The 121,896-nt window shown below is 54.7% G+C and overlaps 5 protein-coding genes across 9 annotated transcripts in view; 3 read left to right on the plus strand and 2 right to left on the minus strand.

Moving 5' to 3' along the window:
• Sez6l (seizure related 6 homolog like) overlaps positions 1 to 11,376 on the plus strand; it is a 173,779-nt gene extending 162,403 nt beyond the window's left edge. Inside the window, exons 15-17 of one of the 3 annotated variants that reach the window (XM_047562820.1) lie at positions 1,248 to 1,362; positions 2,410 to 2,512; positions 8,383 to 11,376. In XM_047562820.1, coding sequence (XP_047418776.1) covers positions 1,248 to 1,362; positions 2,410 to 2,512; positions 8,383 to 8,412 — 248 coding nt within the window. In that variant the 3' untranslated portion in view covers positions 8,413 to 11,376. The remainder of the gene's footprint in view (positions 1 to 1,247; positions 1,363 to 2,409; positions 2,513 to 8,382) is intronic. The other 2 variants (XM_047562821.1, XM_047562822.1) reach the window with 2 other exon arrangements.
• Positions 11,377 to 50,138: 38,762 nt separating this feature from the next.
• Positions 50,139 to 62,067, plus strand: Asphd2 (aspartate beta-hydroxylase domain containing 2). The gene is made up of 4 exons (XM_047561773.1): positions 50,139 to 50,316; positions 53,626 to 54,720; positions 58,986 to 59,099; positions 59,293 to 62,067. Exons 2-4 carry the CDS (start codon positions 53,838 to 53,840, stop codon positions 59,400 to 59,402), a joined length of 1,107 nt encoding a protein of 368 aa, XP_047417729.1. The 5' UTR covers positions 50,139 to 50,316; positions 53,626 to 53,837; the 3' UTR covers positions 59,403 to 62,067.
• A 4,063-nt stretch (positions 62,068 to 66,130) lies between these two features.
• Positions 66,131 to 90,105, minus strand: Hps4 (HPS4 biogenesis of lysosomal organelles complex 3 subunit 2). Of its 3 annotated transcripts, none has more exons than XM_047561939.1 (13): positions 89,908 to 90,105; positions 88,170 to 88,260; positions 86,062 to 86,187; positions 82,260 to 82,367; positions 81,823 to 81,939; positions 80,241 to 80,335; positions 78,695 to 78,767; positions 76,887 to 76,923; positions 76,133 to 76,229; positions 74,716 to 75,616; positions 69,758 to 69,890; positions 69,251 to 69,359; positions 66,131 to 67,183 (listed from the first exon to the last, which is right to left on the minus strand). In XM_047561939.1, the coding sequence occupies exons 1-13, from the start codon at positions 89,946 to 89,948 to the stop codon at positions 67,012 to 67,014; spliced, it is 2,100 nt and encodes a 699-aa protein (XP_047417895.1). In that variant the 5' UTR covers positions 89,949 to 90,105; the 3' UTR covers positions 66,131 to 67,011. The 3 variants fall into 3 exon arrangements, 2 of the variants coding, with proteins under 2 accessions (XP_047417895.1, XP_047417894.1); XM_047561938.1 differs by having other exon boundaries at positions 86,062 to 86,205; XR_007109883.1 differs by lacking the exon at positions 66,131 to 67,183 and having other exon boundaries at positions 69,758 to 69,964; positions 86,062 to 86,205.
• Positions 90,106 to 92,001: 1,896 nt separating this feature from the next.
• On the plus strand, positions 92,002 to 99,312 carry Srrd (SRR1 domain containing). Its single transcript, XM_047561940.1, has 7 exons — positions 92,002 to 92,183; positions 94,662 to 94,702; positions 95,977 to 96,233; positions 96,322 to 96,420; positions 97,839 to 97,993; positions 98,491 to 98,536; positions 98,880 to 99,312. The coding sequence occupies exons 1-7, from the start codon at positions 92,020 to 92,022 to the stop codon at positions 99,084 to 99,086; spliced, it is 969 nt and encodes a 322-aa protein (XP_047417896.1). The 5' UTR covers positions 92,002 to 92,019; the 3' UTR covers positions 99,087 to 99,312.
• On the minus strand, positions 95,140 to 114,033 carry Tfip11 (tuftelin interacting protein 11). The gene is made up of 13 exons (XM_047561937.1): positions 113,884 to 114,033; positions 112,293 to 112,510; positions 110,012 to 110,165; positions 109,627 to 109,783; positions 108,064 to 108,191; positions 106,404 to 106,556; positions 104,031 to 104,558; positions 103,836 to 103,942; positions 103,062 to 103,230; positions 102,230 to 102,473; positions 101,639 to 101,781; positions 101,028 to 101,193; positions 95,140 to 99,853 (listed from the first exon to the last, which is right to left on the minus strand). Exons 2-13 carry the CDS (start codon positions 112,499 to 112,501, stop codon positions 99,498 to 99,500), a joined length of 2,514 nt encoding a protein of 837 aa, XP_047417893.1. The 5' UTR covers positions 112,502 to 112,510; positions 113,884 to 114,033; the 3' UTR covers positions 95,140 to 99,497.
• Positions 114,034 to 121,896: the final 7,863 nt, after the last annotated feature.

Consider the following 121,896-nt stretch of genomic DNA (forward strand, 5'->3'; position numbering starts at 1 on the left):
GGATTCTGTTTATTTCTCTTTCCAGTGGCTCCCATTAAAACCCCCGGCCTCTCTTAAATTTGGCACAAACACTTCTCACTCTGGCGACGCTGGGAAGATACATGGGGTCTGTGGTCGCCTTTTAAGCCGTGGCTGCTGTCCCTGCTGGGGCTCTCAGACAGCGGGGAGTCCTGGGGCGCCCAGGGCTGCGCGGACCCCACGTCAGTAGCTGCTGTCCCCGCCACGGGCCACATGCTCACCCAGGCAGGCAGACACAGGGTTGAGCGGGTGTCAGTCACTCCACTGGAAGGCTTTGGCCTCCGCCCACCTTTTGGCAGCCAGTGAGCCATGAGCAGCCCACAGGCCCGGGACTCCCAGGGGCAGCGAGTACCCTGGTGACGGTGGGTGCTGGCGCATTCACTGTCGGTACCAGGATTGATTTTCTCAGACCCTGTCAAGTGGCACTTAATGGATTATAGATCGGAGCTCGGCTAAGCCGTTAGACGTGACCAGAAGGGCAGAGAAGCCCTGCGGGCCGCGTCTCTCCAAACCAGCTAGGGCCCCGCTTCGGCCCCTGAAATAGCTCCCCTGTCCTTCCATTGCCACCGACATCAGGAGGCCCCCAGGTGAGGCCCAGAGGTGGCCCAGGAGCGAGCCCTGGGGTCCTCACGCTGGGGTGTCCCAGGTAGCTGCCCAGCGCCTCAGACCTACTCTGGACTGAAATCTGACTCAGTGGCCTGGACGGGACCCCAGCTGGTGACGAGTTCCCGCGTTCAGAAACTCCTGCCCAGTGGCCTCGCCGGAGCCCGGGCACCGCGCGCCCCGAGGCTGGTGCTCTGGAGCTGAGAACCGTTTTTTCCCACCCTGGGTTGAGCCGGGGCCTTATCCCCAGTCCACCCCTGTCCTCCCAGGGAATGTCCAGGGGACCCGCCTCCCTTGTCATGGCCTTTGGGATCTTCCCGCCTCTTGGGTTTCAATCAGATTTCCCCCCAACTGGATTCCAGCCCGACTCTACCTTTACGCCTGCGCCCAGCCCACAAAATAGGAATGACCAGGAGCGGAGCCATCGTTCCTGGTGGCCCTTCTGGGCGATGCCACCGCAGAGCGAGTCTGGGCTCCGTGGCCCCTGGTGTCTGCCTGGGCTCCTCAGAGGCCAGGGCTCCGGGCCGCCAGCCTCTCGGGGGGCGCAGCGCTGGGAGGGGGCCTCGCCTGAGAGCCAGGCCTGGGGGTGGGCGGGTGGGGCGGGGCTCAGTGGCTTCTGTGTTCAGTAGCAGAAGCGGCAGCAGAGTCGTCGCTGGAAGGCGGGAACGTGGCTCTGGCCATCTTCATCCCGGTCCTCCTCATCTCTCTGCTGCTGGGAGGAGCCTACATCTACATCACCAGGTGGGGCGGGGCGCGGGGGCGGGGCGGGGCGGGGCGGGAGGGGCGGGGCAGGGGCGGGGCGCGGAGGGCGGAGCGCGGGGCGGGGCGGGGCAGGAGGGGCGGGGCATGGAGGGCGGGGCGGGACGGGGGGCGGGGCGGGGGCGGGGCAGGAGGGGCGGGGAGGGAGGGGCGGAGCACGGCGGGCCAGGAGGGAGGGGCGGCGCTCAGCATCCCCACCTGCAGCCTGAGGGCCGAGATGGGGGGACCCTGTGGCACAAATAGCCCTCTCAGGCCCCTACCAAGCCTCTGCGGTGGGAGGGCCAAGCAGAGGAGGTAGACACCCACCCTGATCCCCAGGGAACTTATGGTTTTACGGAGACAAGTACCGTGCGCACTGCTGCGCACTGACTCTCCCATTCCATCGGATGGGGACCATCGTTGTCCCTGGTGCTGGCAGCCGCTGAGCCTGCATTTGGTGGAGGGGGAAGATATTAACCCAAGTCTGGGACCATCACCGATGCCTCCAGAGTCACGGCAGTGGCGTGCCTGCTCCAGGCCAGGCAGCCTTCTGGGCTGAACAGAACCGGAGTGTGACCTTTGTGGGATCAGGGTCCGTGGGGGAAGGCAGACAGCAGGCAAGGTGTATCACAAAACATGCTGTGCGTTGGGACCGGACAGGAGCTGGGAAGGGAGAAAAGGGCTCTGGGATAGAGATGATTTTTAAAGAGTAGGCAGAGGAGGCCCCACTGAGAGAGAACTTGAACAAGAACTTGAGAGTGATAATGAGCAAGCCATGCCGCTGTGTGGGAGAGGAGGGTGCAGTCAAAGAAACAGCATGTGCAAAGGCCCTGGGGCAGGCCCGCAGCTAATGTGCATTGTCCCTGCCCACATGGAGCTCAGTGTCTGTGGTGGGGGCGGGATAGAGTCAGCAGACAAAGAAATGACAACTAAGGCAGATCCCACACATGTCCCTGGTCACTCACTGAGAGGCCCCAGCTGTTCTCTGTTACTGCGCTGGGCCTCCACAGGGCAGAAGTAACTCCATCTGCCTCCTCCTCTCTCCTGCAGGTGCCGCTATTACTCCAGCCTCCGCCTGCCCCTCATGTACTCCCACCCCTACAGTCAGATCACCGTGGAGACCGAGTTTGACAACCCCATCTACGAGACGGGGGTGAGTTGGTCTCCCTTCCCACCCAAGCTCCTGAGCCTCATCCCCACCAAGTCCCCCTGCCGACTGACAGCCGGGACCACCCAGCTCTGTTTGCAAGTGATCAGAGTCAGAGAGGAGCCTGAGGGAGACAGGCATGGGAAGGAAGGGCTGCCCCCCAGGCCACAGGGAGAGACAGGCGGACCAGGGCAAGTCGCTGCTGTGTCCACCCGAGCCCCACTCCCTAGCGAACCGCCCAGGGGGGCCTCACACAGGCCTTGCTGGGCATTGGGGACCACCCTGGACCAAGTCTAGCGGGGCCCCTCTGAACGACAGGGACATGTTCTAAGAGCTGCTCGGTGAGGCGATTCGTCCCTGTGGGAGGCTCCCGGGCGACCTGGCATGCAGCAGGCGCTCACGGGTGCTGGGAGATGACCAGCCGTGTGACAAGTGAACCTGAAGAGTGTGGTCTGCAAGGCACCCCGGCCTCTGCAGTGTGCTCACCCCACCCGCGATGCTGGAGTCCGCCGCTCATTTCAGCTTCTGGATCAAGAGAGGCAGGAGCCGGGGCGCGGTGGCGCACGCCTGTCATCCCAGCGACGCGGGAGGCTGAGACAGGAGGATCGCGAGTTCTCAGCCACCCTCAGCAACTTAGGGAGGCCCTAAGCAACTCAGTGAGACCCTGTCTCCAAATGCAAAATAAAAAGGGCCGGGGAGGTGGCTCCGTGGTCGAGCGCCCCTGGGTTCAATGCCTGGGACCAGGAAAGACAGGAGAGAGAAGCGTCCGCTCGGGAAGAGACGGGCCGGCGGCAGAGCGCGGCAGGGGGCTCCAGTCACTCTGGACCTAGTCCGACGCCCTCTGTGATAACAGTTTAGTAAACCAGCAACAGCCACACGTCACTCATCAAGCTGGGAGGGGTGTGCGTCCCCGGTGTGAGTGGCAGGCAGCGGTCTGTTCGTGTCGGCGTCACCACGATGTGTGATCCGCCGAGTTCCCGTGGCCACAGCGCCACCCAGCAACAGGATCCCTCCGCTCGTGGCCGTGGACTCGGTCCCACTGCCAGAGAGCCACCGATCCTGCGAAGGAGGCGGGTATGGATGCTGTCGGGAGCTCGCAGACGCAGGTCTCCGCGGGCCCTGGCCGCGCCCTGGGACAGCCGGCTCGGATCTCTGAGCAGCCAGGGGGTCGAGGTCCTCAGACAGGAAGGAACGACGTGGCGGAGGGTGCCGGCCAGGACGCCCCTCCAGGGTCCAGCTCGCCCCCCACCCTAGTTCTAGTGCTCCCCGGCCTCCCCTTGAGTCCCAAGCCATCCCACATGCCCAGGAATGTCCCCACCGTTCGTTATCATTTTTAAGAACCTTGGAAAACCTTGGAGAGCACACGATGGGAACCCTAGGAGCAGGGCGGGAAGACGGCTTTGCGAAAGTGATGGCAAAGCTGATGTGGTGGAACTTAGACGGTGAAGACAGAGGATGCCAAGTGAACCGGGGAGCATATGCCAAGGTCCTGAGGTCCACGGGAGGAACTGATAGGCTGGGGATGACTCTGCAAGACCGCAGCCCTTCAGATTCATTTGGGACGATGTGGGATCACATCTCCCTTGTGGCCGAGGGCCTCCGTTTCTTGCGGACCGTCATCTAAAGGTCACCTCCCATGTCGGCCTCTCCACAGAGCCGCTCACCACAAGGCCTCCTAACAAGACAGAAGTCACAGTCCTGCCCAGTGTCAAGGCAGAGGTGGCATCCTGCAGGCTTTGTGTTCTGCTGGCTAGAATCACACCCCCCCCCAGAGAAGGGGGCCACACCAGAGCATGAACACCAGGGAGGGGGGACAGTGGGGGCCCCCTACTTCCCGTCTGCCCCAAGCGTAGCTCTGACTGCTTACTAGTGGGGACCAGCAGGAACCAGAGACTTCCACCCAAACTGGTGACAATGGCCACTTCCAAGCTGAGCCTGTGACCTCTCCCTGCTCCACGCCGGGGAGCCTGGGATTCATTCTGCAAGCTCCAGGAATATTAGGATTGAATTGGTGGCGACGCTCGGGCTGCAGCCACCTCAGATGGCGCCCCCAGGAAGGGGACAGAGGCTGCTCTGTACCCGCTGCAGCTTCCTCCAGATCCCAGAGAAGGGTCAGGCCAGTGGGAGGGGCAGTTGAGTTACGTATTGTTTTTAGGTCCTGACGATTTTTTCATTGGTTCTTTTACGCTGTACATGACAGCAGAGCGCATTCTGACACGTCACACGTACCTGGAGTGTGGCTTCCCCTTCTCGTGGTTGGACGTGTGTAGAGTTCCACTGGTCGCATATTCAGCATGAGCAGAGGAGAGTGATGCCAGTTCATCCCACTGTCTTTCTCATTCCCATCCCCCTCCCTTCCCTTTGTTCCCCATTTTCTGATCCAATGAACTTCTCTTCTTCCCTCCCCCGCCCCTTATTGTGTATCAGGATTCACATTTCAGAGAGAACATTCGGCCTTTGGCGTTTGGGGTTTGGCTTATTTCACTCAGCATGATAGTCTCCAGGTCCATCCATTTACCCACAAATGCCATCATTTCATTCTTCTTTATGGCTGAGTAATATTCCATTGTGTATATCTACCACATTTCTTTATCCGTTCATCTCTTTTTTTTTTGTAATATGCTGGGTTTTTTTATTGTAAACAAATGGGATACATGTTGTTTCTCTGTTTGCACATAGAGTAAAGGCATACCATTTGTGTAATCATAAATTTACATAGGGTAATGTTGGCTGATTCATTCTGTTATTTTTGCCCTTCCCCCACCCCTCCCACCCCTCTTTTCCCTCTATACAGTCCTTCCTTCCCCCATTTTTGCCCCCCCTCCCTAACTCTAACTCTAACCCTAAAACTAACCCCTCCCATACCCCATTACGTATCATCATCCACTTATCAGCGAGATCATTCTTCCTTTGGTTTTTTGAGATTGGCTTATCTCACTTAGCATGATATTCTCCAATTTCATCCATTTGCCTGCAAATGCCATAATTTTATCATTCTTTATGGCTGAGTAATATTCCATTGTATATATATGCCACAGTTTCTTTATCAATTCATCAACTCAAGGGCATCTAGGTTGGTTCCACAATCTGGCTATGGTGAATTGAGCAGCAGTGAACATTGATGTAGCTGTATCTCTGTAGTATGCTGATTTTAAGTCCTTTGGGTATAGGCCAAGGAGTGGCATAGCTGGGTCAAATGGTAGTTCCATTCCAAGTTTTCTAAGGAATCTCCATACTGCTTTCCAGAGTGGCTGCACTAATTTGCAACCCCACCAGCAATGAGTGTACCTTTTTCCCCACATCCTCGCCAACACCTGTTGTTGCTTGTATTCTTGATAATCGCCATTCTAATTGGGGTGAGATGGAATCTTAGGGTGGTTTTGATTTGCATTTCTCTTATTACTAGAGATGTTGAACATTTTTCCATATGTTTGTTGATTGCTTGTAGATCTTCTTCTGTGAAGTGTCTGTTCATTTCCTTAGACCATTTGTCGATTGGGTTATTTGCATTCTTGGTGTAGAGTTTTTTGAGTTCTTTATAGATTCTGGAGATTAGTGCTCTATCTGAAGTATGATTGGCAAAGATTTTCTCCCACTCTGTAGGCTCTTTCTTCGCATTGCTGATAGTTTCCTTTGCTGAGAGAAAGCTTTTTAGTTTGAATCTATCCCAGTTATTAATTCTTGCTTTTATTTCTTGCGCTATGGGAGTCCTGTTGAGGAAGTCTGGTCCTAAGCCGACATGTTGAAGCTCTGGACCTACTTTTTCTTCTATAAGATGCAGGGTCTCTGGTCTGATTCCGAGGTCCTTAATCCATTTTGAGTTTAGTTTCGTGCACGGTGAGAGATATGGGTTTACTTTCATTCTGTTGCATATGGATTTCCAATTTTCCCAGCACCATTTGTTGAAGAGGCTATCTTTTCTCCATTGCATATTTTTGGCACCTTTGTCTAGTATGAGAAAATTATATTTATTTGTGTTTGTGTCCGTGTCCTCTATTCTGTACCATTGATCCACCTTTCTATTTTGGTACCAATACCATGCCATTTTTGTTACTATTGCTTTGTAGTATAGTTGAAGTTCTGGTATTGCTATACCCCCTGCTTCATTTTTCCTGCGAAGGATAGCTTTAGCTATTCTGGGTTTATTATTCCAGATGAATTTCATGATTGCTTGTTCTATTTCTGTAAGGTATGTCGTTGGGATTTTAATTGGAATTGCATTGAATCTGTATAGCACTTTTGGTAGTATGGCCATTTTGACAGTATTAATTCTGCCTATCCAGGAACATGGGAGATCTTTCCATCTTCTGAAGTTTTCTTTAATTTCTTTCTTTAGTGTTCTGTAGTTCTCATTGTAGAGGTCTTTCACCTCTTTTGTGAGATTGATTCCCAAGTATTTTATTTTTTTTCAAGGCTATTGTGAATGGGGTAGTTTTCCTAACTTCTCTTTCTGAAGATTCATCACTTATGTATAAAAATGCATTAGATTTATGAGCATTGATCTTATATCCCGCTACTTTACTAAATTCACTTATGAGTTCTAAGAGTTTTCTGGTGGAATTTCCTGGTTCCTCTAAGTATATAATCATATCATCAGCAAATAGGGATAGTTTGAGTTCTTCTTTTCCTATTCATATCCCTTTAATTTCTTTGGTCTGTCTAATTGCTCTGGCTAGAGTTTCAAGGACGATATTGAATAGGAGTGGTGAAAGAGGGTATCCCTGCCTTGTTCCAGATTTTAGGGGGAATGCTTTCAGTTTTTCACCATTTAGAATGATATTAGCCATGGGCTTAGCATAGATGGCCTTTCCATTCATCTCTTGAAGGGCATCTTGTTTGGTTCCATAGTTTAGTGATTGTGAGTTGAGCTGGTATAAACATTGATGTGACTGTGTCACTGTAGTATGCTGATTTTAAGTCCTTTGGGTATAATTTGAGGAGTGGGATAGCTGGGTCAAATAGTGGTTCCATTCCAAGTTTTCTGAGGAATCTCCACACTGCTTTCCAGAGTGGCTGCACCAATCTGCAGTTGCACCAGCAATGTATGAGTGTACCTTTTCCCCACATCCTCACCAACACTTAGTGTTGTATGTATTCTTGATAATGGCCATTCTGACTGAGTGAGATGAAATCTCAGTGTAGTTTTAATTTGCATTTCTCTATTGCTACAGATCTTGAAGATCTTGTATATATTTTCATATATTTGTTGGCTGATCATATTCCTTCTGTGAAGTGCCTCTTCCATTCCTTTATGTTTTCATGGCGTTAAGTTTTTCGAGTCTTTATAGATCCTGGAGATTAGTGCTCCGTCTGAGGTGGCAAAGATTTTCTCCGAATCTGTAGGCCCCGTCTTCATGTTCTTGATGGCTCTCTTTGCTGTGAAGACGCTTTCTAGATTGAACTATCCTGGAAGTGGCATTTTGGAGACTAGACGTCATTCGTAGGGATGATCAGGGTGTATCAGTTCCCTGTAGAGCTGTCATGGTACTCAAGGGAAAACAATCCCAAACTCAGTAGCTCAAAGCCACAAACATTCATTTGCTCAGATGCCCTGGAGGCAGGGTTTGGGGTGGCTGGTAATCCTAGGATTGGCTGGTTGTTATCCGGGCGGCTCGATCCACTGCCCATGTCCTTTATCAGCCTGTGGGGTCATGGGGCATGCCCTACCCTTGGTAAAGGCAGGAGGGCAGACGCCAGCAGAAGCCCACAGCACACTCCACGTACCCGCTGCGCGCCGTTTGCAGGTAACCCATTGCAAGAAGCAAGTCGGGGTCCCAAGGCCAAGGGCGGGGGCTCAGGAGTTCCGAGGAAGCGGAACCACCGAGGTCTCACCTCCCACCCAGGGCTTCCCACACCTGCGCTTCTGTCTCTTGCAGGAAACCAGAGAGTACGAGGTTTCCATCTGAAGCGGCTGCGCTGGAGAGGGAGCTACAGACAGGAACTCAGTCACACCCCCCTGGAGACGCCCGTCCAGAGCTGGCCGCCCGCCGTCTTTTCTTTAGACTCTTCATCGGAGACTTACTGTTTTCTTCACTGTATTTATTATATTTAAAATTGAAATAGGTGTGGCTCCAGGCACTGTAGCTGCAGCCAAATTCAAGTGGCACTGCAATTCTGAAGGCAGATGGAAGGTCTGCAGAACAGTCAACGGCCGCCGAGAAGGGACAGGCGACGAGCTCCAGTCCCCCGCCCCTCCCCCCCGTGAGCAACGCCCTGCTAAGCAGCATTGAACTGCATGCATCTTGGACATCCACGCCCATGGTGTTTGGGGTGCCGAGCCAAGTCCCAAGATCAGTGTTCAAAGGGTGTTTCTCGTTGGGTTAACTGGGGTTGGACTTCAGCCCTGCTGGGTTTGCCCCTCTTTGCTGATCTTACCAGCTTCTAAAAGGTCTCACCCTCATCTCCTCCCTCCCAGGCGCCTTTGAAGGCATACAAGATGCCTCCTCTCGTGCCACCCTGGCCTTACTGGGCGCTGGCAAAATAAGAAAATGTTTTCTCTCTCAAAAGGTGATAAATGACGGAGGAAAATTTTCAGAGAAGACGCGAGATTTGAGAATCCCAATGAAAAACTGGGCGAGGGGACCCACCGAGCGAGGGAATTGAGCTAATAAGATGTTATTTTCTCTGACACTCCTTCAGTGATAAAGGAGCAGGTCCTTGACCCGACAGGTGCCAGCGTCCATCACCTTGTTTGGCAGGGCAAGTCTCGGGCTGTGACAATAAATCCACGGGCACAGCAGGACGCGGCTCCGCGTGGGAGCGTTGGCAGGGTTCTCGCTGGGAGGGAGGAGGTGGCCTGCCCAGAACCCCAGGGGTGAGCTGCTCTTATTCCAGGGTTCTGCAACGTCTTCGCCTTTGAAATGGGAGAGAGGCCAAAGCTTCGCTTCTCCCAAGGGCTTACCTTCAGGACAAGCTCGCTCTCAAGTATGGAGGAGGAGGAGGAAGACCTTGGAAGGAAGATGCTAGAAGCTATGTGGGTGCAGGAATTGGAGCAGGGATTAAATGCACAGCGAGACAGCTGGTGGGAAGGATGATTTCCGCTGGAGTCCATGAGGACAGAAGGAGGAATTCCAGGTCACAGAGGGGTTGTGGCACTGTAACCCCCCCAGGAGGCTATAACTCCCATCCAGCAGAATCAGCAGGCATGCGACTATTTAGAAAGCTCTTTCCTAAAAGGAGTATCAAGAAAAGGCAGGGGGCAAGGCAGGGGGCTCCTGTGGTGATCACGTGGCTCAGACAGACAGGCACGCGGGCTCGGTGGCTTCTGGAACCCCCTTTGACACCCTTCCATGCTCTCTTAAATCTACTGGTTTTCAAACAAGAAAAAAATCCTTCCTGGCTGCTGGGCCTCACGGAGAACGGCTGGGAGTCCATCTTTTGGAGACATCGGGAGGGAGATGGGGAGCTGGGTTTGAGCAGGCAGATTCTCTCCCCGGGCAGGAGCTGGGACCTTCATCCCGGGGAGCAGGGAGGGGGTTCTGAGGCTGCAAGATTTTCCTTCTGCCAGAAGAGAATCCTGCCTATCTGCTCCCGGGGGGAAATGTCCCGCAAGACATCACAAAGGACCATCTTCCCAAGCCCAAAGCCCACCCGGGTTTATGAAAGAACCAGAGGAAACCATCGAGGTTGCTAGTGAGCAAGGTCACCTTCGATCCTTGCTGTTCTTGTGATCTGATGCGTCTTCTAACCTGGACCCCTAGACTCCCTGCAATGGACGGACTCCAGATGCTGTTTGATTTCAGAACGTACCACACCCAGCTAAGCATTCGCCTTTGTAAAGATCTGCGACCTAGAAGTCTTTATTTCTGCTCCAGAGGATGGTGTAGAGAAGATGTTGCTTTTTCTTTCCCCCCAAGAGGACAGTGTCTTAGCTCTGTGTTCGTCCAGCACCTCCACCAGGTCTTAAGTTCACTTTAGCCCAGAGGTGGTCGTGAGAGCTCAGCATTGCTCCACCAGAAACACGAGTGGGTGTCTTCTTTTCTCTTTGAAATATCCGAATGTGTACCCGTCCTGCGTGAAGGTAAAACATCATTCGTGTGCCAAACGTCGTCCGAGACGACTCATTCACCGTTGTTCGCCTGTGTCTGTTTTTATAAGATCAAAATTAAAAGCCCATTGGGATTCGATATTTTTGAACCGGATGCACTCTTGGAAACTCGAGGACGGACTGAGGCTTCCCACGAGCCACTCAGTTTTCAAACAGTGGGACCACACGTTTACAGAGATCGCCAGCTTCTGCAGATGCATGTTGTGGCATCAATGACATGCTGATCCCTACAGGCCGTCCCTGTCTCTGGCCACGGACACCCTGTGCTTTCAAAATGCACACACTCAACCCTCTGCAGCCTAGAGCTCAGAACTTTCCTTTTTTTTTTTTATTTTTTACTTTGGGTAGGATTATTTAACCGGTGTAAGAATTCTGGCGCCGTCTTTCCTTGATACCATCATCTGATTTAACCAGGATCTTTCGAAGCCAGCTCCCTGGAGAACTTTCAGAACTTCAGGCTGATTGCTTTCAAAGCCACGCAGCAGCCCAGAAGGAAGAAAAGTGGCCACGTCAAGAGGACGGTGATGAAAAGGGGGGACTTTGTAGGGGGGGGGGGAGTGGGTAGCTTCAGGCTGAGACAGGAGCCTTGGGCACAAAGGGCCTTTCCGTGGGGCAGGGTCAAAGGGCATGACCTTCCTATGTCCTTGGGGAGGCACAGTGTGCGTGATTTGAGGTCCGATGTTGTGCGTTGTTTCAGACCCTGGGAGATTTTCATTTTCATTTTATCATCGAACAGAATAAAAATCAAAACCAACTTTGTAAGCTAGAATAATGAAATGAAGTCATTTTCCACTTTGTATATATTGATGCTAATAAAACCAGTGAAAAAGAAGCTCTGTGGGGTTTGGTGCCAAGGTTCCCGGAGGGCATGAGAGGGCACATTTCCAGTCTCTGGGGGTGGAAGTGATGGACACCTGTTGGGGTTTCCAATGCCAGGACAGACTGCCCCACTCTGGAGTGGTCCTGGGGACATTGAAGGGACGTCTGGAGTAAGATAGTTCTGGGGGGACTCCCGGCATCAGACACAGCCCCTCGCCCCCGTCCCCACCCCCAGTCTCAGGCCGCCATAACTAAAGATCCGGGGTCGCTTCAACAATGGATCTGTTTCCCAAGGTTCTAGAAGCTTAGGAGTCCAAAATCAGCTTGTCAGCCAACTCAGTTCCTGGTGAGGGCTCTTCCTCTGGATCGTAGATGGTCTTCTTGCAAAGTCTCCACTCAGCAGAAGGGAAATGGAGAGAGAGAATAAATACACTTTTTTTTTTTTCTGGTAGAGAGAGAATAAATATCACTTATTTTTTTCCTGGTATCAGGATTGAACTCAGGGCACTTGACCCCTGAGCCACCTCCCCAGTCCTATTTTGTGTTTTATTTAGAGACAGGGTCTCACTGGGTGGCTTAGGGCCTCGCTGTTGCTGAGGCTGGCTTTGGACTCAGGATCCTCCTGCCTCGGCCTCCAGAGCCGCTGGGATGATAGCATTGGCCACCACGCCAGGCCATCTCCTCTTCTTGAAAGGCCACAGACATATCAGATTAGGGTGCCACCTTTATGAGCTTCTTGAATCTTCGTTACCTACCAAGGCCCTTATGGATAAATACTGTCCCAGTGGTGGCCAGGCTGTCAACAGATTTGGAAGAGACACAATTCTGTCCCTGGCATTCTGTCCCTGGTCCCACCAAAAATCCATGCCATTCTCGAATGCAAAACACATTTGCTGCACCCCCTAGGAGACCCCAGGGCCCTAACTCATGCCACATCCACTCGCAAGCCTAATGCCCCAAGTCTCACCCAAACATCGCTGAAGTCAGCAACCGGTAAAACCACAGGTACGATTCTTCCCCAGGCAAACTCTCTCCCCGTCTGCGGACCTGTGACCCCTGGTGACTGACGCGCTTCCAAAGCACAGCGGTGCACCAGGCAGAGGACGGGCATTTCCACCCCAAAGGGGGAACCGGAAAGACCAAGGGCACGAGGGGCTCAGGCGGGTTCCACACTCGGCCCTCGGGGTGCCCGGCGGGGGGGGGGGGGGGGGGGGGGGGCGTGTCAGCACCACATCCGGGGCCTTCCGCCTCCCTGGGCAGCCTCAGCCCGGCTGAGCGGCAGGCTCATCCCCACCCTGGAAGAAGAGGCGGAATCGCCTTGGCCTGCGGCGGGAGCAGCTGGGAGCCTCCTGGTCCCCTTTGAGCTCCTCCTTCCTTCTTAAAGAACAGCGCACCTTCACAACTGGAAAGTTCCACGGCCTGGGGAGGCCGGGAGGTCTGGACAGCCGTTCTCCCCTTGTCCTGTTTAGAGATGCTCTGATCACATGGCTACTCCTGGGTCTGCTCAGTTGGCCCCCAAAGTCCTTGACTGGCACCCGAGACCTCGCATCACGTGGTCGCCAGCCACGCTCCCTGCTCACATGACAGAGGCAGATCTACGGTGCCAAATAAATGCACGTTTCCGTGCAACTTTCTTGCACAATAACACATTGCTCTTCATTTCTCAGAGGTTGTTCTCTAAGTCCACAAAAAAAAAAAAAGCATGGATAAATAAAGCAAGGTTTCCAGGACAGTCATGAGCTGGTGGCTTTGGGGCCACTGTTCTTGATCCCAGAATCTTCTTTTTTAATATTTTTTAGATGTGGATGGACCTTTATTTTATTCATTTATTTACATGGGGTGCGGAGAATCGAACCCAGGGCCTCACACAAGCCAGGCGAGCGCTCTACCACTGAGCCCAGCCCCAGCCCCTGGAGTCTTTGCCTACCATAAAGTGTTCCCTGCGCAGGACAGAGGATTTAGAGGCAGGCGTCCAAAGGCGTCCCTTTGGGGCATTTCTGGAAATTAGAATGAAGAGTGAAACGGGGGTGTCTCTTCAGCTTTCACAGGGTCCTAGACCGGCCCCATTGGACAAGAGAGTTCCCCACCTGGTGCCCGGAAGAAGGAAAAAAATATGTGTGTGTTTGTGTGTGTGTGTGTGTTGATGGGGGAAAGTAGAACCCCAAACAGACCATCTGACCAAACGGTGGCAGCAAAATTGCTGATCCTGAATAGAAGGCCGGGGCTGGCAAAGCAAGGAAGACGGTTCCATCTCTGCACATTTCTCTCTGACCCGAAATGTCACAAGATACTGAGCAACCACGAGGAAAAGAGTGGAGAAACTGTTAGGTTTCGCAGCTGAATTGGTCATGAAGTAGAGAGCAGAAAGGACACGAAATTCTCGCCCCGAAGCTAGGTAGTGTCCCCACGAGGCTGTCCTTGGACAGTTGCCTCCCGCCACAATACACCAGGCTCAGGAGAGCGCTGCTCCAGGCCTGGCAATGAGAGCAGGTGGGTTACGTGAGAAGAAGGAAGGAAACAAAGGTGTAACTTTAAAAATAAATAAAACTAAACCATCACCAAAACTAGCGGAATTACTTAAATTTCAGAATGGAATGAGCCCTTCCTGAGAGAGAAGAGTTAGTCTCGTGGCCTCGTGGCCTCATGGCCGTCAGCCTCTGGAGGCTCAGCGGGGAAGGGTCAGGAGAGGGACAGCTGCTTTTTTTTTTCTTCAAATTTTTTGTGGATCAAGATGACTTCAAAAATTCCAAGAAATGGAAGGCACAGTGGCGCACACCTGTCATCCCAGCGACTCAGGAGGCTGAAGGCCAGCCTCAGCGACTTAGCACTAAGCAACTCAGTGAGACTCTGTCTCTAAATAAAATATAAAAAGGACTGGGGAGGTGGCTCCCTGGTTAGGCACCCTGGGTTCAATCCACAGTGCCAAAGCAAAGCAAAACAAAAATTGAGAGAAGAGCTAGAAGTTTGAAGCCTATCTCCTGACCATGATGGTCCCCTCGTCTCCATCCTGCATACCAGGAAACTAACAGCTTGGGTGTGAGTGGCTTCCAAGGTCATACATTTAATGAGGGTCAGAGCTTACACACACACACACACACACACACACACACTCGCCCCTCCGCATCCAATGATTCCACCAACCTCAGAGCAAAAACACTCGAACAGAAAATAATTTTTTTTCCCTTGATGTCAACTTTTCCATTTCACGTTTCCATTTTTGGAAAGAGAAATCCGTATGTGTACCAAGTATGTTCAGAGTTTTATTTTTATTTTTTCTCATTATTCCCCAGACAATACAGTGGGACTGTTTACACAGCATCGACAGTGTATCACCGGACGGGCGCAAGTTCTAGGCAAATGCTCCACCGTTTTCTTTTTTTAAATTTCTTTTTTTTTTTTTAATTGTTGGTGGATCTTTATTTATTTACATACGGTGAGATCCGAACCCAGGGCCTCACCCACGCCAGGCAAGCGCTCCCTCACTGAGCCACACCCCCAGCCCCTGCTGGGCCGTTTCAGGTGAGGGACTCCAGCACCCTAGACATGGTCCTCGGGAACCAGAGGTGACTTAACCTCTGGGTGTGGGAAGCGCAGATTCCAGGGTCAGACAGTGGGGCTTCCTAATTCGGATGCTTTCTTAATGTGGGTTTAGCAGTCAGGATGCAAGTTTCAGGGCAGAGGGAGCCCACGGAGGGAGCCCGACAGGAGCTGGGCACCCTGGAGGTACAGCCAGTGGAGCCGGAGCTTGGGGACAGGGGTGGCGGGGCGGGAGAGGGGCTGGAGAGGCCGGGCAGGAGCAGCTCTCCCTGGGTCAGTCGGGGAGAAGCAAGGACTCCGTGCGCAGTGCTCCCTCTGGCGGCCGCGTGCGGAATTCCACCTGAGCAGCTGGTTCTCAAGAACCGAGGAGCTCAAGTTGGGCGATCCTGGTGGACTCGCTCCATCCACCTGCCGCAGCGAGGGAGGAGAATGTGGGAAGCATCCTGGGTGGATGTGGGCTGCCCTTTCTCTGGAGGTTTCTCTTTAGAAGTCATAGGGTTGGGCTTTTCCAGGCCTCTCAGAAAGGAGCCTCTTCAGATGGCACCTAGAGGCAGCTGTGAAGACCAGCCAGGGTCAGCCTGAGTCACTGATGGGCCTGTCACTCAATCAACGAAGGAACTGGGATTCCAAGGACCCACAGAGAAGGTACAGAAAGAACATGGAAGTGGAAGCCGGATGTGGTGGAGCACACCTGTAAATTCAGCGACTCAGGAGGCTGAGGCAGGAGGATATCAAGTTGGAGGCCAGCCTCCATGACTTAGGGAGACCCTGTTTCAAAATGGAAAAGAGAATGGACAGGGGATGTAGCTTCGTGGTAGAACACTTGCCTGGCATGTGCGAGACTCTGGGTCCCAGGAGGAGGACAAGAGGGGTGGGGGCAGTGGGAGATGGGATATCAGTAGAGAAAGGGAATCACGGGGAGGAAGGAGGGGAAATAAAGGGGAGAAACTGGAGAATGAAATTGACCACATTGTGTTCTGTGCACACACAAATACTGTCCAATGAATCCCACTGCTATGTGTGATCATCATGCACCAACAAAAAAAATGAATTTAAAAGAAGAAGATGGAAAGGTCAGAGTGGACCCAGGATGCTGTCAGAAACGGAGACTCTGCCTTCCAGGCCTGGCTGCCCTCTCGGTTGAGGATGGAGAAGCAGAGTGTCCCCTGAGAGCAGAACCTGCCCTCCATGGAGACCCAGACCAGGGGAGATGGGGCCCAGAGAGATCCCTGCCAGGGGAACACACGATGGTCCCCTGTGAGCTGCAGGTGACTGCAATCCAAAAGTATTAATGCAAAATTCCAAAAATATACAAGTCATAAGATTTTTTAAAGCTTGTGTTACAATATATTATTATTAGTCTTTGTAATTACTTGTTAACTTCTTTCTTGCCTAATTTATAAGTTAAACTCTATCAGAGGTGTGTGCAGGGAAGAGCAGAGTATGTGTAAGGTACTAGCCACAGTTTCAGGACCCCGCTGGAAGTCTGAGAAAGTTCCCCATGGATGCGAGACTGTTGTCATAACAACAGCAGTAATAATTATAATACCTGGCATTTGCTCACTACTTACCAGTTCTTTTTTCTTTTGTGTTTTATGTTTAAGCACGCTTTTTATTTTAGATTAGTTTTTAGATGTCCAAGTTATTCAAAATACTTTAATACCTCATTTATTTCTGTGAGTAAAGAAACTACCCTTAGTCTTCTTTTACAGATGTGAAATCTTGTACTACAAGGCCCAGAGAGGTTAAATGACTTGCCCAAGTTCACACAGCAGATACAGGAGGGAACAGGCCCCAGGAGGCTCCTGGTTGATGTCAAAGGTAGAAATTGCTGGTAATCAGCCTGAGCACAGTCACCTCCTCCCAGGGCACTCAGAACCAAAGCAGGCTCTTCTAACCCCTGAGGCCTCTGGATACAGGGCCCTCTCCTATTTAGTTTCTGTCCAGGAGGTACTTGGAATGGGTTCGGTAAGCAGTGGCTGAGAACTGGAACTGAGAGTTTGAATCTTAGATCAATCAGTGATATGTTAGCTGTGACTATAACAAAATACCTGAGAAAACTAACTTATAAAGATAAAAGGTTTATTTTGGCTCACAGTTTGATAGATTCCAGTTCCTGTTCAGTTGTCCCCATCTCCTCCCTACAGTACTACTACCCTGGGGTTCAAGCCTTTAACAGCTGGGCCTTTCAAAGCCCAAAGTACAGCAAATGATGAACTTGTTGTGGGAAGGCAATCAGGTGGGGACAGATGCCCCTATCACTGTAGAGTCCCCCTAGAGAAGCCCCAACCTCCCAACATAGAGGAAAGAGGGCAAGTTTCTACTTACCATAAGTAGCAATGAGAGAGAGAGAGAGGACAGCCCCTAACAAGTGCCTGTCCCTTATGTTCACCAACAGAATCCTAATCTCATTTGTTTTGGGTTTTTGTTGTTGTTCTTGTTATTGTTTATGGTTTTTGTTTTGGGGGGGGTTGTTGTTGTTCCTTTTGTTTTTTGGTTCTGGGGATTGAACCCAGGGACACCTTAACCCTGAGCCACATCCCTAGCCCTTTTTTATATATATATTTTTTGGGGGGGACAGGGTCTGGTTAAGTTGCTAAGTTGCTCACAAAGTTGCTGAAGTTGACTTTGAACTCACGATCCTCCCATCTCAGCCTCCCAAGCCACTGGGCTTCCAGGCAAGCGCCATGGCGCCCTGGCTCCAATATCAATTGAACCACCCTCAGACAACAGATCCTGGTTTCACTTACAATAACCCACTGCTTATTTTTCCAACTTCCCCTAATGCTGGGGTTGGTCCTCTGAAGCCTTCGGGTCCATGGGCCTCATCAGGCATTGGCTTGGAGGGTGGGGGATGGACTCTGGTCTAAGACAGCATCTGCTCTCCTGATAAAAGGGGACGGGACACAGCTGCACCAACCCGTCCCTCTCTTCCAACTACGAACCCAGCAGCCATCTGGTAATGGGAGTGATTGGCATGAGGATAAAAGTAACCCATTAGAAGAGGGGGTGGGGAGGAAGCCCTGGGTCTCTTAGGGAGCCAACATTCTTCCGCCCATCACCAGCATAAAACAAGATGACTCCTTAAACCAACCACGCCTCTCGTGAAATCTATGTGTTCTGCAACTGTGTAAGCAGAGAAAACGGCTCATCAAAGTGGGACCTAAAAACAGTGTTAGCTGTGTGTTGCTGTGACAAAATGCCTGAGAAAAGCAACTTTAAGGAGGGAAGGTTCATTTTGGCTCACACTTGAGAGGTTTCAGTCCACAGTTGCTTGGCCTCAGTGGGCATGTGGTGAGACAGAACATCATGGCGGGAGGTGTGGAGGTGAGCTGCTCGGTTTAGGATAGAGAAACCGCAAAGGGGTCTGGAGACAAGATATAGCCCCCAAGAGCATACCCCCAAGGACCCAAATCCTTCAACTAGGTCCCCCCTCCTACAGTCTCCACCACCTCCCCAAAAGACCACGAGCTATAGGTCCATCAATGGATCCATCCATTGACAAACTCAGAGCCCCACAATCCAATCATTCCCAAAAAGCCTCACCTCTGAACATTGCTGAATTGGTCACCAAGCCTTCAGTACATGAAACTTTGGAGGATTTTGGGGGGTACCAGGGATTGAACCCAGGGGTGCTTAACCACTGAGTCACATTCCCAACCCTTTTTTATATTTCATTTAGAGACAGGGTCTTGCTAAGTTGCTTAGGGGCCTCACTAAGTTGCTGAGGCTGCCTTTGAACTCGAGATCCTCCTGCCTCAGCCTCCCAAGTCACTGAGATTACAGGTATGCACCACTGAAGATCCAAATCTTAACCCAGAGAAGGTATGAATGCAATTTCCAGAAAGTTCCACCAACTTTTCACATCTTGTGACCCTCCTGCCTCCCATCCAAGTTTCTCTCTCCCTCCCCATCTCCTCCTCTCTCTCCCTATCCATATGATCTAAGATTGACCAATCCTTTTGCACTGAAAGTTGATATAGGTAGAAAAACTCATGCTGACATTATTTCCATGACATTACATCTTTAAATATCTCGTTCATTTTTTTGAAGCTAGCAAGTAAAGGACCTAAAAGAAAATTCATACGGTCTTTGTTTCTGTCTGTATTTTTCTGAACTTCATGGCTTTTGCTTCTGTGATAACCTCCATACACTGTGAAAATGGTTAGATGACGGCTAGCCACCTTTGTCCAATGCCTCCCTAATCTTTCCTTGAGCAATTCAGACACGATCGATAAGAATGAGTAGATTAGGTGAATGTAAAGAGGGTGAACCGTGATAAATAAATTTTTCTTAGTTCCAAAACATACCTCGTTTTTATTTCCTTGCATTTCCAATATGTACTTTTAATTGCACTAAGAAATGACATTGCAGGGGTTGGATGTAGCTCAGTGGCAGAGCCCACGCCTGGCGCGTGCGATCCCCTGGGGACCATCTTCAGCAGCCCCCACCCCCCAAAAAACGACGACCTTAAATTGATGCTACTATTACTACTGTTGAGGTGCCATCGCCGCACCTGACGCTTAACAGGTGCTCTTAACTATTTATTGAAGAAAAGAAAATCAACCCACCAAGAAACCCCAGGCAGGGTCAGTGCGTCAGCGAGCTGTGCCCCTGTGATCCGGCAGATGGCGCTCTCCGCCTGAGTAGCGGTCGGCATTCAGCCGAGTGCTCACGTTCGCTTTCCCGAAATGGCTTTTACAATGACATCTGATGAAACACATTTTTTCCAATGAATCAGAGCTCGATGTGGAGAATTAGCCAGCTGCCCTTCACTCAAGAAAGCAGAACCAGCATCATTGTTAGCTCACCTTGGCCCGTGAAAAGGGCCCAAGTCTGCGCGCTAAAAGGGGGTCACCTTGGACCCAGGGTTCCAAGCGCCGCTCCAAATCCACAAAAGATTTTAAAACAATCTCTCTTTCTTTTTTCTTTTTCTTTTTCTTTTTTTTTTTATTTTTTTTATTTTTTTATTTATTTATTTATTTTTTTTTTTTTTTGGTACCAGGGATTGAACCCAGGGGCGCTTAACCACTGAGCCACATCCCCAGTCCCTTTTATATTTTATTTGGAGACAGGGTCTCACTGAGTTGCATAGCGCCTTGCTAAATTGCTGAGGCTGGCTTTGAACTTTCGATCCCCCTGCCTCAGCCTCCTGAGCCCCTGGAATTACAGACCTGCGTCACCGCACCCAGCTTAAAACAATCTTTTACTGATGTTCGAAGGGGGACTGAATGGGAGGACGGCGACCAGGGACATCTCCCAGGGAGATTTCTGCAAAAGCTTCTGTATCCTATTCTGTCCTCAGGAGTCTCACATTTCTGGGGACTTGTCCCAACCTCTCCCCAACTCCAAACTCAGGCACATTCCTAGACACAGAGCCGTGGTCCTCAAAACTCTCCCTAAACTCCTCATCCCAACACAAAGATCCACGATGCCCAATTACATTTGAAAAGTCGTTTTTTAAAAGCCCTTACATTGTTAGGATCAATGCTGAATCTTTGGGGTGCCTGGCCAGAGTCTGGCTCATCAGTTTTCACCATTAGTCCAGAGGTAAAAGAACAGTCTCACGGGACACCACCCGTGAGAAAGGACAGCACTGGAGATAAACCAAGACTAAAAATACACACATTTCTTGTTTACACAGAACTCACATTTAAACCAGGTGAGGGGACGCCTGTATGAGATCTCACCATCTCAGGAGGCTGAGGCAGAGGATCACAAGTTCAAGGTCAGCCCAGGCCACTTAGGGGAATCCTGGCTCGAGATCAAAAGTAAAAAGGACTGGGGTTGTAGCTCAGAGATGGAGCTCCCCTGAGTTCAATCCCCAGTACAGGGAGGGAAGGAGGGAAGGAACTGACTCGCCTTTACCTGGGTGCCCGGCATTTTCCAGAGCAACCTGACCACCACGCCCCTTCTTACGGAGATGCAAGGTCAAGATGAACCAGACTGGAGCTCTGCCACACACACAGCCTCCCGCCTCCAGATACCAAGTGTCTTGCACCCTTGAAAATGTTCAGAGGGCGGACCCCATTTAAGTGCTCTTGCTATAACAAAAGGATTTTTCAATATATATATTGTACATATATGTATTAGCTGTATATATATTAATATATATAAGTGGTTCATATATATGATATAAGCAGCAGGTGGACACAATACTTTTATTTTATTTTCTGTGGTGCAGAGGATCCAACCCTGTGCCTCACGCACGCTAGGCAGGCTCTCTGCCACTGAGCCACAACCCCAGCCCCACAAGTTTTTTAAAAGAAAGAAAAGATACAATCCCGTCACGCATAGGTCTTTCCATAAGCACGGTCTCGTGCATAATGAATCCTCTGACTTCAGATTTCCCGCCGTCATTAATCTGGTAAGTGTGGGTGGAGGCTTGCCTGAGGGTTTCCTCCCCAGGAGCCCTCACGGCTGGATCACAGAAGCCACCATGACGCGTCCTTTTCTAGCCCGCCCCTCCCCCCTCCTATCTGCGGCCCACCCTAACCAGAGGTCCTTCCTCGGCTCCCTCTCAGAACACGGAGCTGATCCAAAGTGTGAATCCATCACGTTTAGGGTTTTGAGGCTGCTCACTTAGATGTGTTTTTTCCTCCTTTTTACATTTTTTAATGCAACGATGCCACGTGCTGATTGCAATGATTCAAACAACGCACAGGCTTGACAGCCATTTCCTGTCCTTTTTTTTTTTTTTTTTTTTTTTTTTTTTGGTACTGGGGATTGAACACAGGGGCGCTTGACCCCTGAGCCACCTCCCCAGCCCTATTTTGTCTTTTAGTTAGCGACAGGGTCTCATTGAGTTGCTTAGGGCCTCGCTTTTGCTGAGGCTGGTTTTGAATTCTCAATCCTCCTGCCTCAGCCTCCCAAGCTGCTGGGAGGACAGGCGGGCGCCACCGCCCGGCTCAGGCCCTTTCTTAAGTGCCCCACCCCCAACCTGCTCCCGGATCTTCTGAAACATGGTGGGGTGGCGTTTGGGGTGCACACTTCCACATCCCTCCCTTCACTCTTACATACACATCCGAGTGACTCCACGGTCCTGGAGAGAGGCTGCTGTGCACCCTGCCTTTCCCTCAGCCTCTCTGTTTCCATCATTATCCCCCCATCTATCTATCTAGAATTTATGGGGGGAATTTATGGACACACCTCTTCCCAGGCTCTAACGTCCCGTTTTGAAAGCTGAGTTACAGTCCATTCTGCAGCCTCAACGTTTATTCCGCTTCCTGCACAGAAATACAGAGCGCATGGGGTTCAGATTTTTGTTCAAAGTCGTTTGCTGCAGCCCAGTGTCAAAAAGGTAAAAAGAACACAAAGGACAGTCAGTAGGGGGTGGCCGTGCTTGTTGATCCCAAAGCGTCCCCGGTGGCTCTGGAGGGCTTTCCTTGTCACCAGGCAAGCAGCCCTGGAAGCCACCTGGAGGGAGACTTCTGCCTCCACCCGGGCCTCCTCCCCAGCCTCCAGCCTCTGGTCCGCATGAGGTCCCTCCGTCCTGGCTTTCCAACATTTCCTATGGGGGAATTTTCTGTTTTACGTCATCCAAATGATTTCACCAAATGAGAGGACATGACGTCACTGCCAAGTACCAATCTTCAGGAGGACCCTGGTCCGTGTGGGCCTAGATCCCAACATTGTCCAAACCAGGGGCTCCTTTTTCCCGTGGGGACCCCACAAACCAGTAAGAAGGGAAATCCAGGCTCCCTGCCCTTGGTGGCTGTCGGGGAAATGACTCCCAGAGGGACCCTCTCAGCCCACGTGCTTCGATCCTGGCTGACGTCATGGTGCCCACCACAGTCTGGCCAATCAGATGCCGAGGTGTGCTTGGGGCAGGTCACGTGACCTGGGCTAGGCCAATGGGAAGCCGACTCCTCCTTTCCGTGGGAGCTGTCCAGCTCGGTCAGTTAGACCGCGCTGCCACGAGGGGCCACCTGCCTGCAAAGACGAAGCCCAGAAATGGAAAAAGACAGATTCCTAGGGACCTTGGGAGGGTCTTGGAACCAGCTGCGCTGAAAATCCGACCTCTCCACCTCTCACATTTGCCATGCTATGGACGAAGCATGTTCTTGAAGCAGTGTAGCATTTCTGTCCCCCGAAAGGAAAAGGTTTCAGTAATAGAGCCCAATTTAGATCAAAAGTAACTGAGAAAATGCGACTTTGTTCCAACCTCCCACGTGCACGGAGATATTAGGAACTGAGTCATTCTGCACCCCTGTAATCCCACTGCTTGGGAGGCCGAGGCAGGAGGATCCCAAGTTTGAGGTCCGCCTGAGCAACCTCGCGCGGCCCTATCTCAGAATAAAACTAAAACGGCTTAGAGATGCAGCTCACTTGCATAAGGTAGTAGCTTCAATCCCCGGTACTGGGGGGAAAGAAAGAAAGAAGAAGAAAAAAAAAAAAAAGAATTTAACCTTTCTCACAAAACATCTATGTACGTGGTGGCACCCCTTTATCTGACCATGGTCAACCGTGGTCCAAAGATATTTAGTGGAAAATTACAGAAATAACTCAAGTTTTAAGCAACTTTTATTACAGTATATTGTTTTAATTCTTCTCTTAGTTATTAGTTACTGTTGCTAATTTCTTACTATGCTTAATTTATCACTTAAACTTTATCACTGGCATACATGTGTAGGAGAAAACAGCAGGCCAGGTGTTCGATAAAAACATTTCAAATATTACTCAGTCATAAAAAAAGAACTACTTTATGACATTTGCGGGAAAATGGATGGATCTGGAGACTATTACGCTAAGCGAAATAAGCCAATCCCCAAAAACCGAAGGTCGAATGTTCTCTCTGATAAGTGGATGCCAACACACAAGGGGGGATAAAAGTTCAGAGTTTAGACGAAGAGGAATGAAGGGAAGTGGGGGTGGGGAAAGGAAAGCCGGTGGGGTGATTCTGACGTCACGGTCCTCTGTCCGTATGTGAATCCGCCACAGTGAATCCCCGCCTCGTGTGCAAACACGATCGGAGCCTCATTAGAATAAGACATACTCCACGTTTGTGTGAAGAGGTCAAAATACACTCCACTGTCATGTATCACTAAAAAGGACAAATAAAAAAAGAAGACATTTCTGTTGACAAGGGCTTGTGCTGCAGTGGTGGCCCCTGGGGACACCAAGACCATCTGAGTTTGCAGAAACACGAACTCTAGGGTGTTCACACAGTGATGGAGTCACCCAGGGATGCTTCTTCTCAGAACCTGTCCTGTTGTTAGGTGACACAAGACTGCATAGAGAGGGTTCAGTCCGACGGATGTCTTCAGGCCTCTAGGGGACATCTGAGAACATATTCCCCACGGTAACGGGGGGTCACTGCATCCATGTGGAAAATGGCAATTTTTAGGTGACGCACAGCACGTCTCCTCCGGTACCTGATGAGTCAAGACCCACAGGTGAGAACTGCCTTTTCCCTGTCGGCTCACAGGGCATCTGAAAGCACCAGAGACCTGTGTGTGCCCGAGAGGTTCCCTCAGCCAAAGAGGGTGCCGTCACCCCAGCCCCGTCCCGAGTGGGGCCAACTCCTCGGCTTGGAGGGTCAGAGCCCCAGCGGGACTGACCCCAGCTGCCTCCACCCTGAGCAGCACCCTGCCTTCCTCTCCCACTCACATCCCCACCCCAGGCCAGCGCCTCCGGGTCCCGCCCCCAAACAGACCACTTTGGGCAAAACCTTGGCTTTGGGGGATCCGCTTCCAGAGAACTCAAACCAGGAGCACTACGTGCAAGCTCAGGACAGTCCCAGCCCACCAGAGCCGGCGTGGGTTCCCGGACAGAGAACCCCTGTTCAGGGGGACTCCATAGGCCTGCCGAGCTGGCGGCAAAGCCCCCTGACAAGGTGACTCCGTGGCTTCCTAAAAAACAAGCCAACTTCCAGAACCCCGCAACTTCCCTCTCCAGACCTTCCCACCGCCATGCAGGCTCCAAGTCTTCCAACCCTGCTGCTCCCGGGCCACCTGCGCTGTCAGGGGCGTGGGTGACGGTTCCTGCCAGGTCTGCACCTGCCTCGGGGGGCGGAGATTCCTGGGGGGCGTGGAGCGGGCTCTGGAGTCTTCCTTCAGCCTCCGCCTCCCTCGGATCTCCCCACCAGAATTCCTGCAGCAGGGGCGCCCGCCTCTCAGCCTCCCTGCCTCCCTGCCTCCCTGCCTCCGTGCCTCCCTGTCTCATTTATAAAAGAAGCAGGGAGGGGGTGGCCTGAGGCTCTAGGGAAACCGGAGGAACAGCCTGCCACTCTCACACAGGCCTCCGTCTCTGCCTCTGTGACTGGGCGAGGGAGGAGGGGAGGTCGCAGGAGTCCTCCCGGGGCAAACGCTTAGCGCAGTGCCCGCCGCAGGGAGAGCGTTTGAGACGTGGAGGTCTTCGACGTCACGTAAGGCCAGCTGTCTCCAGTGTTTGCTGAATGAACAAACGAAATCAATGGAAAGCCCAGCAGGGACACTGCCAGAGGCCCCTCTTGGTTTAATGTCTGCCCTGTCTTGATATATATATATTTTTTAATTGGGTACCAGGGATTGAACTCAGGGATACTCAACCACTGAGCCACCTCCCCAGCCCTATTTTGTATTTTATTTAGAGACAGGGTCTCACTGAGTTGCTCAGGGCCTCGCTGTGGCTGAGGCTGGCTTTGAACTCTCCATCCTCCTGCCTCAGCCTCCCGAGCAGCTGGGAGGACAGGCGTGCGACCCCCGCACCCAGCTTGTCTTGATATTCTTAATCTTTTTGAACACAGGGGCTCAGGTTTTCCTGCAGATTAGACATCCAATTCTGAATTCTGGCTGTTTTGATTGTCTGCTTCTCCCCCATCCCCCCTCCCCCAGGATGGGGGCTTGCTGTGTCGCCTGGACTGGTCCTGAACTCCTGGGCTCAAGTGATCCTCTTGCCTCAGCCTCCCCGGTAGCTGGGACTCCAGGGCGAGGCCCCCCACCTGCCTCCTCTCTCCTGCTTCTCTCTTGGTCTCTGCGTCTCTGTTTCCCTCTGGCCAGCCCCCTCTGCCTGAATTATCAGGCCGCTCACGTTGTGGGCCGCCTTGAAACCCGCCACGTGTTCTTGTGGCTGGATTTCTCCCGCGTCCACCTCTGCTAAAAAAAAAAAAAAAAAGAAAGAAAGAAAAAAAATCTTTTGACCTTTGAGATTCAAATAAAAAGGGCAGAGAAGAGCCTCAGGGAACAGCAGCCTGAGACCAAAGCCCAGTTCCTAAATTTTGTGTTTTTGAAAGACGCACAGCAGGAGGCCGTGGACGTCCCTGGATGTCCCCAGCGGGGGTCCTGCAGCCCCGCCGTGAACACCAAAGTGGCTGAGCTGCTGGAGTTGCTGGAGTTCTCTGGAGTCTGTGGGCAGCTGGGCCCAGCAGTTGCTTCTTAATCCTGCGGGGCTGGGAGCGATGTCACAGATCCCTCCTGTGTCACTATTTAGCTGTGCGCTCCAGAAGTGACAAGTGGGGGTGGGGAGTGGGATGCGGCTGTAAAAAGATCTGGGGGGAGGGGGGCAGAGCACAGCAGGGGAGCCAACCTCTCTGGGTTCCAGGCTGGCCGGACCCTTGAGGAGTGGGAGAGTGACAGCTGGCTAGTGCTCACAGAGTGCAGGGCGCTCTGAACAGCCCTGTAAGCTCCGCCTCTTTTAATCCTCTGGTCAACCCTGCAAAGAACAAACCAATATAGATAAGGAAACTGGGGCTCAGAGAGGTTGAGCAACCTACTCAATGTCACACAGCTAAGGAGGCACCCTTTCAGTCTGAGGTCTGAGCCCAGTGCCTGGAGATTGGGGTGGGGGGTGCGGGTTCCTGGGACCTCCTGCCAGTGCCCTAACCACCATGCTGACTCTCAGTGCTCATCCGTCACAGGGCCACCCCTGGGAAGAGCGGAGCTCCGTCTAGAGCCGGCCCCTTCTGCGGGATGGAGTCTCCGCAGTGGTACAAATTCAAGGAACCGGAAGATCTGGTTGCCAAGAAAAATGGGTAATGAGGGTAGACCATTTTCAGGAGGGGGAGGCTGGGTCTGCTTCCGGAGCATCCAGAGCTCCAGCCAGTGACCCCCCGGGGGGCGGGGCACTAGAGAAGAGGCAGGAAGGTGTGGAGCTAGGGAATCTCCCCAGGAAACCCTGCTCACCTCTCCAGAGGGGCTCTCCTCCAGGTAGGGGGAGATGGCCTCCAGCAACCTAAGACGCTGTTTCTCTTTCCACACATGAAATTTTTAAATCAGTATTTATCTTACAATCGAGCTATTTTATAAGGACTTTCTTTTGTGGACTTATAATAAGTGAGACCTAGAAAGATGTAGTCTTCTATGTGATGAACTACGGAAGCTGTGGGGCTGGCTCTTATTGGACCAGCCTGGACCACATGTGTATCCCTGGCCAGTCACTGTGGCTGTGGTTGTAAAGCCTCAGTCACACGCACCTCTGGGGTTGGACATTGGGGTGAGCCTTACCTAAGCAGGTGACTGACTAACCACAGGATGGGTGGTTTCTAGGAAGAGAACCAAAGAGGTATTACCAGAAGAGAAGGCTGTGGATTCTGGGCAGACAGAGACACAATTTATTCACCCTCTACCCAGAATCCTTCTGAGATATGATGAGATTATGGGTGAGACAGTGACCCATAGAAAGTGCTTAGTACTCTCACCTGCTGTTGCTATATAGATGTTAAGTTGAAAAGTTTCACCTGAATGTATTCAGGTCTTCAGATAAAATGTCCAGTTTACAGGAAATACCTAATTCAAAGAACAAGTTAAATGACACCTACCAGGAACTACTCAGACAAATCCAAAATGTTGACTCCAAGTAGAGGGTATGCTGGAGTTAGTCTGTGTCCTTTTTTGTTTAACTTCTCACTGTGTTTGAAATTTTTCAAACTAAAAAAAAAAAATTAGAACAAGCAAAGATATTAATGCTAAGCATCACTAATCAGTAAGGAAATGCAAATCAAAACCACAATGAGCTGGGTATGGTGGTGCACAACTGTAATCCCAGTGGCTGGGAAGGCTGAGGAAGGAGGACCGTCAGTTCAAAGCCAGACTCCACAAAAGTGAGGCCCTAAGCAATTCAGTGAGACCTGTCTCAAAATAAAATACAAAAAAAGGCTGGGGATGTGGTTCAGTGGTTAGGTGCCCCTGGGCTCAATCCCGAGTACCAAAACACACACACACGCAATGAGATACCACTTCACACCCACTAGGATAACCATAAGAAAAGCAAACACAGAAAATGCTAGGAATTGGCAAAGATGAGAAGAAATTGAAGAACTAGCATTACTGCTGTTGTTATGGGGCGCAACTTAAGAACAGATCGATCACCACTGAGAAGTCCAAATCTGAGAGTCTTTATTAAGCTGGCCGGCTGACTGTCTCACACAATGCCCCAAAAAATGGCACTTGGGAGAACAGCCCCGACCACAGGGTTGTAGGGGTTCTTATACCAAAAATCACATCAATCATAAATGTCTGTTGCTATGATTCAAAATTACACATTAACTTCATGAGATCATGGACAGAGGGGGAAGTGGGTCAGAATGACCCTTACCTAGGTACAAGCTAAAGAATGGTTGCTAACATCCACACAATCACTGTTCACATGGTGCATTGTTTAGGAGCAATAGGAATCAAAAGAGAGCGATTCTTTACTCCATAGGAGTCGCCATTGTCCATTATTAAACATGTCACACCAAGTAACTGAGGATGGGCACAGAGGCGGGGTGTATAATGTACAAAGCTGCTCTCCCCGCCCTTTCCGGTGCAGCCATTTTCCCCGCCTCCCAACTACTGTCAATCTGTGAACATCCTAGCTAGCTATTGGTTCATCAGTCAGCTTGCAAGTATCCTCCTCCGTTATTGGTCCCCTGTTAGCCCAGCGGAATTCAACCGCCATCTTTTCTCTCTTGCTTTTCTCTCCCCCTGACTCACTTTCTTTCTTCTCCTCGCTTTTCACGCTCTCTCTAGCACGTGCCCTTTCTCTTTCCCTTTCTTTTCCTCTCATTTTCTCTCATTTTCAGGGAGACACTCTGTTTGCTTCATAAACTCCCTTATGTGATTTCCCGGGTCCGGCTTGATTTTCGTGGGATCCCTTACAGGGTGTTCTCATGGGAGAAGCTTATTTCCTACATATCATGGAGTCTCAGAGCAAAATGGAGTCTGTTGGGTCATTTCCCTTAGAGTCTGGCCTAGAACATTCTCATGGAGTCAGATCTGTCCGCCCATCACACTGTGCCAATGGATGATTCTTTGAGAAGTTAATTAAATTACTGTGTGACACTGTTGAAGCCAGAATTGGGGACAGGCAGTTAGTGTAGAAATAGGGGATCGGGTCAGATCGAGGAAATGGAGGCCATGAAAGCCATCTGCCTCTGGAAGTTGGAGACTGCCCTGGGAGAATGGAATGTCAAGGACCTGCAGAGCCCATTGATAACCAAATTTACCTGTCCTTGTCAGAGACTACAGGCAGGAAGGTGCTGATTAATGCCCCCTGGGCCTTGCCTGTCTGAATCACTTTGACCCTCCCCCTGCCCCATCCGCTTTTCACCTTTTACATCTCACCTGCAAAACCTGGCCTTATCCTGTAGGCAGGAAGGGAAGAGATAAGGGGAAAGAATGGGAGAATAAAACCTATAAAAAGGACAAGATTTGCTCATCCCACGGATTCCACCTTTGGGTCCCCTTCTTCCACCTGGGAGAAGTCTGCTTTTACTTTTCTTTAATAAAGCTTAATTTCCACTCTACATTTGCCTCGGTGTGCTTCTCTGGTGTTATACCTCAACACCTGAGGAAGCAGGACTCGTCACCAGTAAAGAGTGATATCACTGTGATTCCTCTTCCATGTAGATAATCAAATGGATTAAAGAAACAGATACTGAAATAGTTGTGCATGGACATTCAAAGCAGCACTATTTGATCACAGCCAAAAAGTGGAAACAACCCAAATGTCTATGAATAGTCAAATGGAGAGATTGTGGTATATCCATTCAGTGGACTAGTATTCAGTTAAAAAAAGCACGAAGCATTGATACAGGGTGCAACATGGATGACCTTGAAAACATTATCCTGAGCTAAAGAATCCAGAGTTAAAAGGTCAAACAGTGTAGGATTCCACTTATATAAACCGTTTAGAGTAGGTCAGTCCACAGAGACAGGAAGCACAGGGGCAGTTACCAGGATGAAGGGGAAGAGAGAAGAGGGAGTGACTGCTTAATGGATACAGGTTTCCTTTTATAAAAAAAAATTTTCTTATTTATTTGTATGTGGTGCTGAGGATGGAACCCAGTGCCTCAAAGTGCTAGGCAAGCACTTTACCACTGAGCCATAGGCCCCAGCCCTAGTTTTCCTTTTGAAGTGACGAAAATATTTGGGAATCCAACAGAGAAGGGGGTGTACCATATCACAAATATACTAAATACTGGCAAATTCCTCATGCACAATGGTTGGCTTTGGGACACGTGAATTTCACACCAATAAAAAATGGTGGGAAAATGAAATAAAGGGAAAGATAGAAAGCCCTTCTGGAGCCGGGTGTGATGGGGCACGCCTGTCACCCCAGCAGCTCAGGAGGCTGAGGCAGGAGGACTTCGAGTTCAAGGCCAGCCTCAGCATCTCAGTGAGGCCCTGGGACACTTAGTGAAACACTGTCTCAAAAATAAAAAATAAAAAGTTCTGGGGATGTGGCTGAGCGGTGAGGAACCCCTAGGTTCAATCCCCAGTACCAAAAAAAAAAAAAGGACCTCCCACGATATGTCCCTAAACAAGACAGAAAGGGAGCCGCGTAATAAAATGTACAGGAAGTAACTTATTCTGGGGGGTGACAAGGTCCCTCCCACTGGGACCCCCGAGAGCCAGTGTAGAGCACCCAGCTCAGCCTCCCCCTCCCAAGCAGCAAGGGGGAGATGTTTGTCCCTGAGTCCCTGTCGACACTTGAAGAGGCCTGTGCCCGGGGAATGCTAAGTCCCCGACACTTCTGTCTTGTCACCTGTGCCAACAGATGGGACTCTCCAGAGAACGCCCTGCAGGCCAGGGACACAGGGACACGGGAGATCTGTGACCCAAATGGAGACCATGGTGGGAGCCGGGGTGGGACAGAGGCCTTTCTTCCTGAGTCTCACGGCTGAACAGTGGGACTGAGCTTCTCTCTTTTGCATTCATGAGAACCGGGGGCTCGGAAACCAGCCCGGCGAAGCGCCAGGCTTGACCTGCTGAACAGGTGAACTGAGGACGGGTGGGAACCCAGGTGTCTCCAAAACATGAGCTGTGGCACTGTCCTTTCTGCCCAAGGGAAACTCCTCCAGAAGGACATTTTCATGAGCCCCTCCCTATCATCTCGCCAACCCAAGATCAGCTCTAGAGATGACTCGAGTTGGTACCACGACCTCCGACCCCTGAGGAACTTTGCCCTGGGTAGTGGCTGTTCTCGGGGCCTTTCCTTCCCGTGCCCTAAACATCACTTACCGTTCCTCTAAAACTGCCTCCATCTCCCACCCGCCTCCTCTCTGTGAAGAGGGTACACAGCTTCCAAACCTCGTGGGGCGATTGGGTACTCGGTTTTCGTCCACTGACACCCCGTGCACATAATGAATGTGTGTGCTTTTGCTCCTGTTAGTCTGCCTCTTGTCAGATTATCTCAGCAGACTCAATAACCAATGGTCCAACCTCCGGAGGGTGGAGGGGAAGTTCCCTTCACCCCTACAATGGCAGCAAAGTTCAGGGCGCTGTGGCGCACGCCTGTCCTCCCAGCAGCTCGGGAGGCTGAGGCAGGAGGATCACAAGTTCAAAGTCAGCCTCAGCCACTTAGCGAGGCCCTAAAACACTCAGGGTGCCCCTGTCTCTAAATATATATATGCATGAGCTGGGGATGCGGCTCAGAGGCTAAGCCCCTCTGGATTCGCTCCTGTGAGAAACATGCTCAGAATGGACCACAGCGGAAGTGACGCTTCACTGAGCGTCCTGCAAGGTCAGGCGTCTGGTCAGGCAGACCCAGGGCAGTTGCCCTCGGTCTCTTAGCCTTGGAGCACAGGGTCCCTCCCAGCTCCTCGCTGGCTGAGCACTATGGGGTGCGCCATCTTCCGGGACGTCACCTGGGCCTTACTGTCCCCTGCTGGGTTAATTAAAGAACCGCACCTTCTGCCGCCCCCACCTCCCTCCGTCCTCGGGGCGGGAAGGCCTTCCCAGGGCGAGTGACCTTGGCTCACAGGTGTTCTTACTATTTCTTTACAGCTCTTTCTGTCTCTGTGGGTCAGGCTGGCCCCTCCGTCCTGCTGTCTCGGGGCGTGACCTTGACCCGGCCACTGTCCTGCCCGGGTGTGAGCCAAGGGTGGGCGCCCACTCTGCTGCCTGCCCTGGACCGTGAGTCCACACTTGAAGCTACATGCTGTGTCCCACTTCAGACTCCTTACAATTCCCAGGACCGGAAAACAAGAGAGCAGCAAAGTGTCTGGCGGGTGTCTTTTTCAAATATCCGCCACACCCGGCTCTTAGGTCACAGAGGGGACCCTGCTGCTGGGGCCCATTCCTCAGGATCCACCGGGAAGGGGTCCCCGGCTGAGCCCCAGAGCTGGTGAAAAGCATAGGCTCCTCTCTCCCCGTCAGGTGCAAATGGATAAAGATCACAAGTTCCAAAGCGACTAAGTAAAAAAGAAAGATAGGGCTCCTGAGAATCAGTGCCACGGAGAAGAAATCCCATAACCCAGGAAAAGGCAGCCCGTGGGAAAGCAGCCTCCCTGGCCAGGTCCGACCCCGGCCCTGTGATCTCGGGAGCCACAGAGGCTTCCATCCATCACCACGGCGTCTGCTCCATGCGTGGCTTCCAAGCGCCAATGTTGGACACAGTTGGACCGATGACTTGGGCTGTGGGGAGGGACACCAAGGCAGCTGCCCGTGGCCTGCCTGACCAGATGTTGATCTTGCAGGACGCTCAGAAGGCTGGCAGGGGCAGAGGAAGGGCTGTGTCAGATCGTTCTCCTGCTTCTCTTCCTTTAGAAGGTCAAGTGGACCATGTCGGAGAAAGACCTGGGACAGAGCAATGGACCTTCCCCTCAACCGACGGACCTGCGCGCTCCCCGTGGGCTCCGCCCATCACCGACCTCTTCAAAACATCGCTGGTTTCCATGGGAACTGAAAAACACTTGCTAGAAGAGCTGCTAGAAATTTCAAGTCGAGGTGTCCAAAACTCCTCGTGCAATCGATTTTCTGAGACCTGACTTGAAAGCAAAGAGTCGCACAGCTTTGCAAAGAGGATCAGGGAGTGCAAACCACACCGAGTGGCTGAGCCCCATTTCCGGATCCCGGCATCCTGTCCTTTGAAAAATAATCTCTGGGGAAGCAGATCCACGGACTCTGGCCTTCTGACATGGTTTCATAACCAGGTTGCCGTTCCCGGAATTTAAACCTTGACAACTGCTGATCGGCTCACCAGACGCACCCAGAGCGCCCTGAGTGCCAATCTCACTCCTACTCTCCAGGCTAGAAGGGAGCTGCTCCACTCGTCTGATTGTATATCTGTTTTCCTTTTAATCGTCTCTGCAAGGCGGTAATGCAAAATGAAAAATAATAGCTCCCTCTAAGGGCTGTCAGATTAGCATATCATAAGGGATTTGAAAAGACAACTAAAGGAGACACTCTATTTTTAAAAAGTGGTTTCAAAAAATAGACGCACTGGGAATTTTTTTTTTTTTTTAAGGTTCTGTTCTGATGCACAAACTTGTCAGTAACATCCTTCCGTTCTGGCCTTTGCTGTGACTTTTGTTCGGTCCAATAGAAAACTGTGGCCTTAACGGTTTGGGGTTTGCCATGATGCAGAGAGTTGGTGGGAAACTTCCGACTTTTGCATTCCGTTGTCGACATCTCCATCCTCCCTTCCAAGCTAGAAATCTGGGCACCAACCTTGGCTCTTTATCTTCCCTCAACCTCATATCCATTGTATTAGCTCATTTTTGTTACTGTGACAAAATGCCTGAGGCAGGTTATTTTTAGAAAAAAAAGGTTTTTTCTTGCAGGTGATTCTGCAGGTGGCTCCTTATCCTCCCTCAACCTCATATCCATTGTATTAGCTCATTTTTGTTACTGTGACAAAATGCCTGAGGCAGGTTATTTTTAGGGAAAAAAAAAGGTTTTTTCTTGCAGGTGATTCTGGGGGTAAAAGGTCTAGATACCTCATTTGGTGATGGGCTTCTTTCTGTGAGCATTCTGAGATGGCAAAGAATGCTCATGGCAAGAGAGAGCAAATGCCCATGCGTATGTCTGTCTGTCTGGTGTCTCTCCCTCTCCTTACAAAACCACAGGATTCCATCATGGGGGCTCCACCCTAATGACCTTCTCTGATCTTCATCAACTCTCAAAGGCCCACCTGTGCACACCAGAATACGTTTTTATCCTGTGAATGCTCAAGAATGGGGATGGATGGAACATCGACATGAGTTTGGGAGACACACCCTTTTCAAACCTCAGCATCTCTCAGTCACCAAATCTTGTTTGTTTTAGCTCCCAAATGTTTCTCAAATTCTTTTGCTTTTTCTATCACCACTATCAGTATCCTAGGAAGATGATCGTTACTCCTGCTAAGACCATTGCAGTAGCTAATCTCTCTGCTCCTGAACTTACCCTCTTCATCCTCCATGTGTAGCCTTGTATTCCAAAAAAATAAAGCCAGGTATTATAATATGGAAGCTGGAGATGATGGGAAGCCACAAGTATAGCAGAGGAGTTCAAGGGGAAAGCCCAGACACCACCGCAGAGCCAAAGCTTCCTGCTCCACTGTTGGCTTCCCGCTCCACTGTTGGCTTCCCAGACCCCCAGGTAAGGCTGGGACCAGGCAAAGCCCGCACTGCGCCTGCCTCTGCAGGAGGTGTGGCACTTGGCACCTAGGTTCATGACCACGCCAGATGCATGAAGGCTGCTCTTCCCACCAAACCTAGACTTGAATGGAAAAACTCGGCACAGGACTGGTTCTGGCTTCCCCGGAAGCTTCACCAAAGGGCTAGTTTAAGGTCAGAGGTGTAACATGAAGGCAGAGCCCAGAGAGTCCGAGGAGACCCTTGCCACCAGCACCGCAGAGATAGCGTTACTCCCTGGGATCCACAAAGACTCAAAAACCTTAACACCAAAAAACCGAATAACCCAATCAGGACATGGGTAACTTCACAGAAGAAAAAACATGATCAGCCAACAAATATATGAAAAAAATCTTCACCATCTCTAGCAATTAGAGAAATACAGATTAAAACTGCACTGAGATTCCATCTCACTCCAGTTAGAATGGCAATCATCAAGAATACAAGGAACAGTAAGTGTTGGCGAGGATGTGGGGGAAAGGTACACTCATACATTGCTGATGGGGTTGCAAATTGGTGCAACCACTCTGGAAAGCAGCATGGAGATTCCTTAGAAAACTTGGAATGGACCCACCATTTGATCCAGCTATCCCACTCCTCAGTTTATCCCCAAAGGACTTAAAATCAGCATACTACAGTGACACAGCCACATCAATGTTCATAGCAGCTCAATTCACGATGGCTAAGCTATGGAACCAATCTAGGTGCCCTTCAACAGATGAATGGATAAAGAAAATGTGGTAGGTATACACAATGGAATACTATTCAGCCATAAAGAAGAATGAAATTATGGCATCTGCCTGTAAATGGATGGAGCTGGAGACTATCACGCTAAGTGAAATAAACCAGAAAACAAAGGCTGAATGTTCGCTTTGACATGCAGATGCTGACTCGCCATAGGTGGGGGAGAGGGGAGTGGAGGTTCCCTGAATGGGGGGCTGGGGGAAGGGAGGTGGACGGGAACAGGAGAGACAGTAGAATGCACAGACACAACTTTCCCATGTTCCTGTGTGAGTACAGAGACATAATTCTCCCTGGGATAAACTTTGATCAATAAGAGCCAGGAAGGAACCAGAGGGAAATGCCTCCCTTTTCCTTTCTCAGTGCGTCGCTCTGGGGCACGGGGTCTCTCCACCGCAGGAGCAGAGGACGTCCACGCGTCTGACTGAGCACCGGCTGCCCCTCCCTCCCGTGGGGCTACATCGGTTCCACACCCCATCTTCATTCCACCTCCCTCTCCAGCCCCTGCCCTGCCCTCCATTCTTCACCTAACTGTTGCTGGACCCTTGAGACCCAGAGGTCACTCCCTCTATGCGGGCTTCCCTATCTTGCCATCATTTCTGCCCCACAGAAAAGGTGAGTCGGGTGCCCCTTCTCTGTCCTTCTAGAGAAATAGGATTTCTTGACACTAGAATCCTGTGCTTCTTCACACCTTTCCCTGTCAGAGTGTGTCATCATCTAAGATCGGGGACTCTGATTTATTCATTTCTGATTCCCCAACACCTCACACGGTGCCTAAGACATTCAAAGAGATTTTACTAAACTCAAGGGCCTCCTTGTGGGCTCTAGGTGAGACCTTCGATAGTGAACAAGATTTCTATAGACACCAGCGAGTAGAAGGCATTCCTGGACATAGAGACCACCTGAGCAAATCCTCAGAGGCAGGGAATGCCAAACGACATTGGCCAGGTAGACCCGGTTTTCCCATAGGTCTTGGCAGGTAGGCTAATGGGTTCGCATATTTCCATTACTGTGACAAATCACCTGACATAATAAACTTTAAAAGGAGGAAAGGTTTATGGTTTCAGAGAGCTCCATCCATGGTTGGTTGGCCTTGTTGTTTTTGAATTTGTGGAAGATGTGCATGTTGAAGGGAGGTGCTCACTCCATGGTGACTGGGAAGATGCATAGGCCCACCTGCCAAACAATGTCACCCCCACCATCTCCACCAACACCAAAACCATCAACACCAACACCACCATCACTACCAACACCATCACCACCACCAACGCCATCACCACCATTAACATCACCACCAACAACAAAACCATAATCACCAACACCACCATCCCCACCATCTCCACCATCACCACCATCACCACCATCACCACCATCACCATCACCATCATCACTATCATCATCAACCACCATCACCATCATCACCACCATCACCACCATCACCATCACCACCACCATCACCATCACCATCATCACCATCATCATCAACCACCACCATCACCACCATCACCATCACCACCATCACCACCATCACCACCACCACCACCACCATCATCACCATCACCACCATCACCATCACCACCATCACCACCATCATCACCATCATCACCACCATCACCACCATCATCACCACCATCACCACCATCACCACCATCACCACCATCACCATCACCATCATCACGATCACCACCATCACCACCATCATCACCATCACCACCACCACCACCACCATCACCACCATCACCACCACCACCACCACCATCATCACCATCACCACCATCACCACCACCACCACCACCATCATCACCATCACCACCATCACCACCATCACCACCATCATCACCACCATCACCACCATCACCATCACCACCATCATCACCACCATCACCATCACCACCACCACCATCACCACCACCACCATCACCACCACCATCACCATCACCATCACCACCACCACCACCACCATCATCACCATCACCACCATCACCACCATCACCACCATCATCACCACCATCACCATCACCATCACCACCACCACCACCACCATCATCACCATCACCACCATCACCACCACCACCACCATCATCACCATCATCACCACCATCACCACCACCATCACCACCATCACCACCATCACCACCACCACCACCACCATCATCACCATCACCACCATCACCATCACCATCACCACCATCACCACCATCATCACCATCATCACCACCATCACCACCATCATCACCACCATCACCACCATCACCACCATCACCACCATCACCATCACCATCATCACCATCACCACCATCACCACCATCATCACCATCACCACCACCACCACCACCATCACCACCATCACCACCACCATCACCACCACCACCACCACCATCATCACCATCACCACCATCACCACCATCATCACCACCATCACCACCATCACCATCACCACCACCACCACCACCATCATCACCATCACCACCACCATCACCATCACCACCATCACCACCACCACCATCACCACCATCACCATCACCACCACCACCACCATCATCACCATCACCACCATCACCACCATCACCACCACCATCATCATCACCATCATCACCATCACCACCATCACCATCACCACCACCACCACCACCATCACCACCATCATCACCACCATCACCATCACCACCACCACCATCACCACCACCATCACCACCATCACCACCATCACCACCATCATCACCACCATCACCACCATCACCACCATCACCACCAACAACACCATGACCAATAGCAACAAGAAGAGACAGCTCCATCCAATGTGGACCCACATTCATACCTGCAGATGTGAGGGACTCATGGAGATGAAAGTGGGAGCCCCTCCTTTGTCCCCCACAGAGCCCACCACGTGTGCCCCTAAACATCAACTGAGCTGAATCGATTCCTTCAGGCACAATCGTGCTGATAGGAAAGAAAAGTGAAAGGAAAAGTGAAAAAGTGAAAGGAAAAGTGAAAAAAAGTGGAAAAGTGAAAGGAAAAGGAAAAGTGAAAGTAAGGAAAAGTGAAAGTCACATAACAGGAAAATTCCCTCCTAGGGACCATGAGCCATGGGACTGGGGAGAGGGAGAAACCCAGGCTGTGTTTCCACGAGGGGCTGCTATGGTCACTGTCTCCATGTCCCCGACCCAGCATTCACACAGGGCCCAGCTGCAGCTGGTAACCAACTGGTCAGTAAGTTCAGAGCATTAACAGAACAGTAGGCCCCAAAAGAGAAGCCCACTCTCTGTCCTTGAAGTTTACTCTCTAAAATGACTGACTCAAACACAGTTGGTCATTTAGAAACAGAGACCAGAGACTTTCAAATCATGAACCGCTTAAGGCAAAACATACTTGCACAGTGTGCAGCCAGGTAGAATGTTCTGGAAGGCCTGTTTCGGGAGGCCTGGAGTGCTGTTTTTGGTTGGAGCGGTTTGGAGAAGGTTCTTTCTCTTTCCATTGCTGTGTTTGGGACTGGCTTCTCCAGTGTGATCCATGAGGGTGAGGAACATGAGGTGGCGTGCTCAGGAGTTACAATTTGATCCTGACAAGGACAGGGGAGGCCCAGACAGAAGGGAGCCAGCAACGGGAGAAACCATCAGCCTCCACCAGGGGAGTCCTAGTTCTCCGAACCAGCTGAGCAGCTGGTCAGTGCAGATTCCCAGCCTTTGTTCTGGGGACTCGGAGCCGTGAGTGGGCCTGTAGAAACCTGCCCTCCGGCTTCTGCAGGAGTGGAAGCTCTGGTTTCCTGGGAAAACATTTCCTCTCTTGATTCTGAGCCTCTGGTTTGTTCTCCCTAGGGACGTGGTAAATCCGATAGCTGCTCCTTTTTCCATTGTTGCTTGGGCTGCCGGGGAGCTCAAAGCCAACTGGTAAAGTTGAGTGGAGTGGCGCATGTCTGTAATTCCACCAGCTCAGAGGGCTGAGGTAGGAGGCTTGCAAGTCCGAGGCCAGCCTCAGCCACTTAGAGAGGCCCTAAGCAACATGGCGAGAACCTGTCTCCAAATAAAAACTTTTAAAAAGGCTGGGGATGTGGCTCAGTGGTTAAGCACACCCTCAGTACAATCCCTGGTGCAAAAAAAAAAAAAAAAAAAAAAAAATGATTAGCAGAACTTTGGTGTCTTATCAAAGGTCAAGCGGGTCCTCTCTCATAAGTGGCATTTGAGCAGAAACCCACTCCTTTAAATCCCATTGGCCCAGTCCCTCCCCCACCCTCCAGACTCACCAGCCCCGGTATTGACCGGGGACCCTCAGTGTGTCGGCGCATCTCTCCAGCCCCCTCGGGATGCTTCCTTTAAAGTCCCGGGGTTTTCCCAGCTGATGCCCCAAGACCCTCCCAGGCCCTCGCTCCCCAGTCTCTCGCATTCCGCCCACGCTGGGGCTTCCGGTTCGGGGCCCTGAACCCTCAACGTCCCAGACCCACGTGGCGCCGCGCGCAGGACGCCCTTCCCCCGCACCACCTGCAGGAGGCTTGCCAAGGGCTCAGGGATGGAGTCGTGAAGCCCACCGATGACGATGACGACGAAGCCCTTCATGTCCCTGCAGACCCGGGTGGGTAAGCAAGACCCTGGAGCTGGCAGCTTTGCGAGAAAGACGTGGAAATGGGGGCGCATCCGCAGACAGCGAGGCCGAGCTGCCGAGGAGACCAAAGTGGACAACCACCCCTAAGCCAGGCTGTCTGAGCGAGTTGCCTGTATCATCTCATTTAATCTCCATGGCAACACGATGAGCTTCAGAATAAGCCACGGTGGCAGATGGACCACTGAGGTCCAGGGAGCACGAGGAGCCCACGTCTGAGGACCACGTGGCCAGGGACCCTTAGAGCCCGGATGCAAGCGGACATCTGAGTCTAAAGCTCCTTATTTTCCTCCACCAAGTGAAGCCAGAGTTTATAAAGGCAGGGTTTGCCCACAGTGCATCTCACGTTAACAGAGACCGTGACAGCCGCACCCGCTGGGGCGCAGAGATTTGAGCGCACGGGCTTTGGATTCTAGGTAGGTCACGCGTGTCAGCCGGTAGGTTGAGATTATGACAATCACCTCGTGACCTAGCTGCCCGCCTACTCTGCCACTGAATCAACGAGATCGACTCTGCAGGGCTGATAAATTACTACCTTAGACAGGTACAAGCAAGGGGGAGACGAAGACAAAAAGAAAGCTAAAATGAAGTTTGCACCCAGGAAAAAAAAGAAAAAGAAAAAGCTGAACTCAGCCCTTGAGTATCTAATTCAGGCTTCGGCAAACTCCCCAATGCATGGAAACCAAGTTAATTAAGGAGACATGCAAAGCAGGATCAGCTCTGGAGCTGTCCTGAGTTCATTTACTGTGTCTGTGCTTGTGACATTGATCCGGGGCGGTGGAGGGGAGGGGGTCCCTTGTTACTCACCTTGCTGCCTCTAAGGACGTAACTGGGACAAGTCACCTCTGTCTGGTCTCCTCAGACTTGCTTCCATCTCCCTGAAATCCAGGAAATTCTGGCTACCTGCAGCAAGTAGAGGCAGCCAGCCAAGAGGACGTGCTGGCTCCAGGTCCTGGGGCTCTTCCCCCGGGGTGCGGGGAGCAAATGCCTCTCAGATTGCAGCTGCCGAGAGAGGTGCATGGGGTGGCTGCTGCAGAAGCATTGGTTTGGACTCGTTCGGGGTGAGTCATGCCCCAGGCAGCTTTTACAGGAGATGCAAATTCCTGTAATAGCAGATCAGGGACATCTCTCCAGGGACCCACGGCCAACCGAAGGCACCTCTTGCTGTGTCTTGGCTGTTCCAAGTTGGCACCCGAATAGCTTATCTTCCAGTCAGATGCTGAACTTGCCCCTTGCTTTGGTGTCTGGGCTCCCTGCAGCCTGGAGGCTCATCTGCCCTGAAGTTGGGGGAGTTGGTTAAGAGTCACGGTGGGCAGACCTCACGCCCGAGGCTCACTCTGCCGCGCTGAGTAGGGATGCTATTTTCTTGTCCCCTGTCCCAAATGGTAAACTGGGTGTCTTCTTCTTCCCCCCTCAACAGACCTCTGTCGGGCCTTCTCCTCTCCGATCTCAATCCCCTTGGGAGGCTGAAGGTGGAGATTCCACTAATGGGGTCCTTCTTCTCCGGCTTCCGGTTGGGGACAACAGGAGACAAGGAGGAAATAGGCTGAGGTCATTCCTCCCTGCTTTGCTTCTGGGGAGAGCTCAGCCCTCTCTAATCAGCCTCCCGGCCCCCTGCCACCCGTCTCTCCAGGTTCCGGTAGCCACCCCCTCTCTTCCATTCAGGCCCAGGGGGTAACATCTCCCCCTGTGCCTAGCTCTACCACGGGCTCCCTGAGGTCTCCTTCAGCCCAACCCCCCTCCTTTATTCAACCTTGTCAAAAGGCTCCCTGGCCCGACTTGTGGGCTCATGACTCAGGTAAGAGCCAACCAGACCTCCTGCTCTTGCCGCCGCGCTAAGCCAAGTGGCATATCAAGAGCCTGGAGAAGAATCCTTCAGCCGTATTGAGCAGATCCCACATCCCATCCCTTGGAACAAAATCCAAACTTTTCCACGTGGCTTAGAAGGCGTGAGCCTGCTCTCCAGACCCAGTTCCCCCGCAGGCTTCCTGGGGTCCTTCCCAGCCAGGACGGCCCCCGCCCACTCCCTACACATGCCTCGCTTTCAAATCTCTGTATTCACAGCTCTTCCTTCTACCCTGCCGGCTACCAGGTCCTGGGTAGGAGAGTCTCCTAGATTATCAAGTGTAATCCTCATCCCCGTAAACTCCCTAAAGTAGACACCCATTTTTTTTTTCTTTTTTTGGTGGGGAGGGTATCAGGGATTGAACTCAGGGGCACTCGACCTGAGCCACCTCCCCAGCCCTATTTTGTATCTTATTTAGAGACAGGGTCTCACTGAGTTGCTTCGGGCCTAGCAAAGTTGCTGAGGCTGGCTCTGAGCTGCGATCCTCCTGCCCCAGCCTCCCGAGCTGCTGGGATGATAGGCGTGCACCACTGTGCTTGGCTCACACATCCAAAAGGTCTGGTATGTTTTTTCTTGAGCATTACAAAGCTGCATACTCGAGCGACTGTGGGAAACGGCAGGTCGCATAAGCAAGGGAGGGGCCCTATGGTTCAGCTCTCTTGGTCGGGCTCCTGTTTCTCCACTCTTGACAGAGACACGGGAACAGGGACGGATCTCCTGACGATAAGCACACAGTGCAAAGTCAGCCAGGTGGTGTTCAGGAGCAATGGGTACTGGGTGGCCACACAGCAAGCCACACACCAGCTCCTGGCTCATTTTGCAGAAATGTGGCCCATTATGGCAAGACATTACCATTTTCCAAGACAACTTGAAAATTTTGATTTTTTTTTTCCACTACTAAGAATTGAATCCTGGGTCTCATGCATCCTAAGCAAATACTCACCACTGAGCTACACTTCCAGCCCAAATTTTTATTTTTTCTGTGTGATATATAACAAAGAAACACCTGTACAGCCAGGCACAGTGGCACACTCCCGTTATCCCAGCTACCTGAGAGGACGAGGCAGGAGGATCTCAAGTTCAAGGCTAGCCTGGAAAACTTGGCAAGACCCTGTCTCAAAATAAGAAATAAAAAAGGCTGGGGATGTAGCTCAGTGGTAGAGCAACCCTGGGTTCAATGCCCAGCACCAAAAACAGAACAAAAGCAAAAAACAAATAAACAAAAAAGAAACTCTGCACACATTCAATAAGGCTTTGTCCTGGATTTCACACAGATGCTCGGGACTCAACTGACACTGTAACCTCAGCAGGCTTCGCATCACCCACACTGGGCGATTACGAGTGAATGGACAAATGAGTCTTCCCGGTTGACTCGTCAGAGTTCAGAAGTAGCTGACAGATAGAACGCCCCCCAGCCCACCGCCGTGGGAATGTAGAAAATACGGGTTCAGAGTGGGAAAAGGCTTGTCCACGCTAGCTGGGGGCTTCAAGGACTCTCTCTGCTCCTGGACTAAGACGTGGCACAGATGAAATTTTTTGAAGATTAGATTTCTGTCCGACTTAGTCTGGGGCCGATGTGGGTCAATCTATGTTGGCATGTATGGTTTTATAAGCCAGTGAGCATGCCAATGGCAAGAGGCATAGTGCACTGGCTGGTAAGTAGTTTTACTGTCACCCCCAACTGGGAAGGAAAATGGAAACCTGTGACTGGTCATAGTCTGTTACCACCAAGAAAGGCTCGGGGTGTGGGAAATGAAGTGTGTCATCAAGACAAGATCTAGTTCATTTAGGGGGTAAGTTCTATCCAAGTTTCATATGGGGCTGACTCTCACTTCTCCTCTCTTGTTGTCCCATCTGGGAGACAGGAGACATTTGGGATCTCACGCTGACCTTTTCTGCTTAATGTATCAGTCAATCTTCCGTTACTATAACAAATTACCTGAAGCTGGGTACCTTATGAAGAAGTTCACTTGACTCGCAGTTTTGGAGGCTGAAAGTCCAAGACTGGGCCACCTCATGTGTTCAGCCTCCGGTGAGGGCCTCCTGGGCTGCATCCCAACCTGGCATTGTGGCCCGAGAGCACACAGTGAGGCAGGAAGCAAGAGGGATTCAAGGATCAGGCTTGCTCTCTTCTCTGGAAAAACCAGCAGGGGTCCCTTGTGAACTACATCAATGCCTCCCAATGACTTAATCGCCTCCCACCAGCGTCACCTCTCTGAGGTTCCACCACCTCTCAACATTGTCACACTGAGAATGGCGCTTTCAGTAGCGAGCACCTGCCCCACACTACTCTGGAGCCCTTGGAGAACTTGGGAGGACTGGAGTGGAGGACCAGTAAAGGCAGCAAGCAGAAATGGGCACAGGGTGACCCAGGATCAGAAGCAGGGGAGCCCTGTGGGAAGATGAGTTCATTCACCCCTCTGTGTAGAAGCAAGTCCTCTCTGGCTCCTCGGGCAGCGGGCTCCTGTCTGGCTCTCCCTATCTGCACCGTAAGCAGGACGTTCATCATCTGTTCAAACCCTAAATAGATGTTAGCAGCACTTTATTGGATCAGCTCAAGGTGATTACGATTCGCTCTTGGAACATGTTCATCATTCTGTAACACCTGCGTGCGACTCTGCTTTCTGGACACACAGAATTACTCCTGAGTCTGTGCCAACCAGACTGATGCCATAGACCCATTCTTTGCGCCTAGAATTTCTCACCCAGGTTTATCTTGATTTTTCCCAAAGTGAAGCTTCCCAACTTTTATTTGGGGTGATGTCCTGCAGGAATCTGTTTCCTTATTTTAGTTCCCCAATACAGAAGGTCAGCGTATCAAGGTAGCAAGCACAATGTGCTCAGAGAGAAGCAAGTCAGAAACCCGAGTGTGCCTTCGTCACCCCACCTTCTCTGTCCCTCTCTCATTGTCCCCACGGGACCTGCCCACTGAGATACACTTGAAACAACTGCTCTTGCATATCCCCAAATAACTCATGCCATATTGGAAGCTTGCAACCCAAACTTCCAAACACAAAGTTAATTTTACAGTCAAACTGCCGTTTTATCATTTATAACTGTGTAGCATTCAACCATTTGGGCAAAAAAAAAAAAATAGAACAAACATTTACATACCTGCCAGTTGACTTTATCTAATCTGAACATTTTGCTTTACTGCCTTAGGGTTTTTTTTTTTTTTTTTTTTCTGTCTGTTTGTTCATTTAGTACTGGAAATTGAACTCAGGGTGCTTGACTACTGAGCCACACCCTCAGCCCATTGTATTTATTGATTTATTTACTTTTTTTTTTTTTTTTTTGAGGCAGGGTCTTACTAAATTGCTTAGGACCTCTCGTAGTTGCTGAGGCTGGCCTTAAACGTGCGATCCTCCAACCTCAGCCTCCTGAGTTGGGATTGTAGGTTTGTGTCACCACGCCGACTTGCTTTGGTATTTTCCAAGGAATACAATATTGCAAATATTGTTGAAGCTCCTTGGCGTGCTCTTCTCAAATCTCATTTTTCTCTCTGCCTCCCATCCTGCTGGGAAGTAGCCACCACCCTGAATTTGTGTTGACCAACCTCATGCAAGATTTTTCCTATTAGGACATATTCCTATTAGTATATATGCTTATAGTATTTATAAGTGCTAATAGAAAAATATACATATATTTCTCCCCGAGGAGGAGAATTCATACATAAAATACTGCACAGACTTTTCTGCAATTTGCTCCCCTAGCTCAACATTATATTTTGGAGATTTATCTATACTTTCAGCTCTGGCTTATGCACATTAACTGGTGTATCATATTCCTTTGTATGAATTTACATATGCATTTTCTCTTGATGAATGGTGCCTGGCTCCGATTTTTCAGAAAATATGGCAACGAACATTCCTGACCTGTACCCCACTCTGGAATGTTCTCCAGGGCAAAAGTTTTCAGAACGACCTAACTGCCCCCCACTATCAGAAAAGAATTTTACGCTGGGACCCCGTGCAACACATATGGGCACACACATGCACACGCACAGGCACAAACACACACAGAAGTTTTCCAAAAGAATACTCAGCTACCCCTTCCGAAACAGTCTCTTAAATTCTACCATAATGCTGTGCATCAGGTTGATAGAGCCCCATTCCAACTCTGCTGAGAGTTCTTGAGAAAGGCTGTTGAACTTCGTCCAGTTCTTTTTCTGCCCATTTAAGAGGATCATAGGGTGTTTCTTAAAATTCTGTCAATAAGGTGACCTGTAGCAGTGACTTTCCGACGTTGAGCCAACCTTGCATTCCTAGGATACACTTTGCTGGGCCACCTGGCATTGCACTGCGTGCCACGCTGCCAAGTCTGAGGGCGCTGTCCTCAGAAGACTGTCCTCTTTCCTAAAACCAGTCGCAAGTCTGCAGGTCCCCAAGGCCAACCTCACTTCCTACCAGCTGGCTATGAATTTGGAGGTTCCAACGGACTCCTTCAGGTCTGATCAATGACTCACAAAATTCAGGAAAGCATTATGCTCACAATTACAGTCTTATTATAGCAAAGCACACAAGTCAGAAAGAACCAGAAGACGAGACACTGCACAAAGTCTGGAGGGTTCTAAGCATGAAGCTTCCCTTGTCCTCAGGGACAAGTTACTCTCTGGGTGTCAGGTGTGACGTTACTCAGAGGTCTGCCCAAGGGGACATCTCCCCAAGCCTCGGCATCCTTCCTGGGTTCATGGCGCACATATGATTGACTGAGTTGTGGCCACATGGCTGGACTCAGTCCCCAGACCCCTTCCCTCCCCTGGAGATGCAGCTGATTTCATTTGGTTCAAAGTCTCGACCCTCGATTCCCATAGCTGGTCTTTCTGGTGTGACCATCCTGAGTCAGAATCCGTCCGGTGAGGTCTGAGGTGTCCACACCAGTAACAAAGACACTCTTGGGGCTAGGGATGTAGCCCCATGGGATGTAGCCCCACGGGACAGCATGAGGCCCATCCCCATCACGGCAAAGGAAAAAAAAGAAAAGACAAAGAAATTATGTTGGGTTGGGGGTGTGGCTTAGTGGTAGAGCTGTGCTTACCTAGTATGTATGGGGCCCTGGGTTCTGTCCCCTGCACTGGAAAAGAAAAAGAAAAAAAGAATTGAAAAGAAGAGAAAAAAGACACCATCTCTCAGAAAATTCCAAAGAATAGAGGGTATCTCCCAGGAGCCAAGAACAAAGAGAAGCTGAATCCGTCTTTATGCAGATGTGTTATACTTTCTAATGTTGCTAAATTTAATTTGCTATTCTGCATTAAGGACTCTGAATCTATGCTCATGAGGAATATTAATCTGCACTGTGGTAGATTTTGACAGATCCTTCTAATCAAATTTTAAAAGCATCTTATAGTCCCAGTTTGCTAAGTATATTTGACTTTAGTCAAATGCTTTTGCTGCATCTCTTTGGATGATGGTCTAGTTATTTTTCTTTAATTGGTTAATATGATGAATTCTATTATTTGAACTTCTGGGATTGAACCATGTTCATTCTAGAAAAATAACTTTTAATGTCATTTAAGCTTGTCTTCTGTTCAACAAAATCCATTTTAGTATCACAGATACCATGCAAACACTCCTCTTTTTAAAAGCAAAGCTACTTCTGTATATTTGCAAGTGCAAATCCTTTTTGCATTGTGTTCCAGGAGAACTTAAATGCTTCTGGAAATATCAAAGTGAAACACTGTAGAAAATGCAGTTCTCCTTGTCCAGCATTGCAAACTCTTTTTTCTTTCTTAATCTTCCCGACGTGACAACTCTGAAGAATTCTGTTTGCTTCCTTGCATTGATAAACATGCAATATTTTATATTTTACTAAAGAACATACTCGTTGCTCCTCTAATGCTTTCACAGAAGAACGTGTGTGTGCCCTCACGTATGTGCCTGCTACACAGATAAAATCCTACAAAGGTAATTCTGCTTTTCTGACATTTTTTTCTATATTGTCGCATGCACACCTGACTCCATGTTTCTAAGAAATTTGTTGTATTAAGTCAGAAGGGAAAACAGCCATTCCTCTCTCTACCCTATAAATTCTCCAGGTAGAAACTCATGGCATTTGTTGTTATTTTAACAGGACTATCAGATGGCTCTCCAGAGTGGCCATCTCAGATCCTTTAACACATCAGTTGACTCTTTTCTCAAGTCCACACATTTTCTATTTTCTACCAAGTTGCTGCTGTGACCTTGATTGAGCAAGGCACAGTCTCTCTCTGAACCCCCAGCAACTCCATCTGCAGGAGATGGGAGTTGGGTGGACCCCGTCAAGTGCCTGAGATGGCATAATGATAGGTCTGCAGCCTCCAAGTGGGTCGAGAATGACTGCCCTAGAGGAGGAGGGTGCATCTGGCAGTCAAGCTGAAGGCAGGCAATTTACAAGCACTTGGTCCTCATCACAGCTTCTCCATTAGCACAGTGACAATTTATCTGGCGTTCTCATGCAAAAGTCCCCTCTGGAAGGCCTGAACACCCTGTTCCAGCAGAGCTCACCTACTAAGGTCATCAAGTTCAACAAAGGACTGGGTTCTTTCCACTCTCTATGACTCCCAGCAAATTAAAAAAAAAAAAATGAAATGACCAGCAGGGTTAGCAAAAGTGTGTGTATAATATTGCCACAGAGCAAATAAATACACTTAGCAAATACAGAGCAACATAATTGCACTGGTCAGAGATAATTACAGGATTTACAGACAATATTAATTCATAATGTACTACAGATGGTATGGTCCAGGAATGGAACACACATTTACCACTACATGAAAAATAGCTCTCTTTTCCAAGTCTGCCACAGTGATGCTGTAGCTGAATGTTTAAGTGCCCTAGCAAAAGGCTAAATTTGAGCAACTTTCTAAATGTGCGACAGGACATTTCTCCGTCCTCCCTGGGGCTCCCAGGCAGATCAGTGAAGCAGATATTCTGTTGAACCTTTCTCAATCCTATACCTGTGGTTGAGGACCCACACTTTGAGCAAATCTAGGTGCATTTTGTAGTTTTATAATATATGCATTTGGATTTATTTTAGCAGAACGAAAGAGAAAAAAAAAATGTCCTTCCGCCTTTGGAGTTGTGAAAAAGCAAGAAATGACAGAGACGAGGTAGGTTCTGGGACATGGAGGAGATGGATTCTGCAACGTGGTAGAGACAGGTTCTGGGAAATGCAGAGGTGGGTCAAAGATAATTATAGGACTTAAAGACAATACTAATTCATAATCATATTCCGAGACAGGAAGTAGGTGAATTCTAGGCCACCACAGTCGGGGTAGATTCTTGGGTCAATTACCGGATGAGGTACTGGGACCGGGGGTTGAGAGGTGGATCCTGGACAGAACGAGGATGATTCTGGGCCACGACAGAAATGAATTCGGGGACATGGAAGCAGTCGGTTCTAGGACAGGGACAGATGGATTGTGGGCAGGCCAGCCCACTCCATGCTCCCAGAACCCACCCATGCATTGTTCCCCTGGAACCCGAACCACATCGCAAAGCCACTCTCGGCTGATTCTCTCCCACAGGCCTGCGCTCAAACACCGCTTCTCTGCGCGGCCTCCCTGCCCCCTCCCCCGGTGAGGTCTGCCCTGTCCTTTCCCTCCCTCGCACTGCGCGGCGGGGGGTGACTGTGGATTTAGAGCTGTCACAGCGGCATCCCTGGTCTACCGGCCGCTGGACCAGGACTCCCTGTGGGCAGGGGCCGCGTCTGAACCGCGCCGCGCAGAGCACCGGGCCAGGCACCGAGGTCACCCGAACTAATGAGTTTCCCATGAGACCAAGGGTCGTGTTTGATTGGCGATTTCATTCCTGGTGCCCGGGGCCTTAGAAGTCTGTGTTGACTCCATCCAGACGGGAAAGAGGGCGAGAGGGGCGGGTGGAGGGGACTGAAGGAGAAGGAGAGGAGGGAAGGCAGGAGGGAGCCGCGCGCTGGGGGAGCTCGGGAGCCAGAGGGAGGGAGGACCAGACAGGCGGAGCCCGGAGGGCGGATGAAATAGCGCACGGGGACCTGAGGAATGACTGGCGCCGCTGTGGCCTGCGCGCACCCCGGGCCTGGGCAGGCAGCGCGTCTGAGCGCGCAGGGGAAGGACCCTCCGGGGAAGCCCCGGGCGGGCGCGCGCGTCGGGCCGGGCGCCCGGGGCGCGGCAGGTGCACGTGCGGGGTCCCGGCCGCGCCCGCCCCGCCCGCGCCCCTCCCCGCGGCCCGCCGCGCGCGGCATTGTGGGAGTTGTGGTCCTCGCGGCCCCGCGGAGCGCAGCGCGGCGTCGGCACCGGCGGGGGCACCGGCTCGGCTCGGCTGGGCTCGGCTGGGCTCCGGTGGCGTGGGCCGGGCAGCGGCGGGGCGGTGGCCCCGCGGTGCGGGCGGGGGGCGTCCGCGTGTCCGCGCCCTCGGGCGGCCGCGTCGTCGCCTGGTGCCAGCAGCCGCCCCCGCCGCCCGCGCGCCTGGGCGCAGGTAAGCGGCTCTCGTGGGGCTGCGGGGCGGGAGGGCGGCGCGGCCCGGCCGACCCCGGGTCCGGGCTCCGAGGCGCGGGCCGGGCGGCGCAGGCCCGCGGTCCCCAGGCTTGGCGCCGCCGCCGAGGATGCTCCGGGACGTCTGCGCCCGCATCCCGGCCCGGCCCTGGGGCCCCGCGGCCAGCGCTCGCTACGTGCTGATCGCCGCCGCCTTGACAGGGACCGCGGCTGGGCCGGGCATCACCCTCCTGCTTCTCCTCCTCCCTGCCCGGTCGCAGTCCCCTCCCCCATCAGCCTCCTCCCCCGGGAACCCCGGCTCCTCGCCTCCTCTCCGCCTCCTCCAGCCCTCAGCATCTCCCACCTCCCCTGTCCCAGCAGCTACCAGGCGCCATAAACCTCCTGCCCTCATCTTAGCCGATCGCCCACTTTTCCTGGCAACACGAACCTTCCCCTCGCCCCATCCCCCTCGCCCCTTGACTTCCTGGTGGTCACCATCTGCGTTCACTCGTCCTCCGCCTGCCTTCGCCGCTTTCCCACTCTGCAGGGCGGTGGGTGCTGAGAACGCTGGCCCAGAGGGTGCTGGAGGGAAGGTCCCCATGGGGAGGGCTGGCCCCAGCGCTGCCCAGTGGAGAGGGTGCCATGCCTCACACTCCTGCCCCTTGCCTGGTGTCCACGGTGGCCTGGCCTTCCTCCTGAGGGTGACCAGAAGCTCTTTGGCACTGGGCAGCCCCCTGAACTGGTCATCTTAACTGAGGCAGCTGGGGCAGGCAGAGACCCTCCAGGCGTTCATCCTGTCAGAAGTTGTATTTGATTAGACCTGAATTTGGACCCTATTCCCCAGAGCCGGCTGACCTTTAAGGTCCGAGGTTGCCTGTTGTGAAGGTGTGGACCGTGAGATGTTTCCATCCCATGGGGACAGAAAGGAAGCATGCAAACGAACAGATGTGGGTGGAAAGCTGGAAGTTACCGTCCTCCCTGTGCTGTGCCGGGGGTGGCGGATCCGTCCCTTCCTTCTCCCCGGGCGATGGGGGCTGTCGCCAGGCAGGGGAGGGGGTCGTGAGGGTTGAATGTCTGAAGTAACATAGATAAGAAATGACCCAACGCGAGGGTTTCTTTAGTGTCACGGATAGACTGTGGGTTTGTAAGTCCACGTCTGGTCACCGGGGTCTGCCCAGCCTACTTTGGCTAAAAGTGATTGGCAGGGAAAGTCCCAACTTCTGCTCTCAAGTCCGTGACCTTGTGAGGAGGGTCGGAAGCTGGGGTTCAGGGCATCAGATCCAGGAAGGTGCTTGACTGACTTCATACCGATGAGGCTTCGGGGAGGAGGAGGGGGGCATTTGGGTGGCCAGTGGAGAGATTCCCTCAAAATCTGCCCAGTTTTCTGTGGCTACATTTTTGTGGCCTTGAACTTGAGTGATTAGCAGGGTTGCTGGGAACTAACACTTAACAGGTGTGTTAAATTATCGCCATCTCACTCTTTGAGCATTGAAGACAAAAACTTTGCTCCTGAGAGACAGAGTTTGAGAATTCCAATTAGGGATGTAGCACAGTAGTGGGGGAAATCCTTTTCCAAAAGCTGTTGTTCCCTCCCTGGTGACAGTTTCACGCTGAATTTTAGGAATCCTGGGGTTCTGCCTGTAAACAAGACACCTTGAATCTGTGTTGGCTTGTCTTCCTGAGAGGAAGCCACTGCCAGTCTAGGAGAAGATAAGAGATGAGCCTCCACATCCACTGGGACCCAACCCTCCCCTCTCCTGCGTCTCGAGAAGAGACTGAGAACATGTTGGGGGAATGTAGCTTCTAACCCCCCCACACTGGTATTTTTCCTAGAAACATAAAAAAAAAAAAAAGTCCCATGAATATTCAGAGTGTGTTTTTGACTTACTAAACATTATAGTCAAGTGATTCTTTATTCACCCAAAACTGGGAAGAAGCCAGTAGGCAGTTAATGAGCACCTAAGGTTTCCCTTTCATTTTTTGCTTAGCGAGTGTGGGGACAGAAGAATCACTTGAGATTTGGGTCTCCGGGATTCACAGTGCGCTGTTGGGGTCCGAGTTGAGCCTCCTTTCCCGGCCCATCTCTGGCTTGCTGGCCACCCCAGATGGGACGCTGCCCCTGCTGGCAGTCACCAGCACGCCTTAGGTGTCACTGTGAGGAGTCCTGAGTGTTCCGGGTGCACCTTCAGCCGGTGAGCCCCATTCGCTGGAAGCAGCAGCCGAGGCTGGGAGAGGGGACGTGGCCTGCTGGCGTGGACACCTGATCCAGCCCGCCTCGGGTTTGGGCTCGGGACTTCTCTGCTGTGCTGCACAAGTTTTCCAGGCCAAGTGTGTCCACAGGGCAAGGGGAGGGTCCAGGCTCCCGTGTGTTTAGCCGTCTTCCCACAGTCCCAGGAGAGAGTGTTCCCAGTGGTGGGGAAGGGACAGGCCTGTCAAGGAACCGAGACCTGCCGTTCCCACCAGGTCAGAAAGAGCCAGGCAGACGGAGTTCCCTAGAAACACAGCCGAGGTCTTAGAGGGCGGGCAGGCCACGCCGGACTGCGGCTCGGATCCTGCTCTTTGGTTTCTGGATAATCGGGGGGTCGGCTACTGGCCCCCACCCTGGGCAAGATGACTGGCAAACCAGGGGAGCGCAGTGTCTGTGATGTTGGGTGTGGGAAACTGAGTCACAGGCCTGGAAGGGCGTCTTCGTCCATGCCACCCCTGTCTTCTCATTGACCGCACGGGTGAGCTGGTGGGTGGTGTCCGAGCCGGAGACAGAAAAAGCCCTGCGTCGGCCACTTCCTTTTCCGACTTGGTGTTAGCAGACCCTGGACCCTGGCAAGCCAGACTGGATGACGGCGTGCTTGAGAGGAGGAAGGGTGATGAGCGGACGTGGCTTGACAGCCCTCTGTCCCTTTTAAGATACTTTTGAAACCAGGTTCCTTCTCCCTAAAAGGCACAGTGACTAAAGGAGAAGAAGCAGACAGCAAAGTGGATACATGTAGGCGTTGAAGGCACATGGAGTTTGTGCCCATGCTCTGGCTGTGTGGCTTGGGTGAGCTGTGTGACCTCTCTGGGCCTCAGTTTTCTCATCTCTGAAATGGGGACAGTAGCCCCTCCTCGGGTGTCGCAGAGTAGCTGGTTACCGAACAGCCCCGGGCACTCCGCTGGCCTTCTGGGAAGCGGGGGTGCTGGTGACATGAGGCTAGAAGACACCCGATGGCTGGGAGTGTCCCCTGCCCGCAGGGGCCTTGCAGAATGATGGGGGCTTCGCACGTGGAGGGTTTCCCACGTCTCACGTGCATGCTGTCTTGTCTTTTCTTCATCCCAGGTTTGGACTTTCAAAGTAACCGGGCCCACTTGCTGGTGTGACGTGAGCTGGCTCCTCCCGCCCCGCCACAGTGACTTTCACTGGGAGCGGAGTGGCGAGTCCGGCTGGCCGGCCCCAGCGGTCATCGATGCCGCCCCTGGCGGGCTGCGAGGAACAGTGGCGGCCATGCCTGCCGCGGCCCTGGCGGCTCCTTCTCCGCCCCGCTAACCTGCATGGTGTGGGTGCCCTTGGGACCCCAGACGACTGAACGTCTGACCTGGCTTCACACCCCCGGTAACAAGTCCCCCAAGATGTCGCTCGAGTGGCTGGTGGCCTGGGGCTGGTCGCTGGACGGCCTCAGGGACTGCGTCGCCACCGGCATCCAGTCGGTGCGGGACTGCGACAGCACGGCCGTGGTCACCGTGGCCTGCCTGCTGGTCCTGTTCGTGTGGTACTGTTACCACGTGGGCAGGGAGCAGCCGCGGCCCTACGCGTCCGTCAACGCGCTCATGCAGGGCGCCGAGGCCCGCGGGCTGCAGAACGGCCTGGCCCCCTGCCCGGCGCCTGAGTGTGCGCGCCGCTCCCCCGAGGGCTTCAACCACAAGCTCTACCACAACCTGCAGGAGTACGCCAAGCGCTACTCCTGGTCGGGCATGGGCCGCATCCACAAGGGCGTCCGCGAGCAGGGCCGCTACCTCAGCAGCCGGCCCTCCATCCAGAAACCCGAGGTCTTCTTCCTGCCCGACCTGCCCACCACGCCCTACTTCTCCCGGGACGCGCAGAGGCACGACGTGGAGCTGCTGGAGCGGAACTTCCAGACCGTCCTCTGCGAGTTCGAGGCCCTCTACAGAGCCTTCTCCAACTGCAGCCTCCCGCAGGGCTGGAGGCTCAACAGCACACCCAGCGGGGAGTGGTTCACCTTTTACTTGGTCAACCAGGGGGTTTGCGTCCCCAGGAACTGCAGGAAGTGCCCACGGACGTACCGCTTGCTCGGAAGCCTTCGGACCTGTATTGGGAACAATGTTTTTGGGAATGCGTGCATCTCCGTGCTGAGCCCCGGGACCGTGATCACGGAGCACTACGGGCCCACCAACATCCGCATCCGGTGCCACCTAGGTATGTCGCGGGGACGGGGGTCCCTTGGCATGCGCGTGTGTAGCGAGGCACAGCTCCTCTGCCTTGGGAGGAAGGAAACCCCACCAGAGCTCAAATAGCCAGAAGTGTGGCGCTTCGCTGCTCTCGTACCAAAGATGGATGACCTCGTGCGATTAGTCGTGACAGCAGAAGTTGAGTCTAGAAAGAAATCTAAGATTTTTTTTTTTTGGTTACTGGGAATTGAGCCCAGAGGTGCTTAACCACTGAGCCACCTCCCCAGCCCTTTTAATGTTTTTATTTAGAGACAGGGTCTCACTGAGTGGCTTAGGGCCTCGCTAAGTTGCTGAGGCCGGCTTTGAACTCACCATCCTCCTGCCTCAGCCTCCCGAGTGGCTGGGATTGCAGTGTGCGTCACTGTGCTTGGCTTGATTTAAGTTTTAATGACCACATTGGGCCAGTGGCTACTGTCTTGGCCAACATAGTTGTAGAGCCAAAAGCTGTCATAAAACCACCGAGGTTCCCAGCGACTTTAAGAGGCTGTGAGAGGTACGTTAGTGCTTCCTGAATGGTCAAGGAGGCCGTGAGGCCTGGTGGTGAGGCCATGAGGCCAGGTGGCGAGGCCACTTCCTTCAGTTTCCAGGAGGACACTGGAGGGCGTGCTTTGTGTGTGTGCAGTGTGGAACGGGGTCTGGAGTCAGGTCCCCTGTGCAGTGTGGAACGGGGTCTGGAGTCAGGTCCCCTGTGTCTGCGTCATGGCTGTCTCACAAGCTGGCTGCCTAGTTCACTCTCTGAGCCTCCATTTCCACCTGTAGAAAGTGGAGGTCCAATGACGGTCCTCTACAGAGTCCGCTGAGCGTCCGGCCAGGTGACATGTACCGCAGAGCATCACACGAGCCAGCTGTGGTCCAGGGAGGCTCGACAGCCGCTTGGTAATCAGGGGTCTCAGAAGGCCTTATTCCTGGTGGACAATGACAGAGGCTGGCTCTGGGGCCGTGGGCCAGTGGCAGCCCCCCAGGCTGGAGCGAGCTGAGGTGGGCAGCAGTAGCTTCTGGAAGAGCCCACACAGCCTGGGCTGCAGAGGGGACAGAGGAAAGGCAGGAAGGGGACTCTCCCGTGGAGGGCGGAGAGGTTTCCTGAGTGTGCTCTGCAGGGCCGCCGCGGGGACCTGAGCCGGCCTGCCCTGTACCCGTTCCACCCGCGGCCGCTCCTCCCGCCCTCTGGGTGGGCTCTCCTCAGTTCCAAGCCCTAGACAAGGGCCCCTGGAGCGGGCAGTTCAAGGGTCGAGCTGGGCGGGGTAGGAGCTCCTGAGCCCCGTATGGACTCAGGTCAGCCGTGACCCTGAGCAGGTGACTGAGTCTCCCTGGGCCCCGGGGCCTCCCCTGCAAAATGGAGAGGTTGGACTCGCCTCTCGGGACTGCCGAGGGCATTGAGGGAGTGACATCCCGCGTGGCCACCAGGATGGTGCCTGGCATGTGAGGGCGTGAGCTAAGTGCTGGGCGGCAGCCGTCACGGTCCAGCCCCACGTTGGGCAGTGTGAGAAATGACCACAGAGTGGCCGCTGCCCTCGGGAACCCTGGGAGAGGGGTGAGCAGATCTAGACCCAGGGCCCGACCAACCCCACCTCTCGACGCCCGAGCCTCGGTTTCCCGCTGCCCTGGAGATGCCCGTCTCAGGGCCATACGTGCACACGCGGCAGGTAGAGGGCAGTCGGGTCATCTGCGTGGCTGACGCTCGGCCAGACGACCCCGGTCAGCACACCACTGGGCAGGGGCCAGGGCGCTCTGGCCTTGGAGGGAGCCGTCCCGGGAGCCGGCACCGCAGAAGCCGGGTGGGGGTCCGCGCGGGGCGCAGGGGCAGCCAGGCGTGCTGTGGCCCGGGCAGGTTTGGACGGGTCAAGTCCCGGCCCCCAGGGGCTTAGACGCTGCAGCGTGACGGCAGGAGGGGCGTTTGAGGGGGGATGTGGCGGGGTTCCAGGTCGCTGTGGTCACTGGGGGGCAGCCAAAAAGACCGGACCAGCGCCCCTTGTGCACGGTGGGCGTGTGTGAAAAGCGCCCGAGGCCTCGGCACGCACGGGGTCTCCTCGAGCCCCAGCTGGTTGCTGGTCTCCTTGTCCCCGCCCACAGCGGGAAGCCTGGACCACGTCCGCCGACGTGGCTGGACCCCAGGGCCAGGGCCACCTCCAGGGCAGGTTCCTCGGCGTGCCCTTCACGTGATCGGCCACGTTCAGGTGCACGCAGCCGGGGCTCGCGGCGCGCTTGGGGGAGTCTGCGGGTCCCAGCCTGCGGCCACACCTCCACCCAGTGATGGGTGACTCGTCCCTCCGCACCAGGGACCCTCCAGACGCTCTTCACCGAGCACGTAGTGCCGTCCGCCGAGCCCTGCCGTGAGCTCGCTCTGGAGGGGCGTCACCCGTGCTGGCTCCGCGTGGAGTCGCGGACGACCCAGGCCACCGTCATCCCCCGTGGTGCGGGGCCGTGACGTCCCCTGCACTGATGCGAACTTGGGGGACAGCTCTGAGGCCGAGCTCACCAGGCGGTGGCACCGGGGAGACGGACGCTCCGCGAGGAGACCATGGCGCACAGCCACCCGAGCACAGTCAGGCCCTCGCCATTGCCGCGGGTGTGGACCGTGCCAGCCGTCCAGCTGGGAGGGGCCGGAGAACCGGCTCCTGTTGTGGCTGCCAGCCTCCTGGAGTGGGGACGGCTGGGGGACCTGCTTCCTTTGGGGTCGGTGGGACACAGCAGCAAAGGCTGCAGAGGGTCCAGGGGCATGTGGGACTGCCCAAGGCCATGCAGGCCTGCCTGTCCCCGGGAGCCTCCGGATGCTGGGTTGGGGACGTCTTGCTCCTTTCTGCTTAGGGGCCTTGGCGGGAGGCCAGGAAGTGAGGACAGGAAGGGCAGGGCCGGCCAGCCAGCCAGGCCACCTCTCCGCTGCCCCAGAGCAGCAGCAACGCATCCTGGAGGGGCCAGGGGAAGGGCAGCCTCCTGACCCTGGGGCGATGGGCCCTGCAAATTCCCTCATCCTAAAGCCCTCGCCTGAGCCCAGCAACGGCGAGTGGCAGGGCCGGGACGTACCCCTGGGAGTCTAAGCAGGGACCACAGCGGTCAGCAGGGACCTCACGCAGCCACTTGTGACCAGTAGCGAGCGTTTTATCGTGTCCACTCTTGGATTGCCTGTTCTTTGGAACAGAACCGACAGCCCAGCAGGGGCCCAACAGTGACTCCTCAGCAGGTGGTCCCTGCTCCGTCACTCCTCCAGAGCGTAGATGAAGTGGGGTCTGCCGAGCGTTTATTTGGCACAAACCTGCGCGTAGTCAGTCCTCAGGTATTGGTAACGAGGGTGAAGTTTGCATAGCAGCCTTGGAAGGCAAATATACTAATGTCCTCTTTACGCAGATGAGGAAGGTGAGGCTCAGAGAGGTCGAGTGACTGACCTGGAGTCACACAGCAGACAGGTCAGAGGTCATCATCTGCCCCAGGTCCTCGGTCCTTCCTGCTCCCCCCCCGTGGTCTTTCCATTTCTGGCTCAAAGAGGGTCAAAACGCTCCTGTGACCAGAGCGAGCTATTACATTTTCATCATAAGGACGCTACACCAGAAGGGGCATGCTGACCTGCCAGGGTCACCGGGAGCCCAGTGGATCACTAAAGGCAGAGGAAGCCGCCACCCACCTGCCCGCTCCCGGGGTGTCCTCCTACACTGTCCATCCCAAGCTGTCAGGCAGAGCCACCCTGTGGAAGCCACCGGGCAGTGGCGGAGATGGTGGCAGCAGCCAGCTTGTGGGGTTCAGCCACGTCCAGCGTGGATGAGGAAGACTCCCCGTCGGGGACGGTGCTGCACCGATTAACCACTAGTCACTTTATCTAGTCAGTAAACCCCGGCCAGTGGTGCTGTCGCAGGGCGGGGCGCGGCGGTCAGGCCAGGCCCCCAGCAAGATGGACCAGCCCCTCCCTTTATTCACAGGCACACAGGAAGGGGCCCGGCCAGCAGGGCTTCTGCGAGGAGGGAGCCGTCTGCTCAGGGATCCGGGGACGGGCCGGCCTGCACAGGGCCACCTGCCCCGCTCTGAAGCAGCCTCCCCGGTCCCTGGTCAGCCGGGCCCGATTCTGCTGGGCACGGACGGCTCCCAACCACGTGTCTCCGCAGAAGCCGGGAATGGGGACGTGAAGGCCAGCTGTGTGCCACCCTGGCGAGGGTGCCCGCCCGTCCCCTCCTGAGGCTCAGCACCTCCTTGGGGTGGCCTCCAGGTCGCTGGGCCTCGGCCTCACTCTGCCGTTTCTCCCACAAGGGCTCAAGACCCCGAGCGGCTGCGAGCTGGTGGTCGGGGGCGAGCCGCAGTGCTGGGCGGAGGGCCGCTGCCTGCTCTTCGACGACTCCTTCCTGCACACCGCGTTCCACGAAGGTGGGTGTCCGTCCTCCGGGCCAGGGCAGCTCCCGGTTTCCGGGGAAGCGCTGGACAGAGGGGACGGTGTCGCTCCCAAAGGTCGCCCTGCTCCACGCCCTCTGTCCACCCTGCTCAGAGCCTCCCGAACGGGCCCAGAGAAGGGAGCCGCCAGGGCCTGGCCGCGGCGACTGACCTCTCCTCTCTCCCGCAGGGTCGGCAGAGGACGGCCCGCGGGTGGTTTTCATGGTGGACTTGTGGCACCCGAACGTCGCAGCCGCCGAGCGGCAGGCCCTCGACTTCATCTTCGCTCCGGGGCGATGAGGACACTCCCGCCGGAGCAGCCAGAGGGTGGACCGGACAGCGCGCCCCCGGCCCGGGCCCAGGCGCAGCACCTGCCTCCGCGGGAAGCCCCTGGGACCTGAGCCGGTGGCGGGTCCCTCTAACCCTTGGTCACTGTAAATGGAAACTCTCAGCTTGTGTCCCCTCAGATTCCTGCCCCTCCGACCTCGCTTGAGACCCTCCTGGCAGCTAGTGCCCCGGACTCGCCCGCGCCCTGGTTTTTTACATGTTCTGAAATAGAGCGGCCAAGCGGCCCTGTCTGAACGCGTGACGCGAGGCCTCTCTGGTCACCTTCAAGCACCCGCCTGCCGGCCGGGCCGGGAACATGACCTGTTCTGCTGGCACATGGAGGCCCTCTGGGCGCGGGGCGGGGGACAGTCTGCAGTCCTCACAGATGGCCGGCTGTGTTGGCCGCCTCGCGTGGTGTCCAGGGCCCCAGGAAGCTGTGGCCACTGTTCTCCCGCCCGAAGCCGTCGGGTCCCCGGGGAAGGGCCCCCTCTGGCAGCACCGGCGCTTTCCGCACGCGTTTCCCTCCAGAGCCGAGGCGGGGGCTCCCCGGCCAGCCAGAGGGACCGCGCACCTCACTGCCACCCGAGCCCACTGCCATCCTGGCCTGGACACGTCCCCTCTCGCTGTCTGCAGTCTGGTGGCCGGGGGTCAGGCCACCAGGCCAGCTGGTGTCCCCAGGTGGGCGGAGCCAGGCCCGCCCAGCGTCCCTGTGGCTTGGAGTCCCTGCCTGAGTTTCCCTTTATTCGCCAACGTTCCAGCGAGACTCAGATGCAGGTGCCTCCACCGCACGCCCAATGACAGTGGCCTGAGCCGGCCAGCGTGAGGACACAGCGAGGCCTGCGGACCCCACGGGCCAGGGTCGCTGCCCAGCTGTCGGGCCTCCTGAGAAGACGTGGCTGTCCACCGGCCACACCAGAGACGCCTGGTGGGGACAGTGTGGGGGGCAGTGCAGGTCCACGTGGCCAGGGGCCACCGCACACAGCTCGTCTCACGCGGGGCCATCTTGGTGTCCTGATGCCCACTGGGGTCCTGGGGGTACCCTGGCCAAGAAGCCGGATCCGAAAGTGGACCGGCGTCACAGGAGCGTGTGCGCGAGCACGCGTCCACGGTGAGTGCAGGCGAAGCCCGGGCAGCAGGGCCCGGCGGCACCGTCGCCCGGAGCCTTTGTGCCCATCAGGTGTCTCTGAAAGAACCGCCCGGGGGCAGGACCCGCGCTGACCCTGCTCCACTTCGCCTGACCAGCGGCCTCGTGGTTCCCGGAGGAGAGAAGGAAGGGTCCTGGGACCCAGGGGGAGGGGGCCGCGGCCTGGGGCGGAGGTGGCGGCTCCTGGTTTTGAGATGGGGCCACAGCCGTGGAGGGAGGGGACGAGGCAGCAGGTGCTGCTGAGATGGTGCGCAGGGGCGGCGCCTCTCCGGAGCGTCAGATGTCACCTGGGAGGGACAGGGACAGGCTCCAGCACCACCGAGCACTCGGGCTGGGGGGCAGGAGCTCTTGGCAGGTCACTTAACCCAGTCAGCCCCCTGGAGAGGCAGTGCCTGGCCCTTGAAGGGCAGCGCTGGTCCCCTCCCTGCCGCACCAAAGAAACAGCTGCGGACAAAGGACAGTTTCTCCCTTGGTCTTAGGAGAGGGGGACTGACTAGGCCCCCCGGAGCTCTCACGAGCCCGGGTCCCGCCCGAGGTCCCTGCTGGGCTGCACGGTGAGCAGAGGGTGGGGTGCCCTCGCCTCGTGTCACCACGTGGGCAGCTGCTGAAGTGGCCCCCGCGTGTAGCGGGGGAGGCCGGAGGTGGGAAGGGACCCCGCCTCCCCTGGACAGCGGCGTCCAGGAGTTCCCCTCAGGCCCTGCAGTGGGGCCGGGCCAGCCCCTGATCTGCGCGGGGTCCCCCAGGCCCCCGACCCTGACCCTGGTCTCCCAGGGTCACATTGCCTGGTTCTGTGCTCCGTGCCAGTGACCAAGCTGACGGCACCGAGTGCCCTACGGCGTGAAGCGGGCAGGGCGAGGGTATGCCAGGTTCTCGGCTCTGGCTGCACAGGACAGTCCCCTCGGGAGCTCTGGAGACACGCTGGTGCCCCGCGCGCTTGCCGCTGTTGGGAGCGAACCCAGGCAGCACGTCTTCCTGAAACCCGCTTCCTGTCCTGTCCCGTGAGCCTGAGGGTCTCTGCTCCGAGGGGCCAGGATGGGAAAGTCTTGGAAACAAGCCAGCAGGAGAGTGGCACTGGCTCTGTCCCCATGTGACCCTGGGCACCCGAACCCCACTTCTGAAGGGGCAGCCTGTTTTTAACCGTTTACCATCAGCGCCCTGATGAGCTCCGTGCGAGACCCCCGGGGCGCCACATTCAGTCCAGGGTTTTCAGGGCCTGACGAAGCCCCTGCTGCAGGGCTGGGCCTGTGAGCCAGGCCCGAGCACAGCCTCCCGACTCTGGGCCGCTCCATTTGGGTCAGGGCTGGGCACGTGATCCGCGTTCCCTTGCTGGGGCCATTGGGGGAGAAAGGCAACTTTCCACGGCCAGGGTGGGGGATCAAGTGGACAGGAAGCCTGAGAGGGAGCCCCACGGAGGCAAGCAGGTCCCCCAGTAAGATCACCTGCATCTTGATACAGCTTTGCCTGAAACCAGTCTACCTCTGGACTTTCCAGTTCCGTGAGCCAATAAACTCCCTTTTTATTCTTAAGCCGAGCTTGAGTTGTGGTTTCTGTCCCTAGCCACCAAGAAGTCCCCTCCCACTGCATGCGTCACCTTAGAGGGCCCCGTGCCAGCTCTCACAGGTGTGCCCCGAGAGTTGACACCGCATCAGCAGGTTCTGGGGCGGGGGTCCACGTGTGGGTTTTAAATATGAAGAGGAAGCGCCAAGTGCAGGAAGCTGCTTCCGAGGCCCGTCCCACCCGCTCCACAGCCCCCTGGAACACTGGCCTCCTAGGGGACTCTTGCTACCACATGTTCCTGTGGGGATCAGGACAGAGCAACACCCCACAGAGTGCTGACCGAGGGCAGCGAAAGCCCTCCGGCAGATGGTAGCACGCGGGGAAGGGTCCGCTTCCTGCCTCCTTTCCAGGCCTCCCTGCCGGTCCTCGCCCCGGCCCCCGCCACACCTTTCAGCCACCCCAGGTCCCTAGAGAGCTTTCTCCAAGCAGAGAACCCACGCCCCGTGAGGGTGGCTCCGCATCAGTTAGGTAGCTGGGACAGGGACAGCGAGGCACCTTGACGCCTGAGGAAACCAGGCTCGGCGCACAGTGACCGTGAACAAGGCCCTGTGGCCGGCGGGCGCTGGCATGAGAAGCCAGGAGTCCAAGCTCGCGGTTCGGTGTGACCACAGGTCCCGCGTCAGATTCAACCAACCTGGATCAAAACTATTCAGGACAAACATCGTACTGAACAGACTTTTTTCTAATTATTCCCAAAACTATACAGGCTGGCGGCCATTCGCCCAGCACTGCCATCCTGTGAGGGTCGTCAGTTCCCTAGAGACGATTTCGAGCACACGGGAGGCTGCGACCCCTGTGCGGAAGGGACTCGCGCGTGGCTGGATTCTGGTATCCGCGGGGGTCTTGGAGCCAGTCCCCCCGCAGACCCTAGAGGATGGGGCGCCTGGGTTCTGGACTTCCAGCCTGGTGCTGGGCGCGCGTGGGGGCTGCCTTCTCAGGACGCCTGGCGCGACTGGCTGAGGGCCCACAAGAAGCCACGCCCCCGCAACGTCGCGTCCCCACCATGGGTCCGAGAAATACAGCGACTGGCCCCGATTTCCACGGCAGTGAGACGGGACCCAGCTCTGGGGCACGGGGGACGCAGTCCCGGGGCGGCTTTGACTGGGGAGGGAGGAGCACTCCATCTGCCAGATGGTTGTGCCTGCCACCTGCCCACAGGGCCTTTGCCGGGAGCTGGGCCCAGCCGCCAGGAAGGCGGGACGGGGAGGGGCTGCCCTCCCACCCCTTCTCTCTCAGCAGCCAGCAAACCAGACTAAGCCACGCCCCGCGCACTGCCCCCTCTTGGCCAGACCTTGCAGGCTTGCGGCCCTTCACGGGCCACCCTCCTGCTCCCCACCCCTGCTCCCCCTGCACCCTGAAGGACAGGGCACCTGGAATCACCAGCGTGTCACGGTTGCAGGTGGATGTGTTCCTTTCCTTGGCTGATGTCACAAATGAACTCCATAGCTTAAAGCAGCGGAGGTCCACTGTCACGGTCCTGGGGCTGGACGTCCGAGATCTGTCTCACTGGACCCGATTCCACACGTCCGCAGCCACACACCTGCCCTCTGCAGGCTCTCGGGGGAGTCCATTCCTTACCTTTCCCAGCCTCCAGGGGCTGCAGGCTTCCTGCGTCCTCTCAAACTCCAAGAGGAACACCAGCGAGGGCGACTTTCACAATGACCCGGCCTCACCAGGCACAGGGGTGCGTGCACACCTGTCATCCAAGTGGCTTGGGAGGCTGAGGCAGGAGGATCTCAAGTTCAAGGCCAGCCTCACAACTTAGCAAGGCCCTAAGCAACTTGGTGAGACCCTGTCTCAAAATAAAAAGGGCTGGGATGCGCTCAGTGGTTAGGCACTGGCATCAATTCCTGGCACCAAAAAAAAAAAAAAAAAAATTCCCAGTCTCCACTGGCAGCTGCAGTCTGTTGCTGTCACTGGTGGTGACAGGAGCCCTGGAGGTCTAGGTGCTTCCCCGCCAGGGAAGAGGCCATTGACTAGGGCCAATGTTTCCCTGGGGAACAAAGGTCCTTACCCAGTGGGAATCTGGGGGCCACTAATCGCCTCTCCTGGGAAGCTGAGTCCACAGGGCACCAGGGAAGACCCCACAGGGACTGGCCCTATCAGAGCCTGGTGCCCCCTCTCCTCCCGTGGCTTCTGAGGTCCTGGCTCTACAGCGGCACTATGGACCGTGAAGCAAGGGTGGACGTCCTGCAGAGGCCTCCCGCCACACCGCCTCAGCAGGGAGCGCGGGCAACACGCCCACCATAGGCATGCACTGCAGCCCCCGGGTCTGAGCTCCGGGGACTCCAGGGTTCCGGGGGCGACTCAGTCTTAGAGACTCATTTCGAGGACGTGGGCCTGTGGCTGAGTCTTGGGAGCCCCGGACGCCTAGACAGGAAGCTGGGGGTTGAGCCACCTCTGGGCCACAGTGCTGCGGCTCCGTGATCCCTGGGACTCCAGGCAAGAAAACGACACAGGGAGGGATGGCAGCGTGCACACGGGCCTTCGCCCCAGGCGGGTGGCTGTGAGGGGCGGCGTGCCCGAGGTTCTGTGGGCAGAGGGGACGAAGGCTCGCTGTGCGCAAGGCGCCGCAGGCTCCTTCCGTGGCCCCGTGGTCCTGGGGGCCACCGCTGGAACATCACTACCAAGAGGCACGGCACCTCGGAGGCCAGGAAGCACGGCGGGGGCCCCTCCCAGGCTGCTGAACCAGAAGTGGCCGAAGGGGCTGACTTCCTTCCTGCCCCCGCCTTCTGGAAGGGCGTCCCAGAACGGGGGTCTCATCAGCACCCTCCCCGGCCCTGCCCTGCCACTGGCCTCCGCCTCGCTGCCCTTGCTTCCCTCAGGCCACACCCACCTCTCCCCGCGGGAGAGGAGGCCCACTCAGGTTGACAGGCGTGTCTCAGGACGAGCCCCGCAGGGGCCTCTGCGCTCTCTGCAGTGAGCCTGCCGTTCCCCCGTACCTGTCTTACTACTTCTTAGAAACAGATGTATTTTGTATCCAAAGCACTTTTAGGCTCAAAGTCGCCCTGTGGAGTTTGGAGGGAAGAGGGTGCTGAGAACAGGAGCTAAGATCAGGCCCGCCCGGGGACGGGGTTGTGGCTGGGGGAAGAGCGCCTGCCTCACAGGCGGGCACAGGGTTCCATCCTCAGCACCACAGAAATTAATTAAAAAAAAAAAATAAGGTATTGTGTCCATTTACAACTAAGATTAAGTAACAATAACAAAAGAAAGATTAGGATCTGCCTTGAGCTGGATGGCTTGCCGTTCCCCACAGGGCCTAGGGGCGGTCAAGGTCGTTCTTAGGAAACAGTTGTTTGCAGGCCTTGAGTCGAGTGGCCAATGCGAGGCCAACGGGATGCTCTGGACTCTGAATCCTGCCACATAACACAGGAACAGGTTGTGCTCTCGCCAAACTCGAGACTGGGGACTTGGGAGTTCAGAGCATCAACCAGCAAAGGGAAAAGCGAGGCTGCGCGTGAGCGCCCCCGGCAGGAAGGGGAGGAACTGCAGCCGGGCTCGTGGTGGGAGGGCCCTGAGGCTGTCTGGGCACGTGCAGTGGAGCCTCGTCTGCCACCTGCAGTGGCTGAGGGACCTGGGGAGAGGGGCGACCAGGCCAAGGAAACGCACCCACTGGGCAGCGGCCACAGCTCCCCGCGGCTGAGGGCTGGCCCTGCGGTGGCTCCTTGCACGGCCACAAGGAGTGTGGGGAAGGGAAGAGAAACGTGTCCGCCAACCACAGATCAGAAATACCCAGGGACGGTCTGTCCACGCTAGGTGAGAGCAGAGCCCCTCGGTGTCATCCCCTCACCACGCAGCACCACCACGAGGACTCCAGGACACACACGGCACTCGGGAGGACACGCGAGGGTCCTGAGGGACTCGGTGCCCGTGGCCTGGGAACAATGCCACGCCCACACGGAGGCTGCCGTGCGCACGCATCACTTGCACCCGCACACGACATGGCAAGCTTAGCTGAACTGTCACTAGAAAGGTCACTCTGAAGTCACTCACAACGCTCCACGTTTGGCTGTTTTATTTTTAGCCCTTAGAACCGCGCTTACAGACGGCCACGAGCGCGGCTGCTCTCCAGCAGGACTCAGGGCAGGGCAGGCCGAGAGCCGCCCGGGTGCCAGCAAACACCCACGGAGCCCCGGCCTGCGCCCCGCAGATCTGACCAGCACGTCTGCACGTCCACCCTCGTGCCCTCCCCACAGCCTCGGGGACAGGGTCTTGCTCTGTCCCGAGTGTCATGGGAACGCCTGTCTGGGGACATCGACTAGGGAGGACGCAGTCACAGAGCTGCTCCCGAGCACAGCCGCGTGGCTCGGTCCTGCTGTGCCTGCCTTCCAGCTCGAGGACCTTCTGAAGTGACACCTGCAGTCTGAGCTCCCTCTGGCCCCAGCAGGGCTCCGAGGGGCAGCTCAGAGCTGGGGTGGGCCTGCCCGGGAGATGAAGGCGGCGCGTCCCTCAGGAGGCGCACGTGGCCGGTAACAGACCCACCTCCCGGTGGTGACCTCTCGCCCTGCCCACCTCATGACAGAGCTGCACAAACACCCCGGACTGGGGACGATCAGGTTCTGGCAAACATGCCCGAATTCTATGGCACCGGTTCAGACCGGGAGGCACAGCAGCGGAACATCAGAAGCCTCCGCTCAGTGACAGGAAACGGCCCGATCCTGTCCCTCTTTGGTCTGTCCTGGCCCACACGGCCAACTGAGGGCTCTTGGGCTCTTACCAAACCGCACCACGCTGCCAACCCAAGGACCACCCCACCACCCACAGGGACCCACCCCAACGCCTGCTCCTCCAAAGGGAAGGTTCCACGCGAAGCCACGGGTCTCCCGCTGAGAAGGCAGAGCTTCCCTGGCTGCTGCCCCCGCACCCGGCGCTGAGGACGGTTCACAGCAAGTTCACCCCGTGCTTCAGCAGCTTCTGCCTGGCTTTGCCGGGGAGGCCGAAGGCGCTGTCCTCGGGGCTGGGGAAGCCGGAGCTGCGGGCTGCGGGGGCCAGGGGCTGGAAGTAGGTCTCCTGGGCGGGGCTGCAGCAGGCGAACACGGCCGTGGAGGCGTTCCTGGGGAGGACACAGGCCCCTCAGCCCACAGCAGGACGCGGGGTCACCTGCTGGGACTCGGGACTCCATTTGTTACTTGAGGTACAGGCCTCAGAGCCCAGGGGGTGGGGACAGTCCATGGCAGGCCCGGGAAGGGGGTGCAGCCAGGGCAGCAGGTGCAGTACTGCGTCAGGCGGAAGCAGAGGCCTGCCCTCGGCACGTGGCGCTCGGCTCCCTCCTCACGTCAGGAGAGGCGACACCGGGTGCAGGGCCAGCTCCCTCCTCTCCAATGACAGCAGCATGGGGGGCGGGGCGGGGGTGCCCAGATGGGTGAGGGGGGGAGGTGACAGGAGAGTGGGAGGTGACAGCAGCAGCAAGAAACCTGGGCACAGAAGAGGGCGGGGCGTGGCACAAAGCAGGCCCCACGGGGTGACCACCAGGCTCCTGCTTCCTCCCGTCTCCCCACTGGCCTCCGTTTCCCCAATCCATCGTGAGGGAGGCTCGGGACTCCCAGGGCTCGCTCCCCACGGGCTCCTTCCAGTAAGGAGGAGCGAGCGTGGCGTCCTGCTGGGTGTGACTCAGCCCAGGACCAGCCCTGCCGCAGCCGTGAGCCAGGCCTGGCGGGTTCGAGGCAGCCTGCTGCTTCCTGGCTCTGCGCGCTGGCTACCAGGGTCCACCTCTCGCGTGGACCCAGGACAAGGCCCCCTCACTGAGGGGCTTAAGATCAACAGTGGGAACAGGAACGTGAACTTGCTGCACATGGACAGGGCGTGGACACAGAGACCACCTCCCAGCATGTGCCGGCCGCCTTTCCCAGGGCCGAGGCCCTCTTGGCTCCGAGGCAAATGAAATGCTGAGCCAGCCAGGGGCTGGTGGAGCAGATGCTGACACTTCACTTGTCACCACCTCCCACGAAACATGACACACCCCAGCACAAGCAGGCCCAGCCACTGACTACAGATGCAGATCACATCCAGGTTGCCGGCCCAGGCGCCCCTGAACCGCGTGGGAAAACACGGTGTGAGGGGCAGACAGAAACACTGGCCGGGAGCACCAGGCAGCGGAAACCCCTGGCACTCAAGTGAGGCTGGTGACACTGTTACCTCTCCCTGCCAAGGACCCTGTGCCTCGGTGAGCCCAGAGCCCACCTGCCCACACTACTCCCCCGCTAAAACCTGCAGGGAACAAGGATGCACCTCAGAGTCACAGAGGCCTGAGTTCAAATCCTAGTCCTGCCGCAGAACCAAAAAAGTGACCCTGGGACAAGTGGCAGATCCTCTTTGTGCTTCAGTTTCCTCAACTGCAAAACAGGGACGAAAAAGCCCTCACGGTGGCGCACACCAGTGATCCCAGCAGTTCGGGAGGCTGAGGCAGGAGGATTGTGAGCTCAAGGCCAGCCTCCGTAATTTAGTGAGACCAGCAACTTGGCAAGACCGTTTCAAGTTTTAAAAATAAAAAAAAAATTTAAAAGCTGGGGTGTAGCTCAGCGGTAGAGCACCATGGGTTCAAACCCAGTACCACACACACAAAAAGGCAGTAAGAATGCACTGACCCCAATCACTCAAGGGCACCTCGCTCTGAGGCACCAACGCGCCTTACTTCCTGTTGCCAATTTCATAAGAGGCGGGAAGGAAGAAAACAGAATGAGGTTGGCTCAACGCTGCAGATCACCACGACTGACAGCTGTCTACCAGCAGGGACGTACTCAAGACCTGCCGCGATGAGAAAAGCCACCTAGAAACGCCACGCTGGCAGGACCCTGCTTCCTAGAATACGGAATTAAAATAGAAGACCCGCCAGCTATACTACACACAGAGAGCGAGAACCACGAGCGGAACTGGAGTAACACACCAAGGAATGGGGCCACGGCAGAGGGAGGACACACGCCGGGGGCCTCTGCGAAGTCCCAAGTCCCCGTGGTCTTATCGTTGTTCTCAAGGAGACAGACAGCCTCCTTCCTCGGGAACGGGCACAGCACCGGGGCAGGGAGGGACCCAGGAGGCCCGGCCACGGGGCTAGAGCAGGTGGAGGGAGCCTTGAGGGAGCAGCCTGGGGAGAGGAGCTGCGGCCGGCGGGCCGCGGGCTCACCTGGCGGTCATCTCGTACAGCGCCGGCAGCCGGGCGAAATCCGCGTGCATCAGGCTGACCGCCTGCAGGAAGCGGCGGTCCTGGGCGGTGGTCGCCTGCCCCAGGTTCGCTTTCAGGAGAGGACACAGGTGGTGAGGAGCAGACCCCTCCTCCCACCTCCCCAAGTCCTGGCGGGACACGGGTGTAGCGGGCTCAGGGCGTGGCGTGGACGTGCGGGGGCGTGGAGAGCCGGGTACAGGGGGCCAGGCCCACTGCTGCCCTCAGAGCCCCACCCCGCGCCTACGCACGGATGGCAAAATTCTGAGCAGACCTCATCCGAGACGCCTGCACACGTGTGACCTTCTCTTAAAACGTGGAGAACCCCCCCAAAAAAAGACCAACAAGAAGACGTGTTTCCAGGTGAATCTGGCACTCGGTGGGGCCGCCAGCGGGAGAAGCTACAAACCCCCCCCCCCACTGCTGGTCCCAGGAGACCCCCGCCCAGCCCCCCGCCCAGCCGCCCCTTACCGGTGAGCACGCTCTGCACGCGGTCGTAGTGCGTGAAGTTGTACGTGCTGCTGGCCGGGCCCGCCTCGTCCCCCGGGAGCGTCTCCTTCAGGTGCACCTCCAGTCCGTTCAGGGACGCCAGGCTGCTGCGGTACTGCAGAGGTGGGAGAGGGCCACGGCTGGAGGGACCCCCTCGGCAGCCCCCCAAAGGCTTCTGTGTGCCCTGGACTGAGTTTAGAAATACTCTCGCTGAAGTGCTCAGTGGCCACTTGATTTGGCAAGAAGGGACTCTGAGCCCACGTCTGCTTTTAAGAAGTACTCGCACCTCGCACTCTGACGTTTCAAGGGGTCGCGTCGTAGAAACGCAGGAGAGTAAAGATGAGCAGAAGAGGAAACTTAAAAGGGAGGAAAAACAGCAGAGGAGAACCGCTCATGATCCCACCACGACGAAACAGCCCGGACGCCCCGGCACGTCTCCGTGGCTCCCAGCATCCCTTTCACTGCTGTGACAGCCTGGGGCCATCCACCTCACCCGGCCAGGTGGAGTCCCACAGTGGACACCGTGAGTTAACTTCTGGTGCCTCCAGAAGGTGCCGTTCCAGAAGGACGGGGCAGTGTGGTCCCAGGGCTTCCTGAGCTCTGTATTCAGAGGAAGGCCACCCGGAGGGGAGGCCAAGCCAGTTCTTCAAACTCCCAGTAGACAAGTAAGTAATACGCAAATGCAGTCGAGGCACTGAACACCCTGTCCTCGCTCGCTCTCTTTTTTTTTTGGTACTGGGGATTGGACCCAGGGGTGCTTTTTACCACTGCCATATCCTCAGCCCTTTTTTGTATTTTAGAGACAGGGTCTCCCTGAGCTGATTAGAGTCATGCTAAGTTGCTGAGGCTGGCTTTGAACCCATGATCCTCCTGCCTCAGCCTCCAGAGCCACTGAGATTACAGGCGTGTGCCACCACACCCTGTTAATCATTCTTAATAAAACAGTTATGGGATCAAACCATAAGTAGTACCTGTCGCTAATCCGGTCACCGAACGCCGTGGCATGAGCTGCTTTCTCATCTCTCTAAGCGCTGTGTGGTGCCCTTTAAGTGCCACTCAGGGTAGACCCAGTACATCCGTCATTTCCTGACAGGCTCGGCTGAAATGGACCTCCTGGGGCTGCTTCAGCCACAAGGCGGCCACAACTCTGAGCATCAGGCAGTTCCCAGGCAAAGGACACCCCAGCTTGGCCTCCCCCTAGCCAGATGACCAGAGCAAGCCACTGAATTTGCTGAGCTCCATTTGCTTTTCATGTGCAAAGTGGGAATACCACTTGACTGCTGGAGGCGTTAGAGAGAGGACACAAAGTCCTCTGTAAGTCCTAAAGTGTATCTTTTACAGTCAAGAAAGCGAACACGGCCGTAAGTGGGATCCAGCAGGACGGTGGTATATACCTGCCATCCCAGCAAAGGGTGAGGCCTGAGGCTAGGTGACTTAGTGGAACGTTGTCCCCACGCTGAAAACTTAAGTGGGGCTGGGGATGTGGCTTAGTGGTAGAGCACCCTGGGGTCAATCCCCGGTACTGAAAAGAATGAACGGGAAGTGGGAGTTCTCTGTGCACAGATGACTTGCCGACAGGCCATTCAACAGAAAACCGGGTGCACGTAAAAAGCGGAGCTGCAAATGCATGCTGCCGGAGCACGCGCCGTCTTGGTTGTGCACCGGGGTTCCTATTCGAATGTCCTAGGAAGCCACGTGAAGTCCACCATCTCGCACACGCGTCTCCACTGCCCAGGAGACAGCCTGGCTCCAGGCAGGTGCTCAGCAGACGCCCACTAGGTGGACACGTGAGCACGGCCACTGCGGCCGCGTTCCTTCTGTGCTCTCTGCTTCAGCTGAGGTGCGGGGCACAACAAAAGGACGTGTGCTCAGAAACACGGGGGCAGCCTCTCATGCCAACACTGAGTGCCAAGGAGCCTCACATGCGAACAGGTGTGTATGCGAACAGGTGTGTGCACGCACGGGCACCTACATGCACTCTCCAGGAGCAGAAACCACAGCCTTGCTGGAAGTTTCTGGACCCTGGGAAACTGCCAATAGCCATCCCTCCTAAGTTGAGTTGGTACCCAGGGGAAGGGACAATGGAAAAGTGAGCCAGGCCAAAACCTGTTTTCCTTACAGGCCCAGAGCTCTGCTTCCAGAATCTTCTAACTTGTACTCAAGATAAAACCACTGGATAAAACCAAAAGATGTCACGACACAGGACATGTAGACAATTCTTTACAGGTAATTAAGTGCCCTCGCACATAACAGCGGTCAACAAACTGGTTTCTGAACTAAATCCATCCCTACCTGCGGCACATTCTGAGCCAAGGACGGTTTTTGTTTTTATGCAGTTGGGGAAAAAGTCACCTGAGTAATACTATGCAGGGAAACAGCATGAAGTTCCCATGTCCAGACTCAGAATCCCTGGCACACGGCCACACCCTTTGCTCACACGTGGTCTACAGCTGCTTTTTATTGTACCAGGGATTGAACTCAGGGCACTCTGCCACGGCCCAAGCTCCCCAGCCCTATTTCGTATCTTATTTAGAGACGGGGTCTGAGTTGCTCAGCACCTCGCTGTTGTTGAGGCTGGCTTTGAATGCGTGATCCTCCTGCCTCAGCCTCCCGAGCTGCTGGGATGACAGGCGTGTGCCACCCTGGCTGAAGGCTGCTTTATGCTACGCAGCACAGCTGAAGAGCTGTGGAAAGCCGGAAATATCTGCTTTCTGGCTCTTTCTGTAAAGTTCCCCAATCCCTGATCTGTAAAGCGGTCCTCAGAGCAGCCCTGGGAGAAACAGAGCTGGCAACTCCTGGACGCTCTGACTTCCAGCGGCACACCAGGGCAAAGAGGCCGGCTGACCGCGCACAAGGTGCCGGCCTGGGAGGTGGTGGAGAAGCACGGGTCTCCTCGCTGCAGGGGAGGGGCGTGCTTTTCCATGAGGTAGTTCATGAAAACTCACCCCGGCTGCCAGCTCATCTGCTGTAGCAGACAGCTCACTGTTCTAATGGAGCAATGAATAATTTATGTGATCCCTGTATCTGAAGGTCAGTGAGATTACCCTTGGTTCTGAGCGGGAACCTGCGGCAGCGGTGGCTCTGTGCTGCCCCCTGGCGGAAGCCCACTCTGTTGCTCTGAAGCCCCCAAGCCCAGCTCCTGGGGGCTCTTCCATGGCTCCTAGCTCCCACCCCTGCAAACCTGGAGAGCTCAAAACTGACTCACCACAAGACTGGCAGGCAAAATGACACAAAGGCACCTTAGTGGCATGTGACATAAGCGAGGTGCACTTTCAAAGGGGGTGCGCTCACTCCCTAACCCATCTGGCCTGAACCAGCCCATCCTGCAGGGTTCTGGCCTTCCAGAAGGCAGCAGAGGGCTGCAGGGAAATCAGGCCACAGATCTCTGCAGGCCTGGGACCACAAGGCAACAGAGGTCTGCCAATTCCCAAGGAGACATCGGTTCTGAGGAACGAAGCCGGTCTCAAACCACCAGGCTGGACAGCCAGCCGCCCTCCTGAGGAAACACGAGCTCTGCCTCTTTATAAACCGGTCCATTCCTGGGGCCCGGCCAGCACCAACCCTCCTTCAGGCGCACAGCACACTCGTGGAGGCTGCTGTCCTAACAGCGTGCGCGGCTGCGTGGCCTCGCAGTGAGAGCCAGAGGCAGGGCCTCACCCCCTTTCTTCAGCACCCCACCTGTCAGGGCCAGGGCAGATGGGTCTGGAGACAGAGAGGCTGGGACAAGGAACAAGAAGCCAGCAGGAGCTCTGGAGCCGCCTCTGGCCACGAGGCCTCTCTCAACCAGGCCGGGTTCTTACTGGCGCGACGGGAGCCTGGCTGAAATCAGGCAGAGTGGTGCGCGGCCACGGCGAGGGCAGGGCACCCCCACAGCAGCCTGGGCTGCTTTTTGCTCTGGGGTGGGTGAGTAGAGAGAGATACCTGTTCTATTCACCCAAATACCAGGCCTTCAAAGTCACACTCCTAAGGCCTGCTACTGGCAGAACAGCCCATGAGCAGCAGGGCAGGGAGTGGGGTGAGGCTACGGCCACAGCCTCCCTGCTGTCACTCGGCGCTACGGGGACGTGGGTACGGGACGCACACAGGCCTTGGCTCTGGGGTCTGAGGAAAGGGGCCAGACGAGCCAGGCGGCTCTAGAGGAGCAGGCTCTTGCTGGCAGCTTCGAGCAGCCTCCCTCCTCCCGTCCTCCACCTCCAAGGTGACTTGCTCATTCGTGGAGGGTCACAAGCCCTGCATGCTAATGAGATGGGCTTGGAATAATATAGATTTAAGAATAAAAACAAGCAAACCCCAGGACGCCACTGCCCTGCAGCAATTTCAACCTGCTGTTCTTCCTGCTACACTTTCCCTGCCAACCAAAGCAAGGCTGTTACTATGGCAACCGAATCTCCAGCGTGGGCCCAGGCCCGAGAGAAGGTCAGTTCACGGCTGAGTGTGAGGATGCCAAGCTGAGGAAGAGCCCTCCAGAGCCAGTCAGGACTCCAGGAAGGGGCAGTGGGTCGCTGCCGTGCACTGGGCCCGTGGCGAGAACGCAGGTTTCTAGGGGACTCGCAGGCAGTGCACGCTGCAGAGCAGGCTCCACCTGCCCAGCTAGGAGACGCACAGGGGTGGCACAGTGGCCGTGCAGTCCCGGCCTGCACCATCTCACTGCTTCCGGGCCCAGCGCTGCCCCAGGGCTACTGACGAGGAAGCAGAGGCTGGGGGGCAGGAGCTTGTGGGCAGCAGCACCCAGCCTGAGAGCCAGTGGGGCTCCAGCCACTCTGAAACTAGAGGAAGCGGAAGCAGAAGAGGAGCCACACCTGGAGGTCTGCAGCCACAGGCGCTGTGCGCACGCTCCCTCCCACTGGAGGAGGAGCGGCCTGTCCTGTCTGAATTTCTAGGAGGCAGGAAGGGAAAAGGGAGGGAGAGAGGGGAGGGAGGAGGGCCCGGGAAACACTCACCACCTCCTCGATGGCCGCGCTGTCTCCGAGCAGCGACTCCTCGGCCAGCAGGGACAGCCGCAGCCCCTTGACCCTGTGGGTGTAGAGGTTCATGGGGACGAGTCCCGCGTGGGCTCTGTCTGCAGGGGGCCTGTCGCCCTGCGAGTTCGCTGCGTCTGAACCACACTCCAAACCAGGGGCCTCGAGGCTCCAGTGGGCCCCGTCGGCGCCCCGAGCCGCGCCCTGCTCCCCACAGGGAAGTGCCCTCTCTTTCTGCCCTGGATCTGAGCAAGGCGAAGGCCAGGGCCTGCTGGTCCTTCTGGGGGGAGGGTCTGCTCCAGGAGCGAGGCTGTGGCCGCTGGTGGCGGGAAGGTCCGCGCCCTGTTCCAGGACTCCATTCTGGGCGAGCCTCTCGGCAGGGGTGGGAGGGGCAGGAGAAAGGCGGCTGCTGTTGGCCGTGTCCTCTGGCACCGTGGGCTCCACACTGCTGGCACCATTCACAGCTCCCTCGCAACAGGGACCTCTGCCGCCCGGGGCACGCTCAGGTAGGACAGCAAAAGGACCTGGGGACGCGCCCTCTTCCTGAGCTCCTGGAATCCGGACCTCAGACAAGTCCGGCTCTCCCGGGGGAGAGCCTGGCTCCTTCTGCCATGAGCAGCTGAAGCCAAGACCCTGGCCCTGGACGGGGCTGGGCGGTCCCGCAGACCCAAGGGGCTCCAGCTCCCGGCCAGGCGCATGTCCATTCTCCTGCCGGCCACTTGGCCACGCTCCGCCAGGGCTCGGGGACTCTGTAGCCGCCGTTGCTGTCCAGGTCGCAGATCCCGAGTGCCTGGCGGTACGTTCCTTCGGTGTGGCCGTGCCCCGACCCTTTGCAGCATGCTGGGCAGAGGCGTCCTGGAGTCGTGCTGGCAGCGTGGGAGAGCTGGGGAGGCAGCGGGCATGAGGGGCACAGCCACGGGGAGGCCCAACACCCACCCCGGGGTTGGGGGGAAGCACTGGCCCCCAAGGGGCCCAGTGAGGGGTGGAGCCTGAGGCTGCAGCGTGCAGGGCCACCAGCACCGCCCCAGGCTGGCGCTGCACACGGTGATGGGGAGCCCTCCTGCTGCAGATGGCGGCCGAGCAGGAGCCGCTGCCGAGGGTCTCCTGTGTGTCAGCCCTGACGTTGGGAGCTGTACGTACAGTACCACAGGGTCCACTGGACAGGTGGACAAGCTGGGGCTCAGGGAGGGAATGGGCTTGCCCAAAGTCACCTGCTGATAAGAGGTCTGGGACTTGGAACCCACTGCCATCTTAACCAGGCCACGCCACCTCGGACGGGACCCTGCGGTTACGGGGGAGCCTTGCAGGGCGGGCAGGGAGCAGCGGGTCGAGGAAGGACGGGAAGGCACAGGGCTGTCCCGGGTGCTGCAGGATGAGCTCCTGTGAGCGCCTCACCTACCCGGGCACCCGCTCCGCTGGGAACTCACGGAGGCTCACAGCTTCCGCTTCAGTCACGAAGACAGGCGTGATCAGGACGTGGGGCGGGAAAGCTGCTCCTGGAATTGCAAGGCGACATGGGAGGGCGCTCTGCCGGGCGGGGAAACTGAGGCAGGGACTGTCCCTGGGCTGTGCATCCAACCCTCACCCGGGCTTGGACAGCAGCCTTGGAAATGCATCCCCAGGCCACAAAAAAGCCACAAAACTCCAGCTCAATTTCTGTGATCAGCGAGGAAAGAACCTGTGCAGATGAGGTTACTCACAGCTGGGGGCAAGGGAGACAGTGAACAGAGGCAAGTTTAGTGCCCGTCCTAAAAGAGACAGATGCCAGAAAAAAATGCTTCCAACTGGCAAAGGGGTCAGCCCTCAAGTAGACGTCAAAACGAAATCCCATCCTCTTGGGGACACCTCTGCGTCCTGCCAAAGGGCTTTCTGGCAGACTCTATTTCCCTTGCCCTTTCCCTGTCACCAGCTCCTGGCACCTGAACAAACAGTGTCACAGCACTGGGCTGGGAGGGTCTGGATGCAGGGACTGGAGGGTGTGCCTAAAATCCCAAGCGTGGCAATCAGGGTTTCGACGCAGAACTGTTCCCGTTAGTAACCGGACCCGTTTTCCTAATCTTCCAAGCAGAGAAATAACACATGGACAGGTGGCCTTCACACGGAGTGTCCAGTGACAGGCACCACACTAGAGTGCCATTCCCAATGCCACTCACCTGCTTCCTGCGGGGCGGCCCCTGCTGCAGGCAGTCTCTGAAACAAACACACACACGGTCAGCGCGGGCACCGCGCCCCTCTGGACCCGGCCGTCAGGAACGCACCGCGCCATCTGTTCCAGGACCTGGCCAAGCCCAGGGAGCTGCTCCCGCCACATGCCAAGAGCCCAGCAGATGGAGCACAAGCTCCCCCAAGCTGCCTGCTCCTGCCACGGCTGGGCGGAGGCAGGACCTGCCCACTCGGGCTGCCAGGCAGCGCCCACCCAGCCCCAGCTCACCGCCAGCCCTGCCCCGCCGGGAATAACAAGTGAGGGCTTGTGTTGACACCTCTGGGGAATTCATGTCCTAAAGAGCCACGCCTGCCCCAGCCACAACAGCCAGTTCCCAGGAAGCTCTACAACAAAACGCGGACGTCCTGTGACTCTCCACTGTCACTTGAAAGGAGAGCCGAGAGCTCCTGCTTGTTCTGGTTCAAAATCAAGGCCAGAAACTTAAAGGACGTTCTCAAGAGAAAACAAAACCTTTCCGGCAACCTGAAGGTTCCAAAAGGACCCGCCAAAACAAGACAAAACCAAAGCAAAACACAGACTGCTCTTCTAGCCAAAATGACTCACTATGAAAGGACAGAGTGGCTCTCTCTGTTGGTCATTTTAAAGTCACGCTTTCGCTTTAGGTCAACGAGCCACGTGTAAGTTTGTTCTGGACAAAAATTCTTTTTTAAAATAATCACATAAAGTCCCTCATCAAGAATAATGCTATTAGCATATTTGAGTGTTGTTTTCTTTTAAGTCCTTGGGGTTTTTTTTAAATACCTTTGAGACATACACAATTTGATTTTTCCACCTGAAACACTAACATGCAATTCTTGTCTTTAAACCACCTTGGCCATCTTCAATGGCCAGCTGAAATCTTGTCCAGTGTAAACTGACAAGGACAAATCAATCATCTCCCTCCTCGGACCAGGACTCAGCACTTTTCTGTACAGGGCGAGGTGACACATCTTTTCAGCTTCCTGAGCCACGTGGCTTCCTCCACAGCTCTCTGGCTCTGCTGCAGGGCTGATGGCAGTTGAGTAAAACTTTGAGTAGGCACCCGGTCCCCGGTGCAGAGCGAGCCAAGTCCTACCCCAGATACTCATGGTACCCTATGATTTTTCACCTGGATGGAGCCACCGTTTTAGAAGTCTGATTTCACAAGGATAATCCCAGCAACTCAGGAGGCTGGGGCAGGAGGGTCACAACTTCAAGGCCAGCCTAGGCAACTTAGCAAAACCCCGTCTCAAAAATATATATGTAAATAAATAAATAGGGCTGGGTGTGCCTCAGTGGCAAAGCGGCCTGGGTTCAGTCCCTGGAACACAATAAAAGGACTGGAAGAAAACTGGCAGAGCCGGAGGCAGTGAGCTCCCGCGCGCGACCGTGGCCACCCTACTCTTGAGGACTGTGCGGGACTCGTCTTCACTGGTGACACAGTTACATGCCGACCAAACAAAGTACTTGAAGAGCTGTGTCCTCCTCAGTCCTTCTAAGGACGATCTTCCAGTGTGCTCCTGAAAACCACCTTCGCTCTGACAGAGCGGTCCTGGTGGCAAGTCAACGCTCAAGAACTCCCCGTGGTGCAGAGGAGAGGAGCCGTCCGTCCTTTCTGCCTCTCCAGGGACTTCTCTCTTGAGGAAGGCCACGCGGACAGACGAGGGGCCCGAGAGGGATGCAGTGCGACAAGTCCCCCACCCCCGGCCCACCTGGCATTCAAGGTCAGTCCCCCAGCTCAGGGCCAGGCGCTCTGGCCAGGAGGTGGCTTCAGCATACCTGGTCCTGAGGTGCAGGCCGGTGCAGCAGGACCTTGGCCGTGAGGGAGGGCGGCAGCTGGGTGCTCACAATCCTAGGGGTCAGACCCAGAACAGGAGCGCCGTGAGCAGCGGCACCCTGGGGAGCGCTGCATCTGAACGACCGTTCCACGCTGCCGGAGACCCTGGGGACATGGCTGGCAGAAGGTTCAATTCGTGAACCTAGGGGAGGGCACGCCGCTGGTTCCTACCCACAGTTTAAACACCTGACCTGAGCCAGGACTGTGGGAGGAGGACGTTTGCATGAGGACATTAATTACAGGGAAATGAGAAACACAAGGAAACGGCCCGATTATCTGTGGAAGAGACACGGTGCAGACCATGGCACAGCCAGGACACCAAGACCAACAGCCCTTCCAGGAGCAGGCGGACCGCGTGGCCTGCCACAGCAACCCCTGCACCACACAGGACGTCCAGGGACCCCCGATCCCACCTTGGTAGAGAGCAGAAACAAAATCAATGCACGTATCTGTGTGCGGCTGCTGCTGACCGAGAGGTGGGCCTCGTGGGACGGAGGAGGGGCTTGACACTGTGCTTTGCTGCTTCTCTATTGGCGGATTTTTTAACAAGGTATCCGCACATTCAGTGATATGATTTAAAATATATAGAAAATGCAAAACATGAAAAGGAAAGTATCACCTTTTTCTGGGGGGGACTGAACTCAGGGGCGCTCCACCACAGGGCCACACCCCCAGCCCTGTTTTGTATTTTATTTGGACACAGGGCCTCACTGAGTTGCTTAGGGCCTCGCTAAGTTGCTGAGGCTGGCTTTGAACTCTGATCCTCCTGCCTCGGCCTCCTGCTCCTATGGGAGCTTAACAGCCCCACAAACCACAGCAGAGCCACGCTGCTGAGAAGGGGGCGGGGAGAGGGGTGAGGCAGCACTGGGGACTAGGCTGGTCCCACTGACTAATCCCACGCCCCACGGAGGGTCTCTATTTCCGAGAGGAAACCGAGGTCAAGCCGCTTGCCAGGGCCACAGCACTGGGAAGACAAGCAGGTCCAAAGCCAGCCTGTCAGGCCAGCGCCCGCTCCGGAGCTCCAGTGTCTGCAGCACTCCGGGCCACGCAGCCTCTTGGCAGCAGGGGGCGCTAGGCCCTGCCCAGACCTCTGGAAGGAGGGGCCGGAAACGCCCCTGTGGAGTGGCTCAGGCTCTTGGGCTCAGGAAGAGGCCTTCCAGCCACGTGAAGCAGGGGCGCAGACCTGACCACGCGGCGGCGGGAAGGAGCTGGGCAAAGGCGTGTTCAGCTGCTCGGCGGAGCTAGGCCACCAGGGTCCTCGGGGCTGGCGCTCTGCACCCTGACAACTGCTGCGGCCTGGCCCACGCTGAGAACCGCGTGGACCCTTGCTCATCCCCACTTTCCGAGCCCCGGAGGTGCTGCAGGGTATCAAACCTCGGCCACCCCATGTCTGCTGGCCTAGCCCCTAGGGGCTGGCCACAGACGGAGCCCCGCCCACGACCTGGGGCAGGACGGTCAGCTCTGGGAGGAGGAGCCAGCGTTACTCACAGGCCTTCGTAGAGGATGCAGCCCGCCAGGACGTGAGGCGAGCGCTGGCAGGCCTGTAGAATGAGGGCGGCCTTCAGCAGCAGCAGGGGCTCCACCTGCAGGGAGGAGCACGGCCACGCGTGAGCACGCAGACCAGGCAGGCGGTGTCCCACCGGGACCTGCGTCACCTCGGGTCTCCTCTACCGCTCCACGCCCACAACTGCTGGCGCCACCACACCAAATCCTCAGCACAAGGCAGTGTGTGGAAGCCGCGAGATGCAGCCAGCATGGCACATGGCTCTTGCCACAGGACAGTGGGTCACCCAGGAGACCCTAGTACCAAGGTGGAGACCAGGCGGCAGCCAAGGAGGAGAGCATGCCCTTCAGAGGCAGGCCACGGTGCCAGGCAAAACCCACCCTGGCCTCCCTCCCCTCTACAGCCCAGCCCCAGGCAGGTGGCCGGCCGGACTGACGAGCGAGAGAGCCCATCACGCAATCCTGTCCCGGCCTTCCCGAGGCTAACAGGGCTCAGTGCCACTTCCGTGTGGGCACCAACTGCCCAGAAGTTCCCAAACTACAAGAGACGCAGGGACACTGGTCAGGGACGTCCAGAGAAGCCCACGGCCTCCTCCTACCTGCCACCTGCCTGCGTGGTGGCCGGCCTCTGCAAGTGCCCACGAACCGGTCGAGCCCGCTGTGAATGGAGCCAGGCCCAGAGCAGGGCCCCCCAAAGGAGTGCAGTCTACCTGCCTGAGGCTGCAGCCCCAGAAAGCCCCTCCCCAGTGCAGCAGTCGGAGCCACGCCTGCCCAGAGCTCGCTCACTAGAGCGGTGGCCAGGAAGGGCCGTGTGGGACACGGGCTCGGACAGCCCATTCCCAAGGGGGAGCGTGGGGCCAGGCCAGCCACGCGAGCAGCTGGGCTGACTGAGCGCCCGGGACCGGCGGAATGGCAAGACCACCCGTCTCTCTCTCTCAGACGCATTAAGATCATGGCACCGGCCTTCTTGGGGTCGGGATAACAACACGAAATGATGTCACCAGGGAAGGAGACAGGGACCTGTGACTCCCGAGTCGACACTTCCGAGGCAACAGCAACATGCTATTTTCGGGGGGCTGGGGTGGGGTGGGGGAGTCAGGGATTGAACCCAGGGGTACTTAGCCACAGTCCCAGCCATTTTTATTTTTTACTTTGAGACAGGGCCTCGCTAAGTTGCTGAGGCTGAGGCTGGCCTTGAACCTGCGATCCTCCTGCCTCAGCCTCCTAAGTCAGTGGAATTACAGGCGTGCACCACCGCACCTGGCCTGGTACTGTTCCCTTTACTATTTCCTGCTGTCGTTTGAGACGCAGCCTCGCTGTGCCCTCTAAGCAGCTGTGGAGGTGGGATCAGGACCCCCCTTCACGGATGAGGGCAGCAGACTGCAGGTGGCCTGGCGGCTCTCACGGCTGGAGTAGCAGCACACAGGCCAAGTGCAGGGCTTCCCGCGGCCCCGCCCGGGGAAGGCGCGCCCGGCCACCGCTCTAGCAGTGTGGGAGGAGCACTTTCAGAGGCGCCCAGAAGCCCTGCGCTAGTGTACGAAGTGAGCGGGGAGGACCAGGAAGGTACTTTGGTGCGGTCCAAGTTCCAGAGGGAATTGAATATCTTGTGCAGATCGCTGGCGTTGCTCAGAACCTGCTGGATGAAGGTGTTCCACTGGGAGCTCAACTCTTCCTGAGAACGGCTCTGTAACAGAACAGTCTGAGGTCACTGGCTGGGGTCTGGAGGGGCAGCCTGGCCGGCCGTGAACGCGGCTCACGGCAGCCAGAGCGAGGGCCTGTTTCCAACTCCCCGTTCCGCCCGGCAACCTGCCCATTACGCATCCAGGGCCCTGCCTGGGGAAGCAGAGGCCAGGCCTGCTCTTTCCAACCATGCCAGGGAGGAGCGGAAGGGACAAGCACTTGGGAACTTGGGCATCTGTGGGGGCTCCAAGGGCCCTTGACCTGGCCGCCGGACACTGGGTGTCTGTGTGAAGATGCGCAAGTGGCTCAACACCACGCTCGTACCTTATAAGCCAGGGAAACAGGCCCGTTGTAAAAGTGGAAGAAACCGATGAGCTGATCCAGAAACCGCGTGCAGCTGACATCCGGGAGCTCCACGGTGCAGCCCAGCACCTGCGGGAGGGAGGGCGGAGCCGGCGCTGCCTTGCCTTACGGCCACACCCACGTCCCGGCACCCAGGCCTCTAGCACGACTGCTCTGGCTCACCACAGTCCACCTCCTGGAGCCCGGAGCCCGCGCCCTGCACTGCGGCCAGCTGACTGCTGGAGAACAAGAACCTTTTCTCCGTCTATCCGTGCAGCCCGGCCTGAAATGCCTCCTTCCTTCCTGGTCACTCACCCGGGACGTGCCCACCCCTCAGTGCCCGCTCGATGGGCCACCTCCCTGCTGTTGATTCTGCTAAGACCTTTTTCCTGACCCACATCCTGTGAGGGCTGTTGTGTGGACACTGGATGCTAAATCTGGTCTCAGTGCAAACACTGGACAGACTCAAACTGTCCCATGAATGGCCAGCCTGTCTCCAGCTGGACGAGGTGCGTCAAGCTGAGGGGTGCTCAGGCCTCCGAGATCAACGCCTGCATCACAGGGATCCGGCCACACGTTAAAGGGCCTGAAAACCGCTCGTGTTCTTTGCCCCAATCATTCTACCTCTGGGAAGCAGTCCTGAGGGCATGGCCAGAAATTTAAACAAACGCAAGCCACCCCAAAACGAAGAAACAGAAATCCCCTCTGAATACAAGCTGTGTGACATTTTGTTCCCGGAAGTGTTCAAGAGTTGATAGAGTCTGGCCCACAGGAAGTGCTTGCTTCCTCCCCAACTGATAGTGGGTCAGGAGCAAGTCCAATCATAACCCAGCAGCTTCTCTTTCAAAATAACATGCTGATTCTACACTGGAAACCCAATCGATCTGAGCCACCCAACGCTGCAGTTCCTGAAAGAGTAAGTCTGGAGGGTACTGTCATCCCGAAGCCCCTCCACGCCCCGCTCTGGTTAATTCTATCCTCCCTCAACCCCAGCGGCCACTGTTCTGAAGACTTTCCACCACAGAACAGTTGCCTGTTCTGGAACGTGATGAGCGATGTGATACGTCCACTCTTATCACTCTTTGTGGCTTCTGTCATGCTGCTTACTGCCTGTGAGGGTCGTCAAGACTGCCACGTTACCAGTGTGCGTTGCTTCGCACTATTAAACCGTACACCATGGTCTGAACATGCCACCATCTGTCTATTCGTTCTTCTTTCACTGAATGAAAACATCGCTAGTTTGGGGCGATTAAGAATGAGGCTCTACATGATAAGGCGAAATACACTCTACTGTCACATGTAACTAAAGTGAACAAAAAAAAGGATCTGGCTCTTGGGAACAGCCTAGGCATCCTTCTGTGGATGTGTTTTCATACTGCTGACCACAGGAAGGTGTGTGGATCTGGTTTCAGGACTTATTATAAAGCTATAGAAATCACAAGTGTGTGGTGTGCGCATAGAATCTCCAAAGACGTCCGTGGAAGAGAACGCAGGGTCTGGAAATAGACCCCTCCCCATGACCACCTGATCTACAAGGGAGCCAAGGAACTCGATAGGAACAGGAGAGGTTTTTCGACAGTGGTGCTGGAATAACTGGATATCCAGATGTGGAAAAAGTGAACCCTGACTTCTACCACGCTACTCACAAATAATCCAAGTTGGACTACAAACCTAAATTTCTTTCGAAAGACTAAATATTCTTATGCAAATGATAAGAGTACAGGCAGGGAAAATCTAAAACCAATCTATATTAAATTATTATAGGTATTTGTAAGTTAGAAATGATTGCCTCATACAAAACCAATTTTAAAAACTGATCTTTATACACAATCCATAAACACTTAGAAAGTATAACTTCATAAAAGATGTCATTTATGATAGCAATAAAAACATATGAAATACCTAGCAAGAAAACACTCAAGAGAAGATCTTTATGGATAAAATGATAATTTTTTTTTGAAACACAGTGAAGAATAAGTAAGTGAATACATTATGGTAATGGAAATGAAAAAAAAAAAAATTCAGCAAAGCCAGTTCTCCCCAGACTGATCTACAGGTGATGCAATTCTAAATTAAGACCCCGACACATTTGTTTTGTTTGAACTTGATGAGCTCATGTGAAATTTTTTATGAAGGAGCAAGAGGTCGGGAATAGCCACATGCTGCTGAGAAGGCGGCTGGGGCCGCGTCACAGAGACATGGCAGAAGGGTGGCAAGGCTGGCAGATGCTGGAGGAAATGCGGGCGGTGGAGACGAATCCTGCGCTCAGACACAGACCCAGTGTGCACAGGCGCTCTGGCACGGCAGTTAGAATGCACAAGATTAAAAACATCTGCTCATCAAAGAAAACGAACAGGCAGAGGACCAGGCGCAGTGGCAAACGCCGTTATCCCAGCAGCTCAGGAGGCTGAGGAAGGAGGTTCCTGAGTTCAAAGGCAGTCTCAGCAACTTAGCGAGGCCCCGAGCAACTTGATGAGGCCCTATCTCTAAATAACAGTAAACAGGGCTGGAAACGTAGCTCAGTAGTAAAGTGCCCGTGGGTTCAATCCCAGAACCTGCCCCCTCTAACCCCAGGGAAAAAAAAAGAAAGGAAAAAGAGAATAGCAGACTCCAAACTGGGAGAAATATTTTTAAAATATACATTTGATAAGGAACCGGTCTCCAGGATATATGAAGAACTACAATTCAATTAAAAAACAATTTAGAAACGGGTATGCTCTTTGAACAGACACTTCACAAAGGAAGACACACAAACAGCATCAAGCACATGGAAGGACCTCCAGGCCACCAGTCATCATGGAAAAGCACCTGAAAACCACGAGAGTCCACTGCACACAGGGAGGCCTACAACTGAACAGTGACATGGGTGTCAGTGAGGGTGTGAGAAGTGGGATTCTCCACGTCCCTACTGGCGAGAGTGTAAGACGGTACAACCACTTTGGAAAAAGGTCTGGCAGTTTCTTATAAAATCCAACATACACCTTCCCTGTGATCAGCAATGTAAGAGCACGTCTGCAGAAAGATGCCTAAAGAAGGTTCCTGGGAGCCTCATTTGGGACAATTAAGGCCCAAAGTAGCAACATTTTCATCCGAAGAAAAAGAGAATGAATAGACAGACCGTGGGGTGTTCAGACCATGGAGTACGGCTGAGTCACACACAGCAGTGGGTACTGACCGAGGAACAGCCCTGACACAGCCTACGACAGTAAGCAGCAAGACAGAAGCCATGAGTGGTACGCTAAGTGTATTATGTCACTTACAATGTTCGAGAACAGGCAAAACTATTCTGTGGTGGAAAACTTCAGAACAACGGCTGCTGGGGTTGGAGGGGATAGGATTAACCAGAGAGGGACAGGGAGGCGCTTTTGGGATGATATTACGGACGTAGTGACAGCACAGTAAAGTGGCTGAGATGGCTGGTATACCAATGCAGGCAACTCGCTTTGGAAAGCATAAATAAACAAATGAAGACACAGACAAGTGATAAGGCAGCGGTAAGAAGACTGGAGAACAGGATCCAAGTATTCGCTGTGAAATTCACACCGTTCAGCATGCTGGAAAATTCTCACAACAATGCTGGAGATAATATCTCTAGGGTTGGAGCGGCCTCCACACTTGGGCGACCCTTCACCTCAAAGCCTTAAACAAGCGGAGGGTGAGCAGATGGCACAGGAGCCGGGGCGATGACGGGACCCAGTGCAAGGGGCAGTGAGGGTCCAGGTGCAGAGCCACAGGCAGCCGGCTGGAGCGCAGGCCGCAGGGGGCTCTGCCCGCCGAAACTTACCCAGAGGTAATCTCCGTCCACCTTCACGGCAAACTTGAGCTTCCGAAGACGGATGAGGGTGGGAGGAGAGGCAGAGAGGTCGGAGATGCAGCGGACCACGCCGGCGATCTGCCCACACAGCAGCTCCTGCTGGTCGAGCAGGGTCTGTGAGAGAGGAGCACATTCCAGACAGCAGGCCGGCACTCTTGGGTCACTCGGTAGGGCCAAGGGCAGGCCACATCCCGCTGGCCGTCTGTGTTCACAGGGCCCTTAAGCCATCGGTGGCTTCTACTTACTTAGTTATGTTTGACAATTTTAGTTGTAGATGGACACAATTCCTTTATTCTATGTATTTATTTGTATGTGGTGCTGAGGATTGAAACCAGTGCCTCCCTCATGCTAGGCAAGTGCCCTACCACTGAGCCACAGCCCCGGGCTGGCTTTTAGATTTTTGAAGAGTTGTAAAAATAACAACAGCTGGGCATGGGGGTGCACGCCTGTCATCCCAGCGGCTCGGGAGGCTGAGGCAGGAGGATCAGGAATTCAAAGTCAACCTAAGCAACTTAATGAGGTCCTGTCACTAAAAAAACAGAAAAAGGGCTGGGATGTGGCTCAGTGGTTGAGTATTCCTGGCTTCAAGTCCTGGGACCAAAAGATAAATTTAAAAATAACAATAAGAATATAGGACAAAGCCCTTGGGTGGCTTCCAAAGCCTCAGGACATGTACCGTTAGCCCCTTTACAAAATCTGCCACAGTCCCTAAACAGGAGTGGTGGTGTACACACGTTATCCCAGCAATTCCAGAGGCTGAGGCAAGAGGATCACAAGTTTAAGGCCAGCCTGGGCAACTTAGTGAAACGTCATCTAAAAATAAAATTTTAAAAAGGGTCGAGGATATTGCTCAGTGGTAAAGTGCCCCTGGGTTCAATCCCCAATACCACAAAAATACACCCACAAAGTTTGCTAGCCCCTGCCAAGGTGGCTGAGCTGTTAGAGAGCCCTTAGGAAACATGAGAGGACAGTACAGAGCTGTGCCTGGAGGTGCACACTGGGCCGGGAGCATAAGCCTTTCATTCCTACTCAAATCCCCTGCTGAGGGGCCTGAGCAGCCTGGGCTAAGCCCAGCCGCGAGTCAGAGGGGAATCACATGAGCGGACACGCAGCATCTCCTAATCCGCCTTACCCTTTAACAGGGCAGCCAGATGTTCTGATGCCACAGGGCATGTCCGCAACAGCTGTGAAGACGTCTGCTAACCTAACCCAGACCCTCAAGTTTACTAGTAATCTAAAGGAAGCACAGTGGACAGGAAATATGAAATGGTACCATCATCATCAGCCAAATCCAGAGCGCAGGCCATCTGAGCATGCTACTGCACAGGGCCTGGCTTCTCCAGCAGCTCAGTGGCCCGGGGAATAACGGATGCGTAGTGAATGGGGACTGTCCTACAAAGGCCCAAAGTGCAAGTCAACCGAAGAGAAGGTGTGGCTGTTGACTGGACTCTGATTATGGGGGGAGGGCAAGGGAGGGAGGGAAGAGAGAAGGACCAACAGACTAAGTGACATCTACGACAATACAGAGAATGTGGATAGTCAGAATATTAGACATATTAAGGAATTACTGTTACCAATCATGGTGACCTTTTGTTAGGTGTGATAACGTTTAAAGTGATGTCCTTTTTGAGTAGAGATGTTACTTGGTACTAAGGTCTAGAATTTGTTTCAAACTGCTCCTGCGAAAAATGCTAATAACAGGGCGGGAGAAGTGAGGCCATTTAAAATTGGCAACGTGGTGACAATCACTGATGCTGGAGATGGCGCATGAGGGTTCCTGATACTGTCTACTTTTCTGTATTTTTTTTTTAATGAGCTGATCGATAAATTGGGGACAGAGAAGGCAGACAAAAAGATCATGATGGTAACAGAGAAGAGGAAAGTACTGGTTGCCGGGAATGTTAAGACCAGGACAAGCAAGAGTATATCAAGAATAGGACAGAAAACAAAACAGAGTAAGATGGAAAAAGTGTCAGTTTCCTGCATTGGCTGAGGAAAGCTAAGTCCTATACTTATGAAAAGTGTCCACTTGGAGGCCAGAGGAGCCCCACTGGACGGTAAGACGCTGTGTGGCTTACCTGAGAAGGATAAAAGTAACAAATGCCAGCTCGGGTTGGATCTCCTTCCTCCTTTACCTTGGAACCATCATAAAGAAAAAAATAATTCCACCTGGCGAGAGAACAGAGGGAGCCATGTTTCCTTTTGCACAGTGGCAACGGCAGCTGATAAGGCTGCCTCCTGTGTCCCAGCCCAAGCGGGGCTCCTTCTCAGCGTCTGAGCCTTCTGGTGGCCCCAGAGAAGAAAGAACCAGTAGCTACAAATAGATAAAACCAGTCCTTAAGTGCAGAAGAGGCAAACTAAAAATACACCTCCATCCAGCCGCCAGACCATCTGCCCAAAGAGACATGAGTAGCAGGAGGAAAGACGGCGCGCCCACGACCACAGCGTGTTTGCAACACTGAACTCAACCGTGCAGCCACGTGGCCGGCACTGTCTTTTAAGGCTCTGATAACGTGTTAGGGGAGTCTCAGCTGCCCCCCCGCCACTGCTGAGCACGATGGCCCTGGAAACAGCCCTTCCAGCAGCAGTGCGCGCGGGCACCTAACAGAGGTTTACGCAGTGTGACGGGCGCCTGCTCAGGAGACGCGCAAGTCCGAGGCAGGTCACTGAGGAAAGGAAAGGGGGTTCGGGAGTGCGCGGAGGAACACTGAGCCCTCTCTACCACCCAGACACGGCCAGGCTCCAGGGACTCCTCAAGGCATGCTTCCCCATCGACCTTCTGATTCCCTTCGCCCCGAGGAACCCCTTCTTCTGAGTTTCCCTAACCCTCCTCTTTCCTAAAGACTCTTACAGCCTACTCTGCAGGGTAATTATAATTACATAATACTCATTATCTGATTACATCTTTAAGACCACAAAGCCAACTCCCAAGCGGCTGGGCCTTGCTTTTACTTCTCAATCTCCAAAAGCACATTTTCCAGGCTGTAGCAACAGGACAGATGTGACCACTCAGCCAGCTACACTCTTCCTACAGGGACCTGCGCCCTCTCTCAGGCCTCCCAGCTCACCCGCCGGGTGGCAAGCACTACTTCTGCTTCCAGCATGGCCCCGATCTGGAGTTCTAGGGCTAGAGGTGAAGCTAGCTGAAGGGCAAGTCCAGCTCAAGAAGGACCTGTGTTTCAAGGCCAAGTTAGGGACCGCCAAGCCCTGGTCCAGCCCCCGCTTCTCCCACGTTCCGAGGTAAAAACACCTCTGCCTTTGCAGGTATGCCAGAGAACACCTGCACGCCACTCTCAACTGCTCCTCCTCATTTCCGCACACACAATCAAACGGTCACTCAGTCCTGCCGAGTCTAGTTAAACCAGGTCTTGTCCTTTCTCCTCTGCAGTGATGTCTGCTGAACTGAATTAGGAAAAGTATTAGCTCATAGGGGGTTGAGTAGGGAACTGTTTCAGGAAGAAACCCTTCAGCAGCTAGACGACCACGAGCTAGACAGGCCAAACCTCTTCTCATGATGAAATTCCCAACCTCGCCTCTGCATAGCCAAGGGTACCACACCCAACAGCCGGCTGCACAATCTCTACGGTCTAACGGGGATGTTGGACTCGCTCAAACACTGCAAGAGGCAGGCTGGCTAGGTTAAAACAGTAGCTCTGGAGAGAAGCGGCCTGCATGCTCCACGCGGCTGCTCAAGGGAAAGAGACATTTTAATTTTTTTCTAAATAAAATCAAGACACTATGGCTGGGGATTTTCGATTCACTCAGCTCTATCTGGAAACCCGGTGAAAGTTGCAACTTACAGGCCCTGATACTCACCAAGGGGCTGACTTTGTCTCTGGGGAGGTGGAGGTGGCCATTTACTTCTCCGTCAGCCTCATCCTCTTTATTTGGGTTTCTTTTTCCAGTGTCACTTCTTGCTCCCCAGTTGGGTGAATCTGGGTGTGGCAGGGTTAAGCGTTTTCTATCACCACCGCCACTTCTTAGTTTTTATTCAGCATGAAAGTGCTTCTTCCTTTCCTTGTAGCCTCTTTGGTTTCACGAATAGCTCTTCACCTTTGGAACTTGGAGGATAAAATAAAGTAAGAGAAGTCAAATCCACCAGTCCGGTTCCATGAACATCAGCATGGCTGCCCAGTAACAGTGCCTTCAAGCCCCAATCCAGGAAGCACACGTGCTGGACGGAGGCAGCGTTCTGATGGATTTCTAGTTCAAAGTCATCCTGATAGTTCTTTCAAATGCTCTGAAATTTCCAGTCCATACATCAGTGCCTTGGCTCTGAAATAAACACAAGGAACAGATTATTTCAGAAACCCATGAGTGAGCATGTGACCCAGGCAGGGTTAAATAAACGGTATGTTTCGAAAGAGCTTTCTACAATGGTGGAAATTATACTTTAAAATTAAAAGGGAGGGCATTAGCAGAGACTTCAAAATAAGTGCCTTAATTTCTCCAAAAGTTATGGTCAACACACTACAAGCTTCACAAAAGAGGCTTTTTAGTATGAAAAAGCACTTGGTGTTGAGAACAGTTGTCCCAATAATGTTTCTGCTGTAGTAACAATGGAAACCAAATTAAGGAACTGTCACTGTGACGGCCCAAAGCAATTTGAACATGAAGACTCTCAGAGGTGAGCAATTTTTCAACATGCAAAAAAGAGAACTTTCCCTTCAGTAGCTTTCAAACGCCCACAAAAGAAAGACAGCTCAGTGGGATTTCAGAGTCAACAGGGATCCTGGCTTCACTTATGATAATCTGTGTCCCTTACTCTCCACCCAAAACTCCCTCCACAGCCTCTGACTTAGCCCCTCCAGAGCCAGAGGGTTCATAATATTAAAAGTATCCTTTCACCAAACCAAAAATCTGCCTCCCGGTAAATTCCACTCGCTGGTTTGGACAACTCTCTCCAAGAAAACCCCAAACATGGTTTAATCCTGCCATGTGACAACCCCTGGGTCACTTCAGAACTGTAACTGTATTCTTACTACTTTCTCTAAGCTTAACGTCCTCAGTGACATGGTCTCGAATACTTGCCACCATTCCACCATCTGCAAGAACCCAATACAGGTTTGCTAAAGTCTCTCTGGTAGAAAGCAGTCTCTAGGGAGGACTCCAGGGCATCTCTGATGGTCTGTAAAACCTCGTCTTTATTTAGCTGGACTTCTTGGAGTGGGTCCCTATTGGGCCATACTCACTCCATACTACAGAGCCTATTTAGGCACCTGTTGGGGAGGCATCTCATTTTCTGGAACCAAGAACAGCAGCCTCAAACTCCATACCCTTGTTCCCAGAGGACTGGGCCGTACACTCCTGAGGACCATGGTCTTATCTGTCAAAGGTCCCAAAGAGCCCTGTGATGGTTCTGGGGCAGGGAAAGGTGTCCGTCAGGGCGTGATCAGAAAAGACGAGCAGCTTAGGAAGTGGCGGTAACGACCCTCCTCACGCTGCAAGAAGTGGACAGAACGGCCGGGGGATGGTGGTACTGTAGGAAGTGGCCCCGGCGGGCCGGGGGAACTGGGAAGGGGGCGCTAATGGCTGCGAAGGGCCTGGAAGCCGGAGGGCACAGCGCCCCGGGGCTCAGGAGGCGATCCGGAACCGCACGAGGCTCTGCGAAGTGCCCGGCCCCGAGCTGGGGTCTGGAAAACGGCGGAGAAAGGCGCGGGGGTCGAGCGGCTCCCGCCCCGCGGAGTCCCCACGCCCCGTCCACCCACCAGGATAGCCAGCCTGCCAGGGGCTCCAGGTGCGGGACTCGGAACCGGAACGTGGCGGCGGCCGGGCACCCGTGAGTCCTGCCCGGTACCTACGCGCGCCGCGGAGAGGCCCAGATCACGCGCCGCCCCGCCTCCCGCCGGCCGCCCCCCAACGCCGGCCAAGAGCCGGCGCGCTGATGACGTCGGTGCGGCGCGCCGCGCGGCCGTGACGTCAGAGCCAATGGCGGCGGGCGCGGCGCTGGAACCCTGGCGGGTGGCGACCCCGCGGAAGAGGCGCTCGGCGGCGGCAAGGCGGCCGCGGCGGAGGGAGGCGGAGGCCGGCGGCCGGGAGGCAGAGCCCGAGGCGGACAGCGGAGCTGTGCTGCGTCGGCTCCGGGCGGCCGAGTGAGTGCGAGCCGAATCCCCGCGCAGAGGCGCCACCCCGAGCCTCGGTCTCCCCATCTGTACGGTGGGAACGTTCCGCGCGCCTGTCCAGGGTTATTCGTGAGGATTTAGCGCAGGCGACGCGCCCGCTGCGGGCCTGGGTCATCGTACGCGCGCGCAAGAGCCTCGCGCTCCTCTTACTGCGGTGTCAGCCGCGGGCCTTGGCTTTCTCCTTTGTGAGATGGGGATGGAAACAGGACCTGCGTGGGTTTGCTCTGAGGATTCAGTGATTTAGTGGAGGTAAACCATTTCCTGGCACGTGGCAAGCTCCAGGCCAGTGCTTGGTTGGTACGAATACGTGATTGCCAGCATTACCACCATTAGTTCATGGAACCGCTGCTGTGTGCCTAGAACTGGCCCAGCAATCTACGCACGTTGTTAGTGTTGAACGTCACAGGCGTGCTAGATGCTGGCAGCTGCAAGAGACAGGGGTGAGATATGGAACCGGTTTTCAAACTCAGGTCGTTGTGACTCGGAAACCTGTGCTTCCACCCTCTCCATTAGTCTGAACTTTTAGTCTACCCCAGATCCCCCCAATACCCTGCCCCGTACTTAAGAAAGCACTACTTAAGGTAGTGCCCAACACAGCAGGTATTCAGTAAATGCCACCTCCCACTGTTTAGTGTTTTTATTTTTATTTACTTGTAGTCCCATTAGGGCTCAATAAATAACATTTTTAACAGTAATTCAGATCAGCACCTAAAGGGATATCATAAGGGGTAGAAGTTAGGTTAATTTCTACCAGAGATTACCTGTGAATAGAAACTGTTGACCAGATGGTCGAGCCTGAAAAAAAGCAGCAACTCTTTCTGAGATCTCTGAAGGTGCAAATGAGAATTGATGTACCTGGGGTCCCGCGGTAACTTTGTGTGTGAGACACAGTGGTCTCACCAGGTTGCCCTGTCTCAGCCTCCCAAGTAGCTGGGCTTTTCCATATCTGTTTTAGTCAGCTTTTTCAATGCTACAACTAAAAGACCCGACCAGAACCAACTGTAGAAAAGGAAAAGATTGAGGGCTCACAGTTTCTGAGATCTTACTGCATAGAAGGCCGGCTCCATTCCTCTAGGCTGGAGGTGAGTCTGAACATCATGGCGGAAGAGTGTGGCAGAGGGAAGCAGCTCACATGATGATCAGGAGGCAGAGAGAGAAACTCCACTGACCAGATACAAATATATATTCTAAAGCCACGCCCCAATTCCCACCTCCTCCAGCCACACCCTACCACATTAATTATTAGTTAATCCCTATCACTGATAGGGTTAATGCTCTTACAACCCAATCATTCTCCTCTGAACCTTGTATTGTCTCATAGGTGAGCTTTTGGGGGACATCTCATATCCAAACCACAACAATATCTCTGTGCACTGTTATTTCCTCAGTTTCTTCAGAATCCCCCAGGAGCTCTCCCAGAACCCATGACTGGGGCACGGTCACCCTTGCCTTGAAAGGCAAGGGCCCAGAGCTTTACATGCTGAGTGTGTACGCATTTGCCAGTTGACACAGCATTGCCGTGTGTAGTAGGGCTCTGCTTTCCCTGTGGTGAGGAACCTGGGCAGCCTCTGGGCAGAGTTTTTTCAATTCTGTCCACTCCTTTCTGAGGCCCCTAAATAGTCTCTGGCCTATGGACTTGTTGGTTCCAATCCAGTTCATTTGAATTCATTGTTGACTTTGTTTTGCTCTGGGCTTGTGGAAGCCAGATGAGAGACCAGACACTTGGTTTTGTCACTTCTTTTACTTTCCTCTTAGAATCTTTTTTAAAAAAATCTTTTATATTGTGGCAAAATGCCTGTAACATAAAGCTTATCTTTACCATTTTTAAGTATACGCTTCGGTGGTTCCGTGGTGTTAAATATATCCATGTCACGCACCGTCACCCACACTCGCCTGCATAGGTTTTTGATCTTATAAAACTGAAACTCCTTACACAGCGACTTCCAAACCCTCCTCTCCGAACCCTGGCGAACACCCGTTCACTGTTTGTCTCTATGATTTTGAATGCCATACGTAGCCCTGTAGAATCAGCAAAGGGCACTTATCAAGTGCCTGCCAGGTGGCACTGTGCAGAGAATGTTAAGCCTCTGACTTCCTCCTGTCGCCCTCCTCGTGGGCACTGTTTTTGTCACCATTCTAGACATGAGGAAACAAAAACTCAGAAAGGCTGCAACACGACCAGGCTTTGTTGTGGACCAAGGATGCCACACAGACCCAGATCTGCCCCTGGGCATCTGAGGCCTCCTCCAGGAAGCCCTGGATGATCCCAGCAGATATACCCTGGCCTTGAGCAAGGCAGTATTTGTTTCCCTTCCTGTCACTCAGTAAGGACTCTGCGTTGGAGACCACTTCATCTTCCATGCATCCAGCTCGTGGCCAGGAGAAGAGCCATTGCTAGGGCGTCCCTGATGTGGATGGGAGGTGAACGAGCCTTTTTTTCCTCAACAGAGAGGAGCTGCGGATCTCTGATTTCTGGAATTTGGCCTTTGGTGAGTACCACCTGGCCATGGGAGGGGTGGAAGGAGGGAGAGGAGGACCTGAATATGGGCAAAGGGAATCTCATCCTCCTTGGAGGACATCTTGCCTCGTGCTGGGTTCATGCTGAGTTCTAGTTCTGACTTCCCCCTTAGGGCTGTGTGTCTTTTGGCACTTAACTAAATCTGACCCTAGTTTCTCTGTCTGTGAGATGGGGATGAGCAGGTTCGTATTCCTGTAATGTGGGCTGAGAATTAGATGAGCCCACTCGTGCTTGGAACCGTGCGCACCTGCTCACCGAAGGCAGTAAACGCTGACCGTCCTCATCATTACTGGAGCTTGTGCGCCTCCTGCTCTTGCCCTTGACAGTGTGGAGTGGACTGCTTCCCAAGCAGTCGCAGCCCCTTCCTCCCTGTAGCGCGGCGACATGATCCCCGTGCCCAAGCAACTTACCCTGGCCGTCGTTTTTATTGAGGGCTTATTTTTTTCCTTTACATTTTATTTTACATAACTTTGCAAGGAGCAATTTTATGCATAAAGCTTTTGCCAAATTTAGTGTGATCAATTAGGACATATTCCCAGAAACGGAAATAAGTGAAAGGCAGTAACCAACTCAGTGTCCAGTGTCAAGCTGTTTCCAAAAAACCTGAAGACCCAGTTTCCATGTTCTCCTCGCCTCTTCTGGGCTGCTCCTAGCCTGGGGTCTTCTGTAAAGACAGCTTTGCTGATTTAATAAGTGAAAGTTGTTGTCTTATTATTGGAATGTATGGCTTTTGTTTTGGATACAGCTTGGTTCAACAAAATTCAGTACTAGTATGATAACAAGAGGGACAAGAGAACCTGCGTCTCTGTGAGATTTCAGCAGAATAGTGTTGAGGTTCTTGAAGCCTCCAGCTTTTTTTTTTTGACCTTTTTACATATCACATATTTCTACGCCTAGACATTTATAGTGTGGTTTTGAGAGCTGTGCTCCTCTAACCTAAAACGTTCCTCAGAGCATAGTCTGCAATTACTAGAAGCCGCCTATTAAATTGTAGTTGAGTTCACATTCGAGTTTTAGGTGGAAACTGTCCATGAGTGAAGGCCACGTTTGTTGGAACAGTCTCGGGTTTGGGACCGTGGGAGTCTGGGGCAGAGAGCGCCTGTCTTCGCTGAATGTGACTGTGTGTGCCTGGCGGCTGTTTTGAGTCGCAGCCCTTCTTGCCCTGGTCTGTGGCCCCTCGTGGGTGATTTGGCTCACAGGGTCAGAACATGGCCTCTGACTGCATTTGGGGGCTGACTCTTTCAGAAACCATCAACCAGTGTCTTATAGAACAGCTGGGACAACTGAAGGCCTCTGTGGGGACCCTCTCAGAAGCCCTTGGAAACCTGCATCTCACCTCGCCAGCTGAGCTGGACGCGGCCCCTGACCCCAGCCCGGGAGAGGCCCTGGCCCGGGGAGCCTGCCACGTCAAGTGTGTGTGTTACGGCATTGGCAACTTCGCCAGCTGCGCCACAGCTAGAACCCAGCTGGCGTTTTTGCTTCTGTTCCTGGAAAGGTGCCAGGTGAGTTTCTGGTTCACCTGCATGTCCTCCCTGGCCCACACTCTGTTCGTGGGTGTTTGGGTCGAGGCAACGCATTCTTCCCTTGCAGATCCCCAGAAGTCACTGCTGGGTCTATGACCCTCTGTTCAGCCAGCTTGAAATTGCTGTTCTTCACTCCCTTGGCGTGACTGTTCTCAGCGAGAACGAGGTGAGTGATGGGGGAAGCGGGATGGGGCCGCGTGCGGATCCTGACCAGACCACCGGGGATGCCAGTTTTCTCTGTAGCCGTGGCGGTCCCTGTCCACTGCTTGCTTGCCTTCGAAGTGTCTGTAAAGTTGACTAGTCAATCAATTACCCACATTTTGCTTTATGTTGCGCCCTGTCAGAAAAAACCTTAAATTACACAAATAGCATGAACCAGATCAAGTCAACTTTGCAGAATTGTTGCGAGGATTCTTTGTCAAAAATTATGCTAAGCCAGTATTTGCTGTGCTATATAAAAATCAAGAAGGCACAGGCTGGGTTCTTCAGATGGTTTCTGATCGGGCTGCACCCTATCCCAGGATAGCAATGAAAGGGGATGGAGCCCCTTATCTCCACTTGTCAGCTCTGAGCCTGGTCACACCCTGCGCACCTGGCTGTGCACTGTGAACAAATCCTCTCCTCCCCGGCACCTCCGAGAGCTCAGACGTTCCTGAGACCTCTGAAAAGAAACTCATTTCACGGGGCAGACCTGGAGCCAGTGTGTGCTAAGACCTCTGAATTGTTTTGCATCAGCTTGGGGATTAGAGGATCGTTTGATTCCTGTGTCCTGAAACTGCCACCTCATTGCTTATTATATAACCTCCACGGCCCTGCCGAGAGCGTGGTCCCCAGTGCTGAGGCCCGAGGTACTAGATGTCCTTCTGAGCGCTGCTCTGTGCTGGGCGGGGAGCTTTCAGTGACCAGGATCATTGAGAACCAGCCCATCTTTGGGGAGCCTGTGGTCACACCAGGCATGTGGCCTGTGAACGTTAGTGACGGATGCAGCAGTGACGGGGACCGTGCTAGGAGCAGAGGCAGCAGGGGTGTTTGGAAGGATGGGGAGCTTTTCTGGGTCCGACCTGGGATTTGAAGAGCTGAGGGACAGAACCAGGGCTGCAGGCAGCCTGTGCAGAGCGAACTGATCAGGAGTCCCCTGCGGTTCGTTCTCAACATAGGAAGTGGCAGGCAGAGGAGAGCACCCCACTCCTTTGCTGTGTGGCTGTAAAACAGTGGCCATCAGGAAAGGGTGACTGTGCCCCCCAGGGACATTGGAAGGGGATCTGCAGAAAGACAGGAGGCATGGGTTACTGACGGCAGTACCTGGAGACAGGCGCCACAGTTGTCCCTCCTGTCCCGTCTGTCAGGGACACAGAAGCCCCTTCCCTGTCCAGAGCTTTCTGTGCTCAGGGGGCACACCTGCTAGGCGAGACGGCTGCCGACACTGATCCCCCTGACTGTAGACTGCACAACCAGCTGGAACCGTTTCATCCGGGTCCCCCGTGCTCAGCTGTCTCTGAGCTCATACTGACATGTCCGGAACCCTCCCTCGCCTTGCTGCAAGTGTGCTCTGCGAGAGTTCACGCCTGTCCCCTCGCGTTCCAGGAAGGAAAGCGGAGTGTCCGCGGGCAGCCCACGGTCTTCTACATGCTCCACTGTGGGACGGCCTTGTACAACAACCTTTTATGGAGCAACTGGTCAGCAGATGCCCTTTCCAAGATGGTCATCATCGGGAACAGTTTCAAAGGCCTGGAGGAAAGGTAAGCCCGGGAACACTTCCATCTGTCAGCCCAGAGGTGACGCCGGCAGACTGGCCTTCTCCCGGCCGGTCCTACGCTAGGATGTGCTCCTCTTAGGGAAACAGATGAAGGGGAAAGTCAGATTTTATCCTTGAAGTCCTGGGCACTGAACACCAGGGCCTCGTGTACCAGGCAAGCTCGGCCACTGAGCCTCGTCCCAGCCCAAAGCCAGATTTTAGACCTTGGTCAAGCTGTGCAGCAGTTTAAAGAGTCTCTGCAAATAATCCTTCCCTTCTGGTGACAAAGTGTTTTTGAAACACCATTCGATCTCTCTGCCCATTACTCTGCCCTCGTTCCCTATGTGATGCTCAGGTCTCCTGGTGACACGGGCAAAAGCCCTGGGGTCTGCACATCCTTAAATTGTTTTGAATTCTTACTATATTTTGGTCATCGCACTTTTCTACATGTCTCAATTTAAATAAAACCATTCTCACACCTCATATTTTTTTAATTTCTAGGTTGTTGACGAGGATTCTGCAGAAAAACTACCCTTACATTGCAAAGGTATCTGCGTGAAGGGGCTGGGGTGGGAGAGGGTGTGGAATCGCTCCCTGTCACCGAGAAGGCCACCTCACCCTGGTTGGAGGCGTTGCCAGTGGAGACGTGGCGTCACCGTGCCCCCAGCGAGCCCTCTCCACGGGGCTGTCCCAGAGCTGTGCGCTGGCCCCTCCTGGCGTTTTCTTAACTGCCCTACTCAGTGCTGTGCCCAGCACACCTCTGCCCTCGGGGCCTCAGGGCACTGCCCCGAAGCGGGCAGCAGCCTCCTGTTCCGTGTGGTTTCAAAGGGCCCTGGGGCCGTGAGTGTGATGCAGTTTCACGGCTGTCGTGTCTGGACTCTTCTGCTCAGGTTCTGGAAGGGCTGGAGGAGCGCCCGCTTCCTCAGACTCCCCAGTACGTGGACACCTTTAACGACACGTCTGTTCACTGGTTCCCTACCCAAAAGCTGGGACGGCTCTCCAGGGACGTGTGGACATTTCGGGAAGAACCAGAGTATCAGGGCTGCGAGGACCTCGAGATCATCAGGAGGAAGGCGGCAGAGCTGCCACTGACCTGAGCACACTAGAGCGCATCAGGCTGCCATCCTGTTTGGAGGGTGACATGCAGCCTGAGAACTCGGTGGAGGGACAGAAGCACTGTGACAGCCGTGCGGTGCTGCACACCTGTTATCCCAGGGGCTCGGGAGGCTGAGGCAGGAGGATCGCACGTTCGAGGCCAGCCTGGGCAACTCAGCAAGGCCCTGAGCGACTCAGAGACCCTGTCTCTAATAAAACATTAAAAAGGGGGGCTGGGACCTGGCTCAGTGGTTCAGCACCCCTGAATTCAATCCCTGGTACCAATTAAAAAAGAAAAAGTCTGATGCGCTGGTAAAGCAGCACCTTCCTTCCTTCCCTGGTGGCCCGACGCAGAGCATCTCAGGTGATTTAAAATACCGTTTATTCACAACCTCGTGTGAGGCAGCGTCCGTCTACTTGGCCATGTCGATCAGGCTCTGCAGGGAGGTGGGCACCCAGGTCTTCTCACCCTGGACGAACACCACCCCTCGGTCGATGTAGATGACGATGCGGCCGAAGGTGTAGAGCTGCTTCCCCTCGTGCCGCTTGCCGATGACCGGCATGAACACGATGTTGTGCTCCTCGGCCTTGGTCTCGATGAGGTCCTTGAAGTTCATGGGCACAGAGCTGGCGGCCACGCCGATGCCCCTCTGGGCCATGTTCTCGGCCTCCCGGCGCTCCTGCATGGCCTCGTACTGGAAGTCCTTCCTCCGCTCCGTGTGGGTGAGGTAGGCGATGTTCTCCCGCGCTCCCGGCTGCATGTAGGCACCTGGCGGGGAGGGAGGAAGGGTGTGAGGAGGAGACGCAGCAGGCCCGCAAAGGGACGGTGGCTTGGTCCAGGCTGGGTGTGCCCAGCACTGTGACTCACCCCAGGCCAGCTCTGCCTGAGGCTCGAGCAACTTCAGGGGAGTTTGGATGCCGGAGGGTATCACAAAAATCAGTCTGTAGATTTCAGACCGATATCTGATAAGCAAATACTCGATATAAGACGAAGCGTCTACGAGGTTTTATCCTGACAGCTGGCAACCTTGACAGGCCCGGCTCTGTCCCAGGAGCCTCCCTACACGCTGGTGGCTCTGGGCACCTTGGGAACGTGCTCATTCCCAGCATGGCCATCAGGCACGCGGCTCTGCTCCGCCTGGTTTCTTACCCACCTAGTCCCGACCCTAGAACGGAAATGAAGGAGGACAGAGGACAGAGGAGCACAAGTGCTGAGGCCCCAGGCCGGACACACCTCTGGGAGCGTGAAACCTGGGTGCTGGCAGAGGCGTCTAGAGAAGGTGGACCCGGGACAGCCCGAGGGACCTCCGTCATCAGCTGTGAGTCCAGCTGTGCTCAGGAAATGGGGTGGACACAGTTGAAACAGTGCCCGCGCCAGCCTGCAGCACTGCGTCCTGAGCAAGCTGGGCCGCGGGGCTCAGAAGTACAGGAGGTGAGGTGGGTGCCCGTCAGCGCTGAGTCGGCCAAGCAGCAACATGGCCTTGGCTCAGACGCGGGCACGTCAGCTCAGGATTGGTGACGCGCCCAAGCGTCAAAACGTGAGCATACAATTGCCTCGTGATCCAGGCAGCACGATGGACCCGGAACTGAGCAGTGACCCGTCCTTCTGACAGCAGATAGCAGCTCCCGAGGGCCGTGCCCAAGCCCCAACTCGTGCCAACCCCTGGTGACGGGAGGGACATGGACCTAGGGAGGTTAAGCAGCTACTCGGTGTGGGAATGGCCCCTGTCCTCGCCACGAGCCACAGTGCGTCAGCAGCGCGCCCAAGGCCAGCTGGCTGGCTCTGAGAGCCTCGCAGGCCCGCACCACAGCGGCAACAGGCGGCACCAGCACTGAGACAGCAGCACCGGAATCCAGCTCGTCAGCCTCACTGAGGGACGTGCCCTGCCAGCTGCGGCGCACCTGAGCAGCAGTGCACGGGGAATATGGGGATCCTCACTCACCGACGTTCGAGGACACCGCCCTGTTCATGATGTCCAGTGCTTCATTAAACTTGTCCTTGACGGACGGGTGGGCCAGCACCTGGTCTGAGAACATGGACTTCCAGCCCAGGTACCACTTGGTGATCTCCTCGTAATTGGGACCATTACTGAGCCAGGAGCACAGCACCTGCCAAAAGAGCAGAGACCTGTACCATGGCAACGGCAGGAGCAGCTTTCCACAGGGCCACTGTGTGGATGCTGGGCCTGCCAGCTGGTGACACCACGTGACGGGTTTCTAGGAGCTGAAAAGTGGTACTCGAGCGTAGATTCTGAGCCAGCCTGTGGCTAAGTGCCCTCGCGGGAAACCTGCTGCGCCTCAGCCTGTATTGCGGTGGGGACCTCGCAGTCCCTCCTCCACGGGGCCATGAGCAGTTGAGCTGGCCATAAAGACCAGCAGCTGGCACCTGACATGCTGGAGGGCTGGGGGCCACTGTCAGGACGTGGACAAGGCCGCCCCCTTGGCGGTGTATGTTCAAGTGTGGTCACAGCTGCAGTCAGGCCCTACCAGACAATTAAGTGACTGTCCCCACGCTACCACCTCTCCTCCCACAGCAAAGCCGAGCCGAGCGTACCTGGAGCCACTTGGGGAAGAAGTGCTTCTCGAGGAGCCCCACCAGGCTGGAGACGGAGATCATGCCCTCCCAGTCGATGACCCAGTAGAAGGCGTCCATGTGCTGCTGGTGGGGGTTGATGACCAGCTCGCCCAGACACATGCCTGCAAGAGAAGCCGCCCCGCGCTCGCTCTCCTGCAGCAAAGCCACAGACGACAGCGCGCTCTGACCTGCTTTCAAAGGTCAAGTCTAAGCTCCCAACGTGGCAACACAGCAATTCTTAAAAATCATTTGTTTCTCTTACCCAAAAATTCAGAAGACGACACCACAACCATTTCAGAAAGCCAGTGCTGTGCTTTGCCAGAGCCAGGAAAGCCTCGCGGCACAGGGACCCAAACACCCCTGCGGCAGGCTTTCAGGCACTGCCGGATAAACGGCAAAAAGACCCGCGTGGCATTTACACTCAGCCTCCACCTGCGGTGCCACCCGTTCCACAGTGCGAGACGGTGTGTCGGCATCTCCGTGCAACGAGAGGCCGAGCTTCACCTACCACCGCTGGGCGCGGGGCCAAGGAAGCGGAGCCACAGAATCGCTGCCTTCCCCGTCCCTCACCCAGCTTGGGCACGATGTTCTTGACCATGAACGCCTCCCAGGAGCCGGGGGTGAAGACGTCCTTCCAGGGCTGGAGGATGAGCTTGGCCGAGGAGTCGCTGGGGTGCCACTTCTGCAGGGCGCTGGACAGCTTGCTGCGGATGGGGGAGTACAGCGGCTCCAGGCGCGCCTGCATGAGCGGCAGCCACGGGTGGATCCAGGAGTGGATGGGGACGGTGTCCGTCAGGGGGTTCCAGTTGTCCACCTGCAGGGAAAGGGGAGAAGCGGCTCCTGCAGCCTGGGGGCGTCGCGACCCCACCTGTGCAGCTGCGGGCAGTGCTGTCCTCCAGGCAGGAGGCCCCGTCGCCTGGCTGAGGACCACGGCGCTTTCCACTTTGTTTCCTGGTACTGGGGACGGAACCCAGGGCACGCTGCCACTCAGCCACGCTGGTTTTAGACAGGGCCACACTAAGTTGCTGGCCGTGAACCCGCTGAGCTCACTGGCCCGTGCCGCTGTGCCCGGCAGTCCTTGCCACTCGTGTAGATGACAGTCTCCCCTCCATGGCCACCAGGGTGCCGTGCAGGCAGTTTGCACTCCATTTCCCCTGAACAGACACCACCCCAACAAACAGAGCCACGCAACTATTACATCTCAGAACCTCGCAGGTCTAATGTCAGTGAAGACCCCAAGAAAAGGGAGTCCCTCTCGAGGGTCTGGGGAAGGGGCTGGAGTCAGCGCCACAGGACAGAGCGGGGACCAGCCCTTTTCACCGCAGGCGCTCTGACAGCACTGAGGCGGGAGGCGTGCTCCCCGGTCCCCAGGGCCCCTGCCCCAGCTGCCCCAGCCGCCCACCTCCTTCTGCAGCTTGGGGAAGACGAGCTGGTCCAGGATGTTGTCCAGGATCCACACGGGGATGATGTGCGCCCAGCTGTCCAGGAAGTCCACCATGGGCTCGCAGTTCCTCGGCTGCCACTGGTTGATGATGTTCCGAACAAAAGGCATCCAGACTTCCCAGATGAGCCTGCGGCGGGCAGAGGGCAGCCTCATAAGCCGGCCGATGGGTTCCGAGCTCACCAAGCAGCTGGCGCCCAGCTCACCTCACCACCCCCGGAGGAAGAAGGGAAAGCAAAGCGAGCACGGCCGCCTGGCCTACCTGCTGGCCTCGCAGCCTGGGCCTCCCTGGCGGTGCCCACTCGCCTGGCAGGTCTGCTGCAGATGACAGGCTCGCGGGCCCCAGGAGAAGGCTCCTTTCCAGGTGTCAGCTGCTGTCCTCCCTAGAGCCCTCCACCCACAGCTGACACCTCTGACCCCGGGGCCACAGCTTGATGTCCCCTCCTCTGAGTGTCCTCTGTCCCGATTCCCACGCCAAGTGAGCACCTGCCCTTACTGCTCACCACCCCGACCGAGCGAGCACCTGCACTACTTCCTGTCACCTGCCCCATCCTCTGCACCCTGGACCAGAGCTGGCTGTGGTCTTCTGAGCGAGGCCCAGCGCCCAGCACGTGGGTGGCACTCAACAGACACTGGACAAGTGGGCTGAGCAGGGGACCAAGTGGTTCCCAGAGCAGAACCAGCGTGCAGCAGGGCTGGCAAGGGCCGGCACCTCCAAGGCGCCCACCGCGGTACCTGTGGAAGGCGTCTGAGGAGAGGTCCTGACCGCTGTGGGACAGCAGCTGGTCGTTCTCCAGGAGGCTCTTCCACTTGGAGATGATCTCCGTGCCGTAGGTGCAGTCCTGAGGGGAAGCGGGCGTCAGCCGGCCCTCCCGCCCGGCCCCCCGCAGCAGGGCGCGGCCCACCCGGGGCGAGAGGCTCCCGGCTCACTTTGAGGGGATCCCACTCCTTGAAGTAGTCCTTCATGAGCGGGTAGACGACGGCCACGGCCAGGTCCACGCGGTCCGACATGCGGTACTCCTCGTAGTACTTGTCCTGCAGGGTCTGGAAGACGCGGGCGCACTCTTCCAGGGTGAGGGGGCTGGTGCAGCCGGGCTGCATGCGCCGCTCGCACTCCTCCACCATCTCCAGCACCCTGCCCAGGTTGGAGATGACGCGCTCCTCGTGCGCCAGGGCCTCGGCCGTCTTCTCCAGCTCGTGCGACAGGTTCACCACCATGTCCCGCTCGTACTGCAGCTGCCGGTCGTTCTGGATGATCTCCTGCTCCGTGAGCTCGATGAGCAGCTGCAGGTTGTGCTCCAGCTCGGGCAGGGCGAAGCCGGGGGCCTTGGCCTCCTTGCCGGGCAGTGGCGGCAGCTGGGACTGCGGCGGGAGCCCGTCGTCGGGGACATTGTGCTTGTGGCTGATCTGGCTGTAGCTGTAGTAGACCTTCTGCTCCCGGCCCGTCATGTCTATGACCTGCGGCAGGGTGCAGGGGACGCGGCTGCCCGTTAGACACAGCGCCGGCAGCAGCGCCGAGCCACAGCGGGGCAGTGTCCATGGGGGCTCCGTGGGGGCTAGGTCAGAGGAGCTCGGGACAAAAGGGTGCGGAGGGCATGGGGCTGGGTCCCTCTGAAGGCTCCAGCGGAGAACTTCAAGGAACAGGGACCAGGCAGCAGCAAAGGAGATGGGTTCACAGAAGGACAGAGCTATGCTGATGAAAGCAGGAAATGAGACCCGGTCATCAAAGTGCCACTTGGTAAGAACCACGCAAGACGCACAGGGAGAGACCTACAAGGACGCAGGCTAGGGTTAACTGGTAATCTGTGGGGGGATGGGAACTAGCCATGTTTTTATTCTCTGAATTTCCTAATTTCTTAAAATGCCTACACATTACTCTCAGAATAAGTTTTTTAAAAATATAAAAACAACAAACGTAGTTATTGGACAAAGGCAACTCAGGAATGAACTGATTCTAAATTCTAGGAAAACTGAGGAAACGTGACCTGTGCCTCTGAACGATCATTTGTCACTTTAAACCAGAGCAACCCCTGAGCCACTTGCATAAGAGTCCCTCGGAAAACCCACAGCACCCAGGGCTTCAGCCTAGATCCACCGACTCCTGCTCGCTGGGTGGGCCCGGACACCCTGTTCCTCGATGTCCCCCACGCGAGCTTCTGTGGGCCAGTGATGTGCGTCCTCCACCCACCACATGGCTCCCCGCTGCTCTCCGGCTCACGGCAGGCAGTGGAACGGGTGCTCCCAGTGCACACGAGCGGCTGAGGACCCCGACAGAGCTGGTGGGTCCAAACCCACATCCTGGTCAGTATGGCTCCCTGGCTGCCCACCCAGGGGTGCTGAAGGAGTGGCCGGCAGCCTCCTGGGCTGCAGTAGCCGTGGGCGTGGGCCACAGCCACATGGAGCCTGCTGTGCTGGAGAGAACCCAAGGCGGAGGAGCCAGGGCCAAGGAAGCCGGGGCCCGGTGAGCAGGGGAAACAGATGGGGCAGACCTGAATGGAAGCCGCTGGAAGGTTCAGACTCCAGGGCCGACCCTCAGTGCTGACGCCCTCCACAACCTGGTTAGCATTTATCGGGACCCCAGAGCCGCATCAGCCCTAGCCGAGCACACGCAGGCAGCAACTGCTGTCAGGCCTCCTTCCTTCTCACCCCGTGAAGCCCACTCCGCTCACCCTGCTGCTCTTACTTCCCTGAATTTCCTTCCTCAAAATTCTGAGACAAGAACCCGGAGATTGGTGGTGAGCTGCTGGGTCTGCTGTGACACTAGAGCACAAAGGCCTCATTAAGAGCTGCATTAGGTGTCCCCTAACGTGTCAGCTGCTGGCACTACAACAGGCTTTCTCAGCGGCAGAGACCCTGGCTTACACAGACCCCGTCCGCCAGCAGAAGCAGGAAGTCCAGTGTCACCTCCCACTCGGGTTTCATCAGCATGAGCGCCTGACAACCCTCCGCTCCTGTCAGCGCTGGTGCCAGCTTCCCAGCGCAGGAGGCTGGGGACTTGTGCGTTCTTTAACTTGGTGACTTCTAGGAACCTCACCTCAGCCTCAAATAAAGCCACACATACTAATCTGCCCCTGAAAGAAAGCTGAAGTCTGGGAACAGAGGCAGGGCCAGGAAGGTCCCGCCCTCCTTAGGAACAAGATGCCTGCAGGGGTTTAATGACAGGAACGTCAGTTACACCAGGGCAGAAGAGGAGGCTAGGAGAAAGCAGCGGCCTGAGAGGAGAGCCCCAGAGCGCGCCCAGGAAGCGCCCGGGCCCGGCCGATGCTTTCCAGCGCCCTAGACCAGGCGTGCAAGGCCCCGTACCTTGACCTGGGAGAGCTCCTTCTGAGGAGCCGCCAGCTTCTTGCTGACCCTGCCCTTGGCCTTCAGCTCTTCCACCGTCTTGTAGGAGTACTTGGGCTTCTTCTTGCTTCCACTGGGGTCCTTCCTCCACTGGCTCAGCTCCTTCTGAAACTCCTGAACCAGAGGGATGCGTCAGCCTCCACGGCAAGTGCCACTTCTTACAAGCAGGTGTGGTCTGAAGCCATCAGGACCGTCACCTGCTCAGATCGGTACCCAGGCCGCATGAAGGGCCGTGCCTGTGTGACACTAAGACCACCTACGGACACCCACCCTCTCACAGGCAGGTGCACACGCAGGGGCCAGAAAAGGCAGAGACGAGCAGGCGAGACCAGTGCTGGACCGCCGTCCTGTAACTTAGAGATAGGACGAGACGGGAAACCAGGGGTGGCGGTGCACGCTGCGGGGCCAGCTACTCGGGGCTGAGGAAGAGCCAACGTTCGAGGCCAGTCGGGGCCCCTCAGCAAGAGCCTTCCTCAAAATCAAACAGGAAGGGCTGGGATGTGGCCGCGTGGCACCCAGCGCAGGCCAGGCCCTGAGTCTGCTCCCAATACTGCAAGAACGCTTCTCTGAAGGAGACGCCTGTTAGTCGGAGGCTGAGGACACGCGGCTGGCCCTCGGAAGTTGGCTTTGTGACGGCCACTCTTTTTCTCACACTGGCTTAAACCTGTGATTTCTTTTTCTCAGAAATGTCTGAGTTCAGGCTGCTCTGGGAAGGTCCCTCGGTGTCCCTACGGCAACACTTGCCGGGAGCCGAGCAGGGACAGCCCTTCAGACGCCTCGGCCACCCCTGCTGGGCCACCCCACGCACCCCATAACCTGCCGTGGGACCAACACCTGTGGGCTCGTGACCAGCCCCTGGCTCAGAGTCGTCAGGTGCACGCTATCAGCGCCTCCTCCCCCCAGCAGGGGACGGTGGTGACAGACAGTGGCAGACGCTCCTGGCAGCACTCTGCCTTGCTCTCGAGTGCCGGGGACAGCAGTGCTGCCTTCTGCAGCTGGAGGAAGCTGCACGGCCGCTGCAGCTGCCTCCTTACCACGCCAGCACCCAAGCCACGGAGGCTGGCGCGGCCGCCACCTCCCTCTCCGTGGGGCCTGCCGCTTCCCGGGCTCCCCCTCGTCCACCCCAGAGCTTCTCGCCCCCTTCCTCTGGCCTCCCCCGCCCGCTGCCCTCTCCCTGGTGCAGGGCCTCTCTTCCACCGGGCCTCCAATGGACAGCCAGCCCCCCAGCACACGCCATCTCCCCTCCCCGCTCCCTTCCCCATGCTGTGGATGGAGCCCGGGGCCAGAGCTGCACCCCCAGTTCTTGGTTTTTGAGACAGGGTCTTGTTCAGTTGTTGAGAGTTGTGCTAAACTGCAGAGGCTGGCCTCGAACATGCGACCCTCCTACCTCAGCCTCCTGAGTCACTGGGGTCACATGGCCGTCCCCCCCACCGTAGCTGCCTTCGTACGTCTGTCCCTGCCCAACAGGCTCTGTGTCCGTTCAGGCACACCCGGTCCACAGCAGGGCACCCAGCATTCAGCAGGTGCCACAAACACCCCATGACTGACGGAGGCACGCAAGGTCGGACAGGCGGCCACCTGCACGGCACAGGACACCCCACGTCTCCCAGTGTCCGCTCACCTCCTCAGCTTCCTCTTCCGAGTCCACGGCGGGGAAGTCGTGCAGGGACTGGGTGGTCCGCTCCGAGCCGTAGGCTCCCACGGCCCCTTTCCCCTTCCTCTGCTTGGCTTCGATCGGGTTGATGATTCCTGCCGGTTCAGCACAGGGCGGAGAGCGGCCTCAGACCAGATCCTCGTGGGCGAGAATGAGCCGCGTGAGGAACACGGTCCTGGCTCCTTCAACAAATGCCACTGCCCAGGAGGGAGCGTGTGGCCTGGCCTTGGAACAGGTCCACGTTCCACAGGCTCTGGAAGTTCTGAGCGTCTGTGCCAACCATCTGCTGGCCTTGGGTCACTGATGTCCTGAACACAGATTCCATTTCTACTCAGCTCTGTTCTAGTGGCCGGGAAGAGGGAACTCAGGATGGGAAACCTGACGCTTGGCTCACTCGGAAGGCTCAGGTACGGAGGTGCGGGCGTCTACGTACGGGACTGCTCGCCCCGTGCCCGCACTTCACACCGTGCCCAAGCCCTGGCCATGAGCGCGAGGCTGTTCTGGCAGAAGGGTTCACGAGCGAGCAGGACGCGAGCTCAGTGGGGACCCCTGGCAGTGTGCTAGGAGCTCAAGGTCGCCCAACAGAACACGCCAGACTCCATCCGGCTGGGACTCACTCATGGGAAGCAGCTCAGAAGGGGGCAGTTCCTGCAGGAAGGGAAGCCATGATCGATGTGCATGGCTGTGACTCAAGATGAGCTGCAGAGAGGGACAGCGACTCGCTGGGCTGGTACGAGAGGACCAGAGGAGACTGCAGCTGAGCCACCGCAGGACCTGCCCAGTCACAGCCGCACATCTCCAGCTACCACCAGGCCACTCAGTGTTTTACTCACACGCATGAATTGTGTGGGGAGGGGGGTACTGGGACTGAACCCAGGGTGCTCTGCTACTGAGCCACATCCCAGTCCTTTTTATTTTTTATTTTGAGACAGGGACTGAGTTGCTGAGGGCCTCACTATATTACTGAGGCTGGCCTCGAAACTGAGACCTCCTGCCTCAGCCTCCCAATTCTCAAGTGTGCGCCGCCACACTCAGTTTTTTGTTGTTGTGTTTGTTTGTTTACTGAAACCCTTGTGAGCAGGCTCACAAAACTCCAATGCCTTCAAGGCTCCAGAAAGCTCACATAAATGAGCACAGTGTGTAGAGGTGGGGACACTGGTTCTAGATGAAGGCCACATGCAGGCCCAGGGACTGCTATGATTCAGCTAAACTCTTAGGCAAAATACAGAATTTTAAGTGAAACAGGCTGATGTCTAAATATTGGCAACTAAGTTTTCTTTAGAAACATGAGTCGGGCCAAAAGGAAGTGTCACTTCAGCCTGGTTGAGACCGTAGCCCCTTTCTCTCACTCAAATTTAAGAATTTTGTTTAACCTGAATTTTGAGAAAGCAAGGGAGCTGAGAAGCACAACCATCCTGCGCCCGCAAACGAGGCCAGAGTCGATGTACCCTCAAAAGGGAAAAGGCAGAGGGAGCCAGCCCTCCCGAGCCCCCACGCCAGCCTCCCCCAGCACGCCAGGGCTGCTCCTACCCTGCGCGTTCTTCCCGAGGCCCCGCCCGGGCACGTAGCCCATCTTCTGAAGGAGCTTCTGCCCAATTCCTTTCGTGTGTCTTTCCCAGCTGCCAAAGTCCATGAAAGATTTAGTTCCTCCTGCAAAACCTTTCTGGCTGGGCTTAAAATTGCCACCCTGCAAAGAAGAATGACCAAAGTTTAGTTGTTAGAAAGATCTAAGAAAGCCCAGCCCAGGAGAAAATGCACAGCAGTTGCACAGCATTAGGGGAAAAGGCAGCATGAGCCAAAAACGCATCAGTGACCACGAGGCGCCAGGGGCCCCGCTGAGCTGCCCCTGCGAGGACGTGCCTGAGCCACAGTGGAGGGCAGGACTCAGGTGACAATCCTGCGATAAGGACTCTACCGTTTTTAACTTCTTTGGTCCAAAATCCTTAGGGAAGTCTTCCTGCTTCATGGGTTTCTCTTCATCATCAGAATCTTCCAGCTCTGCCTCCTCAGCTGCCCCTTTCTTGAGCCCTGCACTGATGAAGTTGACGGGCGCAGAGTAGTCTCGGGCCCTGCAGGCGGACACAGATCCCTGGTCTGTGAAGTTGCCCTGCCTGGAACTTGGCTCACGAGGAGGTCCTTAGAGCGGACTCCATTTTAAAAGAGTGACATGTTTATTTGAGCTGGGGTTGTAGCTCAGTGGTACAGTGTTTGGCTAGCATGTGTAAGGCACTGGGTTCCCGTCACAATACCACGTATAAATAAATAAAATCAAGGCCCATTGACAACTAAAAAACTGTTTAAGAAAAAAAAAAAAAATGAGTAACACATTTCTTTCTATGTCAGTGTATCAGACAGACACCAGGCCAGGCTTCATGTGATCACATTTAACATTTTATACTTTGGATGTTCAATTAAAATCCATGGCTGAAGATACATCACTATCAATAGAGAGTTGATTATGAATTCACAATACAATTCAATAATCCAATTTTCATTTTACATTTTTAAAACCTAATTACCTTAGAGGTATTTGTTGTAGACATTATTTCAAGGCCAACGATAAAACAGGAGTGAAAATTCAAACAGATAAAAATCATACACAAGGGCTGGGGTTGTGGCTCAGTGGTAGAGCACTTGCCTCGCACATGTGAGGTTCTGGGTTTGATCCTCAGCACCACATTAAAAATAAATAAACAAAGGTATTGTGTCTGCAACTAAAAAAATTTTTTTTAAATCATACACAAGAAAAATTAAGATTATAAGGATGTAAAGTATGTTAATAATTATATTAATTTAACTTAGAAGTTCATACCCACTAAAATATGAAAACTATAAAAAAAAAAAAAAAACAGGAAATTAACCTTGTGAAATGTACTAATTTAAACTGTGACTGCTTCAGGAACACATGGTAAGTCATTGACCCAGTTCCTTTGTGAGAAACAAACCTGTGTGATCAGAGGAACACAGAAAAAGTGTCCTGGGATACTACAAAAGAGTAATGCTTAATAAAATGACTGACCTAGTCACTAAACACCCCACAGCAGCAACAGAATCCAGGGAACCTTTTCCTAAAAGATGCAACAATTTGGGGGTTTAGAGTCCCAACTCCAGCAGCATGGAGCTCTGGGTTCCATTTCCAGCTTGGATCCTGCCTCACTGTGTGATTTGGGGTCAGTACCCTTGTGGACACCTCGGGCCTCCAGCCAAGGGCCTCTGTACACTCACCCTGTCCCACCACCAACAATGAGGAGGATAATGATCCCTTTCTCCTAAGGTAAATGAGCCAGGCCGTGAAGTCCTCAGAACGAGTAGCCAATGTCTGTGGGCTATTCCCACCAGCTTGAGACCATGCGCTCCTTGACCCCTGATGTATGTATCGTATGCCTTTAAACTTCCTGTGGGTGAGAAGAGGCTGAACTGATCCCTGGGCTCTTTCTCCCTTGGCCTCTTTGGGAAAAAGACACAATCTCAATGGGCGAAGCCTGCAGTCCACAGTCCACATGGGTCAGTGAGTTGAGGCCAGCACAAGCAACACTCCCACCCCCAGGGAGAAGACCTCGAGCCTAAATTCTCATCTCCTGGCCACCATCCTAGCCCACCCCCCGCCACACCTCTGCTGGGACCACTGCCTCGACCTCCTCAGAGCTCTCTGCCTTCCACTGTGCAACCCGCAACAGGGCCCTCCCTCTCCACAACCCCTTCTCAAGTCCCTCACCCCTCCCGCCCAGCCTGTACCCTCAGTACCCTTGTGGACACCTCGGGCCTCCAGCCAAGGGCCTCTGTACACTCACCCTGTCCCACCACCCTAGCTGCCTTCTATTTCTCTATGAGCTTAAGGTCACTTCTCCAGGGAACTCTTTCCTGACCTCCCAGAAGATGACGAATACCCTTTGGGGCATTTTTGCTCCCCTCCTGTCCTAAATCATAGTTACAAAATCTCATCACTGAATTGTAGATCACTATCTGTCTTCATCCACCAGAGTCTGGGCTCCAGGAAGATGGGTAGAGCAGAAGGCCAAGTACACAGTAACCGTTCAGCGAACACGTGCTGATGGTGAATCAGTAAAGGAGCAGCAGCTAGCCCGAGAGGCAAGTGCGCCTCCCCGTGGTGTAGCCAGGGCCTCCAGGAGGCCAGGGGAGACGTAATCACAGGGCGGCATCCCTCCCACTCCACCCTCCCGTCCCTAAGGCAGTACCGTTTGCCTCCAAAACTGGGCCTCTCCTCATCGGAGTCGCGCTCGGCCCACACCCCGTAGGTGGCCTCTTCCTTGGTCTGCCAGTGGCGCTGCCGGTTGGGGTTGAACTCATTCTGGAGATCCCAGTCGGTGATCTCAAAGTTCTCCCGCTCGTCGTCATCATCCTCCACGCGGCCTTCCCCGTCCCGGTACAAGTGGGACAGCGACATGGCCAGTCACTAAAGGAAGGGACAAAAAGGACACAGTGTGTGCTGAGTCCTGGAGGCAGCAGCACGAGGGTTTCTGGGAGTTTCTACTCCTGGCTGCCGTCAACACTTCCTCCAAATTCAAAGTTCATCAAAATCACTGTTATTATTCAACAAATCACCTATTATTTCAGAAAAACAATCAGTACTAAGTAATGAGATCTGGGGCTAAATGATGAGATCTGCCTTTCTTAAATTAATAACTGCACCAACATTAAACAAAGCTTATACAGAGGATTCAACAAGGCACTTAAAAACCACTGAGCACTGGGCTTGGTGGCACACACCTATAATCCCAGCAACTTGGGAGGCTGAGGCAGGAGGTTTGTGAGTTCAAAGTCAGACTCAGCAACTTAGTGAGACCCTAAACAACTTTGCAAGACACCATCTCAAAAGGGCTGGGATGTGGCTCAGTGGTTAAGTGCTCCTGGGTTCAACCCCTGCTACTAAAAAATAAAAATAAAAATAAGTTTTTTAAAATTAAAAACCACTGAGCTCACAACAAGTGCCCAAGAAACAATAGCTTCTATTGCAGTTCCATGATTAGGTTCATCACCCTTAATACTGTTGAACTAAGGACCAAATTTAGCAAGGTGACTTCAATCAGGCACATTAAAATCACAGCCTGAATTCAAACCCAATTCTACCAGATACACAGTGTGTGAACATCAGTGCACGAAACGTGCCAAGCTCGATGCTCTACGTAGTAACACACTCATTACGTGACAGCCACTGTGTTCTTGTCTACTGGCTGCTGCAAGTGGCCTTTAGGGCCTGGGAGATCACTGTTTCCTCAGGCAGTGTAAACTCTGTCAGCTGTCAGAAAGTTCTCCCTCCTTCTCGCTGGGACACTGGCTGAACGCAGCCAGTTCCAAACTCATCCTGGAGTGCATGGTGGGAAAAGTTCTCAAAGCAGGTATTAAGTCCCAGACACAGGGGATTGGGTCACGCTGCTGCCTCCTTGAACACAGGGCACGGTGGAAATCCCAGGGCAATCACGAGCTATGGAGCCCACGTAGATGCCAAGTACATCAGGGCATTTCTGCAAGAATACTATCAGCACGTCCATGCTTCCGGTCAGAAGAACGAGACCAAGCGAAGGGAAGCAAGGCCCAAGCCAGGCCTCGACTTCTCTCTACCCTGCCGTCTAGGCTCCGGAGCAGGGTCGATCCCTAACTCGGCCCAGGCCGGGACTCCCTGGTGACCGGGAGCTGCGCTATCCCTCTTCGGGCCGGGGCAGAGCTGTCTGCCAAACGGACCCCACAGCGGCAGGGCCGCGGCCCGCCTTCCCCTCAGCGTCACCTCACTCCCAGCAGCATAGAGGACCCCGCTACCCTCCTGCTTACCTCTGCGAGCCGCCCAGCGCACAAACCACGTTCCCCACCGGCGCTGAGAGCCTTCCTCTGTGGCCGCCGGAACCCGGATGTACCTGGGCCGGCGCGCCGGAAGTGACGTTTCCAAACAGCGGAAGTGTCGCTCTGGTTTCCATGGCAGCTCTAGAACGCTAGAGCGGGCCTGTCCCTGCGGCAGCGGGCTGAGTTAGTAGAAAAGAGAGGCCGAGTCGCAGGACCCGAGTGGCTGGGGAGGAGTTCCCGCCGCGTCTGCCTCCCCGCCGCGCCCGCCGGGCCTGGGGGGACTGGCGAGGAGGACTGGCTGAGCCACCTCGGCCTAAGGAGCCGCCTGTGCCGGGCCGCGATCCTAACTCCGTACCACGGGGATGTAGGGCCAGCTCCCAAGACGGGGGTGACAGAGCGCAGCCGGGGACACGGCATCCACACGAGAATGGCGGAAGTCAAGCTGCGCCTCCGGAATCCCGGGCCCTCGGCGCAGGCCCCGGCGTGGGTTCAGCAGTCGCCTGGTGCCGGAGTTGGGGTGGTGAGGGACTGAAGGGGCCAAGCCTGGAGCGCCCCAGTGTGCGCCCCAGGATTATTTCCCTTGTCTTCCTTTCCGACAGACGGGTAAATACAGCCCATTCATCCAATGATCCGACTTAAACATGCCGCCTGTGCGAGGCCTAACGGATAAAATGAACAGGATAGGAACCGCCCTCCCAGGGGAGCGCCCGGGACTCCATGGCGCCAAGAGCATCCGGGCAGGACTTCCCATCCCGGTTCTGACCGTACACGCTGGGGACCTGAGCAAGGCGTTACATCTCTCAGCGGTTTTTTTGTTTTGTTTTGTTTTGTTTTTTTGGTTTTTTTGTTTTTGTTTTTGTTTTTTCCTTTCCTGAAAACTGGTTGAGGATTCAGTAAGATGAAACGTGTAGGCAATGAAGACTGTAGCTGGCACACAGTAGGTGGTAGGACATGCTGGTTGTTCTCTCTCACCTTGCATATATGTGTCCAAAAGGCCCTAGACCTGGTGTACTTTCCACGGTTTCTACGAATTCAACAAAAACCTACCTAAAGCCAGTTAAATATGGGTATCTCAGGAACGGGGACTGGGACTTAATGGTCTGGTGTCCACAGCAATACGTGGAGGCGCTGGGCCTGACACATGGCATGTACCCTGCAAAGAAACTGGATCCCCGGGTCGTAGCTCAGGAGAAGGCGAAAGGGAGAGTCTAACACAGCAAACTCCACAAGGAGCAGATTGAGGGAGACCAGGAGAAAACATAGTGCTTTGAGTCTAGACCTGAAACTATACACATGTGTATGTCTTAGAGCCAAAAATAACAGGAAGCTTGGCTTCTCTGTGTTTATGGCTTTACCTGGGACTTCAGAGCTGCAGTTAGTTTGATCACGGGGGCAGCCGATGCCAGTGGATTTGCTTCATCAAAAACCACCTCAGCGTGTGGTTTTTGGAGAAGGGGACTTTATGGACTGTTGTGGGACGGTTAAGAGTGCAGACTTTGATCAAGTGATCAGAGTGTGCACGGTCAGGGGGCGGACAGAGTGAAGTCATGCGCCACTTGTTAAAGTGCCCAAGGTCCCAGCATTGTTCCTGTCTTAGTCCTGCCAAGGACTCATAACCTAATCGGGAAGACAGATCAGACAAACCCAAATAAAGGGACAGTCTACAAAAGAGCTAGCCTGTAACCTTAAAAAGTACCACGAAAGTGGACCAAATAACCTGGAATTGCTGCACTCTGAAGACAGACATGACAACTAAAGGTAACATGCAGTTCTGCAGTGGAGCCTGATGCTGTAAAGGAAGTTGTTGGAATAACTGGAAAAGTTTGAATGAGGTGTAGGATTCCATGGTTGCGATGTCTATGTTAATTTCCTGATTTTTTAATTTTTTTATTTTATAGATTGATTGATTGATTGATTTTTGGTACCTGGGATTGAACTCGGGGCACTCCACCACTGAGCCACCTCCCCAGCCCTATTTTGTATTTTATTTAGAGACAGGGTCTCTAAATGAGTTGCTTAGGGCCTCGCTTTTGCTGAGGCTGGCTTTGAACTCGAGATCCTCCTGCCTCCCAAGCTGCTGCAATGACAGGCGTTTGCCTCTGTGCCTGGCTTAATTTCCTGATTTTAATGGTTGTTCACTGGTTATTTCAGGGACTATATGCTTGTTTGTTGGAAATACAAAAGCACTTAGAGGTGGTGGAGCTTCACGTGGGCAGCTTAATATCAAACGATTGAAGAAAATTGTTACTCCTTGTACTTATAACTTCTGTGTGATTTTTGAAAATGAAGACTCTGGAGTAAAAATTTCAAGTCACCCCTTTGCTACTTCATAGATGTGGGGACAACAAACATGAAAGCAGGTTGTTTCCCCTTTCACTGCCTGAGTTTCCTCATCTATAAATTGGGGATAACGACAGAACTGCTCAAAGAGAGTTGTTTTCAGATTAACAACCCAAAAAGCCGAGGCTAACTAACCCACGAAATCTCCTAACATGGAGAGAACTTACTACTTGGTTCTTTTATTTAAAAACTATTGTCTATTTACATTTAAAACCCAACATCTTACCTCTGCACAGGAGGCCTCTCAGCCTCAAGGATCCCGACTTTTCAGGATTTCTAGGCTCCATGGGCCAATCTTTGGAAATGCAAGGAGAGAAAGCAACCTAAGTTTTAGATTCAGGGTCTTGTGTCCCTCATCATTTCCAGTCTCTTCTCAGAAAAACTCTTGCCTGGGGACTTGGGGACATCCAGTCCCGTGTCTAGGTTCCCAATGAGGTGCTCAGACAAGTGGCCTGCCCAGAAGAGGTTGCCAAGCAACGAGGCTGCTCGGCAGGAGTCCGCAGGGCCCTCTGACACTCATTGGGCCATATCTGCAGTTTCTCAGACGAGGCCACGGGGGAGCTCTGGCAGAGGGCGAGCGCCAGCCCCCCAAGGCGAGTTTAAGGACAGAGCTGGGCCTGGAACCCAGGAGTTGAGACTTGAAGCTGGTGCTTTCTCCATGACACCACGCACAGGGCCCAGGTGCTTACTGCTAGCTTATCTGTCTGGGCTAATCTTAGACTGATTTTTATGCATTCAGAGTCAAGATCAAAACCCTCCTATCTTCAATTCCTCAATCTTCAAAGACAGTTTCCTTAACCCCCCTGCTACTGCCCACACCAGTGACCGCTCCCTTATGCAGCCTGTGGCACACAGCACAGTTTCCACGTTGCCTCCAAAAGAATTTTGGGGCTTAAAAAAAAAAAAAAGCTTTGCACAGCTACAACTTTAAATAGGTTGATACCATAGAAACAATCCTTAAGTGGCGTGGCAAACTGATATATTTAAAGTCTAGCACATGTACTTTTTCTAGGACAGTGACATTATGCAGTTGCACATGGCTCGTTCTTATTTTGAAGTTTGTCACAAAAATATATATGGTGTCCTGAACTTGGCAGAATTGAAAACCCAGATTGGCTGAGATTAGCAAACTTGATTTCTAAGTGCGCCTTGCAGATGGTTTCTACTTATATTTCAAGAGCTTGTGAAAACTCTGTCCTTAAATAGAAAGGTGGGATGTAAGATTCCACAGACCTCGGACATCATTGGTAAAGCAAGCACCCCCACAAGGTGCACAGCCATTCATTCATTAACAGCGTTTCCGGAGGGGGGATCTGGGGATTGAGCCCAGGGGTGCTTAACCACTGAGCCACATCCCCGGCTCTATTTTGTATTTTATTTAGAGACAGGGTCTCACTGAGTTGCTGAGCACCTCACTAAGTTGCTGAGGCTGGCTTTGAACTCACAATCCTCCCGCCTCAACCTCCTGAGCTTCTGGGACTACAGGCGTGTCCACCGTGCCCAGCTCATTAACAAATACTGAACAAATACTCTTTGTCTATTGCAATGTAACAGTGACCTCCACACTTAGCACTTGAAACAACAGAAAACACCTCACGCCACTCTGGGCAGGGAGTGGGGAGTGACTGATCCGGGTGCCCCAACTCAGGGTCTCTCGTGGGTTACACTCATCCGAAGGTTTGACCGGGGCCGAATCAGCCACAGGTCTCAGTTCCCTGCCGTGGAACCTCCACGTAGGGCTGCTCAGTGTCCTGAAGACATAGTGACTGCCTTCCTTCAGAACAGGTGACCCAAGAACCATCCAGGAGGAAACCTCAAGGCCCTTTGTGACCTGGTCTCAGAAGTCACACACCGACCGTCATCTCTGCAATTTCTTATTGGTTACACAGCCCTATTTAGGGCCACCAGAGTTAGCTAATAAAATAACACAGTTATGTATGAATTTCAGGTTAACTGAATACTCTTTTTGTATTTATACTATGCAGGATTGTGAAATACTAAAAATCATTCATTGTCTTATCTGGAACTTAGATGTAACCGTAATTCCTCTATTTAGTATGGACCCTCGTCCTGTTAAGTGCGGGAAGGAACAACGTCCCTATGGGGGTGCAGATACCAGGAAGCTGGCTTCACTGGGGGCCGTGTTGGAAGCCAACCATCACCATCTGTGGCTGGAAGTGGCCGTCAATGGTGATAAATGACCAGCAATTTTAAAAAATGGTTCCTGCTTTCATGGGGTTCACAGCCTATCGAGTAAGAACAACTCGAACCAACCCAGCAGGAAAATAAATACAAAACCTTCAAAAAATGCTTCAGAGAGAAGTACCTGAGGTTTGGGGTGGGAAAGGGTCATCAGAACAGCTTTGTACTGGGCAGGGGTGGGGTGAGGGCACATGCCAGTAATCCCAGCAACTCAGGAGGCTGAGGCAGGAGGATCACAAGTTTGAGGCCAGCTTCAGCAACTCAGTGAGGCCTTACACAACTTGGTGAGACCTTGACTCAAAAAATAAAAAGGGGTTGGGGATGTGGTTAAGCACCCCTGGGTTCAATCCCTGGTGCAAAAAAAAAAAATAGCTGCTTTTATTTGTTCTATAGATTGAGACTTTCCACATGAGTTATCTGTATGGGTGTGTAAGAGGCTGAGAGGATTCTGTTGCTGAAAGAAGGAACGAAAATCCTGAAATGGGTGGCTTGGGCCCTACCAAAATTCATAAACACGCACAAAGGAGTGTGTGTAAAACTGGTGAAGAGTAATAAAGTGTGTAGTTCACAGTATTGCACCAACGTCCACTTCCTGGCTGTACTATGGTAGCAGAGGGTGTCTGGGTGAAGGATCCACGGAACTCTGTACTAGTTTGGCAACTTCATATGAGTCAATACTTATTTCAAAATAAAAACTCAATACTAACAATCTGCTGAGGAAAGAAAAAAGTGGTTACAAATGAAGCAAGATCAGAATAATCCCATCTATCATCCCAGGGGCTCGGGAGGCTGAGGCAGGAGGATCGAGAGTTCAAAGCCAGCCTCGGCAATGGCGAGGCCCTCAGCAACTCAGTGAGACCCTGTCTCTAAATAAAATATATAAAAAGGTCCAGGGATGTGGTTCAGTGGTTAAGCGCCCCTGGGTTCAATCCCTGGTACAAAAAGAGAAAAAGAAAAAGAAAACCAGAATAATTCAGACTTGTGGAAGGGCTGGCTGGAGTAGGGCCTGGTGGATGAGCCAGGGGCTTCCCAGATGGAACAGAATTCTTGTTGATTATTATTCTGAGCAGAACTCAGAACAGAGAATGAGTCAGACGGGTGAGAGGTGTCCGCCTGATTCCAGACCCAAATTTGGGGTTCGCGAAGGCTGGAACACCCCCGTGGTAGGAGTTGTCATCCCTGGCCCCAAGTCAGAGGTTGGGGAAACCCCTGAAGAAGCCCGGGTGTCTGGTGCCCTCGCCGGTGAAGGGCTTGAATCACTGGAGATTAGTGTGCAGGAAAGGTGGGTTCGCATTTTGTACCCCAAATGAAGAAAGGAAGGAAACACTCTGGCGACATCAGTGCACCCGGGAGATCTGAAAGTCATTTCAAACCTGCAGGTGACGCTGATCTCTTTTAGGTTTTAGGTGGTGGTGGATGGTATGTTCTAAAGGTGCTGCAGGGGCCTGGTCCGGGTCACGTCTCCTCTGCGAGACGACCTTGCCACCCACCGTCAGTCTGTCCCTCTTTGACTGCAGAAAGGCTCAATGGCTATGTGGATAAATGGAGGCGGAAGTGACTCCATGCCAGTTCCTGGCATATCCTCTGCTTTCGGCCTCTGGAAACATCTGCTCAGGGATAAGCCAGGGCCACGGAAAAAGCCCGACGTCCCTAGACCACATCATTGTAAGGAGGCCCAAGCTCGTCACGCAGGGAGGTGACATAGATAGAGAGGCCCAGGAAGCTTCTAGATGCTCCAACCGAGAAGCCTCCAGATGGTACAAGTCCCAGCCAACATCTGCCTGGAGACCTTCCAGCTCGCTCCGTTAATCCCAGAACTGAGCCGTTTACAAGTGGTTCTCAGCGACTCTGCGGTGGGCAGGCTCACGGGGCAGCCGGAGAGGAGGGGGACCAGGAAGGTCTGGAACCTGGTGCCCTCTGCTACCCAGTCAGCGGGGTTGTGATCTTCCTGTGTCCTTCACTCTGTCGAGGGTCCACCCACCAACCCCGGAGGGCCAGACCTAGAGGAAGAGAGGGTTTTGGGTGGTGGTTGTTTGTGTGGGTTTTTTTTTTAACTGGAAACTTGCCAGCGCCTTGGCTCAGGAAGGTTGGCAGCCGTTGGGATCAGTCACTCCATTTGGCAAACGGACAACAGACGTCCCACAGCCACCGGCTGTGACTGCATCTGGCTGGCCATCAGGTGGGTAAACACGCAGCCTGAGGAGAGGACACGGATGGGGATCAGGGCCCACCCCTTCCTTCAGGATGGTAATAAAGTCCTAGGAGCCACGGTCTAGACCCCGCAAGCCTGCAATACTCAGCTTCACCCAGCTGGACTTTTCTTACCCGTTATGGTTTGGATGTGAGGTGTCCCCCGAAAACCCATGTGTGAGAAAATGCAAGAAAGTTTCGGGGTGCAACACGGGATCGTGAGCCTCCACCTGGTCAGCACGTGGTCCACCTGAATTGGATCCACTGGGTGGTGACTGTGGGCAGGCGGGGGGGCAGGGGAGGAGGGTCACTGGTGGCACGTCTGTGGGGCTTATGGTTTGTGTCCAGTGAAGGGAGTGCTCTCCTGGGTGCTCCCCCACCCCCACGCCCTCCCGCCATAATGTCCTTCCACCCCTCCAGCCGGTGGAATGGAATGGAGTTGGCCTTCTGTGGGCTGAACCACCAGCCCCCCAATACGCTTCTCCTCATCTAAAATCGTTCTTGTCTGACCTTCTGGTCACTTCAGAAAAGAAAAAACAACAACCTGACTAAACCATGACCTCCTTCTGGATGTCCCATCCTTTGGGGACAGCAGAGTCCTCACCCACATGTCCCCATTTTACGGAAGAGGAAAGCGAAGGTTAGAGAAGTGAGTTCCAACCTTCCCAAGGGGGTGGACTGGTTCCAGAATCCCCCTGGATACCCAAATCTGCAAATCCAATCCCTTCTGTAAAATGGTGTGGCGTGTCACGTAACCTCCACGACACGGCATAGAGTGCCCTCGGTCACACAGCTGGTACACGGCATGGCCAAGGTGTGACCTTCCTTCTCTCTGACACCAAAGCTGATCACAAGTGAAGTACCGAGTACAAGGTGTCCACCTACAGCAGGTTAAAGAATCAGAAGGGACAGTGCCCGGTATCCTCACTGGACAGTGGAGGGTCCAGGGCACAAGGGATGACTGGCTCACTGCCCCAAGGAACCACCAAGGAGAGCTTAAGAACGAGGCTCCAGTTTCATGGTGTGATCAAATTTCTGCCTCAATCAGGGTACACATGTCAAAAAGTTAATGTCAGCTGGGGTGGCGCACACCTGTCATCCCAGCAGCTCGGGAGGCTGGGGCAGGAGGATCACAAATTGGAGGCCAGCCTCAACAACTTAGTGAGGCCCTAAGCAACTCAGCAAGACCCTGTCTCTAAATAAAGTATAAAAAAGGACTGGGGCTGGGGCTCAGTCAGTGGTTAAGTGTCCCTGGCTTCAATCTGCAGTACC

This window comes from Sciurus carolinensis, chromosome 8 (assembly GCF_902686445.1).
Source record: "Sciurus carolinensis chromosome 8, mSciCar1.2, whole genome shotgun sequence".
NCBI classification, from domain to species: Eukaryota; Metazoa; Chordata; class Mammalia; order Rodentia; family Sciuridae; genus Sciurus; species Sciurus carolinensis.

Coding starts and splice junctions, on each gene's coding strand:
- Hps4 (XM_047561938.1), bottom strand. CDS start 89,948: ATGGCCACCTCCACCTCCCCAGAGACAAAGTCAGCCCCTTG. Junction 78,768..80,240: donor TGCATCCTCTACGAAGGCCT/GTGAGTAACGCT, acceptor TCTGACCCCTAG/GATTGTGAGCACCCAGCTGC. Junction 75,617..76,132: donor CCAGCGGAGCGGGTGCCCGG/GTAGGTGAGGCG, acceptor CTGCCTCCCCAG/CTCTCCCACGCTGCCAGCAC.
- Srrd (XM_047561940.1), top strand. CDS start 92,020: ATGGCGGCGGGCGCGGCGCTGGAACCCTGGCGGGTGGCGACCCCGCGG. Junction 96,234..96,321: donor TGTTCCTGGAAAGGTGCCAG/GTGAGTTTCTGG, acceptor CTTCCCTTGCAG/ATCCCCAGAAGTCACTGCTG. Junction 97,994..98,490: donor TTCAAAGGCCTGGAGGAAAG/GTAAGCCCGGGA, acceptor TTTAATTTCTAG/GTTGTTGACGAGGATTCTGC.
- Asphd2 (XM_047561773.1), top strand. CDS start 53,838: ATGGTGTGGGTGCCCTTGGGACCCCAGACGACTGAACGTCTGACCTGG. Junction 54,721..58,985: donor CCGCATCCGGTGCCACCTAG/GTATGTCGCGGG, acceptor TTCTCCCACAAG/GGCTCAAGACCCCGAGCGGC. Junction 59,100..59,292: donor GCACACCGCGTTCCACGAAG/GTGGGTGTCCGT, acceptor TCTCTCCCGCAG/GGTCGGCAGAGGACGGCCCG.
- Tfip11 (XM_047561937.1), bottom strand. CDS start 112,501: ATGTCGCTGTCCCACTTGTACCGGGACGGGGAAGGCCGCGTGGAGGAT. Junction 109,784..110,011: donor GACCAAAGAAGTTAAAAACG/GTAGAGTCCTTA, acceptor TCTTCTTTGCAG/GGTGGCAATTTTAAGCCCAG. Junction 99,854..101,027: donor GGCGGTGTCCTCGAACGTCG/GTGAGTGAGGAT, acceptor CCTCCCCGCCAG/GTGCCTACATGCAGCCGGGA.